Below are 129,769 nucleotides of genomic sequence, written 5' to 3'. Positions count from 1 at the left end.
AAGTCATTTTAATGATTTTGAAGAGATCCCTGGTTCAGAACCAATGATCTAAACTATTTAACATGGACTATGAGATATTAAAGTTTTATAAATGTTATGCAATGAGAAAATGATGAATTGCTGAAAAGTGCCTATACAAACAAAACTGACTCAATAAACGCATCTGTTATGTAAAATAATGAAGCTGTGCAGGTCACAAGGTGCTATAATATGAAAGGAGAGTCTCAAAGGCGTTTGGCTGATGTCTGAGCTCTGGAGCCGGGATGACGTCAAAACATTTAATGCTGCTCTTATACATGAGTGTTTCTCCTCTTGGCGGCCCCAGGGCTGAATCTCCCGCTCATTACAATAATTAGAAATCTGCTGCAATTGGCGGGTTGGAGAAGCGCAGAGGCGCTGTGAGAGTAATGTTTTAATTTGCCTGAGCTAACGCCGGCCCCCGATCACATCCACAAACACTCATTATGTGAAGCCTCCAGCAATATCAGGTCACATTAGGAGGCCCAAGGAGACAAAGGGCTGATGAATTGAATTAATCTGTAGAAGCTGGTGATGGAGGCTTTGTTTGGAGCAGTAGGAGAACAGCCTCACCGTTCATCTGTCACTTACACGGCTCTTTGATTCAGGCAGGATTCTCCCTCATCTCTACACGCTTAGAAAAGCTGAATGAAAAATTGCTAACTGGTTCTTGTGAATATTCAAAGGATAAAAACATATTTTACCCTTCATGTTAACAGATATCTGAAAAGGCCAATAGCATGACTACATTTGATAGTTTCTTATAGCACATAAACTTTGACAAAGTCTCAATTTAGGTTTACCGTAAAATAATAAAGGTAAAAATGCATACTGTTCAATAAAATGATACTGCTCAATAAAGGTCAAATCTTAATCTTAGTTGGGTATAAGGCTTAAATAAATTGCATAGCATGCGTGATGGATCATTTAATGTTCTCTATCCCATCTGATAGGATTTACATGTGAACAGTTTTAGTGATGCACTGGGAATCTGTTTCAGTTTTACAGCCTCATTTATTAAACACACACACAATTGGATCCTAAATATAATGGAGTTTATATACATCAGAAGTGAGGAACAGTGAGGATTTATAAGGGCAGAAACTGACATGAAAATGTTCTTGCATACACCAACTGAAGAGCATACAAACATTTGGCACTCAAAATCCCAGTAATTCAATTAATTTGAAGTTGTTTAAGAAAATCTAAAAATAATTATGCAATTACTATATGCATTAATATAATTATATGCACAAATGAGCACTAATTTGAACTGTTTTTAATAACTAAAATGAATTAATTAATATAAGAGATAATTTAGGCCTATATTAGAAAATATCGAATAAGATGTCTGTAGGTGGAGGTGATGCACTTGTACACATTGTGCTTGAATTTAAGATGAATTACGATTTACGTATAAAGAGAGATGCATTTCTGAAAAATTTTGTGCATACAGACACTGTCACACCTCATGGACCTGTTTTGTTGCGTTTTCTCCCTTGTGTGCCCATATTTGGTCGTTCCTGTTCCTTTTCTTGTATAGTCATCATTAGTTAGCCTCCATTTACCTGTGTCTTGTTAACTATCTTAATCTTGTATCTATTACTTGTTGTGGAATTATTAAAGAGTTATTGGAATTCTTCGTCTTCATTGTCCTGCCTAATCCCACACACCGTTGTGTGAATACCAGACCGACTAAGAGTAAAGAGCTGGAGCAGGGCCTGCCATCATGACTGTGGCCTGGGTCCCACCTGGCTCCTCCTCCTGCTCCATGTGTGTGTGGTCTCCTGCTCTGTTTAGATATTACTTGTTTTGGGATTATTAAGAGTCATTGGAGTCAGCTTTGCAACAAGCGAGCTCGTGAAATTTCATCCTTGATAGATATACCACGCTGAACTGTGGTATTATTAAGTATAGGAACAGGAACGTTTTGAAGCAGAAGACCACGTAAAGTCACCAAGTGCTGAGGCACATGATGTGTAAAAGTCACCAATGCTCTGCTGATTACAGAGCTGAAGAGTTCCATAGAGTTTCCATGGCCAAACATGACCTCACATCACCTAGAACAATGCCAAGCTTCAGATGTAGTTGAGTAAAAAAACACAGATACTGGACTCTAAAGTAGTGGAAACCTGTTCTGTGGAGTGACCAATCACATACTCTCATGATCGAGTCTGGGTTTGTCAGTAGAACATTACTTGCCTGAGACTGTATTGTGCTGAATGGTATAGGGCTGTTTTTCAGGAGATGGGATTTGGAGTTGGGTCCTTACTTCCAGTGAAGGGAAATCTTAAAGCTTCAGCTTCCAGGATCAGTTTGGGGTTTTCTGTTTTCTGTTCCAGCATGACTGAACCCCAGTGCACAAAGCAAGGTCCATGAAATGGTTGGATGAGTTCACTTGAACATGACCGGCCACAGAAAGCCCTGATCTCAACCCCATTCAGCACCTTTGGGCTGAACTGGAACAGCAGTTGAGAGCTAGGCCTTCTTGTCCAACATCAGTGCCTGACCTCACAAATGCTCTACTGATGGAAAGGCAAAAATTCCCACAAAAACACAAAACGAAATCTGTCCCAGTAGAAGCTGTTATAGCTGAAAAGGAGAGACCAACTCCATATTTATGACTTGTAATGTGATCATCTTCCAGGTGCTGGATTTACAGTAGGCTTGTTGAGACAATTTTTTATTTCCTTATTCTCCAAGACACAAACCTGAGCACAATAATGTATGCAGTAACTGCTCCCTCTACAATGCAGCTTACCAACCCCAAAGTCAAATCATCTTTATATAGCAGAGATTTTAGAATAGAGATTTTTTTTCTGTGTAATAAACATTGTTTCAGTGTAATAATTTCCTTGCTTCACAGTAATAAATGGTATCAGTGGTGTTGACTCAAGCAAATATAAGATAAATCCAAAGGCAGAGGCAGTGCTGGTCCAGATTGGCGTAAGTCTTCACCAGCATTGCCACAATCAGGTTAAACTCATCATGTGGCAGAGTTTGTGGCAGATAAGGTGGTGTTTATGACACATATGCAAGCTGTGGTTCAGACATGGCCTGGATTTGAGATGGACCATGACTGTGAAACTGACCTTGACCATGTCTGTGATGCTGAGGTGTGTCTGGGCTTTGGCTATGGGAGCAAGAATGAGGTGAACGCAGTCCTCACACAAATATCTGCTCAATCTCAGTCTAGTCCATCCTCCCTCCACACAGCTGTGATCTCAGGGGCTCATTGTGTCATCATGGAAAAACTTTTCCTTCTTTCTTCCTTTTTGTTTTTTACCATGTTTAAAATTGCATCTTTGTTGGTTTATATATTTGCTTTCAACTAGGGATGTAACGATGCACCGGGAGCCGATTCACGAGTTTGCCTGCCCATTCAGTCCTGATGGTTAATAGTAAACAAACTTGGCTTGCTGTCCTTAATGGGGCTTGAACCCGAGGCTCGGCTTGAGTGCTGACTTCAACCCCCCTATTGTAGTACCAACTAGGGAGAATAACAGAAATAAAGGAGGAGATGGGGGAGGTGGAGGGATGCCGGAACAATTGACGCTGGGATGCTGCAATGAGTGCTGCATATATAGGCTCGTAATGATGAATGATTAGGCTCCTCCCGAACCTACACTTGGAACTTCATTTGAAAATCGATACAAATATTTGACGATTCAAATTGGTTGAAATGTTAAACGAATCGCAATACAGTTGGGGGTAGGAGTTTATACAAATTTAACTCTGAGGGGAACTGACATTAGAAAAGTTAAGCCAGGCTCACACTACAGGATTTTTAAAATCTTCACCGACTATGAAATCTGATTGCAGTGCACACATAAGGAGAATCTTTGCAGATTATCTTCCCTGAAGTCTTAAACATGCACACACTACAAGATTTGAAAATCGTGGCACATCACACACTACAACATATTATTAAGATAATCATGCCTAATCTTATGCAATAGATCGTCATTTCAGCAACTAATGTTTATGTTAGCTAGCAGCTTTATGCACTTACCTGGTATGTTCAAAACTGAGACGATTTCACCCCAGAGCTTCTCTTAATCCTTGCGTTTGTGGTACATTTTCGACATATTATATAGACAGTATTACTACAAAAACTCAAAAAGCAGTTTCCTCCATCTCCGCTATGCAATGAACTGTACAGCAGCTGTTTTGCGGTCATGCATTGGCTGTTGTGAAAGTACTGATGTAATCATAGCCGTCATCCGATTTAAAATCCTAAATATCAAATTTATTTGATATTCGGGATGGCCCCGATTTGTGTGCAAGCAGATTGGGAGGTGCAAGATTTGATCTGTGAACGCGTCACATTACCAGATAATCTGAGCTGAACATCGGGACTGATTGAGGTGCTTGACAAGATTTTTGCTCCGATTCTCGGGAGGGGAAAATAGGGCTAAAAATCCTGTAGTGTGAGCCTGGCTTTAGATGGTATTTTCTTTTCATCTTGCCTCTGTATGCTTTGGTTACACCGGTAACCAAGGAAATGCTCCGTAAATGCCACCTGCTGTCAGAGAGTGAATCTCCATTCTCATTCAGTCTGTTGTTTTTATTATGTGTAGATGTTTTATGCGGTATGGTTTGACAAAACTAAAATTAGACCATTCAGTTTTTGCATAAAATTTTGAGATTATACAGCCTAATTTAGATTCAAAACTGCTCATGCTGCATATATGCTGCATTTTTTTTTTTTTTTTTTTTTGGATTGTGATTAAAATACAGTGGTAGCCTCTAATTTAATGGAAAAAAAAAAAAAAAAAAAAAAAAAATTCAAAAGCAAAGCCTTAGTTTGTGTATGAAGATATTTATGTTATTTATGTAATTTATTTATTTGATTTTGGGTTTGTTTTAAAATTTCAATTTAGTTTTTATTATTTGACATATTTCAATTTCACAAGAAATTTGCACATTTTATGCTAATTACACACACACACACACACACACATATATATATATATATATATATATGAAGAGTTCAGATGCAAAACCAGCTAAATCCATCTGACGTCTTTCTTTAAAAAATGCCTTTTATCAGGCTCAGATGTATAGGTTTCTATGTAAGTACTGGTACTTCTGATTGGGCTGAGGCTAGTATTTTAGCAAGTTTGAAGGAAAAGTATTTGATGGACATATAATATGTGTCAAGAGCATTCACTCAGTATCATTATCTCATTTTTGACCGAGATGGCTTTTAGCTGGTTTTGTATCTGAACTCTTCATATATATATCTATATATATATATATATATATATATATATATATATATATATGTAATTAGTCTTAAATCTCATTTTGTTTTAAAAAATAATGAGAAAATCGTATCTCTTTGTGAGTTGAGTAAATTGTTACATCCCTACTTTCAACAATCGGTTGTTGAAATGGAATATTTAAAAACATCCCTATATTTTCTAATAGTTCACTGTTTAATTGGAAACATGAATGAACAGGAAATGTTTTATATTGTTATAGTGTTGCTAAACGTTATTCACACTATTCATAATGATAAATTTCATCATTAAACCCTCATGTCGAGTTTGGTCCTTTTGACCTTGAGCAGATTTTATTTTTCCCCAAAAATGCTAGTTAATGTTATTAACTTAATCAATTCACACAGGGTATATCAACTTCACAAATAAATGTGATCATTTTTGTACTTTTTTTTTCCTCCCCATATTATTACACTTGTGGTGTTTCTGGTTAGTAATTAAATGTCTGATTCAACCTTTGTATCAGCTTGTTTTATTTCAATTAGCACATTATATATATTTTTGGAGCTTACAGATCGTATGTCTCACAATTTTTTTCAAAAACTGAAGTGCTTAAGCACAGATCAATGAGACCTGCAATCAACCAGCTCCAAAAAGAAATGCTAAACCTGTGACTGAAAAAAAAAGATTACATCCAAGATTTGGTGGTAATATAGCATAATGGGAGATTTACAAGCATTTTTCAAAAGGTGATTGTTTTTAACCAGAAACACACACACACACACAAATTATGTCTTATCAGCAGGTGAAGGCGAGGTTGGAGTATATGTTGTTTAAGCAGGGCTGTGTCTTTGTGAAGTGGTTGTGAGAGGGTCTCGCACAACCACAGTGCTATAATTTTCCCGGGCTGGATGATCGATGAGCTTGTGTCAGACTCTGTTCATTATAATGCGCGCCATCTATTCTTCTGCCAGACAGCCGCTTTTCCAGGAAATGCCACTGAGGTGTTGGGAGTCCGTCTGAGAGAGAGAGTGTGTGTGTGTGCAATGAATGTTTGGGATTTTCTCTGTTGATTTGTTGCTGCACTAAACTGTTTTAATGGATTGTACTATATCGAGGACAAACTTTTTTTGTGTAGATATACTTAGAATGAAACAAGATTGCAAGTGTCTCTAACATCATAAATGGGATGAGATAATTGTCCAGCAGTCTAAGAGATCTTTTGTTCTTTAGAAGTTTGTATTTAGGCCTCCAGTGTCAAATGCATTATTAAAGTCATAAATGTTATAAAACCACATTAGATGAAATCATTAGCATGTTATGTCTCCCTAAACTCGCACTCATTCTGTGGCATTATGTACATGAATGGACCTTTGATTTACAAGAGAACATCCTGGATATTAGCTCTGAAACTCCCCACAACATGACTGGACTGCTGCTTAGCAAAGACCTTTGCAGACCTGCTGGGCATATTAAACAAGATGAAGAAACTACAAATGAATTCTGCCATGTTCTTGAAGCTGTGAGATCGATATGTGCTGTGCTCAGCTCTAATCTGTCTGATACATCTCTCTCTCTCTCTCTCTCTCTCTCGTTTAGCAATAAGAAGAGGCACGATGCCAGAATCCACTTTTCTCTAGCAGAGCAGGTTATCAGATACAGCTGGGCTTTACAATGCATTACGGAAATAACCATAATTTGGCAAATGGGATACGGCCTCTGTTCTTATCACAACATTGATTGCGCCGCTGAAGTTTATAGCATTTGGGTCAGGCCTCGCAGGATTTCAGCGCATTGTTCGGAACAGCCCTTATATAAAATCAGCCACAGAACTGCATGATCCATTTAGGCACAAGACTGTTTTAGTGTGTTATCAGAAATTTAGTTTAATAAAGTACAGTGTGAACAAACTGATACCTACAATACCTAGATATTCAACACACAAAATTATGATACGGATTTCAGGAACTGACCTACTAACAATAGGCTGCAGCCAAAATTTTGGTTTGATATACTTATTTGATCTTTTCTCGAGGATACTTAAAAAGAACATTTCATTGTTTGCTGCAGAGTCATTTGTTTACTTATGTTTGTATTATTGTGATCAACAGTTGCATATACTGTAGATCACAGATTTAATTTATGGGTCATTCTATGGAAGTGTAAATTTTTCTGTCCCTAGCCTTTACGGAAATATTACATTTGGAAAACACTTTAGGGTTACAATTTCTTTATATTTTAAAAACAATATGTTTGAACAATTACACCTTCTTGAGCCATTAAAGTGGCAAAACTTGTTTTTAAATTAATTATATAGAATTCCAAGCACCACAGAAACTGCTTGACCCCACAGCCATGAACAGAGGGAAAGTGATTTATTCTGAGGTCAAAAACAGGATTTTCTTTAATTTAAAATACAATAATGTGTTCATAACTATCAAATATATGATGGAGTAAAAAAAAAAAAACTAAATGCTGATTAAATATCATAAAATCTATAATAAAAGTAGTAGTCCCCTGGTGTTACCGATTAACAAAAACTGTTTAATTTGAAATAAAATTCACATTGCTGACATCACTTGACCTTCTTCTTCCTATTTCCTAAATACCTATGAAAAAGGCCCATGTTAAGTCCACTGTCTCTTTTCAGTTATCAGAAATGTTCTCATTTATCTCACGATTTCATATGAAGCTCTTAGTTGAAGTCACTTGTGTGACCTACTTTACCTACTTTACTTTAGGGAATTTTAAAAAACTAAAATACAAATGGATTAAGCTACCTAATTTAATGAATATACCATGATTGGCAACATGAGGTTTGATACCTTGCAGCAGCCATTTTGTAAAATGCATTTTTCATGAAAATTGTCACTGGTGTTACTGTCAGTGGTGTTACCTTCCTTATAGATAACAACAGTGAAGATCAGTATATCAGGTCTTATGTTTATGTCACTGGTGATTCATTGTGCCACTGGTGCATATATATAATTTATTTATTTATTTTTTTTTTTTTTGTTAATCATTAAGCTGTCATTTATATGTATTCACAAAGTCAAAAGGTAATCTAATAATGAGGTCTAAGTTTAAATGTTAGAAACAGAAATACATTTTAGGACATCTTGCCATACCAAAAGTGGACATTTCTGTAGACTGACCCTACAGGCAGTTATCAAAGATGTGGACAGTCTCTTAATATACTATAACATTATTTTAAATTGTGTGGATAATATGATCATCATTAATCATCCATGTCAGCAGCACATAAACAAGCAAATCAGCTTTAATTTTAAGTCACAGAGACGCCAACATCTAGATCTACATATGTAATCAATACAAGAGGATCACATTCTATAACGGTGTATTATAAGTTAAAGTTTTCACTGTCTTTATAGGTAAAAAAAGATTTAAAAAACAAGACGCTTCAGCATCGCCTCTAGCGGCCGAACCGCGTCATTACTGCAGATTCTCTAGCGCTGCTGTAATCCCTGATCACATGACCACACACACACACGCGCGCGCGCGCGCGCTCAGCGCTACTGTATGAGCCATGCGTGAACAATGCGCGCTCAGACTGGAGTCATTTCAGCCGCGGTGCGTGTTTGTGTGGATGATTATTGGCGAATGATCTTTACAATGTGTAACTGGCATCGGTGTTTGTGTTTGTGTGTCGTTGTTTCGTCATGGTCTTTCACAGAAATGAGGAAGATGTGTTGACTACTCACTTCAGTCTGTGAGGAGGAAATCTGAAGGATTTTAATGCTCTGTTTCACTGTGTGTGTGATTAAAGTGAAAGCTGCGTGTGATCATGTGCGTGTGTGTGACATCTGACCGATTCTTCATTTCACTGTCAACCGGATGATCCGAAACTTCACGAGCGTCAGTGTGTATTCAGAGTCGTGTTGTGGATTATATGATTTATGGACGCTTGATCTGTCATGGATTGAAAAACATTCGAGATCGAAGATGATTCGGTTAGGACCGATTGCGGATTTAATCCCATGAGAAGCTATAAAGCAGAAGATTGACATACGCGCATGTTTATTGCGTTGGTTCATCTGATGTTCGGCATGGATTCTGCGATTAATTGTGATGTTCGGCTCTGATCGGCTTTAATCGGGATGTTCGGCTCTGGATGATTATGACTACAGCAGCAAACTGGGTGGCGAATGGGGCGAGTTTAGAAGACTGTCATTCCAACCTCTTCTCTCTGGTACAGACCCCTAATCTCATTTATGTCTCTAATATGTCTCATGTGTGTCTATACTGCATTTATCTGCTCCTGAGGCCATGGGTCAGCGCTCATAGTTCAAAGGTCACTGCATGTCATTCTTTCACAGTGTTACTCCTGACAAAACTCAAGACTGACAGGTAATCATATGTACATAAATCTTTAATAATATAATAACCAAAACAACAGCTTTTGTGTTTGCATATAGTCACTAAACTTATAGATCATTCCTTGTGTCTTTGTATTAAATACAGTAACATTATGGAAATTAAAAATTTGAACTCTTAGTGATTTTTTTTCCACAGAACTTTAAAATGTAGACATTTAAAGATAATTATAATTAAATAGTGTTAATTACCTCACAGACCTACTGAATGTTCCATCTTGTGTTAGTTGGCTAGTTTGATGAATAATTTCAAATGAAGGCAGGGCCTGTTATCCGAACATCACAAAAAGTTAGATAGGCCTATGTTTTGGATGAAAATATGAGTGTTTCATTGGCTCATAACTGTAAATGAAGGGTATGACGGTGATGCTGTGAGTCACAGATAGTGACGGCTGTTTGCGTTAGTGTTGTTTTCAGTCAGAAACTCCCTCTTCAGGGAGTGATGTTCAAGTCAATATTAAAACCAGTGCACACATTCCCACAAACACACTTTCACAGCAGACTGACATAAAACAGCGCAATTGGAAACTCTTGCCACCAACAGGAAAACAAGACAGCAACGTCTAAAAAAGTGTTTGAGCTCCAAAAACATGTCCAGCTGCAAAGAGAGAGAGAGAGAGGAGTGTGGGAGCAGAGGAATCTGTTTTCGTTTTAGGAAAGTATTGTGTGTGTGTGTGCATTTCCTGAGTTCAAGCTTCAGCCCAGTTTCTGCCTTGCTCACTGCAGTCACCACTGAAAGTTTGAGTAAGAGGAACAGACACACCTCCTTCAGCTCACACACACACACAGCACTCGTAACATCAGTGAGATCATGACGTGATGATACACAATGAACTAGCACGACCACCAAGTTATTGCTTTGTTGCAGGTCAGCAGATTTTGCGGGACATGTGAGATATATATATATATATTACTGCTATTTATCTATGTAAATATTGATTTACATGAATCATATTTGCAGTGAGGTTGAATTGAATTTACAAATATACTATGCAAACATTAAAGGAATATTTCACTCCAAAATAAACATATTTACTTATCCTCTGGCCATCCAAGATGTAGGTGAGTCAAAAAAAGCAACACAATATTATTATCCATGGCTCCTGATGATATATTGAGATCTTTTGAGGTCTTCTGATAATTAGGTACAACATCCGGTCCAAAGTGATGTAAGGTTTGCAAACAAATCATTCTTTAGAACAGCAGATTTTCTTTTTTCTATCCCTTTAAATGTGTTTCAGTGCATCTTGACCCTGTATTTTTGTTGGACACAGCAGCTTTGAGCAGGACGTTTTCAGTATGTGTCTAGATGAAGTCCTGGCTGGTGTAGCTGTATTTAACCTTCAGCCAGATTTTACATTTGATCAGGTCCACACTGGCTACTTTGCTCAGTTTACACAGTAATCTTTGAGGGAAAAACAAATCCTCTCTATGAATGCGATTATTGGGTATTTTCCTCTCTCCAGCTAGAACAAGATGGATACACAAATGGATTTTTAAACGCCAATTACAGCTTACAGTTATTTTTTATTGTGACATAATTTCAGGGAAAAATAATACAGGCAAAATTGAAATGCAGGATGCTGCTCATGATTTGCAGGACGCTGGACAAAGCTTGGGACTGTCCCGAACGGTGACCCTATAGAGAACAGAGAGATGGAGCTGACAGTGACACCCGGTGAAATCAGTGTTTGGCAATGGGATACTAGGAGACTTTACTGCATTGTTTGGAAGTGTCTGTAGATGTGTGTCGTTTTCCTTTTCTTTCATCTGTTTTCTGGTCTGGCAGGTGAAACCAGTCTAATCACTTACAGTACAGTATCAGCACACTTCTCAATAACACACGTGATCTGAGGATCATTCATAACTGGAGCACAAACACGCACTCAACCATCTCAGTGATAGGGGATTCAGTGCATCACTGTCAACACTTGTACAAGTGAACCACTGACTACTAACAGCACTAATTAAGAGAATGACCTCCTAATGTGAGAAGCTGATCTGGATTTCATGAGTGTTTTAATGGCTGAAGCACTGCAGAATGATCAGCTTCATTGAGCTTCATCAGTGCTGCGTCTGCAGACTGATATTCGTGAGCGCTGGTGGTTTGAGTGTGAAATATGTAAGCCCTGCAGTGCCAGCTGTGTGCTATTCTTAGCCTCTGGTGTTCCTGCGTGCGGAGACACACCAGGGAATAGCAAAGAAGAACTGGCAGAAATGCAGGCCGACTGGCAGCCCGTGCTGCTCCCGCCGCCATGCATGCTGGACGTAAAGGATGGCGTTGATCCTACAGCCGTCTGCTCCGCTTCAAGGTTATATTGATGTTTCCAGCGGCGCTGCTGAACGTGGCCGTCTGTTACGTCCTGACTGCAATGACTTCATCTAGAGGGACGGCCCGAACTCAGTGAATTACAGCATGTAGTCTTTATCTGGGTGTCCAAAGCTGAAGCAATTAGACACTAGGATATGAAGATATGAAGATAAGTGTAGAAGGCGGCGGCACTGCGTGATGCTTGTTGCATTAACTGAAACTGCAAATGCACAAGTGCAATGGTCATCCTGTGTTCTTATGTTGGATGTGCATTTAAATCAGTTTGCACTTTATGAATCAATGCCATACCCATTTGGCAAGCAAATAAGTGATAGAAGATAAAACGCCGATCTGCAGTGGCAGGTTGTGACCTGTTCAGGGTGCAGTGCTCAGTTCTCTACGATCAATGATGTTAACTTTGACTGAGGTGCTTTGTGAGTGAGTTTGTGCCACTATCCAGCAAGTTTCTGAACATTAGATGAGCTTCCAGAGCTTCTCTTATGTCAGATCTTGACCAGGGCTGGGCAATAAAACAATATCATATTGAGTTACAATAAAATGCATGTCTGTAATGACGATAATCCCTGGACATTTTTGCTCGATATGGATTAAACTAAGAGCAGAAATAAAGGTGACAACAGCCAGTTAGTGCATGTCGCCAGTAATCTGTATGGTTATCTCTGTGTAAATGAATGGTGCGGTTTCACCTCAAAGCTGAGTTTTCTGCATCTGCTTCTCACTATATGACAACATTAAGGCATGAATTTCATCTCCAGAGCTGCTCTGAGAGTCACTTCACTAAGCTTTCATGATGTACTTTGAGGAAAACTACCGTTAGATACTCACTGAAACTGAAAGACCTTCACAACAACCCGTCAAAATAAAAGTCTGGTTTAACTTGTAGAAATTGACAAAATATGTTATGTATACTAAACTACAATTTTCAAAATAATAATAATAACAACATTTTTTAAGCAATAACATACAACCAAAGTATTTTTTTTATTAATTTGTAGTGCTGTTGTGTAGCATCTTATTTAACAAAAAATAAAACTTTTTACAAATTTACTTTTGTAAATTAATTGTTCTCATTTCAATATTTTAAAAGACTGATTAACTTCAAACTATTATTAATTAATTTCATTAGACAGAATTTTATGATACATTTGTATCGAATCATAAAACACAGATTCCAGGGAAAAAAAACAAAACAAAACAGAAATTAGGGGAAAATAAAACAGATTATATGTGGCACTAAATTAAATGTAGCTCTGTGGAGTTTAATTGTGAACAAACAAATTATTTTTACATTTATTCTCAAGGTTTAACAAACATGTGGAAAGCATTTCGTTCCCCATTAATAGTAAATAAATATAGTGATAAATATCGGTAGCGTATGATTTGAGAAAAAAAAAAAGCTGTAATGTTGACTGCAATTGTTTTCTTCAAATGCTGCTCATTTTGCATGCAGTTATGTCACGCGTATGCTGATCCTCACAGCAGTGCTGTAATGATATGCACTATTACAATACTGTGACCTGAGAGTCCTCCCTTTGTTTGGTCTGTTTTCCCACTTGCACCTTTACTCAGCTCAACAAGACCATTAAAGTTGTCATGAAACAGAAATGGCAATTGTCTTCGCTATTGTGGCGTATATCCCATAGTTCAAGCAGTAGAGTATGGCTTTATCAACGCCAAGGTCAAGTAATGATGTGCATGCGTAAAGAGCTGTCAATTTTGATTCCACAGTAACTGACCAGACTGTCTGCCAAATGAGGATATGGTTTTGAATCTGTTTGGACAAACGGGTAGTTATGGGTAGATAAACAGGTGTACTAGCTGAAGATCTGAGCGGGTGATCTTTAATCCCTTCGCCCTTGGGCGAGACACAGAAAGCCAGGTTGATCCGGCGAGACGATTCCGTCTAACAGAAGCGTGCTGTTGGCTGTGTAGTGACAAATCAAGACTCTGTTCACGTTTTCCAGTGAAAATATGACTGCAGAGCGTGTGAAACCCTGAGCTGGTGTGAATTACATCCCTTTTGTCGTGTGCAGTCAATAGAAAAGCCCCGTGAACGACTGGCAACAGCATCGCTCTGCTGTAACCCTGGAGACAGAATCCTGAAAATGGAATAAGTTGCTAAAGTCCTACAGATGTTGTATGTTGCCTAGCAACTGTTTTGACTTCCCTCTCTTTCCCGCTCCTGTCTCTCCGTGCCTGTCAGAGTTAATTAAGTCGCACAGGAGACGAGCTGGTAAAGGAGGCTTTGGTTTATTTATCTGCCTGTTAATAATTCAGTGTAAGCAGGGACGCGGTTTAGGTTGCTCTGCCGTTTTGAAGAGAATCTGCCTCGTGGCTTTTGTTTGCCAGTGAAGCGGCTACACTCAGCTTTGTTCATTGTTCATAACAATAGTCAGGTACGTTTGCGACGGCCCTTGACAGGTGAGAAGTCGGCGCTCGACGTGGCGCTCTGTGCTCTCGCCTGATTGGCAGGTACATCCGTCACTCTGCCCGCGGGGTGATGCCTGCACTAATTGGGTCGCTTGGCTTCTCCGCTCTCCCGGGGCCAACGGCTGTGACGGGATGGGTGGAGCGGCACCTCATGCTGTTGTGTGGCCTGGTAAAGGTGGCAGCAGAATGGAAGTGCCTGTTTAGAGAAGTGACTGAGGCTTACGGGCCGCCCTGTGCTGCTCTCAAACACGAGTGAGTCCAAAACGGCATCTAATTCCAGGGAGTTAATTGAAGAGGCTGGACTATCAGCTCTTTATCAGCCCTATGGTTCTCCTATGGTAGCTGGTGTCTCTGTGAGGTCTGTTATTGATGTCCTTTGTGGAAGGCATGGAGATGCTTTTATTACTGTGATAATTTAAGAGGAGCAATAAAAAAGCCTTGGTCGATGATGTTGAGTCTCCAGTGCCGATCAAAACACATCTGATGTTTCATGGACACTTCATTTTGTGACGACAGGCCGTACAGGTCTCCTTTTGTCATGGATCTCCTCTTTCTGATGTCAGAGAACAAACACTGAATGAGTACGGAAGTACGGACATACAGAAGAAAAATAGATTTAACTAAAGTAAGGTTAAATGACTAAATCATGGGAATCAGTTTTTAAATCGTGGCCATGATGTTTTTTTTTTTTTTTTTTTTTTAAATAGTTTACCTGGTCAACGTAGTTATGTACTTAGTCAAGACACCTTTATTTCTATAGTACTTTATACAGTACAGATAGTTTGAAAGCAGTTTCACAGTAATAAACAGAAAATAACAGTGCTACTTATTTAGGAAACTAATTCAGTTTCAGCTGTAAAGCAGCAGACAATAGAGTCATTATTCAGATCAGTTCAGTTTGGTTCTTTGTGTCTGTGCTGTCAAATTGATAATATCCCTGAACATTAAATGTCTTTTGAACCCTAACTAATAAAGCCAAAGGCAGCAGTGGCAAAGAACCCAAACTCTGCCAGGTGACTGTACTTATAATGCTAAAAAAAACAGCCCGTCAAAAAAATAAATCCGGAGATCTGTGATGTGATCATATGTTGGTTTGTTTCATGAGGGCTTGTCTCAGTGACTTTGTCTGATCATTAGTGCATGATATGATGATCTACAGCAGGTTCTTCAGATCTGGGCTGTCCTGCAGAGTTTATTTGCAGTCCTGATCAAGCTAATGAAGCTCACTAGAGTCTAACTTGGCAGGGTGATGAACCTTGAGGTCCAGATAGAATAACCCTGGTCTATAGTCTCAGATTCTCAGCACTCTTAAAAATAAAGGTGCTTCACGATGCCATAGAAAAACCTTTTTTGTCTAATTGGTTCCATAAAGAACCTTTAGGTGTTTCACAAAATGTTCTTTGTGGTGAAAGAAGGTTCTTCAGATTATAAAAAGGTAAGAAACAGATGGTTCCTTAAAGAACCTTTGACCGAATGGTTCTTTGTGGAACCAAAAATGGTTCTTCTGTGGCATCGCTGGGAAGAACCTTTTAAAGCACCTTTATTTTTAAGAGTGTGCTGGAGTGCTTGTAGAGTTAATGGAGTGTTTGCTGATCAGATATGATAGCAGAAGAAACCCTGGACAACTGCACCGGTAAATGTTTGTGTGTTAAATGTTAAAGTTTCTGTAGTAGGTTTGTAATCCGGTGTGAATCTGTGTGAAGGACTTACTTATTGACTTACATCTTTGTACTACAATTTAGATTGAAGTCTTGCTCTTAACACTAATGTCATCCTAACTTATTCAGCTTGAATGATCAGCTTTTCAGGCACTGCTTAGCATGTTTGTGGACGTTCATGGTAAGTTAAGATCTTTGCACAGTACATTAGCAAATACATGCAGAAATGCTTTTGCAGGAAAGTTGACTGACATCAGCATTATTTCCTGATCCTGTGAACACTTGAAACTGCTGGGATGAGTGTAGATGACAGCAGATCTGCTTGTGTGACCCAGGATGGCCTGAGGTCACTGTGTGCGTGTGTGTTTCAAGAGTCCAGCGAATCAGACCTGCTGCCATCAGGAACTCTTTCTCATTTCAGATGTTGTTTGCATAAGCTGTGTCGATGCAGCAGCGTTTCTGGGTCATTCTCAGGAAACAGTGCTATTTGTGCAGGAACATTTCAAGAACATTTAACCTTTGTATCATTTCATGTGAAAATGTTACAGCTGAACTGAGATTATTGTGATTGAGTGAAAGCTGGTAGAGCCAGAGTTTTAATTGAACAGCAGATGGTCACACCGCAACTTACTCTGCATACCTGACCAACATGTACAGCGACTAACCACATGTTTACCTGCCACTTAGAGGCACAGTTATCTGAAATAGTTACTACCACAACAATAGATCAGTGTGGGGGGAAAAAATAATTTAAATAATGACAGCAGAAAGGTGGTACAGCAACACTGGAAAACAGCACACATGTATGGACTCTGTGATCTTCCCATGAAAATATACATTAAAAATTAAACATTAATTAAACAAACGAAGAAATTCCATTAAAAATATTTTTTTTCAAGTGTATTTATACAGTCTTGTATAAATTGTACATTGTGTACCTTCTCAAAAAAATGTTTCTTGTTTTAAGAATTTAAATGTTTGTTTTTTTTTCTTTTTAGAAAAGAAATAAAAAGTAACAATACAAAAAAATATTTTTGCTCTGTACTTCAATGTTATTTAGTATCACTGAGATGCTCTAACAGTTTTGAATATGTTTAATTAAGATTTAGCAAATTTGTTGTTTGTTAGTTTCATTGTTTTTAAATATGTATGTAGTTGTTTTTTTTTTTTTTTTAATTGTAGTTTTAGTTAATTTCCTTCTTTCTTCCTTCTTTTTTTTGTTTTGTTTTATTTTTAGTTAACTGTAATAACCCTGGTGCACATATCTCAGAATGCAATGCAGAACAGTTCTGCTTGTGGAAATCTACTTTACTTGTTAGTAAACTCAGGCACTAGTTCTCCTCAGAAGCTCTTTATCAACCCAGTATTTTCTCAGGTTTATGCATAATTCTGTTTGCACGTATAGTATATTTTATGTTTTTATTTGTTTGACGTTCTCTAAATTGTATTGTTTTTCAATAAGGCCTTCTATTGTAGAGTGACGTGTCATGTTTTGTCTGTTGTGCAGCACTTTGGTTAGCACCCATGGTGCTTTAAGGTGCTATGTAAGTAAACTTGACCTTGACCTTGACCTGACGACGTAAATTAAACTTGCTTCCAGGTGAACTGATAAAACCCTTTATTGAATTTAAGAAGTTACACTCAGAAGTAGCATAAAACCAGCCAAACAGATTAGATCATTTTACATAGAGAAAGTTTTATGTGTGCGGTTTGTATCAGATGCTGAGTGAAGGGACTGCATTAGTATCTGAGATTAAAAAATCACATATCATCATCTATTAAACCCATGAGCCATTCCCTTTATAGAGAAGTTTTGAGTCAATCCTGTACCACTGCAGGATCTTTGAGTACCAAAAATGACCTCAGCTCGCAGATATCATGAAACTCCACCACATTACTTACAGTGAGTATACTTATGCTTAATGAGGCCAGTGATACTGATAAAGACTGTAAGAGAAACTTATTTCTTTTTGAAGCATGTGATAATCTTATTGAAGATATCACCATCATACCGTGAAGATCAAATCATTATTTTTAAAGGGTAATTGCCACATCATAACAAGGCTGTATAGTAAGTCCAGGACAAGACAAATTCTGTTATGTAAGGGTGATTTTTTTTTATTTTTTTTATTTGAATCAGTAAACAGAGGTGAATGTGGTAGTGAAGAATGCACACGTGTATTTGCTGTGTTTAGAATTTCATATTCATGTTCTTCAGATGTCAGCTTTAAGATCTGCTGAATCAGGGAGTTAGTTCAGTTGTTAGTTCAGTTTCTCTGTGTGCAGATGCATGTGTTTCCACCCTGTCCAATCAGCTGAAGCTCATCAGGTCTGATGTGACCTAGCAGCAGTTTCACACGCTTCTCTCAGATCTGATCCTCACACAAACCACACGCTGAAGATGTCAAATGCTGACTGACAGGATTTATCACACCGCTGCATCTCTCTCAAACTCAACACACTGATGTAGTTATGTAGTTAAATTAATAAGTCTTTGTTATCTATTCTCATGGAAATTTGTCTTTGGCTTCCACAGGTGAAATATCAGACAATTACAGCTTATTCACAACACATAATATGCATAATGCACACACCACAAAGAAAAACAACAATCAGCAATTGTTCAATAAACCAGTTGACTGTACAGAGATAATGGCCATATAAACAAGAGAATTACACACAGATAATGCAGCATTATCAGACAGAGCTGCTCTTTATCGCTTATTTACTTTTCAAAAGCTGTTAAATACGGTGATAATACATTATGAATGGCACATGAAATGTGCAGCACAGATCCAGGTGTTGTGAAGCAAGTGTTGGATAACTGATAATGTTAGATAACGATTGTTTAATTAGATTAACTATTGTATTCATGACTTGTTGGTGTGCATCTACATTCACATGTCTCAGTATGTAGGTGACTGTTTATCGTTTGTGCTCCTGTGCAGGCGGAGCTGACGGGCATTAAATGGCGCTGCTACAGTGCTGGCGGTCTGGCGTACGGGCCGGTGATTTCCGCTCCAGCGCAGGACGACCCGGTTTTGCGCAGCTTCATGCAGTGCGTTCGTGCGAACCTGCTGTGTGTCTGGAGACGCAAGATCAAACCCGATGCCAAAGAGCTCTGGATCTTCTGGTGGGGTGAAGAACCAAACCTGGCTGACATCATCCACCGCGAGCTGGAGGGTAAGACTGACTGACTGATTGATGCTGAACACCTTAGCAACTACACATAATACCTAAACAACCACAAAGCAGCACATTTAACCCACCCAGAACACCAGCTGTTTAGTAACGCTAGTGTTGTAGTCAAGACCACCTAATCCGAGACCAAGTCGAGACCGAGGCCAAGACAAGACCAAGACTTTAAGGGGTTGAGACCAAGAGAGGACCAAGGCAGGGCGAGACTGAGATCAAATTTGTGAAAACAGCTCTCTTGCTCTTGTGATATTAATCGATTATATCATATGGGGCTTCAAGATGACTTAAATTTATATAAAAAAAGACAAAACAAGCATTAAAATAAACTAAACTAAGTTAAAAATGTAAGATTTTCCTTAGTATTTGGTTATTTTTTTTAATGAATATACACTTTTTCTAGTCGTGTTTAGCATTAAAATATTTTGGGTAAGCGAAGGGGGCCTATAAATGATGTTGTGGACAATAGGGGGCCTTGAAGTCAAAAATTTAGAGATCTAGTGGTGTAAATAAAAATATTTATTATTGTTATTTAGTCATTTAATCAGTTATTGAATGCAATTAAAGCATGAAGTTTTATATCCAGTCACATTAATGATGTTAACAAAAAAATCAGGAAATGCTCTGCAAATTTAGTAATATCCTGTCAGTTGTGGTCTTGATTGGTCTTGAAACAAAATCTAAGTCCTTTTAGTCTGAGACCAAGACAAGACTGAATACAAATGCGGTCGAGACCGAGACAAAACCAAGACCTTCAAAAAATGGTCTTAAGACCGGTCTTGAGCACTACAACACTAAGTAACACCATGACAAGCAGACATACTACATCTAAACTGGCACACAATAGCTTTGACTGTAGCATTCTTTTAAGCCTGAGACACACTGCACGATTTTCGACTGTCCCAGATGAAAGATTGAGATTGTGAAACAATGGTGGTGATTTCTGTGATCGTGGCTCCTAATCTGTGGTCCTATGTCGTACAGTGAGAAAGGTAGAAAGATAGTCTATGATAATTTTCTGACAGTGTCAAAAATTCAGCCTGATCATCACACTGTGTGTTTGCTGCCACAACCCATGTTTACTGACCAGCCAATAAAAATGCAACATGAAATCATGGCGCTAAAACTGCTTACCTCAAACTCTTATCCTTCCTCTTTCTCCGCTTCCACTTTTTTCAGCACACATAAAAACTGCCAAAGTTTGATTCATTATGCTCTTTTTGTTTACCACTAGTGCATACTGATGACGTTTTATTCTTCTATAGTAACCTGCGTGTAGCCTACAAGTCAATAGGTGTCATCATCGTACAGTTTACATGCATGTTGTACCCAAGTTTATTAGATCCATGTCGCACAGTGTGATCAGCAATGATCTTATAGGATTGCTAAAACCGTGCAAAAGGTTTTAAACAGAGCACTTGTTATGGAGATGAATTCTAAAAGAAAATACTTTAGAGTTCATCTTCACTCACTTACGTAGAGTTTAAAGAGATAGTTCACCAAAAAATTTAAAATTCTGTCATTAAATATTCATTCTCATGCTGTTCCAAACCTGTAAGTCCTTTGTTCATATTTGGAACACGAATTAAGATATTGAGACAACCAAGATACTGACTGGTTGCCCACTGAAGCTAAGCAGGGCTGAGCCTGGTCCAGTACCTAGATGGGAGACCTCCTGGGAAAACTAGGTTGCTATTGGAAGAGGTGTTAGTGAGGCCAGCAGGGTGTGCTCACCCTGTGGTCTATGTGGGTTCTTATGCCCCAGTATAGTGATGGGGACACGATTTTGTAAAAAGCACCGTCCTTCGGATGACACGTTAAACTGAGGTCCTGACTCTCTGTAGTCATTAAAAGTCCCATGGCACTTCTTGTAAGAGTAGGGGTGTATCCCCGGTGTCCTGGCCAAATTCCCTCCTCTAGCCTTTGTCAATCATGGCCTCCTAATAATCCCCATTCATTGAATTGGCTCTATCACACTCTCTCCCATCCACCTGTAGCTGGTGTGTGGTGAGCGCACTGGCGCCGTTGTCCTGTGGCTGCCCTCACATCATCCAATTAGATGCTGCACGCTGGTGGTGGTTAAGGAGAGATCCCCCTATATCAGTGGTTTTCAAACCGGTCCTAGAAGCACCCCTACCCTGCACATTTGGGGTCTCCCTCATCTAACACACCTGATTGAGCTTATCAGCTCGTTAGTAGAAACTGCACAACATGAATTGAGTGTGCCTGATAAGGGAGACAAACAAAATGTGCAGGGCAGGGGTGCTTTCAGGACCGGTTTGAAAACCACTGCCCTATATGATTGTAAAGCGCTTTGGGTGTATGGCAATACACAATGAAAGCACTATATAAATGCACTCATTCATTCATTCATTTACATTTAAAATATATTAACTTTAAATGTACTATTGAATAACACTACAGTTAAAATTATAATCTAGTACATTATTTGTACTTTAGTATGTTAGTCAATGCATCTATATATTTAAGATTTGAAGTATATTAAAAGTGCACATTCAATACAGTTAAGCACACTTATTTTCTAAGAGGGCTGTGGAGATGTGAGGGGTGTTTGTGTCAGTTAAACTTGAAAGATCTGGACATTCATGGCTGGAGTTATTGTCCTGATGATAAAGGGATGATGAAGTTTTAAACAGCACATGTGTTTGGGTGTGCTGATGAAGCTGACTGTTGTGTCTGTGAGTTTTGGGTTTCCATTTTGTTTTATAGATGCACAGTCAAATTATTTAACAGATATAAACACACTGTTTGTGAATGTAAGAGCAGTCGTGTTGTGAACGGCGTGACGGCTAAACGCACTGATGTGTGACACAGAAACTCCTCTTTGACAGTTTGCCTCTGTTATTTTCTCATCTTTTTCGATGCTCTCTAACATCTGTGCTGTTTCCAAATATCCTCTCATCTACTATTTTCACATTTTCCCTTCTTCCTGGCAGAATCCACTCTGAAATGATTGTTTCAGCAGAATCATAAATCTCTCTCATGCTGATGATTGATGGAGAAAATCTCTCGCTTTTATTACACTGTGTTTCACATTAAAAGATCCACGAGCGAATGCTGCTGCTGTGAGAATGGGTCGTTTGAGAGCCACAGCTGTCAGAAAATAAGGCTGTCAATCCCAAACTCACAGTTTTGAGTTTACTTATTATATTGTTATATTATATTATTATATTATGTATATTGTTACTGTGATAATGACTGGAGTGACGGTTATTTTAGTGATAGTAGATATCATGAGTTCACCCATAATCACTTATTAAACAGAATTATCTGCATCATTATTATTGCGGCCGTAATTATGCGTAATAATCTGATGTGCTATCGTCACTCGCTGACATGTTTTCAACTGGCAAGGAGAATCTGACGTCCACTGGTAATGTTTCACAGGACTTGATTTGTTTTTCGGCATGACCACAGTCACTTCCTGTTTATGCCTCAGTGCACCTGAATGGAAGGAATGAATGAGTTGAGAGCACCATTAAAGCGTCATCATATGAGTCATGAATGAGGAAGCACCTCATTACTGCTTGCTGGAGTGAATTTTTCTGCACAGGAAACCACTCGCGCTACTTCCTCAAACTGTACAAACACAATCACAGTTCAGCTGATGAATATAGAGACATTGAGCAGTGATGACAACTGCAGTGAAGATCCTGAACGCTAACTGGCTTCTTCTCCTCTCACGCACTATTAAAAAGCGGAGTGATGGCCTCTGATTGGTCCATTGAGAGTTTCAGTCCTGCTAAAACACATGACATATTAAAGGAATAGTTCACCTAAAAATGGATCCTCCTCAGTGAATGGGTGTTGTCAGAATGAGAGTCAAGCACTGCTAAAAATATCACAATTATTCACTAACAATCTACAAGACTCCAGCCCCTCAACTAATCTCTTATTAGCCTCAGATGTCACGCTCACGAAACATTGGCTAAACATCTGATACATAAGGCACATTTAGCTGGAAACACTTCAGCAGTTTCGAAGTCGTCATCAGATTGTTTAGATTATACAGGATTTCCAGGAGACGTGCGTGTCGCGTTCTTTAACATTCCGCCTGGAAACAAAAATGCTGTGGCACCAAACCCCCTCATAAAAGAAGAAAGCCGTCGTTTTTACAACTGTGACAACAAGCTCTTATCAGGATCAACTAAATGCTGGAGTATGTGAAAAATGTCAAGTCTGTGGCATAGAATCTTTAAAATATGTCAGAGTTTTACACACCAGTCTGTAATTGTGGCGACATTTCCACGCCCCTAAACTTGATGCGCCACAAAATGAAACGTGATTGGTTGCTTTACCTGTCAGTCATATGGCCTTGGCCATTCAAAGCGGCCAAAGCGGCCAAAGTTCCCAGACCTTCTGCCATCAGTCTGAAGGTCTGGCTACGCGAAACTAATTTATTATGAAGCCAAAAGTTGCGTGTCATTAAGGCATTTTTAACGAAAGTATAAGTCCATAAGCCATAGCAATGCTTCCTCCAGTGAAAAAGTAGTCTGGTCTAAATCAGGAGAGAAAAATTCACAGATCAAGCACCGTTTACATGCCAGAAGAGTCCAAAATAGTTCTAAACAAATATGTGGGTGGGTTTTGATGTGACAGACAAGAGGGGATGGAGTTTTTCATGTTATGGGTTATAGACTATATTTTAGCTGGAAGTAGTTTAATAACCAAGCACTTCAGCACAAATAAACTTCAGCACATTCTCACACAGAACATAAAAACACCATAAAGAATGTCAGTGACTTTTAGGAATGTCAGATTTTCCAAACAACCAACACGATTTGCTCTCCCCATAATACAGTGATTCATAACCTTTTTGACTTCAAATGTCTCTGCAGTCCACAACTGCATTCAATGGATTAATTATCAGGAAATATAAAAAAAAGGATTTAAAAATCATTAAACTACTTACAAGTTTTATTAAATGAAGCATTTTAGAACTATGCATATGAAATATGAAAAGTGTTTATTCAATAAATGTCCATTGCATTTTTAAAAAAATTACATTGGATTATTAGTAAATGGCACTGGAGTCTATGAATAAAGTGAGATCTGAAGCAGGAGTCACTGCCGTGTACCATGTGACGTGTGTTGTATGACGCGTGCATTGTCAAGTCAAGTCAAGTCACCTTTATTTATATACCGCCTTTAACAATACAGAATTGTGACAAGGCGGCTGTACAGTATTAAATAGGAAACAGTACATCAACAATGCCAAAGGCAACAGTAAACACTCACTTTTTAGGTAAAGGTAGTTAATCAAAAACAATAAAATAAAATGCAATATTGTGTTAAGAGAAAGTGTCCCCAACTAAGCAAGCCAGAGGCGACAGCGGCAAGGAACCAAAACTCCATCGGTGGCAAATGGAGAAACCAGGCTCAGTCGGGGGGGCCAGTTCTCCTCTGGCCAAAGTTCCCGTGGTCTTGTGCCGACAGCTGTCTAGGTGATGTGGTCTTCACTGTGGATCCGTCTCTGGGGCTCATCTAGTTGATGTGGACTCCGTTGACATTCAGGGCTGTAGAGGTCGTCTCTAGGTGCTGATCCACCATCTGGGCTGGGTTCGGACTGGATCCGGGGGACTGCAGTGACCATCTGATCTGGATACGGACTGGATCTGGTGGTTAATGTGACCTCGGAATAAGAGAGAAACAGACTAATATTAGCGTAGATGCCATTCTTCTGACGATGCACTGAGTACATCGGGTGTTATGGGAAGTGTTCCCGGTTCTGGTTGACCTAATTAGTCCAGCCTAACAATCCTTTAATGGATTTGAATTATAAGAATATGTTGATTTGTTATGTGTAAGCAAGGTTAAAGAGATGGGTCTTTAATCTAGATTTAAACTGACAGAGTGTGTCTGCGTCCCGAACATTGTAGGGTAGATTGTTCCAGAGTTTGGGCGCTAGATAAGAAAATGATCTCCCGCCGCAGTTGATTTTGATATTCTTGGTATTATCAAATTGCCAGAGTTTTGAGAACGCAGCGGACGTGAGGGACTATAATGTGATAGGAGCTCGCTCAGGTACTGAGGAGCTTAACCATTCATGGCTTTGTAAGTAATTAGCAAGATTTTAAAATCTATACGATGTTTAATAGGGAGCCAGTGCAGTGTAGACAGAACCGGGCTAATATGATCATACTTTTTGGTTCTAGTAAAAACTCTAGCTGCTGCATTTTGGACCAGCTGGAGTTTGTTTATTAAGCGAGCAGAACAACCACCCAATAAAGCATTACAATAATCTAACCATGAAACAATCTACAAGACTCCAGCCCCTCAACTAATCTCTTATTAGCCTCAGATGTCACGCTCACGAAACATTGGCTAAACATCTGATACATAAGGCACATTTAGCTGGAAACACTTCAGCAGTTTCGAAGTCGTCATCAGATTGTTTAGATTATACAGGATTTCCAGGAGACGTGCGTGTCGCGTTCTTTAACATTCCGCCTGGAAACAAAAATGCTGTGGCACCAAACCCCCTCATAAAAGAAGAAAGCCGTCGTTTTTACAACTGTGACAACAAGCTCTTATCAGGATCAACTAAATGCTGGAGTATGTGAAAAATGTCAAGTCTGTGGCATAGAATCTTTAAAATATGTCAGAGTTTTACACACCAGTCTGTAATTGTGGCGACATTTCCACGCCCCTAAACTTGATGCGCCACAAAATGAAACGTGATTGGTTGCTTTACCTGTCAGTCATATGGCCTTGGCCATTCAAAGCGGCCAAAGCGGCCAAAGTTCCCAGACCTTCTGCCATCAGTCTGAAGGTCTGGCTACGCGAAACTAATTTATTATGAAGCCAAAAGTTGCGTGTCATTAAGGCATTTTTAACGAAAGTATAAGTCCATAAGCCATAGCAATGCTTCCTCCAGTGAAAAAGTAGTCTGGTCTAAATCAGGAGAGAAAAATTCACAGATCAAGCACCGTTTACATGCCAGAAGAGTCCAAAATAGTTCTAAACAAATATGTGGGTGGGTTTTGATGTGACAGACAAGAGGGGATGGAGTTTTTCATGTTATGGGTTATAGACTATATTTTAGCTGGAAGTAGTTTAATAACCAAGCACTTCAGCACAAATAAACTTCAGCACATTCTCACACAGAACATAAAAACACCATAAAGAATGTCAGTGACTTTTAGGAATGTCAGATTTTCCAAACAACCAACACGATTTGCTCTCCCCATAATACAGTGATTCATAACCTTTTTGACTTCAAATGTCTCTGCAGTCCACAACTGCATTCAATGGATTAATTATCAGGAAATATAAAAAAAGGATTTAAAAATCATTAAACTACTTACAAGTTTTATTAAATGAAGCATTTTAGAACTATGCATATGAAATATGAAAAGTGTTTATTCAATAAATGTCCATTGCATTTTTAAAAAAATTACATTGGATTATTAGTAAATGGCACTGGAGTCTATGAATAAAGTGAGATCTGAAGCAGGAGTCACTGCCGTGTACCATGTGACGTGTGTTGTATGACGCGTGCATTGTCAAGTCAATTTATATACCGCCTTTAACAATACAGAATTGTGACAAGGCGGCTGTACAGTATTAAATAGGAAACAGTACATCAACAATGCCAAAGGCAACAGTAAACACTCACTTTTTAGGTAAAGGTAGTTAATCAAAAACAATAAAATAAAATGCAATATTGTGTTAAGAGAAAGTGTCCCCAACTAAGCAAGCCAGAGGCGACAGCGGCAAGGAACCAAAACTCCATCGGTGGCAAATGGAGAAACCAGGCTCAGTCGGGGGGCCAGTTCTCCTCTGGCCAAAGTTCCCGTGGTCTTGTGCCGACAGCTGTCTAGGTGATGTGGTCTTCACTGTGGATCCGTCTCTGGGGCTCATCTAGTTGATGTGGACTCCGTTGACATTCAGGGCTGTAGAGGTCGTCTCTAGGTGCTGATCCACCATCTGGGCTGGGTTCGGACTGGATCCGGGGACTGCAGTGACCATCTGATCTGGATACGGACTGGATCTGGTGGTTAATGTGACCTCGGAATAAGAGAGAAACAGACTAATATTAGCGTAGATGCCATTCTTCTGACGATGCACTGAGTACATCGGGTGTTATGGGAAGTGTTCCCGGTTCTGGTTGACCTAATTAGTGCAGCCTAACAATCCTTTAATGGATTTGAATTATAAGAATATGTTGATTTGTTATGTGTAAGCAAGGTTAAAGAGATGGGTCTTTAATCTAGATTTAAACTGACAGAGTGTGTCTGCGTCCCGAACATTGTAGGGTAGATTGTTCCAGAGTTTGGGCGCTAGATAAGAAAATGATCTCCCGCCGCAGTTGATTTTGATATTCTTGGTATTATCAAATTGCCAGAGTTTTGAGAACGCAGCGGACGTGAGGGACTATAATGTGATAGGAGCTCGCTCAGGTACTGAGGAGCTAAACCATTCAGGGCTTTGTAAGTAATTAGCAAGATTTTAAAATCTATACGATGTTTAATAGGGAGCCAGTGCAGTGTAGACAGAACCGGGCTAATATGATCATACTTTTTGGTTCTAGTAAAAACTCTAGCTGCTGCATTTTGGACCAGCTGGAGTTTGTTTATTAAGCGAGCAGAACAACCACCCAATAAAGCATTACAATAATCTAACCATGAGGTCATAAATGCATGAATTAATGTTTCAGCATTTGACATTGATAGCATAGGTCGTAGTTTAGATATATTTTTTGAGATGGAAAAATGCAGTTTTGCAAATACTAGAGATGTGGTTTTCAAAGGAAAGATTTCCATCAAATAGCACACCTAGGTTCCTAACTGATGACGAAGAATTGACAGAACAGCCATCAAGTATTAGACAGTGTTGTAGGTTATTACACGCTGAGGTTTTAGGCCCAATAATTAACACCTCTGTTTTTTCAGAATTTAGCAGTAAGAAATTACTTGTCATCCAATTTTTTAACTCAACTACACAATCCATTAGTTTTTCAAATTGGTACGTTTCGCCGGGCCGCGAAGAAATATAGAGCTGGGTATCATCAGCATAGCAGTGAAAGCTAACACCATATTTCCTGATGATATCACCCAAGGGTAACATGTAAAGCGTAAAGAGTAATGGCCCTAGTACTGAGCCTTGCGGTACTCCATACTGCACTTGTGATCGATATGATACCTCTTCATTTACTGCCATGAATTGATGGCGGTCAGATAGATACGATTTGAACCATGCCAATGCACTACCACTAATGCCAACATAATTCTCAGGTCTATTCAAGAGAATGTTGTGGTCAACAGTATCAAACGCAGCACTAAGATCCAGTAGCACTAACAGAGAGATACAACCACGATCGGATGACAAGAGTAGATCATTTGTAACTCTAATAAGAGCAGTCTCAGTACTATGGTACGGTCTAAAACCTGACTGAAAATCCTCACAGATATCATATTTCTGTAGGAAGGAAGATAACTGTGAGGATACAACCTTTTCTAATATCTTCGACAGAAATGGGAGATTCGAGATAGGTCTGTAATTAGTTAATTCGTTGGGGTCAAGTTGTGTTTTTTTAATTAGAGGCTTAATAGCAGCCAGTTTGAAGGTTTTGGGGACATATCCTAATGACAGTGATGAATTAATAATATTTAGCAGAGGATCTATGAGATCTGGAAGCAAGTCTTTTAGTAGCCTAGATGGAATAGGGTCTAGCATACAAGTTGTTGGTTTAGATGATTTAACAAGTTTATACAATTCTTCCTGACCTATAGTAGAGAATGAGTTGAATTGTTCCCCAGGAGATCTATAGCGCACTATCTGATGCGACACTGTAATTGACGGCTGCATAGTGACAATTTTGTCTCTAATTGTATCGATCTTAGAAGTAAAGTAGTTCATGAAGTCATTACTGCTATGCTGATGGGCATAGTCAGTGCCTGTTGGTTCTTTATTTTTTGTTAACTTAGCCACTGTATTGAATAAATACCTAGGGTTATGTTTGTTTTCTTCTAAAAGAGTCGAAAAGTAATCAGATCTGGCCGATTTTAACGCTTTTCTGTACGATAGGGTACATTCCCGCCAAGCAGTACGAAAAACCTCTAATTTTGTTTTCCTCCAGCTGCGCTCCATTTTCCGGGCTGCTCTCTTTAGGGCGCGAGTGTGCTCGTTATACCACGGGGTCGGACTATTTTCCTTAATCTTCCTTAGGCGCAGAGGAGCGACCGTATCTAGAGTCCTGGAAAAGAGAGAGTCAATAGTTTCTGTTACATCATCAAGTTTTTCTGAGCTATTGGACATGCTGAGGAATTCAGATAAGTCAGGAAGATTACTTAGAAAGCAATCTTTTGTAGTAGAAGTGATGGTTCTACCATACTTGTAATAAGGAGTTGAATTTACAGTTTTAGTTATCTGGAGAATACACGAGACTAGATAATGATCAGAGATATCATCACTTTGCTGCAGAATCTCAACGGCATTGACATCAATTCCATGTGACAGTATTAAGTCTAGAGTATGATTTCGACAATGAGTGGGACCTGACACATGTTGTCTAACTCCAATAGAATTTAGAATGTCTGTAAATGCAGCTGCCAGTGCATCATTTTCAATATCAACATGGATGTTAAAGTCACCTACTATTAAGACCTTATCTGTAGCCAACACCAGCTCAGATATAAAATCAGCGAATTCTTTAAGAAAATCTGTATGGTGCCCTGGTGGCCTGTATACAGTAGCAAGTACAAACGTCATAGGGGATTTATCATTAACACTTGTTTCTCTGGATAATGTTATATGAAGCACCATTACTTCAAACCAGTTATGCTTGAAATCCATTCTCTGTGGAACACTAAAAATATTGCTATAAATTGTAGAAACACCTCCCCCTTTACCTTTTAGACATGGCTCATGTTTATAACAGTAATCATGAGGGGTAGACTCATTTAAGATAATGTAATCATCTGATTTTAGCCAGGTTTCTGTCAAACATAGCACATCTAGGTTATGATCAATGATCATATCATTTACAAAAAGCGCTTTTGTAGAGAGGGACCTGATATTCAAAAGGCCAAGTTTTATCATTTGTTTCTCTGTATTATGTAAATTTTTAATTTGTTGACCGTTGATTAGATTGTTACTCTTAAATTGGTTTGGACGTCTTTTGTATTGTCTAGCTCGGGGGAACAGACACAGTCTCTATAGCATGATATCTAGGTGTAAGGGTCTCTATGTGCTGAGAATTAACTGATTTTGGTGACGTGAGGCGGCTAGCAGACGGTCGGATTAGCCAGTCTGTCTGCTTCCTGACCTGGGCTCCAGTTAGTCAAGTGCAAACTCTAAGACTATATGCCACATTACTAGAGAGAAGAGCAGCACCACCCCTGGAGGGATGAAGACCATCTCTTTTCAACAGGTCAGGTCTGCCCCAGAAACTTGTCCAATTGTCTATGAAACCTATGTTATTCTGCGGGCACCACTTAGACATCCAGCCATTTAGTGACGACAGTCTGCTATGTATCTCGTCACCACGATACGCAGGGAGGGGGCCACAGCAAATTACAGTGTCTGACATCGTACTTGCAAGTTCACACACCTCTTTAACATTATTTTTAGTGATCTCCGACTGGCGAAGTCGAACATCATTTGTGCCGACGTGAATAACGATCTTACTGAATTTACGTTTAGCATTAGCCAGCACTTTTTAAATTTGCCAAGATGTCAGGTGCTCTGGCTCCCGGTAAACATTGGACTATGGTGGCTGGTGTCTCTATTTTCATGTTCCGTACAATAGAATCGCCAATAACTAGGGCACTTTGATCAGGTTTCTCAGTGGGTGCGTCACTGAGTGGGGAGAACCTGTTTGATGTTCTGATCGGAACGGAAGAGCGGTGTTTTGACCCGCGACTATGCCGTCTCACAGTCACCCAGTTGCCCTGCTGCAAAGGCGAAGTTACCGGAACCAAACAATGTACGGGACTTCCTGAGCTAGTCGCATCCAAAGCCGTATCTAATGCCCTCACATTCTTACTATCCTCGATTAAAGTTTGGATGTGTGTCTCTAGTTCTGAAATCTTCTCTGTCAGCCTAACTATTTCCCTGCATTTATTACATGTGAATCCCTCGCTGCCGACAGAGATTGATAAACTATACATATGACAGGTGATGCAGGTTACCAGGAAAGGAGAAGAAGCCATTACTCACCGTAGTTGTAGAACGATTTCAACTCACCACTGTTGTCTGATGAACTTGTGTAGAAAAAGGCGTAGAGAAAAAGTAAAAGTGAATGGCAAGCTAACCGGCTAACACACTACAAACACGCTGCACTCGCGGTTGTAGAATAAAAACGAGCGATCAATGAGAGCGAGGGAAAAAAGGAAAGTGGTAGTAGACGTGAATAGAGACGTGAGTGGGAATGCAAATGGCAGGCTAACCGGCAAACGGAATGCTAACGCACAGCGCGGCGTTGCACTCGCGGTTATAGATTAAAAGCGAGCGATCGGATTAGTTTGATGGATAATAACAGAAATCTGGTGGGGAAAAAAGCTATGTTTTATCGCTTTAAACAACAGAAAGTAATAGTAAAATAGAGATTTCCTCAGAAGAATAAAACTCTAGGGAGCTACAAACGCACACCACTCTGCAACAGGAGACCAGGAGACCATTGTATCATGTGATGTGTTGTTGTGTCGTTCACATGCATGCTGTCATTGAATCGACGTAGAGCCACTCTCAGCACTGCAGCTTTATGACTTAAATCAAAAGAATACAGGTGTCATGATGGGAACAGATTGATCTTGCCTGTTTCCATTTCCATAAATCATAGCAGACGGCCTGAATGAAGAGCTGCTGTTGATCGGCTGATCAGAGTCAGTGCAGTTTAATTCCTGATGATGTTCCTGGTGCGTTTGTCTCTTCTGCGGATACGGATGTGGATTGATCATGATGTTGAGCAGAGAGAGAGAGAGTGAAGGAGTTTCGGGAGATTCCTACAGTTTGACCCACGTTTACGAAAAGTGACTCACACATGTAAAAGTCAAACAACAGTTGGAGATGTGTGAATTAATTTCTAGAGTTTTGTGAAAGCTAAAGGTTTGTGTGTTAGTTTACACTGAAACATCAGAAAGTCTTTTTACCTGGGAACACATGCTCCAGATGATGATTTTATTAGTGAATGTGCTGTCAGAGTTCATGTGGTCATACAGCTCCAAAAGCACTTACAATCCTTTTTTTCATGGGGACATTTCATAGGCATAATGGTTTTTCAAAAAAACTTTATTCTGTATGCTTTATAAGCTTGTTTACTCATGGGAACATCATAAAATGTCTATACATTTTGCTATACATAGTGTAGTGAATTCCAGAAACACAGCTACCATGACACGCATACAGAGTGACAGACAGATAGATAGACAGATGGACAGAGATGGACGGATGGACAGACAGACAGACAGATAGACAGACAGATAGTCAGACAGATAGTCAGACGGACGGACAGACAGACACACAGACGAAAAAAAGTGCACTTCCATAATGTACTTGAAGTGCTCTATTTTCACGCACTAATTTTGTACTTAAAGGGACAGTTCACCCAAAAATTAGCCCATTATTTACTCACCCTCCAGGCAGTTTTTTTTTCATTCAGGGTTAGCTTGTGTTGGCTATAGTTTTCAGGACTTTTGTGGCGCTGAACCATTTAAACCCGTCTTTAAAAGAAGTTAATTTATGAAAACAGTCTGATCTGCAAAACAGTTTATGATGTATTTATTTGTAAATTAATGTAAAATTAATCACAAAAATTTAGTGTTTATAGTTCACATGCTTAATTCTTCATCAGTCTATCTTTCAGTAAGGCTAGTAGTTTGACCTTGAGATGAACTTTGTGCACAAGGCAATAAAACTCATCTTTCCATTTAAAGAAAAATTATATACAATGATAAAGTACTATTTGTTCATACACAAAAAACAATACATTTATCTTTTATTTGACATAATATAATATACTTAAAAAAAAATTGTTGAAAATTGCAGAAATGTGTACATTTCTAAAGGGTCCCAAAACACGAAGTGTCTGGGTGTCTTTGCATGAGGTACCTTAAAACAGCGTGCACATAAGTGGGGCTAACTCAACATTGCCAAATGCAATTGGTATGCAGTAACAAACGTCAGGGAATTAACAAATCACTGGATTGGTTAAAATAATGACTAGCATAAAATCTGTTTTTCTTTTTTTAATTTGATTTTAAAGTAAAACCCTACTAAAGAGTATATTTTTTTAGCATTTTAAAGCACATTTTAAGCATTTTAAGTACAAAATTATTGTGTGACAATAGAGCACTTTAAGTTCATTATGAAAGGGCACTTTTTTTTTTTTCACCTGGGTGGGTGGACAGACAGACACACACAGACAGATAGATGGACTGACAGATTGTCAGATATCTCTCTCACACATTTTTCCATACTTGATTAATCTTTAAAAAAAAAAAAATAATAAAAAAAATAAAAAAGCCTAGATATGCCTTAATACTATATTTTGGAAAACACTAATATATTACAACGCATGACTGCCTATATTAAGGAGCCACTTTATGGGAAAGAACAAGCCTGATCAAATGGAGATGGCAACACTAAAAGTGTTAGGCTGCTTTATGAACACAAACAAAACACAGAGAGTATCAGGGGTGGGTTAGTAAAAATCTGATGTTTTTTTGGTCCAAAATAGTGTTTAGTAAATGGGTAAAATTGTTGCCATCAAGTTTTTTGTTCTTAGCTGCAAGACATCAAAACGTTGCTATGGTCATCTTTTCATGACTGGCGTGTGAACCTTACATAAACTTGATCACTGAGGTAGTTCAGTCCTGCATTCAGACGCTGTCAGTGTGCAGTGTGTGTGGCCTCTGCTTCTTAGTGTATTGATCAAATGGACTGGAGACATGCTGGCATCGGCTACATGACTCAATAGCAGCTTTGTGTGCAGTGGCACCACCAGCACGACTCCCGCTAGTGGCCAGACTAATGCGCTGCAGCACATGCAGTGGCGACCCAGTTCAGTCACTGCTCATTTGTGTTGAGCTGAAAGGGAGAGAGGGAGAGAGAGAGCAGCCTGAAATAAACACGTGTGAACTCACTCAAGATCTGCTGGCCAGTTACTGAAGCATGTGAGATCATACATGAGTGAAAGTAATAACAGCTTGAACGATTGCAGCAGGTTTAAAACAAGCTTTGTATTTCAGGCCTAAAGTCTCTTACCACAGTAAATTAATTCATCTGAGCCCTCATGCGCTTACAGTAACATGCCTTAAGTGAATGTACATGGATCCAGACCTTTTCAGAAACCACCAAACACAATCAAGTTCTAATCTGATCTGTGTGAAGTTACATGCTGTATTTTAGCTCATGTCCATGTGAAGCCACACAGTGATGCACCATTTTTTTTCCATTTAAAATATGTGTATGTGAAAAAAAAAAAGTTTTTGAAAAATAAATAGAGTAACAGAGGAGATCAAAATTATTTTCTACTTTAATTGACTTTGACACAAAAAGCTGTTGATAGAGCTGAGCGTGGTGAGACACATGTAGTGTGTAGATCTCATCACGTGTTTGTGTGTGCATGAGCTGCAGGTACAGACTGTCAGATCTTCATTCAGTGCTGTTCATCTGTCTGTCTGTCTCCATTAGCAATACAGTCTGTGTGTTTGTGAGTAAGTGTGTGTGTATGAGAGAGTGTGTGTGTGTTTCTCCGGCTGTGTTGCCATGGTTACGAGGAAATTCTGGCGAGTAAGGAAATTTCATTCAGTCTGCTGTGAAACATCAACAAAGCAGCAGATCACGGCGCACCGCCGCACCCAAACACCAGCGTCTGCTCCACTGGTTTGTATCTGTTCTCCTGTTATTGAGCGTATGCTGGATAGAAATTGTCCATATACCTGCTGCCACTGTAGAGGTCAGAGCCTCAGTTCAGTGACTTATGTGTGTTTCAGTTTCTGATTACACTCACAAATTGGCCTAGATAAACATTTATCTTTTTTTCTTTCTCTTTTCCTTTGTCTTATGGTGAGTTGGTGAAGTTGGCAGGTTCACTTAGTGGCTTTAATTTTACTTAATTACAACAGTTTTTCTTCTCAAAATTGTTTTAGTTCAGAAAATATTTCTCAGAACGTCACCAGCATGTAGTAATAAGAACGCTTATGATTTTTTCACACTGTGGCTGTGTCTTTGCAGTGATTTATTGATCTGCGTGTCATTAGCAGCTTGTGTACAGGTGCTGTTGTGTGGCAGCTTCACACAACAGTACATGGCCGACAGTCAGTGTTACATTGAAATAAACTGGTCTAAACATACATGTCTCAGGCAAATGTTTTTTTTTTATGTTCAACACAATTCTCTAGAAATACTAATGAAATTCATTTGAACTCTTATTGGTTACATAAAATGCTGTTACTAAAGAACTAATTTACTAAAGAAAGAAAGTATTTGAACCATTAAAACTGTTTACTAACATATTTTTTCTTTTCAGTATCATGTTGAAAACATATTGAATTTTAATAATTCAGTGCTTGCCAAACACGTTACTTCATTTTATTTTACTTTTAATAAAAAAAACAAAAAAAAAAACAGATGTCTTATGGTATTGTTTTTCAGCTCTGTTACAGACAAATTAGGCAATGTATAGAAATAACAATAAATCATAACAGGAAAAATCCTTCTTGTTTCATTAGACAAACAGTCCTTACATTCCAACACTTGAAACTGGGATAATATGCATACCTTAAAAAATAAATAAATACCTATGTCTTCACAGAACCGTCCACTTGGAGCAAATATTTTTCATCTGAAAATGTGTTAAATACAATATCCGGTAAAAATAAATGTTGTTGAAATATTATAAGGGTGCAAACATAAATCAATAATGTTTATGAGATTTTAAACAACAATTTTATAGTTTTTTTGTGAAAATAAAATGTAAACTCTGTTCATGAACTAAGTAACAGAATTGTAAAGTAACAGAATGGACATAATTGCATTGTCAGCATTGTTACTCTACCTTGGTAACAGAGTTTAACGGTAACAGAATTGACAATTGAATTTTTTTTTTGCCAAAAACTCCACTTGCTAGCATAAATGCAAAGAGCACATGGCACTAATGAAATCATGATTAAAATTGTCTTTAAATATCGTAAGTGTGATCAATAAAAACTTCTGTTTTACTTTTGATACTGTGGTAACAGTTTTGACACTTTATAAAATAATTGAAATTGTATCATTTTATAAATAAAATGAATAAAGTATTACCAAAACAAAAGTACAATAAAATATTTTGATTACACAATGATACATGATGGAAAAAATGCACTAATTCAGAAATCATGATTTTCAGCTATTTGTAAGAAGAGGTAGGCTGAGTGGATTCCATATTTCCATAGTCTTTATTAAAGGATCTGTGCTTCAAGTCCAAACAGTAATCACAGCTCTTAGTCAGGTCACAGGCTTGAGTCAAAATACAGGGAAAACCATCCAATAGTGGACAAATCCAAAGCAGTTATCCAGAAACGTGAGTCCCCCCCACCCCCCTCCAGGAACACCTCCAGGTGTTCTTCTCTGGGGTCTGGGTGACCCTGGGGTCTGGGTGCTGGATGATTTGGGTGAGCAAGGTGAAAGTCTCTGATAAGTGATGGGTCCAAGATGTCCTTAGTTGCTACCCACATTCTCTCCTCCGGGCTGTATCCCTCCCAGTCCACAAGGTTTTGCAGTTGACCCCCCCTCCTGCGAGAATCCAGGATCTCCCGAACTAGGTAGGCAGGAGCTCCATCGATCTTGAGTGGTGGAGGAGGGTCCGTGTCAGGAGCTTCAGAGCTCGGTGCCACATGAGCCGGTTTCAGGTGGGATACATGAAAGGAGGGAGAGATGCGGTAATTAGCAGGCAATTCTAAACGGTATGTGACAGGATTAACTTGGTGTAAAATCTTAAAAGGACCAATGTACCTAGGACTTAATTTCTTGCTAGGGAGTTTCAGGTGTAGGTTGCGTGTAGAAAGCCACACCATTTGACCTGGGTGATACTCTGGATGAGGATGTCTGTGTCGGTCAGCTTGGATCTTTTGAGATATTATAGTACGCTGAAAGCGGACATGAGCATTGTCCCATACCTGTTCACTTCTTCTAATCCAGTCCTCCACAGCAGGCACCTCAGAAGGCTCCCCAGACCATGGGAACAAAGGAGATTGGTATACTAGGACACATTGGAAGGGGGTCAGACCAGTGGAAGAGTGTGTAAAGGAATTTTGGGCATACTCTGCCCATGGGAGGAATGCACTCCACTTCTCCTGTTCATGGCTACAGTATGATCTTAAGTATCTACCAATTTCTTGATTGAGGCGCTCAACTTGCCCGTTAGCTTAAGGGTGATAGTCCGATGTGAGACTGACATTGACGTTTAAATGCTTGCAAAAGGCCCTCCAAACACATGATGTAAATTGTGGTCCTCGGTCAGTAACAATATCATCAGGTATTCCATAAATTCTAAACACTTGATTGAATAGAACTTGGGCAGTTTCCATTGCAGTGGGTAGACCTTTCAATGGAATTAGACGGCATGACTTTTAGAAGCGGTCGATAGTGACCATGATAGTGGTGAATCCTTGCGAGTTAGGAAGATCAGTGATAAAATCAATGGACAGGTGTGACCAGGGTCGTTGGGGAATAGGTAATGGTTCCAAGAGACCTACAGGTAGTTGTCGTGGCGTTCGTGACTGAGCACAGATCTGACAAGTAGTTACATAATTATTGACGTCAACAGACAATGTGGGCCACCAAAACAAATTTCTGACCAAAGTGGAGGTACGATTAATTCCAGGATGTCCAGAAGTGAGGGATGTGTGGACCCATTGAATGATTCTGGAGCGAAGACTGGATGGAACATAGATCTTGCCAGTTGGGCACTCTGGAGGGGATGGCTCCTCTTGTAGGGCTCGTTGAATTTCTTCCATAATATCCCAGCGGATGGGCGCAATGATGATGGAGGATGGTAAAATAGTTTCTGGTTTTATCTGTGAATCAACTGAATCATGGATACGTGACAGTGCAACTGCCTTACTATTTTACTCCCTGGGTGGTATGTGACTCTGAAATTGAAACGAGTGAAAAAGAGTGCCCATCTTGCTTGGCGAGGATTCAAACGCTTGGCATCCTTGATATGCTCTTGGCTCTTGTGGTCAGTAACAACTTGAAATGGATGAAGTGCACCTTCTAACCCAGTGGTTCTCAACCTTTTTTGGGCCAGCGCCCCCCCTACCCATTATCCAGGTCCCTCACCACCCCCCATCAACTAAATCGTAGTCTAATTGTTCTCACTGAATATTAAAGTTGATTATTATTATTTTATGTTTATAATGAGGACTGTTACAGTAATTCAAATGTATAGGGTCATTATGATTTTTAGGAAATTACTTTATTTCAAAGATGCATTGAATTGATCAAAAAAGACAGTGAAGTACTTTTTTTTACAGTAAATTATTTAAAAATAAGTGTAATAACATTAATTTACAGAGTTTTTAAGCATGTTGGTGGTTTTCATTGCTACAGCTTCAGTGTTGTTGAGATACGGATATATCTTGTTGCCTCAAATTTAAAAAGACTAAATAAAAATTCCTGTTTAGAACATCCACAGGGACATTTTTACAGAAGAGATTTTAGTTTGTTCTTCCATTCCTGGAACTCTTGAACACCCTTTTTACTGATGTGATATGTTTGGATGTTTTCAATTAGCTTTCAGTGCAAATTAATATTTATCCCTTAGTTTTAGAAAATACCATGTTTTTTGGGAATATATTGAATTCCCTTTTTTCTGACATAGTGGACATTTTTTATTTGGTTGGTAAATACCACATTTACACATGCAAATGGAAGAAATGAAAAACCCTACTTTACTATATTTCATAGAATATTTAAAAGTTTAATTACAAAAACTAAGTACAGCCCTAATTGAAAAGTTGGGACGTTTTGTAAAATTACAAAATCTGTGATTTGTTAATTCTATTTAACTTTTATTTAATTGACAAAAGTACAAAGAAAAAAGATTACCAAAGTTTCCACTGACCAACTTAAATGTTTTTTGTGAATATAAACACATTTATTTATTTATTTTTATTTTATTTATTTATTTGTTTGTTTTTTAAGTATGCAACACACTCCAAAAAAAGTTGGGACAGAGGCAAAATAAAAGTGAAAAGGTTATAGAATTTTCAAAATAGTTACTATTTTAGTGCTGTCCTGATATATATATTTGTTATGTTCAATTAAATTTAAAATCTGGCATTTTGGTCAGTGTGGTTTGCTAAGGAAATTATACACTGTCTAGAAGCGGGAGTATTCTTTAAAACTAGCAGCTAACACTAATGTAACACTGCTACACTGGCTGCAAACAGCTCGACATGTTGTGTTAAAGCACATAGCTCCCATTAAAATCAGTCGTTCAGTAACAACTGAGCGCTTGCGCTACAGTAAACGGATGCCGCGTTCTATTTCTGATGCACTTGCGCTAACGATAAGTTGTAGAGGTGGTAGGATGTGGCAGACCATTTTCTTTTGCAAGTTTAAGCTCATACATCTTTGGTGTAAACTCGTCGTAACCAAACTCTCCGCAAGAACAGATCAGAGCCCCCCTTTCAAAAATATTGCTTGCCTCTGTCCACATTAATTTCTTGGGCTTTCCTTTAAGAAGCGAAGTGATAGGTGCTGCTATGGAAATGAAGTTACGGTTGAATCTGCGGTAGAAATGAGCAAAGCCTAGAAACCGTTGTAACTCCTTGATTGTAGTTGGTGTGGGCCAATCAATGACAGCTTTTACCTTAGCATCATCCATCTCTACTCCTGTATGGCTAATATTGTAACCCAGGAATTTGGTAGAAGTAACATGAAATTCACACTCCTCAGCTTTAACAAAAAGATTATTCATGAGCAGGCATCTTAAAACAGTTCTGACATGAGCGACATGTTCTTCCATGGAGTGTGAATAAATCAAAATATCGTCTATGTAGACAATCACACATTGATTCAGGAAATCCTTGAAAACTTCATTAACGAAGGATTGGAAAACAGAAGGTGCATTGGCGAGCCCGTATGGCATAACTAAATACTCGTAGTGCCCACTGGTGGTGACAAAAGCAGTCTTCCACTCATCCCCTTCCCGGATTCTGATGAGATTGTAGGCAGATCTGTCTGCAGATACCGGGCCTCCTGCAGTTGTTCAAGAGAAGATGGGAGCTCGATAGTCAATACAAGGTCGTAGGCCTCCATCTTTCTTTTCAACAAAGAAGAACCCAGATGCTACAGGAGAGGTAGATGGTCTAATAAATCCATACGACAATGCTTCTTTAATATATTCTTCCATGGCCTGAGTTTCAGGAATGGTAAGGGGATAAACATGGCTTTTAAGGGGAGAGGTGTTAGGCAGAAGATCAATTACACAACCCAAAGGCAATGCGGTGGCAGTTTGGTGGCCTTCTCCTTCCTAAATACCTCAGCTAAATCTGCATACTCATTCGGGATGTTGTTGGCAAAAGAAAGAGATTCTTGATGAGATGGGTAGTGCAGACTGTGGCTTTGTTGGGCAGTTCAAGACGTTCAAGTTCAAGTGCTTATGACAACGAGGTGACCAACGGATCAATTCCTTTTCCTTCCAAGAAAACTGTGGATTGTGAGTAGACAACCAAGGATATCCTAGAATAACTGGGTTTTGTGAGGATGAGATGACACAGTGCAGGGGTGGCGAACTCCGGTCCTGGAGAGCCGCATCCCTGCAGAGTTCAGCTTCAACCCTAATTAAAACTCACCTGCCTGTTGCTTTCTAGTAACCCATCAGACCTTGATTAGACCTTGGAGAGTTTGATGAGTGATACAACCTTTTCCAATGGGCCCATTATTAACAGCAGTCACAGTAATAGGTGGTTCACATTTGGTCATGGGGATGTTCAGCTGTTTCACTAAATCTTGATGAATCACATTAGCAGCTGCTCCGGAATCTATTAATGCTGAGAATTGGTGGTCTTGGTTAGCGACAGACAAAATGATGGGAAGTGATAAGCAGAGACTAATTTGTAAGGTATTAAGAATGTGACTTACTCTATAACTTGGAGTGGGTTTGGCAGCTGGTTTAACAGGACAGTTGGAACAACGATGACCTGGTTCACCACAATAGAAGTAGAGTTGATTGAGCAGACGTTCCTCAGGTGATATTTGACTTCGTCCTATTTGCATGGCTTCAGTAGAATCAGAATGACTTGGTACTTGAACAGCAGTAGTAGGCACATGATAAGATAGGCTAGACTTGGGACTAGGCTGTAATCTCAAGATATTGTCAATCTTGATGGCAAGGGTAACAAATTGGGAGAAATCAAGTGCGTCGTCTTTGCGACTTGTAACTTCTACTTGTAACTTAGCAGATATACTTGAACGAAAAATATGTTTCAAAGCAACATCATTGAACCCACTTTGTGCAGCAAGACTACGAAACTGGATGGCATAATCAGAAGCTGGTCTGTTGCCTTGGCGTAACTGAGTTAATGGAGTAGCTGCATCCATGCCGCCAGCAGGATATTGAAAAACATCACAAATCATTTGAGTGAGGTAACTGTATGACTGCTTAATGCATGGGTCATGATCCCAAACTGCTGTAGCCCACTCTAGTGCCTTCCCGGTGAGTAAAGTCATAATAAAGGAACACTTTGTATGGTCTTGACTAAAAACTTGAGGTTGGTTTGAAAAAATAGATAGAGGACTGTCGCAAAAAAACAGTACAGTTGTCAGGAGAACCATCACATTTATCAGGTCATTTATCACAGCTCTTAGTCAGGTCACAGGCTTGAGTCAAAATACAGGGAAAACTATCCAATAGCGGACAAATCCAAAACAGTAATCCAGAAATGTGAGTCAGAAGAACAAAAGCAAGGGTCATAACCATAAACATCAGTAAAGGCATGGAAGAACGCTTCGCAAGACAGAATAACTGGCAATACTTCGCAAACTGGTAATGGAAACACATGGCTTAAATACATGGTAACAGGAAATGACAAACCAGGAACTGATGTGGCAGGAACAGGAAGTGCACAAAGTTCAATATGCAGGTGAGAGCTCCCTCTGAAGGACGGGAGCCTGATCAGATGTTACTATTTAAGACACTTTTAGCAGAAATTATTATATTGTTATGGACTGTAACATATTGTAATTCATAACAATGAGTAACACATTATTAAAATAATAAAAAATATAACCATTTGAAAAAAGCAGAAACAAAGAATGATTTCGGACACCAAATGTATTTGTAATTATAGAATCACTTACGTCATTTCATTAAATATCAACATACATCAAAACAAGTGCCATATATTTTATAAAAATAGAACACTAGCTCACTTCTTAGTTAAAACACTTCACAAAATAAAGTTTTCAAAGTATAAAGCAATGGATATATTGAAACAAAAGTCTTTGTGATTGGTAAACTTTGTGTAACTGACTTCATACATACACTCAGAATTAGTTCATAAACATCTGGTTAAAATCATTCAATAGCATTCCAGAAAAGGGTTGCCGCTCAGATGCCGCATGATTTGATGTTTTGTATCTAATGTTACTGCGTGTTTGGCCCTGTAATGGCTGTTTTGCAGCTGTATGTTTCCTCTTGTTTTATATGAAAATGAGCATCTGATGTGTTTCTGTGTCTCTCAGAGGCCTCAGGGGCCCTTCAGAGCAGACATTGAGTGCTGCTGCTGACAGGACGTCTGAACGCTCACGAGATGAAATGACAGATGAGCAACACACACGATAACCCTCAGATTCACTGCTCGCTGTATGTGTGTGTGTGTAGTTTTTTAACAGTACAGATAGTGGTGATTAACTGCTGTGTTGTGGGATTGTCTTACAGTGGTGGAGGAGGGATTGTGGGAATGTGGCCTGTCATATGAGTGTCGGACGCTGCTTTTCAAGGCGATTCACAATCTGCTGGAGAGGTACGTGTTCATACTGTACATGCTCATACTGTATACATATTCATACCATACATGCTTATACTGTACATGCGCTCTTACTGTACAAGTGTTCATACTGTACATGCTCATACTAAACACACTTTCATATACTGTACATGCTCATACTGTACACACATACTCACACAGTACATGCGTATACAGTACACACACTGTACATGCTCATACTGTATACATATTCATACCATACATGCTTATACTGTACATGCGCTCTTACTGTACAAGTGTTCATACCGTACATGCTCATACTAAATACACTTTCATATACTGTACATGCTCATACTGTACACACATACTCACACAGTACATGCTTATACAGTACACACACTGTACACACACGGTCATACTGTACATGCTCATACTGTACATACTTATCAGTGTTTCCCCTAGGATTCCAGGTTTGGGGGGGCTTACCAACGGTACAGTGCGGTACAGTCCGGTACTTTTTTCGGTACATTACTGTCTGTGTAATAACGAAAACATTTATTTCAGTGACAAAATAAGAGAAAATAATCTCAATTTCAACATTTTGAACAATATGGCCTTACAATCTTTTTCTTTTTTTTTTTTTTTTTTTTTTTCAGAAATTCTTGTGTTTTAATTTTTCTGATAATCAAATACAGGCATTAAATATTTATTTATTTTTATTAAACCTTTTTATTTGTTGCCAAACAAAAATAGTTTTTCTGTTATTTCTCTTATTATTATAATTTCTGCATTTAATTGTTTAATTAAATTTGCCAGAAATTGGAATATTTAAACACCTATATTATACTGTACAAAAGTAATACAAGGCTAATACATTTCTGTTACATGTTAAACCGTAATTTTATTTTGACAGGTTGCCGGTTAGTTTTTATGAATGGACTCCGCGATCCCGTCCGCGTTTTAGCGGAGGAGAAATTGTAGACGCGTGACTGCGTAAAGTTAGAGACAGAAATGGCATGCTGTTGTGTAAATTAGATAAATAACATAAGGCTATTTCGTTTTTTAATAAAAGAACAATGTATAGACCTGTTCTATAGGAAAGGTAACCTTAAATGACGTCTGTTGTGATCTGGTGCTGTATAGAAAATAAAGTTTACATGACCTTAAAGGGAGGTGGCGGCTGCCAAATATATATTAATATAATGGCAGGGGAAACACTACTTATACTGTACACACATGCTCAGTCTGTAAATGCTCATACTGTACATCTTAATGTGCATGTTCATACTCTGAACACACTCCTGCCCATTATGCGCAATATTGGCTGATGTGTTTGATTTACAGATGTTTGATGGATAAAGATTTTGTTCGTATTGGGAAGTGGTTTGTCAAGCCATACAAGACCGGGGAGAAACCCCTCAGCAGCAGGTGAGCATCTAACCAGAATCTTCATCTACAAGCCTTTCTTCATGTGTCACTGCAAAAGAGAAACTCTAAACATCTCTGATTATAAATATGTGAATAACTCACAACAAGCTCCTCAGAGGAAATGCTTTTACAGCACCAGATGCCACACCAGATGAGTGTTTGAGGAGCTTTTAAGAAATGCTTGAGGAAGAGCGTTTGAGAAGAATTTGAGCAGTGTTTGGGTTTGGCGCCCTCTGCAGGCTCGTACAGTGATGAACACATTCATGTCTGTTTAGTGCTCTCTTTCTCTGTGTGTGTGTGCAGTGAGCACCTGTCGTGCTGCTTCTCGTTCTTCCTGCATGGCGACAGCAGTGTGTGCACCAGCGTGGAGGTTTCACAGCATCAGCCGCTGTATCATGTGACGGGGGAGCATGTGCGTCTAGCTCAGAGCCGCTCACTGCAGGGTGCGTCCCATCATCCTCACTGCATTCACTGCACTGCTGCATGAACCAGCATCATGATGGTGAGCGTCACATGTGTATGTGTGTGTGTTGTAGTGGTGTTGAGTCCGTATGGCCTGTGTGGGACGCTGACGGGTCGGGCGTTTAAGATGAGCGACCCTGCAGTGCGGAAACTCATGGAGGATTGGAGTCATTTCTACCCTGTGGTGCTAAAACACAGAGAGATGGTCACTGAGGATGGCGACCTGACCTTTGACCCTCACAGTTACGCCGCACTCGAGGTCATCGTAGGTCAGTACTTCACAACAAAAGTGCAGTTGTGTGTGTTGGTGTTGTGAGAGACCTCACTTCCCTGTTTGTATGTGTGTGTTCAGGAGGAGTGCGGATGGTTTACCCAGAAGCCTTAGTGCTGGTGGCTCAGAGTGACGCACCTGCGCAGGTGTTGGTCAGAGACTCGTCCAGCTGTGGAACGCCCCTCACACCCCCCACCTCACCAGGACGGCCCTGCTCTGGTAACACTCACAAAACCTCTTCTGGTGTTGTACACGCTTACAAATAAAGCTTCATAATTGGAATCTGTGGTTCCATAAAGAACCATTAACATCCATGAAACTTTAGGGGTTTAAAATACACTTAATATTCAGGAATATAATCAAGTTGAAACACTGACACGGATCAGATGAGAACAAAACGTAAGGCTGAATCAGATTTATTTCTATTGCTGTCAATTAAAAACTAATTAATCACACTTTTTTAATGAATTGTGATTAATCCCACCTAACATTAAAGTTTTTAAATATGGTTTTATATTGCAATAATTTCACATTTAATCATCAAATTAATGTAGAAACAACATACAGTATATTTTTTTTATGTTTGTTAAATATTTTTTATGACTGAAGGTATCATTGATACCAATATTACTGATGTCTCTAGGAAATTGTTCTTTCTTCCTAATGTTTAAACATTAACTATAGCCATTACAATATAATTGAGAACTATCAATTTTAACATTTGTTAGACTTTAACAAATAACAACTTCTAGTTTAAGTGAACTTAAAACAATCTTCACATAAACCCATTATTTACCTGTTTCCTTTAGCAAGTAGGAAATATAAAAAAACTGAATAAAGTTATCAAACACAAAATGTTAAATTAAATATAGATGAATCCTTAAATCTACAAACGTTTTTGATTTCCTTTTTTTTCTTTTGTTCTTTGATTAATAGGCATCACAGCAACTGAGATATTACGTTATTTGGCTGCTATTACTTTAAGAGCTGCTGCTGCTGCTGAATGTGACACAGATCTGACACGCATGCTCGTAGTTTCATTTGCACTTTAATATGAAATGATACAGGCTACAGCACGCACAGCAATATTTGTGTTTGTAGTTAAAGCGCATGTTTTGCGAGCACAGTTTAATGGCTGACAGGACAGGTAAATTCGCTTTTACTGACATATGGCCTGACAACTCATCTCATCTGACTGCAGTTCACTGTTGTTCTACTGAAGCTGCCTCGTCACCTGAACATTTCCTGCGCTCGGTTGACTAGCGTCTGGCGCTGAAGTGAAGTTGGAGTGCGTGTCTAAAAAGTCTCTCTGTGGAGCTGCTTTATGGGAGAATTTAGATTTGTCTCATATTTAATGAAGTTTGCATCATTGATTCTGTTGTTTTATTGTTTATTTCTTTAAAGTAACTTTGAAACAATCCGTATTGTATAAAGCACTATAGAAATGTGATATATGAAAAGTGACTTGACCATTGCACAATTTATTTATAGTGGAAAAAAAATTGTTAGATTAATAAAATGTTCTTCACACGGAAGATCTCTAACATTCAGCAGTATTTCTTTCTGACAAAAATGTAAATGAAGCACATGTGTGTTTGAACTGTAATCTGTAGGAGACAATGGCTACCAGACGACCATCTCTGGTGTGTCTAGCCAAGAGAATGCTCCAAATGTCAGCCCAAAGCATTCTGGGAAGAAGCTGATGAATCAGATGCTCCATGAGGCCTGGAGGGAATGTTATGTCAATCCACTTCAGTGCAAGTGAGCATAACATGATGTGAGAGTTTTTTTCTGTTCAGATTGATTGCCTGTTAATTCACTAATCAGCATGTTCTGTGACTGTGTGTGATCCAGCAGCAGTCTGTCTTCGAGCGTGTGGGGTTTCTCCAGCCTGAAAGAGCAAGTTCTCTGCGGCTGCTCCAGGTGAGTCTCCTCATCTGCATCACAGAAACACATTTCTCCTTGAAGTCCAGCTGCTCTCAATTTATGATGATTTCTTACTTTCCAGTCACGATAAATCAGTATGTTCAGTAATTATACGAGCACCCTTAGCTTGCTTGTAAAAAATAAGTGGGCTCAATTACTCAGTTTAAACTCAGCTGGCTTTGGACTAATGAGGACATTTTAATATCTGAAATTTGCAGTGTGTTTTTATAGTACGAATACCTCTTATATGTCAAAACATTTGATTCACTCCTGCTTTAATGCAGGTCCTGTACAAATATAAATATGACATCTTGATTGTGGCCACAGAGGTCTTGGTTGCTTTACCTTCGAACATCAGAGATGAGTTTGGCAGTAAGAATGACACTGTATTAAATTATTTCAACAGTATATTAATAGTATAAAAGCATACAGATGAACCCTACAAATCACCAGCTACTCATGGACTGCATTAAATCATTAAATTTGAGATTCTCAGTGAACATGGACCTCAAAAAAATCAATGCAAAATCACATTTAATAACTTCTTTAAACTGTACACTCAAAATTATATTCCAGAGTTTGACTTCTCTTTAACTATAAATGCTTGATTCCTGACAGTAAACGTTCTTTACATTGTGCTTGATTGTTGTTTGTGGTCTGGATCTCTTACTGTATGTTTGATGGTCTAGGTTGAGGCAGCAGCAGGTGAACGGCACAAGCTCATCCACCGGTTCCATCCCTTCGTCCTCCACCCAAAAACACAAGTCAGTTGAAAAGCCTGATAAACCTGAGAAGGGCCCCAAACGTGTGTCTCTGACCCCTTTCCACCACCGTGTGTGTGTGGATCAGCAGCTCTCCTCTGGACCGGAGCTTGGCCTGATGCCTCTGGATGCTTCACTTCAGCCTCTGTCAGACTGCAAATACTCCAAACCTCCATCCGTTGCCAGAAAAGCCCCTGAGTCTCTCGTTCATTCTCCTGTTTCACCATTGCCACCCACGCTGAGCCCCCACCCACGGGTGCAGGACCCCGAGCTGACGGAGGACCCTGTGGGTGTCCCAGACTGTCTGGAGGGGCCGTCAGGGCCCACACATGTGGAGAGAAGTGAAAGCATGCTGTACGGGACACCTCTGGGAACAAATGACAAAGCTAAGGAATGGTGGAGAAGCTACAAGGTTCCCAAGGCAGATAATATGAAACCTCCGGATTTTTTCTGCAACTCGGAGGAGAACCGGCCGGAGAATGAAGGAGCCGCCCTCAAGAGGTACAAACACATGATAGGACAGAAACACGCTCTACGCAAGGATGCCAAGGCAGACGTGAAGCGTGCACATGTACATACATGATAAAGTGATGATGAAGAAATGTCTGCTATAGTGGCCCTTGTGATGGTGCTGAGAATACAAACAAATACAGGGGTTAGACAAAATAATGTTAGGCAATATTTCTTTATTAAGGTATTTTACCAAAATTTGCCTTTAACACAAATTTATTCATACAACTTTCTGAATAGTCTCCAGTGGATGTTTCAGAGGTGTTGGAGAAGGGAATCATTCCAAAAGTATCGACCGTGGTTTGATCATATTCAGCTCAGATGATTTGTCTGGTCAGGACAGATGTTGATGTTTATCTTGGTGCTCCAACTGCCCAGGCTTTATGATCATCACACCATATTTTTTACATTTAACACTGGTGTCTGTGATTAAAGTTTTAGCAGTTGCAGCTCTTTCATGTGGCTTTGTGAAGTTCTCATAGTCAGTTTTTGTGGAAACAGGTTTGATCTCTCTTTTCTGCAGTATCTCTGTGTTGTGTGGACACAATCCTTCTTAGTGTTTTTTGATCTCTATCATTCACTTTTGTTTTTTGCCCGCTATTCTTCTTCACTGATGAAGTCTTGCTATGCTTTGTGTCACAATCATAAAGATGCTGTTAAGGTTACATATGCTCCTGGTAAACAGGCTCCCATAGTTTTTTGGAAGTCTGACAATCACTCATTTCACCCACGACTAAACACTGCTAAACACAATGTTTGTTTGTTTCACTGTAAGCTACACAAATTATATTAACCTTATAATAAGGGGTGTTCACAATTCACATTATTTTGTACAACCCCTGTACTTGACTGTGTTAACTGCATTTAGAACACAGCACTTGTGTGGCTAGAAGTGCTTTGGTTTGTGCACTTAAGAAGTTGTATGTTTATGGTGTTATCCTCAGTCACACATACACACACTCACAATATCAACACACTCAAATGGATGTCTTCTCAGGCTGTTCACGCAGATGCAGAAGAGGCTAAAGATCTCAGAGGAGCATGTAAGGAAAGACATACTGTCACAGGCTGGAGCGGATGATCCCACCGATGATCCGTATGACTTCAAAGAAGGAGATATTGAGTACAGCTTCCCTGTCACCAAAAAGCTGAAAGGACTGAGCCGAGACCCCAACCGCAAATCTAAGGTTTAATTGCAGTTTATGATTTTTGTAGCCATTAAAAGTGGATAATTCTAAAAATGAACACAGAACAGTGGTGAACACACTGTTCAATACAATAATGCCACAGTGAAAAACAAAAACACCCAAATCAGAATTAAGAGCAGATTTAACTTCAATCCAGAAGTATTAAGGAGCTTGATGCTAAAACAAATCCCTGAATATCTCGCACTAAAATTGAGTCTGCAAATGAGCAACTGTTTCTTTGTAAACAAGACGTGATCTGTAGGGTTGACTGGATTTTGTGTCTTTTCATTTCATGTAAAAACAGTTCTCTGTAACATATTTGTCTTGTCTCGTGCAGCCGGAGGAAGTGAACGGTAACGGCGTGGTTCCTGAGGGGAAAGACGCCATGTCCATCTTTAGTTCAGCCCCAAAGTCAGGTCAGTTCACACTTAATCACTGAGATATATGGCAAATAACTGGCAAAATCTGATGTCACTCATGCTGTCTGTCCTGTTCAGAAGAGTCAAATCCAGATGAATCAGATGCCAAAGTAAACCCTCCCTTGACCAGAGAGAAGGATCTCATTGTGCTCATCTCTGATCTGGAGAATATCTTTGGGGAGGAGGAAGATGAACTAGCGGTGAGATATTGAAACTTCTTGAAAGGGCTGTGTATGTATCCTCTAAATTGTGTGCACATTAACATGCTGAAATAGACAAACCTGATAAACAAATATGATATGCTTGTGACATCATAACCAGTGTTGGGGGTATCGCATTACAAGTAATGCGAGTAACATAATTCAATTACTTTTTTGAGTAACTACTAAAGTAACACGTTACTTTTGAATTTACAATGAAATATCTGGGGGGGTTCTTTTGTTATTAAAAAACGAATAAGCAAGCCCAGTAAGGTGTAGTAACAAAAAGTAACACAAAAGTAACATAATGCATTAGTTTCCATAAAAAGGTAATGCATGGTCCTAAGCTGATTATAAACTGGTCTTGAGCTAGTCCTTAGAAGGACTAGTTGCTCAGGACTAGTTCAGGACCAGCTTATAACCCGCTCATGACCAACTAAGGATAAGCTTAAACCAGGTCAAAAAAACATACCCAACCACCATATGAAGTTTTTTTTTCAACAGGGTAAATATAAACCAAGACTCACTATGATCTGTTTCGGCTTATGATGGTTTTGGTAAACACTGACCTGCCCATCAGTACTCTAAAATGTTTCAAATGTGACAAGATTAATGAACGTTTCTCCATGTAACCCAAACCAGAGCACATTTCCAAACCAGCAATCAGCCAAGTCTGGGTCTGTGGGAGCAGAGGAGCGGCCACAAGGGGTTGAGGGGAGAGCTGCAGTGCCATATCCCTCAAGTAAGTCCAGCAGCTCTATAGATCAGAAAATACCAGGAGAACTATCATCTCTAACAGTGTGTGGATGTGTCTTCTCAGCAGTAGCAGAGCTCCAGCGCATGTTCCCAACGCCTCCATCTCTAGAGCAGCACGCTGCCTTCTCTCCCATTGTGACGTACCGTGACACCCCCAGTCAAGAGCCGTCCGGCCCTTCAGCGGCTCACGATCAGCCCAGCAGCTCTCAGTTTAACAGCCAGTTCATGGACATGGAAGAAGACATAGCTGAGGATGTACATGTGCGTTTTACTTCATGTGCACCAGAATGAGTTCACAGACAGTATAGAGTGCAGCTTGACCAGTTAAACCCTATTTCATGCTGAGCACAGTTCTACCCTTTTATTTTGTTTCCATGTCTATGATTATTCATTGTGTCCCATATGTCCTCTGTCCAGCCGCTGATTGGTTGCTCCATGTACACCCCACTGCGTTCCTTACCCAGCCAGTGTTTGCCTGCTCTTAAAATTCCTGAGCACTGCTACTACAGACCGTCCTGGACAGATATGACCAAGATGGAGCAGTATTGCCTGACCACTCAAAATCCTTTCAGCAGAGATGTGTACGTGTAAGTCCAAATGTCATATTTTTCAAAATCGCATGAAGAAATGTCTACATACTATTTGAACCCACAATCCAATGTGTGAAATATGAAATAAAAGATGAAATAATTTTTGCATTTAATCAGGAATTTTATAAAGGTCAAGGTTTTTATGGAAAAGTTTGACATTTGACATTCAATTTTGGCCATGAAAGTCTCACATGAATGTTCTTCAGCAGTGGCGCTCTTCTGGAGCAGGACTACACTTCCATGACAATGAACGGCGCCTCCACTGGCACTGTCTCAGGCGTCCTACCCTCTCCGGCCGCCTCTCGCTTCTCTGTGCCGACCCCTCGCACCCCCCGCGGCATGGGTGCGGCCAGTGGGCAGGGCTCTGTCAGGCAGGACGGCACTGAACTCAGCTCACCAGCGTCAACCCCTTCCACCAGTGTGCCGCTCAGCTCAGTAGAGCCATCTGTATCGGGACCGCCGCTGCCCGAGGCGCACAGTCTTTACGTTATCCTGCTGCTGTCTGACTCGGTCCTGAATATTTTCAAAGACAGCAACTTTGACAGCTGCTGCATCTGTGCCTGTAACATGAACGTTAAAGGGGCAGATGTTGGTGTCTATATCCCAGACTCCACCTGTGAGGACCAATACCGCTGCATGTGTGGCTTTAGTGCGATTGTAAACCGAAGGCTGGCGCACGGGTCTGGCCTCTTCCTGGAGGATGAGCTGGACATATTTGGCCGTGGGTCTGAGGCGGGCCGTGCGGCAGAGAGGAGACTGGCGCTGTGTAGGCGAGTCCCTTCCAGTCGAAGACCTGAGGAGCAACAGACGCCTGCCTCGGTGATTGGTCTGTTGCAGGAGCAGTGCTCTCAGCCAATCACATCCCTGACCTCTCTGCATAGATCACCCGGCTGCTCCTGTCATGGCCGCCAGAGGGCTCTGTTGCAGAGCTGGGCAGCAGACAGGCTGTGGACGGACAGCAGTGATGCATGTGTAGATTGTTATAATGCACTGGTGCAGGGACTGCAGTATGTGGACAACGCAACTGGAGGAAAGGTGGAACAGACTACGGTGAGGAGCAGCGCATTGCACACCTGGCCACAGACCAATGGTAAGACTCATTAAAAGGCAGGACTTAAGGCCAAATCAGTTTCATAGCAGTGCAGCTAAAAAACACCCAGAAAACACTGCAACCACATTACTACCCAGAATACCCTAGCAGCCACACAGCAACATCCTAACAACCACTTAAAGGGTCATCGGATGCCCATTTTCCACAAGTTGATATGATTCTTTAGGGTCTAAATGAAAAGTCTATAACATACTTTGCTAACTAGCACATTATTAGGAAAGGTGATTTGCAAAGATTAAAAAAAACTTAATACTCACTTCTTTTGTAGGTGAAGCTGGATCAAAAATTATTTGTGTGAACATAGATGCATTTAGGGAGATCGGGGACGCATTCCCTTCAAAAACAAAAGTAATCCACTGCATTTTTCATCAGCTTAGATGTCGGGAGTAAATTATGACTGTTATGTTCATTATTACATCCAACAACAGAACACCTCAGTCACTTAGGAGACATTCTTTTTTACTCCTGCTCCAGCATCGAAATAATGGCAATGACTATTTACAGCTCACTCAGCGTGGGTCTACGCTAAAACAACTGTGTCAGTCAATAATCAAGGGAGGGGCCTGCCTTTGTGATATCACACAGCCAGGAATATAAGCAGTGGCTTGATCTGAGAAAGTGCTAATGATTTATAGAGATTTAAAAAAACAAACACTGGGTGGATTGTACACTGGTTGTGTACACACACTTACAACATGGAAAGGTGAGTTTGAACCCCTTTAAAAGATTTATCACCCACATATCAATGCTCTGGCAACCACCAAGAACACTCTAGCATAGGGATTGGAAACTGCAGTCCTGGTGGTCCACTATCCTGCAGAGTTTAGCTCTATCCCTAATCAAACACACCTGAGAAATCCAACCAAACTCTTCAGGATTACTTGAAAATTACAAGCAGAGGTGTGTTTCTGTAGGATTGGAGCTGAACTCTGCAAGCCAGTCACCCTCTAGGGCTGGAATTGCCCATCCCTGCTCTAGCGACAACATAGACAACCAGACAAAACATGACCTGGCAACCTGTGTGTCCTCAGTGTTGGACATCAGCAAGCTGTCCTCTCAAGATGTGGTGCGGATGTTGCTGTCACTCCAGCCATTCCTGCAAGATGCGATCCAGAAGAAGAGGACGGGCAGGAGTTGGGAGAACATCCAGCATGTTCAGGGTCCACTCACATGGCAGCAGTTCCACAAGATGGCTGGGCGAGGTTCTTATGGTGAGACTTCATTACAATTATTCTCCATATTTATAAAAAATATTTTCTTGGCTCAGATCTTGAAATCTTGCAGAGACTAAACATATTATTACAACGGTCAGGTTCCGAGGAATCCCCAGAGCCACTGCCGATCCCCAGCGTGCTACTGGGATATGATCGAGATTTTCTGGCTCTGTCTCCACTTGCTCTTCCCTTCTGGGAGAAGTTTCTCCTGGAGCCTTATGGAGGTCAGAGGGATGTGGCCTTCTTGGTACTGTGTCCCAATTATGACACCCTGCTCAGCAGTGCCAAAGCTTTCTTGCAGGAGCTCAGTGCTGTCTATGAGGTATATCATTATCACTCACATGTTCTGACCTTCTAGACATGTATCGCCCTTCTGTAAATGAGGTATTCTTCAATTAGAGGCACTTTTTGTTTCATTCATGTCAGGGGTGTCCTCTCCTGCTTCTGGAGGGCCAACATCCTGCAGAGTTTAGCTCCTTACTTAACCAGCATAGACGCCTGGATGTTTTTAATAATCCCGGAGACCTCGATTAGCTGATTCAAGTGTGTTTAATTAAGGTTGAAACTCTGTGGGACAGTGGCCCTCCAGGAGCAAGATTAGTGTTCCCTAACCTGTGTTTAATTATGCAATTATCTCATGAAGCAGGTGCAGAGTAATTTAGATTTGTCCTGAGTCTAAAAGAAAAGTTGCTGAGACTGAAAAATTGTTCAAATACATAAATCCTCAGGTACACAAAATATGTGTTGCAAAAATGTATCTCACTTTTGGCTTCAGCATATAGGTTCTCTCACTGCTAGTGTAATCCTAAAAGTTGACAAACCTTTTCTCTTGGGAAAGTATAAAGTGTTGAGGACTCACCTTGCACAAATTGTTGTCCAATCAAATACCTGTGGACTGTGTCCATTAGAAAATTTAATGAGGTCTGGCAACTCAGTTGTCATCAGTGCTCCTCTTACACACAGACGTGTCGGCTGGGAAAGCATCGTCCACTAGCACGGGTGTCCAGAGACGGGATTGTCCCAGTGGGATCAGTGGAGTGTGAGGAGGAGACAGATGACCAGTGGTTCTCAGGGCTCTGGGCTGGACAACACCAGGAGGAAAACCTCAACAAACTCAAACTCTACAAACACATCTGCAGACACACACTCGGTAGGAATCCCTCCTGTTATTCTGTTCCCGTTTCATTGGAATGAATCACCAGTCATTTTGCCAGTGCTCTATACCATAAAGGTGACCGTGATCACTGCAAAAAAAAAAAAAAAGGCTTGTCTTACTTAGTATTTTTGTCTTGTTTCTAGTCAAAATGTCTAAATGCATTTACTAGATAAAGAAAATGACGTAAGATATTTAGTCTTGTTTTCTGGGAAAAAAACAAAAAAACAAAAAACTAAATTAAGTGCATTTTGCATTTGCTAAGAAAAATAATCTTGTTTTAAGAGTCATTTCCTTACCCCACTGGCAGATAATTTTAAATTCAGTCAATGCCTTCAGGAATTCTGAAACTTCCAGGCAGGTGTTTTGGGGCAGGGTGGAATCTGCTAGACATTGGCCCTCTAGGAGCAGGATTGTACACACCTTTTCTAAAGGGTGTGGTTTAAAGTTACACTGCACTTTTTCAGGCCCGCAGCTCTCTACCTTGATGCTGGACAGTGGCCTCCTTGTCCCTCCAAAGCCTCCACCCGCTTCTGTTCCTCTCACTCCACCAGCATCCACCCAACAGCCTGTATCCGCTGATGGAGACAGCAACTCAGGAAACACCCCTAACCCCATCTGTGCTGCCACATCCCAGTCCAGTGGTGCCGAACCGGGACAGGTGGTTACGGGTGACTCAAACACCACACCGTCAGCTGAGAGTGCAGAGAGGTGAGACGTTACTGTACAGCACAGAGCGCAGACAACTTCAGTCTCAAACTGTAGCTAAGAACGTCATGCTTTATGAACTGGTGTAATTCATGTGTGTCCCATGTCTGACCACTGATATAATTACCAGTGTACTGCAAATTCACATTATTTGGTAGATTGTACTATTGTATTTCATGGATTATGTAAAATATCCCTCTAACACCAATGTGGTATGATTGGAGATTAATGTCATTGTTGTTGTAGCTCAGCAGAGAGGGACCGGATTGGTATTCCTACATTGGCGGAGTCAGCGGACAGCCACGCCCACCCACCAGCCATCGTGCTTTATGTGGTGGATCCCTTCCTGTGCTCGGGGGCAGGGTCACGAGACGAAGAGGGTGGGGAGGACATGGATGCGAGCAGTGTTTGGCTTTTAGCACTGTTGCGCTGCTACACGGATATGCTGAACGCGTTGCCAGAGAGCATTCAGCCTGCACTGGTGCTACAGGTCAGGACAGGCTCATCCTAACGTATCTTTCACAAATCATTAGTTGTGTAACAGTAGTTAATTTTGATTTGCAGGTGTTGCCGTGTCAGCATCTGTTGCAGCCAGCCAGCGGAGAGAGTCCTGAGTACCTACAGCGCCTGCGATCGCTAGCCTTCTCCACATACTCACAGAGCCGCCGTTTGCTCCCCAGACAGACGCACATCAGGTCCCTCACCGGATTCGGCCCCGCTTCCACCATACAGTCAACGCTCAACAGCCCAGAGGTCAGGCTTGATTATATTGTGTCTGAACTGGATGCAAGTAATGTGTTGTGATGCAAAAGCAATAAATGGTAACACGTTATTTTGATAGTCCAATTTTGACATTCTACTAACAGTAAGTAACTTTGCAACTGCATGTAAAACTTGTCATTAGAGTATTAGTAGACTGTCTGCTTTATATCTTCTAACACTCTTCTAAGCTTTGCAACTATATGTCAACTTATTCTACTAACCCTAAACCTAACCTAACAGTCTGCTCTGGGAATTAGTAGACATGTAGTTGCAAATTAATAAGAAATAGTTGACATGTAGTTGCAAAGTTACTTATAATTAGTAGAATGTCTAAAGTGGACTATCAAAATAAAGTGTAACCCGATATATCACTCTTGTCATCATCAAGAGAATTGTATAGACACAATGCACCATGCTGTATGTGTGTACCATGCTGTAAGTGCATGCTCTGATGTGGCTTTTTTTTTAGGGATACCTCTTTCTTGTTTTGTGCTCTGCTTGACTTTATTCATTAAGTTGATGTGGTAACACTTTATAGGAGAAGGGTATAACTGCAGCCTGGAGATCTCCAAATGGGCACAGGAACTCCAAAATGGGGTGGGAGCTCCAAAATAGGGTGTGGCTTCCTCCCATTGACAGACAGGCACATGACACGGATGCGCAATTTTCCTCCCAATCCACTTTAGCGCAAACTCCGCCCCACAGCTGATTCTAAAGGTTTTATTGGTTGTGTCAATCACAAATGCTAACCCCTAAACCTACCCCACACCTGACCCTAACCTTAACCAGTGAAATTGACTGCACGGCAAGATTGGTGCTCAACACTGTGGTAGATGAACGGGTAATAAGATTATGTGACATAAGATCCCCAGGCCGTTCCGTAACTCCCCAGCCAGACCTCACCGGACAATGGGACCTTTTTAGTTACACCCAGCATCATTATCCCCTCCTACCCTGCGAATTTTGAGCCCCAGGATGCCCCCGTTGCTTAAAACAAAGCGATAGAGTAAAACCTTTCCTCTGCGCTGCGCTGGGACGGCTCGCGTGAGAGGTTCCAGTCCAAACACCACTGGCCACGAGCTTTGGGCTTTGTTCTCACTGAGCATATTTATTTATATAGCATATTTTATTTTGTTTTATATCATCTAGAAACAATGTTTAATTTATAACGTTTTATTTTGAAACATAAGTCAAAAACAATTGGCTGAAACCAGAGCCAATGGTGAAAGTCTTTGTATGATGAGACCCCGCCCCATTTTGGAGGTTCTGCCCACTTTTGGAGTTCACGCCACATTTTGGAGATCTCCAGTCTGCAGTTATACATACTTGCTTTATAGTAACTTTCATTCAGTGTTGCCAAGTCTGCAGAATTAGGCTACTTTAATACTGTTGCCACGGGTTGTATTTGATGTCCGTGGGTTGAAGCGAATGCAATAATGTCATATTTAGCCCCTGAAATACTAATTTACCAGGGGAACCCTGACAAAAAACTTGTATTTTATCCCCCGGAACACGTTTTTTAACGAGGGACCCCCCTTGGGGTAGCAATTGGGTGAGTTTTGTTGTGAAAACCTGCCAACCCTGCTTTCATTAGTAAATCATTAACAAACATTACATAATGCTTAACAGATCACATACCTAGAAATATGAGATAATGTGCTTGTTAATGTTTACTAATGTGTTATCAAACATCTATGATCTAATGGTTTATAAATCATTAACAAACATTATGTAATGCTTAACAGATCATTAGGTAATGCTTACAAATGTCAATCACCTTTCAATTCATATAATCATGCACATGATTAAACGCTTATTTACTAATAAATGTCATTAAACTTCAGTTCAGTTTTTTACATTTATAAATATTAAGCACTTCACAAAATGTTCATGTGATCACAGTCTGTAAAGGTCCCATATTTGGTCTTTGTTTGTTGTGTAGACTTTTATTTTCACATCCTAACAAATTATTTACTAACTATTTACTAACTATTTGTTCCTGTTTTTGCAGTACCCAATCTGTTCGTCATTTGTAAATGTTTATAAACATTTACCAATCGCTAGTACCTTCATGAGCAGTCATCTTGATGGCAAAAAGTGTCCCAAATTACCTGAATTTACCTTAACAAATAACTTATTAATCATTTGTTCATGTTTTTGCAGTACCCAATCTAAGGTTGAAACTATTCATCATTTGTAAATGTTAATAAAACGTTTACTATCATTTATTACCTTTACGGGTATGGGACTTTAGTTGCTGTAACAATGTTTGTGTAAAGGGTGGTTAGATAAGTTTAGCTAAATGGTTGCTAAAGACATGACACATGGCAATTTGGGTGAAAAACATGTTTTTATTGCCTCTAAACTTCCATTTGTATACTACGGTATATTATTGAACAGGATTTTCCTTGAATAATAAAGCAACAGTAGAAAACATACATTTTTCAATTGATTCAATTCAATATAAATAGATTAAACTGTGTTCCTTTATATTAAATTGACCCCTGTACTCTTCTAACCTTTTAACCAACCCTTATACCTACACATTCCACCAAACCTTCTCCTAATCTTGCCCGTATCACACTTCAATATCATTAAAATCATTTGTAGATTCTCAAGAAGTGCGTGATCATATAAACTGAAAGTTTAATGACATTTGTAAGCATTTTATTTACATGATCTGTTAATCATTAGATAATGTTCAGTAAGATATTTAGTAAACATTAACAAGCACATTATCTCACATTTCTAGCTATTTGAATTTAAGCAGTTCTTATATAACATAACATTATATAATGTTTGTTAATAATTTATTAATAAAAGTTATTATTAAGTGCTACCTTTGATGCTTTCATCCATAAAATCACAAGATGCAGGGCAGTTGGATAAAACAAAAGTGACACAGCTGAAGATGTGTTAATATGTCCATCTAGTACAGTCTTTCTCAACCATGTTCCTGGAGCCCCTGACACTGAACATTTTCAAGGGGCTTCAAAAACAGTCGAGAAACACTTTTCTAGTGCACATTTACGTAGATTTGCCTAGATTAGCTCTAGAGCTGTTATTAAAATGTTACATATGCAACACACATATCAAAACCATTTCAGGACATAAATAATGCTGGAAAGTTGAATATGGATTTGTGTAAAATATATTGCTTAAACAATGGTGCCTTTATGATGTTTGATTTCTTTTGAAGTGAATGATGTTTCCTGTGTGTGTTACAGAGCCCCAGTGTCACGCGTCTGTATTCTCCACCCTTCATCCTGGGTCCAACTCGCAGTAAACAGTCCGAGGTGGGTGACGTGTGTTCAGACGCTCCCTCACGCTGTAACGTGCTGTTCGTGGGATACTGTCTGTCACATGACCAGCGCTGGATCCTGGTGTCCTGCACGGATCAGCAGGGGGAGCTGCTGGAAACCTGTGTCATCAACATCGATGTGCCCAACAGGTGACGCCTGTTCATTTGAGTCTATTTGCCATGCTTTAAGTTCCAGTCTAAATAAACGGAGCATCTTGTCTTTACTCGCAGAGCCCGGCGGCCCAAGTTTTCCCCTCGTAAAATTGGCCTCCAGAAGTTATGGGAATGGTGCGTGAGCATTATTCAGATGACATCGCTGCCGTGGAGGATTGTGATTGGCCGTTTGGGAAGACTGGGCCACGGGGAACTCAAAGGTGTGTCAGTGGGACAGATATATTTTCAACAAAGACCCTTATGAATATTTATTAGCGCTCTCTCTCTCTTTCAGACTGGAGTGTGCTGCTGGGCGAGCATTCGCTGCATTCTATTGGCCGTCAACTGCGGGAAGCGTGTCTTATGTGTGGGTTGTCCACTGCTGATTCGCCCTCCATTCTCAGTGCATGCCTGGTTTCCATGGAGCCGCAGGGATCTTTTGTGGTGATGCCAGGTGAAACATGCACTTCTGTGCGAGCTGCTTTTGTTCTGTGTGATTTCGGACACCAGACACCTGCGTAAAGACTTAACAGTGATAGGGCTGCACAGCTGAATCAGTGATTGAGATTATGATTATGATCAACTAATCGTGAAAAGTGTCAGAAAAGTGCAGTTTTTTGTGTCCTAACAGTCGTGTGTGCAGATGCGGTGACGATGGGCTCAGTGTTCGGCCGCAGCACAGCGCTCAACCTGCAGACGTCTCAGCTCAACACTCCTCAGGATGCATCCTGCACGCACATCCTGGTGTTTCCCACCTCCTCCACCACACAGGTGGCGCCCAGCACGTACCCTGCCGAAGACAACCCCGGTACCTCAACACCATCACACACACGCAACACAAGATGTATACACCCACTGCAACACAACATGTGTGACCTGAGTTAATCATTCCTGAGTGCTTCAAATAAAGAGGTGCAGCATTTGAATCTGGCTGTTTTTACATTTGACTGTTAGATATAGTATGTACCTTCCAGAATGGTCAAGAGCCATACAAATAAGAATAAATCACTCCCACAACAGTAAACACACAGACCTTGAGCATTCAATCCATGAACTCAAGCCCTGAAGTCATTCTTACCCTTGCACTTTATTTTGCACTTTACTTATAGTGAATTTACTTCTTAGTAATATGAGGTTTAAAGGTAGTTTCAGATTTAGTGCCTAATTATTACTCAGTTATTGTAATTTAGTATGTACATGCAGAACAGGACTATAAAATAAACTCTTACCCACTTTACTTACAAAACCCACTTTCAAAATAAGAGCTGTTATGTTGTGTAGGATTAATCAAATATCATTATACACATAAAAAATAAAAGACAATTATTAAGTGCAAAACTAATATCATCCTTTGGGTTATTTACACTGGCTGTACATCGTAGGTGCACAGCTGTAAACTTTTTTTGATTTGATTTGTCAACGTTTTGATTTATTTTCAGACTGTGTGAGTGGTCACAGATGATGAATATAAACTGGACTTGTAATCATGTGTATTTCGTAATGTCACCAGCAGGCGACACTGTTACTCTTACAACATAGCAGCAACCTTTATTTAAAGGGGTCATTGGATGCCCATTTTCCACAAGTTGATATGATTCTTTAGGGTCTTAATGAGAAGTCTATAATATACTTTGGTTAAAAATTCTCAATGGTTGTGTAAAACAACACCCTTTTTACCTTGCCAAAATCAGCTCTGCAAAAATCATCTCATTCTGGTCGAAGCTGCTTTAAATGCAAATGAGCTCTCCTCGCCCCGCCCCTCTCTTCTCTCTGTGGAGAGACGAGCCTGTTTACTTTAGCCGCATTTAGCCCCGTTTAGCCGCTAAACTTGCTAACTAGCACATTATTAGGAAAGGCGATCGCAAAGATTCATAAAAAAACCCTTATACTCACTTCTGCTGTAAGTGAAGCTGGATCACGGATGAATTGTGCAAACATCGACGGATATATGTAGATCGGGAGGCGCATTCCCTTCACAAACAAACATAATCTACTGCATCTTCAGCGGCTCAGATGTCGGGAGTAAATGACGACCACTATGTTCATTATTACATCCAGCAACACAACACCTCAATCGCTCAATCTGAGATATTGTTGTCTAACTTACATCCCTGCTCCGGCATCGAAACAAAGAGGGCAGACTGTTACAGCTGATCTGAGGTAAAACGCTCATGTCAATCAACTGTTGTGGGAGCGGCCTCTGTCAGTGTGCCACACCGACAGGCATCTGAGAATGGCTTGATTTGAAAAAGGGAATATTATTTTTACAGATGAATTAAAAACCACTGCATGGATTTTTATCATTATAGGGTAGATTTGTAATTTTTACAGGGTAGATTTTTACATGTTCAAACAACATGTAAAAGTGAACTTAGCATCCGATGACCCCTTTAAGAGAAGTTCATTTCCAGAACAAAAATTTACAGATAATGTACTTGTCATACCCCCATGACCCCCTTGTCATCCAATATGTTCATGTCTTTCTTTCTTCAGTTGTAAATAAATTATGTTTTTTGAAAACATTTCAGGATTTTTTTTCCATAATGTGGACTTCAGTGGTGCCCCCGAGTTTGAATTTCCAAGATGCAGTTTTATCAACAAATTAGAATACTTCATAAGACCAACAAAAAAAAAACATTTTTAGTGAATTGTTGGCCTTTTGGAAAGTATGTTCATTTACTGTATATGTACTCAATACTTGGTAGGGGCTCCTTTTGCTTTAATTACTGCCTCAATTCGGCGTGGCATGGAGGTGCTCAGTCTGTGGCATGCTGAGGTGGTATGGAAGCCCAGGTTTCTTTGACAGTGGCCTTCAGCTCATCTGCATATTTTTTGGTCTCTTGTTTCTCATTTTCTTTTATTTTAATGCAGCTTCAAAGGGCTCTGAACGATCCCAGCTGAGGAAGAAGAGTCTTATCTAGCAAAACAATCGGTTATAAAAAAAAATTATAATAATAATTAACACAATTCATATACTTTGTAACCTCAAACGCTCGTCTTGTCTAGGTCTGCGTAAACTCTCTTTTTTTCCAGTTTAGAACAGTTAGGTTGTCGAAAAACTCCCATTTCATTTTCTCTTCCAACTTTAAAATTGTCCTACATCGCTGTATTACCTTTTTTTGTAAAGAGCGTTTGATCTTATTTGCATGTTCATTTTGCAACCACTGGGTCAGTGCCTCTGCAGCGATGTAGGATGATTTTGAAGTTGGAGAAGAAAATGAGATGGCAGTTTTTAGACGTACCCTAACTGTATTGACCCGGAGATGCACAGACTATACATGCACATCGCAGAGATAGACAAGGTTAAAAAGTATATAAATTGTAATTTTATTTTTAGAAAATAACCGATAGTTTCGCTAGATAAGACCCTTCTTCTTTGTCTGGGATTATTTAGAGCCTTTTGAAGCTGCATTTAAACTGCATTTTGGAAGTTCAAACTCGGGGACACCACTGAAGTTTTTTTTAGGACTGAAGAAAGAAAGACATGAACATCTTTGATGACAAGTGGGTGAGTACATTATCTGTAAATTTTTGTTCTGGAATAAAAACTTCTTTAACTGAGTAAAATCTATTTTTACAAAAAAATCACAATTATACAACAACAATCACACAAAACCATCATATTTTCAGGGTCTCTCACTGGAACTAAAGTTAGCCCTGTGATGAACACATATTTAGCTTTCTGTAAAATCCTCCAGGGTATTGGGGCTTTGCTTTAAATAGATGGTGCTTGAGTCAAGTCAAATGTATTTGTATAGGGGTTTTCACACACACATTGTTTCAAAGCAGCTTTACAGAAAAACACGTTATATTTATAATATCTTAATATCTTTATGCCTTAAAATCACATTTAGCAGATTAGAGCCGGACAATAATATAGTTAAATTTTGCAGTTGTTCTATAGTGTATATACATTTTGCAATTACTATATAGCGTATATTGGTTAACACAAGTGACTACACATTATTATAAAGAGTCCCGAATGTAAGGACTGTGGTGTTCAATAGATCTGCTGAATCTGAAGGCTGTCTTTCTGTCCGTACTGTAGATGATATGTTCGGTTTGCCCTTCCCTGATGAGCTGGAGAGTGACATCGGTCATGATGACATGATGCTGCTGACAGGAACGCTGCACCCATCGCCCAACACCTCCCCTGTCCCGTCACCGGGATCGCCGTCCGGCCTGGGCTCTGGATCACACTTCCAGCATACGCGGGTGGGTCAGAGCGTTTGCTCTGTTCTTGTACATCATGCTGTTGACATGCCTGTGTGAAACTGTTTGTTTCTGGTGTGTTTGCAGAGCCAGGGCGAGCGTCTGATGTCCCGGGATGCTCCAGAAGAGCTGAAGCAGCAGCCGCTGGCTCTGGGATACTACGTGTCCACGGCTCCGGCCGACGGCCTGCCGCACTGGTTCTGGGCATCCTACCCACAAGCACAGCACCAGTGTCCCCTCTTTCTCAAGGTACGAGTTGCTGCAGTCATTCACTGACTCAGTGACTGACAGATACGTCTGTGCAACAGCAAAAAAAGGATTGCTCTTCACCTGTTTGTGTCTCTGTTTCATTCATTTTCTCATAGCACGTCTGTCACTCGATGTGTCAACATTAAAAATGTGTTGTGTCATGTCAAATGTTTGCCGTAATTGTCTACAAAAACAGAACAGGAATGATGTGAACTGATTTTCAGCTGTATTTTACATCGATCACACGTCTCCTGCAGTTGGTGGGACCTGCTTAAACTGAGGGACAAGATCGAAAAACCACAAACAATTTCTTTACAGTTTGTTGCTGACACACTCATTGCCACAAAATGTTGCCTACAATTATTAGAAACTCTAAATCTCACCAGAGCCTGACAGCAGGTGAGCCTCAGGACAAGCGCTCATTCTGACGATTTACTATCATGCAACTGACAGACGCTTTTATCCAAAGAGACTTTTTATCAATTCTTGCATTTCCTGGGAATCAAGCCCATGACCATGGAGTTGCTAGTGCTGTGATCTACAGGAATCTACTGTAAATATGTGGCATGTCTGATCCTATGAGTAAAGCATCAGGAGTGAATCATTTAAGATGTGTTTGTGTCTGCAGGCGTCTCTGCATCATCACATCTCCATCGCTCAGATGGACGATCTGGTGTCTGGTAAGACATCTTCACGGATTCACCCGTTGGACTCCAAAACCACCTCAGATGTGCTCAGGTCAGTAGTAGTGAAAAATTAATTCATTTTTACATGACACACCCTGTTAAAAAAAAAGCATAAACCAGCATGGATTCCAAGCTGGTCCAGGCTGGTTTATACTGGTTAGTGCTGGTATAGTGCTAGTTTATGGTGGTATAGTGCTGGTTTATACTGGTATAGTGCTGGTCCAGGCTGGGTTATGCTGGTATAGTGCTGGTCCAGGCTGGTTTATGCTGCTTAGTGCTGATATAGTGCTGGTCCAAGGTGGTTTATGTTGGTATAGTGCTGGTCCAGGCTGGTTTATGCTGGTATAGTGCTGGTCCAGGCTGGTTTATGCTGGTATAGTGCTGGTTTATGCTGATTAGTGCTGGTATAGTGCTGATCCAGGCTGGTTTATGCTGGTATAGTGCTGGTCCAGGCTGGTTTATGCTGATTAGTGCTAATATAGTGCTGGTCCAAGGTGGTTTATGTTGGTATAGTGCTGGTCCAGGCTGGTTTATGCTGGTATAGTGCTGGTCCAGGTTGGTTTATGCTGGTATAGTGCTGGTTTATGCTGATTAGTGCTGGTATAGTGCTGATCCAGGCTAGTTTATGCTGGTATAGTGCTGGTCCAGGCTGGTTTATGATGATTAGTGCTGATATAGTGCTGGTCCAAGGTGGTTTATGTTGGTATAGTGCTGGTCCAGGCTGGTTTATGCTGGTATAGTGCTGGTCCAGGCTGGTTTATGCTGGTATAGTGCTGGTTTATGCTGATTAGTGCTGGTATAGTGCTGATCCAGGCTGGTTTATGCTGGTATAGTGCTGGTCCAGCTGGTGTTTAATCATCCTCTGGTAAGATGTTGATTTCATCTAAGGCTGTGTGGCTGTAAGTAGTTAATGTGTTTCTGCTCACCTTCTCACTTTTATTCTGTTCTTGCTGTTACTTTTTCACAGTGATTCTGCTTGTTAACTGTAGGTGTCATCACTAATGATCAGTCATCACTTGTAGAGTGAATCTACTTTATTTCACTAACTACAACACTGCTTCAGTGCTACTTTTACTCTCTATAGATCAGGACCATATAAAAACTGAGCAGTATTTGTTTAACACTATTTTACTGTGTAAACATGTAACCAGCAAAATGTTTTTCTTTATTAAATCATTTATTAAAATTAATTTGGAAAATTGTCTTGGTCTTTAACTACAAACACAAACCAGTTTCAAAAGAAACGTGATATGTAACACATACACAAGTTTTGTTGTGGTCTTGCTGGGATCATACCAGCACCCAAAAGACTGGGATCCAGCAAACCAGCAACCAGCTATCCATGCTGATTCCAGCATGCCAAACATACCTTATGTTGGTGACCAGCAATGCTGTGTTTTTTAGCAGGGACAGGTGTTACAAGTTGTCTCAGAATGATTTGTTAGTTTTTTTTTTGTGTGATTGATGTTCATGAATGAAATGACTCGCAAGATGAACAGATCATTTCTGTTTCCTGCATACATGACATTGCATTAATTAATTAGTTCACCTGGGTCAGAGTTGTTTGTTTTTTCGTCACATGACAGCCACATGCTATGTACATAATATAGAAATGATAAGTTCACCTGTGTCCTGTCTTCGAACGGCATCAGTTTTGCTGGCCAACAGCTTCACATTAAACTACTGTCCATAAACCAACCTGGACCAATATGGATGTTTGCTCTGGTCTTCAGAGATTGAGGTTTGTGTTGCTATGTTTCAGGTTCGTCCTGGAGCAGTATAACGCTCTTTCCTGGCTCACCTGCAGTCCTGCCGCTCAAGACCGGCGCTCCTGCCTTCCTGTTCATTTCACCGTCCTCACACAGATGTACAATGCCATCCTCAAACTCCTGTAGATCTCAGATGGGATGCAGAGCCATTCCTCCAAGTACCTAATGGATTTGGGCAGCTGGTGGTTTCACACGAGGAGCAGATGTTGACCAGCTGAGTCCAATCATGAGCCCTCAGATGAGCTGCATCACTGGATAGAGGGCTAAAACAGGGAAATGGCTTTTGAGGATGACAGTTACACATGTGTATCATGCTTCCCTGTCACTTCATGCTATAGAAATCCTACAGAGCGGGATGATGAACTCTGATTATCCATATAAAAACGTTGCGCTCAGCATCATGTTTCTGATGAGTTCTCTTAAAAAGGCACTTTCATGATCCGACATTGAATTGATAAACTTGACAAGTAATGTCTGACACGTGTTCAGAATGTTTATCGTGTAAAAGCAACATTTGCAGATTATTTTTAAGAAACATTTGAATCGATTTAATCAAGGCATTTTTTTCCCAGAATCAGAATGGAAGCCTTGAAATGACAAAAGTAAACTCTAATTTTAAATGATGCTGAAATGCCATATTTATATATGAACTGTATTTCTGATTGTATAATGGTGTTGTAGTGAGCAGCTGTTCTCCGGTTTACATCTAAAACACTTTCCAGAGAAACGACACATTGTAAAACATTTATGAAAGACAGTGCATTACTTTTTACTTTCTCTTTTGAAATGTCTTCAATCCTTTTCCTATTTAATAACTTAAACTAAAAGTGCATCACAAATTATATTTATAAAGCATTTTCTGCTCAATAAACTTGAATAGGCAGTAGAGTTCATTCAGCATATCTCAGCATAAAACTTCAACTGATATGCATTATGTGCTATTTGCTTTTTGAAGATGTCAGATTGGTCCATCAACAGCGACCTGGTTGCAGAAATTGCCCTGAAAGAAAATTTGTACTTTCCTGCATGTTTTGTAAATACACTTTTCAGAAGTGTGTTTTCATATTTCTTAAAACTACATTTCATGTCAGTTTTATTCATTGTATTCTACATGACTCCTATGAAGTTTTCTTTTTCTTTTTTGCCTTTTTCAAATATGAATATATACAGTATATATAAATAAATATAACATTATTGAAGTACAGCCAAGGGTGCGTTGCCAAGATATGATGCTTTCTGTACCAATGACAGCATTTGTTACTCAATCATCATTTGAAATATCAAGTTGATGTGACTCAACAGTGATTTGTATCTTTTACACGTTTTTTAAAGTAAATGACTGACAAATGAAGATTGACCTGTCTGTGTTTTTTTTGTAGACAGTCATTCCAGCAGGTTTGTGTTCACATGATTCATTTGTTTATTTGTTCTCTGTTATCCGACACATCAACAGCATCTTTGAAATGATTAGGCATAAATATCACACCAAACATGACTAAAGTCTTTAGATTCAGGAGAAACTCACATTCACAGGATTTGCTTTACTTGGGTTTTCTCTGCTGTTATTTCTGCCCTACTGTAAAAACAGAAATGGTTGCTGAGGGGGTTGAACTAATGAGGCAAAGAGATTTCAGATTAATGTTTTATAAACCTTGTTCCAAAATAAAAGCAAAGCTATTCAAGAGTATACAGATTTCAAAGAAGTGCTCATTCATGGCAAACTCAAAATGTAATGAAAATACTTCAATACTGTGAGCACCACACATGTTCAGAACATTTTTAAATATGCTGACAAACATGTGGCTTTTTAGTCATGGAAAATGTTTCAAGCATAACATCCCTCTATCCATTTATCCTTCATGGGATTGTGGGAATGATGGAGCGTATCCGAGTGCTTTGGTCAAACACTGGGAAACACCCTGATCAGGTCAGTCATAACAGCTTATCAAATAATATGAAATTTGAGCTGGTTACACTTTCTTCAAGTTGACGTTGAAGTAAGTTACATTGAGTAACATTAATTACATGTATTTACTCTAAGCTTAAGGTTTGGTTTAGGGTTAATGGCTTGTAATTATGCATAACGCTGTTATTTCTATAGTAAGAATATGTACCATGTGACTATGCCATGTTACAATAAAGTGGTACCTTTGAGATTGACACTATTGTGGTGCACATTTAAAAAAATAATTATTTGAAAGTGTCAAATGTCTGAAAAAGTCTTTTATCTTCTTTACCACTTCTTGCATTTACAATTTCTTTCTTAATAATTTTAGTTTGTGGTTAATCAGTGCAAAGTCTAACAGTTGAACATCAAAATAATGATATTAACTGAACTTATATATATCATTTTTTGTCGGTGTTTCAATGTTTAAAAAAAAAAGGAGATCATCAAAAGAGAAAAGCACTTCCAAAGTCAAAGTTTGGAGAAGGAAGAGGCTGTTCAGATGTGATTCTGATGATTGCTGTTTTTTGTTGTTGTTTTTTTAAACATGTTTTGAGACAGACCCATTCCAGCACTTTTTTGTTTTTCATTTATATTTCAATCAATCAATCAATCAATCAGGTTTAATTATACAGCGCTTTTTAACAAAACAGGTTGTGTCAAAGCAATATTACAGTATTAAATAGGACAATAGTGTGTCAATAATGCAAAAGTTCCACGTTGCAGCAAAGTCAGATTGCAGAGGACTCATCTGGTTCCTGTGGTCTTGTGCCGATGGTCTGTCTCTGGGGCTCATCTAGTTGACATGGTCCCCGCTGACATTCAGGGATGTAGAGGTCATCTCTAGGTGCTGATCCACCATCTGGGCTGGGTACTGCAGTGACCATCTGATCTGGATACGGACTGGATCTGGTGGCTACGGTGACATTGGAATAACAAAGAAACAGACTAATATTAGCGGAGATGCCATTCTTCTTACGATGATGAGAAACTAAACTGTGATAAGAGCTCGCTCAAGTACTGGGGAGCTAAACCATTCAGGCCTTTATAAATAATTAGCAAGATTTTAAAATCTATACAATGTTTAATAGAGAGCCAGTGCAGTGTTGACAGAACCTGGCTAATATGGTCATACTTTTTGGTTCTAGTAAGAACTCTAGCTGCTGCATTTTAGACCAGCTGGAGTTTGTTTATTAAGCGAACAGAGCAACCACCCAATAAAGCATTACAATAATCTAACCTTCGAGGTCATAAACGCATGAATTAATGTTTCGGCATTTGACATTGAGAGCATAGATCGAAATTTAGATATATTTTTGAGATGGAAAAATGCGGTTTTGCAAATGCTAGAGATGTGGCTTTCGAAGAAAAGATCAAAGAGCACACCTAGGTTTCTAACTGATGATGAAGAACTGACAGAACAGCTATCAAGTATTAGACAGTGTTTTAGGTTGTTGTACACAGAGGTCCAATAATAATCTGTTTTTTGTTTTTTTTTTCAGAATTTAGCAGTAAGAAATGACTCGTTATTTTGTTTTTTATCTCAACTACACAGTACGTTTTTCAAATTGGTATGTTTTGCCGGGCCGTGATGAAATATAGAGCCGAGTATGAGCATAAGAAAGCTAACACCATGTTTTCTGATGATATCTCCCAAGCGTAACATGTAAAGCGTAAAAAGTAATGGCCCTAGTACTGAGCCTTGAGGTACTCCATAGTGCACTTGTGATCGATATGATACCTCTTCATTCACTACCATGAATTGCTGGCTGTCAGACAAGTACGATTTGAACCATGCCAATGCACTACCACTAATGCCAACATATTTTTCAAGTCTGTTTAAAAGAATGTTGTGGTCAACAGTGTTGAACACAGCACTAAGATCCAGTAGCACTAACAGAGAGATACAACCACGATCAGATGGTAAGAGCTGATCATTTGTAACTCTAATAAGAGCAGTCTCAGTACTATGATACGGTCTAAAACCTGACCGGAAGTCCTAACAGATACCATTTTTCTGTAAGAAGGAATATAATTGTGAGGATACTACCTTTTCTAGTATCTCTGACAGAAAAGGGGGGATTCGAGATTGGTCTGTAATTAGTTAATTTGTTGGGGTCAAGTTGTGTTTTTTTTAATAGCAGCCAGTTTGAACGTTTTGGGGACATATCCTAATGATAATGACAAATTAATAATATTCAGAAGATGACCTATGAATCTGGAAGCACCTCTTTTAGTAGCCTAGATGGAATAGGGTCTAACATACATGTTGTTGGTTTAGATAAGTTAACAACTTTATACAATTCTTCCTTTCTTATAGTCCAGAATGAGTGAAGTTGTTCCCCAGGAGATCTATAGCGCACCATCTGATGCGATACTGTTTTTGACGGCTTCTCTCTAATAGTATCGATCTTGGAAGTAAGGTAGTTCATAAAGTCATTACTGCTATGCTGATGGGGAAAGTCAACACCTGTTGGTTCTTTATTTTTCGTTAATTTAGCCACTGTATTGAATAAATACCTAGGGTTATGTTTGTTTTCTTCTAAAAGAGACGAAAAGTTATCAGATCTTGCAGTTTTTAACGCTTTTCTATAGGATAGGGTACATTCACGCCAGGCGGTACGAAAAACCTCTAGTTTTGTTTTCCTCCATTTTCCGAGCTGCTCTCTTTAGGGCAGTGAGTGTGCTCATTATACCACGGGGTCAGACTGCTTTCCTTAATCTTCTTTAAGCGCAAAGGAGCGACCGTATCTAGAGTGCTAAAAAAGAGAGAGTCAATAGTTTCTGTTACCTCATCAAGTTTTTCTGAGGTATTGAACATGCTGAGGAATTCAGATAAATCAGGAAGATTACTTAAAAAGCAGTCTTTTGTGGTAGAAATAATGGTTCTACCATACTTGTAATAAGGAGTTGAATGTACTGTTTTAGCTCTCTGGAGTATACACGAGACTAGATAATGATCTTGCTTTGCTGCAGAATTTCAACGCCATTAACATCGATTCCATGTGACAGTATTAAAGGGACCTGATATTCAATAAGCCAAGCTTTATCACTTATTTCTCTGTATTGTACATTTTTTATTTGTTTTATTAGATTGTTATTCTTTAATTGGTTTGGACGTTTTTTGTATTTTCTAGCTTGGGGAACAGACACAGTCTCTATAGCATGATATGTAGGTGAAAGGGTCTCTATGTGCTTAGAATTAACTGATTTCGGTGACGTGAGGCGGCTAGCAGACGGAAGACTATATGCCATATATCTAGAGAGAAGAGCAACACCACCCGTGGAGGGATGAAGACCGTCTCTTTTCAACAGGTCAGGTCTGCCCCAAAAACTGGTCCAGTTGTCTATGAAACCTATGTTATTTTGCAGGCACCACTTAGACATCCAACCATTTAGTGACGACAGTCTGCTATGTATCTCGTCACCGCGATAAGCAGGGAGGGGACCAGAGAAAATTACAGTGTCTGACATTGTACTCGCAAGTTCACACAACTCTTTAACATTATTTTTAGTGATCTCCGACTGGCAAAGTCGAACATCATTAGTGCAGACGTGAATAACAATCTTACTAAATTTACGTTTAGCATTAGCCAGCACTTTTAAATGTGCCAAGATGTCAGTCTCTCTCTCTCTCTCTCTCTCTCTCTCTATTTCTATATCAATATGAAAAAAGAGTCTATCATCTCATTTGTCTCTGTCTTTGTCAGAGGAGTTGAAAAAAAATTCCTAAGAGGATACAAACTACACAGTGGGCAGTGAAGAGCTCAAACCGATTATCTGTTGAAGTGTTGACTTGGATTATGGAGGATTACTGCTCTTAAACAGTTTTTTTTTTTTTTTTCTTAAACAGTTTTTTTTTTTTTTTTTTTGGTTTAAGGTCTGTTCAAATACACAATGAGAGAACAACTTCTCACTGGAATTGCTTTCATGACAACTGAAATCTTGACTTCAGTCACTAAACATTTAAACATGTTTATAATATAACTGAAGTAACAAGCTGTGTTAAATATGCTGTTTTAGAATGGCAGAATGTGTCAAAGATATCCAGATATCCTTCTCAATCTGCTGCATTCTCTTCCTCGTTATTTTCATTTTTTTGTTTTTCATTAATATTTTTGTAACAATATAAAAAAAGACAACATAAACTGGACATTTGTGATTTAATTTATGATAAATCCAATGAAAAATTGGACTAGCACTGTGCACTAGTAGTACTCCAAATAAATTTTAATTATAATTTTGTATTGATATGTCAGCAAATGTTAAAATCTATTAACATGTTAATAGATTTAAACTAGTATGAAATAAATGCATTTTTAATACAGTATATTACTATTTTACTCAAGTTTGTAATAAAAAATATGATAGCAAATATCATTAATATCAAGCATTAACTGAATATTACTGAAGTAATGAACTGCATAACTAATTATTATAATAATAATACTAGTAATCCCTTCTCTGCATTCTCTCTTTTGTGGATAAGCAGTAATTGATGACATATACCACTAGAATGTAAGTTATTGTTAACAGCCATTTTGGCTCATGTCCTATTCACAAGCTTTACCCACAATACATTTCTCAGTGCCAAAGTGGCGTAACTACCCTTTGAGCACCAACTGGCTTAGTATTTCCATTTGATATATATATATCTCAGTTTCACCCAAAATGTCACTTAGTCCCTTCTGATTCCTACCCCTCGATATTATTGTTTCAGAGCAAATCTTTGGCTTTTGGCGTTGCAGTTTAACGGAAGTTACTCCAATTAACCACACAAAGCATGGACAGAACTGTATACGTGCAACCTGGTTTTTCGTGCATGCTTTCAAATGGAGTATACTTTGAAAAGCTGTGCATTCGACTGTATGCACGTATACTGTATGCATTCATGTCCAAACTGAAGTATACTTTAAAATCTTGAAAATAAAGGTGCACTAGGTAGCGTGCATGCTGCAAACACGTCCATCTGCTTTTGCAGTGCACTAGACGGAAAAGAGTGTGGAAAAGCAAGTATAGCTAGGCATTTACTATTTTTTTTCTTTTAAAGCCCATTTAACACTCAAACAAAACATGGTGATGAAACCTTAGGCTTGACTCGATTCCTCGTTCTGATCAGTAGTGGGTTGACCTCATCGACTTTCACCAGAACAGCAGATCTGTCGACCTTTAGATGAGGTCTTGATGAAAGCACAGACAGACGCGGTGCTCAGGAACACGAACAGATGATTCGTACAGCAAAGAGACCCATGAGTGCCCATTTGAAGATCAGGGTCGCTGAAAAGGGAACCCACTTAAGAGCAACCCTGGAATTTCAATGACGTGGGACCTTGGTGCTACTACAGACAAATAATGAAGGGAACTAAGGGCCAAATAAGGAGGCTGGCTTTGGATGCACTGGTCATTGAATAGAGGCTGAAGAGTCACTTTAAGAGTTGGGCGGCCATCTAATGGCAGTGATGTATGAGAGAAACTCTGGGCTAATTGTGTCGCACATACAGACGACACACATTCACCTCATAAACCCTCTTCACCAAATGGCCTCTACAAAATATACGCAGTGTGTGTGTATGCTTGCGATAACATGCACTTAAAGTCAAATATGCACAGGACTGTCTAAAAAATCTATCTATCTATCTATCTATCTGTAGATACACACAAATCTATACACACAAATATGATAAAAAAAAAAAAAAAACAACAACTTAAAAATGAAATGAAAATGAATACCTAAATGCAGTGTAAGTAACTAAACCGATGTGAATGTACAACGAGACACACCAGCCAAATGGGAATGTTCTTAGAATGTTCTGACAATGAACAAACGTTCTTCCAGTAACATTAATGGGACGTCCATTCAAAGTTCTCTGGTCTTTTATAATGTTCTCAAAACAAAAGCAAAAGGATATTATTAATACACTGTTCGTAGAATGTTTTTATTGCTGAAACATTTTAGTTACATGTTTTAAATGTAACTACTAGTTTCAGAACATTCAGATGACTCAAACTGTTTGTGAGAACCCATGATGAACTACAGTGTTGAGGAGCTGTGACATCTCCACCATCAGCTCTGAGCTGTCATAGTGTGTGTGTGTGTGTGTGTGTGTGTATGTGTTACAGGCCTGCAGTCACAGATGGGTCATACTGTGCGGTAGGTCAGTAATGTTCTTGTTGATGTTGTAGTTTATTAGGTGAGAGGGCAAACACACACACATGAACATACATGCGCACACATGCTCTGGTGCATTTCTGTAGCTTTGGTTGCTTATAGTGTGTGTGTGTTCTGTGCACATAGAGACTCCCTATTGTGTTCATGACTTCTGAACAGCTTTCATAGTTTTATATCAGAACTACGTGTTGAATTTGAAGCTTAATAAAGTTTAATCACGTTTATTTCCCTTGTAAACTTGCACTAATGCTTATCAGATATAAAAACACAGCAGATAAAAAGACTGATTATTAAAACATCCAAATCTGCACACAGTGAAGTGATTCATGTTGGTTTTTATTGTATTTGTGGTGTAAATCTGAATCGGATCTGGTTTGTGTTGAAGAGTGTTTATTGTCATCTACAATGGAATCAACTGTCATTTAACTGCCTGAAAGACTGTGAAAACAGAGCTTATTTTCCTGTAAATGCCGCATTTGACAAATGGAGAAAAAAAACGCCAAGAGGAAGATGAATGAAGATTTAATCCAAAGTAAACAGAACGAGAGCAGCTCAGACCACTTCAAAGACGCGTTGAGTTCACTGATCCACTTCAATAATCAGCCATGACGCCTTTAATTGACTCTCTACAGGTCTGGGCGGATTCAGCTAACGCATAAACAGACGTGACGTTAAATAAAATGCGGATTAATGAGACAGAAACTCGCAGAACTTATAACGTGGACGTTTTTCTCTCTTCACGCTTTTTTCAGTTATTGGCCCTGTTGTTGTTTATTTCAAAGCTGATCACGTTAGTTCGCTCTCTTTTCTGATTCAAACACAGTGTTTCTCCACTAGAGAGCGCTGTTGCTCAACATATGTAACCCAGAGCAGCGTTAAACCTGATGATCTGATGAGACTGACAAACAGAAAAACACCGTAAATCAGCCAGCAGAAAAATATTGACGGACTCCTCAAGTAAATGTTGAATAGGCTACAATATAATATTATAGAATATTTCATACACGAATGCAGACAACCTAATTATTTACTCTAAACGTTAATAAACTATGTTTTAGTTTTTGTGTTGCTGTTTTTTCAGCTTTTAATTTAAATTCTCATGAAAGGTCAGGAGGAGCATGTTCAGCTAACTGTGTACAGCAAGACAAATCTGCTTTTTTATCTCTTTTTTTTATTTTTATTTTTTTTTTGTCCTTTATCAGTCATGTGGTCATCTTATGGAATAGTTCATGGGATTTTACTAGTGTGCATGAATAGAAATTACACATAAATTGTCAATGGTAAATTCCTTTTTGTTTCATTATTTTTCCTCAAGGAAATAATTAAACATGTTCATTACTGAAAACAACATGCTCATGTGCAGCATTTACTTTAAATGGGGATTGCTATTTAAATAGAGACATTCCATTGACTTATATTGGTTTTCTACACAATTTTTATTTATATATTTAAAAAAATATATTATATTTAGTTTTCTTTCTTTTTTTTATTAACTAATTTCTGTCTTCATCTTGTATATGTTGTTGGCATCTTTTATTTTTATGAAGACATTAATGTATTTAATAAGCATTTTTTTTTTATCATGGGGAGTGTTTACTGCTGCTTACAATGTAACTGATTTCAGCTTTTAGTGTCATTTGATCACAGTGTAGGCAAAACCAAACCACAGAAATGCAACATGAAAAAGACGAACAGAAAGAAAAAAGGAAATAAAGGAAGAAAGAAAAAAAGAAAAAAGAAAGAAAGACTGTTGGGTGCAGATGTTTTATTGTCAGTGACTCTTTGCAGTGAAATATTGAATTGATCCATTAAACACATGGAGTCTGCATTCATTCCCAGATCACGGATGCGGATTTATCACAACTCACACTGACAGTGAGATAGAAAAAAAAGCACTGCTATACAAAACCAATAAAACACTTTTTTTTTTCACTTTGTTTGGTAGGCCTAATGGTGTTTTTTTTTTGTAGTCAAAACTTTATTTAGAAAAATGTGAATTTTGTATTCTCACTCTATCCATGTGTAATAATTTCCCTCCAGTCACTCTGCTCAGACTTTTTTTTTTCTTTAAAAACCCACATTAAACTATCAACACATCAAAACAAATTAACATTTATGACAAAAATGAGGTTAAATTGAAAACACAGGCCAGAGGAGTTTGCCAGTTCATTAAAAAAAAGACAGATTTTCAAACGATCCCAGCAAGGTTATCCCTCTGAACTAATGAAAGTGTTTCCTCAACAGGCCTGAACCGACAGATGATTCAAATTCTCCTGAAGGTATTAGAACAAACTCCAGCTTTCATTTCAGCATCAAAGTGTCTATTTACATAAATCAAGTATCTGATCACAGCACACTCTCTCTCCACACACACACACACACTCACACACGCACACACACACGTTTACTTAGCTATCTAAACTGAGATGCCTCTATTGTTTTTATATATGGTTATTTATAAATACTTTAACCTAACCCTAACCTACACATTAACCCTAACAGAAAGCTCTCTGCATTTTCACAATAACAGAAAACTAACTTTTGTTTAATTTTATTATTATTTTTAATTTACTAAATTATTATTTTTTTTTTTTTTCATTTATTTATTTATTTATTTTTACAAATGAGGACACCACCACAAAAGATTTAGCTCACTTATGGGTACAGATTTGTTTCCAAATGGTGAAGTAGGCGCGCACGCGCACACACACACACACACACTCACACACACACACACACACAGAAAGAGAGTAAGATCATGTCATGAATGTCTAATGCAAGGAATATTAAATTTAAAAATAGCGAGGAATTCAAAACTACAATTCAGCCACTGTAGGGCGCTAAATGCCATATTTTAAATATTATTAATATTATTTAGTTGAATAAAGCATTTTTAAAATTGTTTTATTTATAAGGCTTAGAAAAATAAATCATTCAGATCTTTTTAAAGATCTCACTGACATATTTAATATGTAATAACATTAAGTGTAAATAATAGATTTGTAAATAGAAGTGTAAATGATGTAAATTAAAGCCGACAGACTTTTGTTAATTCACTTGCTAAAATCATACAACATAACAAATAATTGTTAGTATAATGACTGTAATTCGATTAGCAAGTCTACTGCCTGTGAATGATAGCCACTTTGATAATGTAGTATTCACGAGTTCACTGGTTCATATAATGCCACAGCATGATCAGACAAACGAATTTGGCGTGTCGTTTATTAAGCACCGGCTGAGGCTTAAAATTAAAACTTAGACTAAAGCAGTAAATAGCTAAACGAAAATGGCAAAAATCAAAATGTAAAGTAAGGAAAAGTCAATCGTTGAGGAATATATATGTATATATATGTATACAGATTGCCAAACTCGTGTTGAATTCACCATTTGGAACCATTTTTCAGAGCTGTTTCTCTTTTATATTAACAATGACTGAATAAAGCGAGTGTAAGCAACATGTATCAAACATTTACGAGTCAAACATGCGTTTATAAACAGGGTCATGCAGTACTGTAGATTTAAATAGTTTTTATATACAGCTAATTGTAAATAATGCAAAAGAACCATAACCGAATTTCTTTTGCAATTTATAATTAAAAAAAACAGCATGGTTTACTTTTCTATACATCGTATGGAGGTTTTAGCATTTAGCTCAATGACAAATCTGTTCCCTAAAGCAGGAGCTAAACATAAACACACACACACACACACACACACACACATGCGGTGAGTTTCCATGTTTTGTGGGGACATTCCCTAGGTTTAATGGTTTTCATACTGCACAAACTGTATTTTCTATCCCCTTACTCTAACCCTACACCTAAATCTGCCCCTCATAAGAAACTTTATGCATTTTTAGATTTTCAAAAAAAAAAAAAAAATGCTAATAATGACATTCACGTGATTAATCAATTAATGTGTCCAAATAAAGTGTCCAGTGGATAGAAAGGTGGATGTAGAAAAGATGTGAGAAATCACTTTTGTATGATGTGAAAGTGTGACTGATGAACTGAAGCTCCACCATTCACATCATCACACACTTCAAGACCTCCATCTTCCGTTCATGGACTCAAATAATCTTTTATGTTTCATAATCTATATGATTCCCTGCGTCTGAGAAACCCACCATTCCCCCTGCCTGCCTCTCTCTCTCTCAGAGATCAAAGGCCACGTGAAGTTAGTGGGAAATTTATAACAAACACACAGGCACCACTAAAGGCCCGAGAGCGGCTTTTATTCCAGCAGAAGAATGAAGCTGACGGAGAGCTGAGCTGCGGGAATGGCGGCGCTGAGTGTCTGCATGTTCTGAGGAGGGAAGATTGAAATCAATTAGTGGAGAATAGAGCAGTGAAAGCATCTATCACAGATGCTCTATTCACCCAGGCAGACAGACACGACAGCATGAATACACACTTAAAACACACACACACACATACACACATTGACATCTACATGGACCATCAGTGTGCACCCCACTGAAGTTGTGTTTCTATACGCGACTGGACCACGCACTGATTCAAAAGTGTTTTTCAGCCATCAGGGAAATATATCATCATTTTACTCCATCATCACAAACCCTCAAAGATTTGTGAGCAGCATGAGCTAGCTAGCTAATGTGGTTTCTTGCACAATAAAGCTGCCAGCTAGCATTGCAGTGTTTCTTCAATAATGATGAACAACACACACAAAAATCAGTCCAACCTAGTCATTCAGCACACTTGTTATGTAGATCCAGACATAGCGGTTGACGCGTCAAGGCTCTAGTACGGCTGTACTATCACACAAACACAAGCAGATTTAAGTCTGTAAAACTTCACACCCAAATTGGTTGCTAGCTTCAGCAGTCTGCTCCAGTCTTCTATCAATACTTCAGACAGAGAAGCCGGTTTGTTTTTAAGATGTTAAAAGACTTTGATACTGGAAATAGAGCCGTATGGAACCCCTTTCTTTAATATAGCTTCATTTATCTGATCATCTTTGAAAGAAAACGAGTGTCTGCAGCTTTAAAATGACAACTGCAACTAACTGACAAGGTTAGTTAACGTTAGTTAAAGCAATAGCTAAAGTGAATTAACAATGAACAGTACTTTTTACATTGTTAATTTTTACAAACACTAATCCATTTTCACGTTTGTATAAAGTTCATCTATAATATTAGTTAATGTATAAGGAAATGTATCCTTAATGCTATAAAAAATGTTGTGCATTAATGCAATAATTAAATGTTAACAATCAAAACCTTTTTGTAAAGTGACATTATTTACACTTATGATTATACTTTAATTGTCCACAGCAAACAGCATTCACACCACATTTGACATGATCACAGAGAAACAGATTATTCTGTAGAGCTTGTAGGTCAAGCTATAATATTCTTTATTTTTCAAACAAAGCTGTTTTTATTTCATTTAATTATTTATTTATTGTTTTACAGTAACACCTGCAAAATTTAATATGAGTAAATAGGATGAACCGGAATTCATGTTGTCTTCTTTAGACAGACTTCATAAAGCTTCATTATGCTCATAGTAGCTCTTCTATAACCTTCGACCACCACACTGTAATCGTTTGTTTGAGAGTTTTTTTACCCAGCAGCACTGTCCTTCAGACATCAAAAAAAAAAAAAAAAAAAAAAAAACACAGAAGCATCTCGACCCTGTAGAGCAAAGTTCCCTGAAATAATCTGCAGTTCTTTTAACTAAAAACTCTTCTATAACTGATAATGTTTCAGCATTGAGATCGGCTTGCTCAGCAGCTGCCAAATGCAGCTGTTCTTCAAACAGTTGTTGTTTTTGAGCCGCCGTTAGCAGACACTGATTAGAGCCATTGAGAATCGCCTGAACCACAGACTGCAGAACTGCAGCAGTGCGCGGTCCATGGGCCTGCTGCTGACAGGAAAATACGCAAGGAAACATGCTGTTTGTGTGAAAGTGAACTGAGCTAAATGCAACACAGTGGTAGGAAGTCGTTTATTACTTTGATTACTGATTTTACAAACTCAGCACTGCTACTGGGTACAGTATTTATAAAAAATGTTCACATTCGACTGCAGAACAAAAATACCAAATCTGTGACATCTGTGGCTGAGCATAGTGAGGAAGTAGCTGTTGTTTGGCTAATGAGAACGAACAGCTCGCTACCAGCAACATTTATTACTGGACACCACTGACTAAATTACACATGAAATGCAGTGAGGTCATGTGATAATAATGTACTTCTGTTTGAAACATTTATTGTTGCATAATAGATGCACAAAAGAGTGTAAAGTGTGCAGCATGCAGTGATAAAGTACACTACTGTTACATCACCACTTTCAAAAGAAACCTTGAAGGGAGGAGGAGGAGGGATAAAGCAGAACATAGAAATTATAAAATAGAAAGTGCCTCGCAGGAGAAAGAACAGGAGAAAACAATAATCACATGTCCAGACAGTCTGAAAAGAGAAATCATGTGTCAAGACTGTTAGTGTACAGTATATGCAGAAGATGTAACTGTTTCATATCAGCTAAACAAAGATGTGGTGGCATTTTGCATGAAATGTTTTGTCACCGTTTATGTTCCAAACACGTATGCCTTACTGTCTTCTCAGGACACGAGTGCCCAGTCCTGCTCCTGGAAGGCCACTGTCCTTTAGATTTAGCTCCAGCCCCAGTTGAGGACACCTGAACCAGCTTAAGATCTTACTAGGCATACTTGAAATGTCCAGGCAAGTGTGTTGAGGCAAGTTGGAGCTAAACACTGCAGAGCTGCCCTACAAAGGCCTTAACTCACTAGAGGGTGAAACTGAGAAAAATTACTTTAAAGATTTATATTTGTCCAGTCAAATTAATTATAAGGAGGACACTAGAAATCTGGTAATTAGATGTTTTCTACATAAAAATGTCTTGAGCTCAAACTTGATTTTTACCCATATTTTGAAGTTACTGTACTCCTACCTTTGCATTATCTGCAAAAAGTGAAAAGCCATGCCCAGGCAAAAGGCAGTAACGTCCATATTATCAATATCTGGTTGCTGATCACTATTTACAAAATCATTATAATATTACCTGTATAAAATCTAGTGATCATGGGCTGTCTCATATAGATATATAGATATAGATATAACATATGTGTAATGTTGTTTTTTTCTGACTGTAACAACCAGACAAAAACATGTGAGTGGATACTGTTTTGCAACCAATTTATCTGCAGTGTTCACTAACGTAAAAGCATGCAAGACATAGCCTAATTGTTTTTACATTGACTTAAAATTGTCTAACCTAAAAGAATGACTTGTGGATTTATGTAAACGCTAATAAGTATAGGAATATGCTCAGAATGCTTGTGGATTGCTACTAGAAAAGGTAGGATAATTGCAAACTGTTACTACTCGTTCGAACACGGCATTCGAGTTCACACGCATGCAAACAGAAGTCTGGTCCAGACTGACAGGCTGGCACTGAGTGAATAATCTGCATTATAAAAAGAAAAAGAAAGAAAGGACCATAATTTAAACGCTGCAGACTGCAGACAGTAAAACAAAGGCAGAATACAGTATAACTCCAGGTCGCCACATATCAATGCACAGCTAAACAAAGGCAGAGTACGGTAACACAATCTGAAAATCCTAAAACAAAGTCAATTGGCAGTAACTGGTGTTATATTGTGTTCTCCCCCTTTTTCCCCTCCTAAAGTTATTGTTAAGACAACCCATTATTTTCTCGAAAAAACAACAAAATTGACTCAAGATACTTACCCACATGATAAAGGAGGTCTTGAATCTCCCAAAAAAATCAATAACTATTTTTTGACCAAAAACGAAGTTACAGTCTTTTGCCTTTGCACGGCAGAGTGGCCAACCAGGACAGGTGAGATGTTTAGCAGCATTTACAAATTCCCGTCGTCAATGCCAGGAAAGTGGATGGTGATTTATATTGTCAAGCTCCAAAGTGGGCAGAACAAACACCATAAAAATTTTAAGTATTCTGAAGTTATACAATGAGGAATTCATCCACATTTAAATCATTATTCACTTAAAAATCATCCCCTGCATCTCATTTATCATTAATGTTTTAAAGTTTTTCTAACTTGCCTTGTCATAAAATTTAAAAAAAAAAAATTTGCCTTGTCATGATTTAGTAATTTTGTGAGGTATATATACGTCTCTCTCTGTCTAACTATCTATCTATCTATCTATCTATCTATCTATTTATCTATCTATCTATCTATCTATCTAAAAGCTGTAACATGGTCCTAGAGTGCAGCAACCCTCCACCTCCACCAGCTCCACCTGTCTAGATATGCTACGAGATTAAAATATGTCTGTCTACACAGCGGCAGCATATCAGCAGTGTGTCTATATAAGTGTATAAATAAGCTCTGCAGCACTGTGTATAGCAAATCTAGTCCAAAACGACCAAATGCATTAACGTTGTCATATCTATTAACATGCTAAAACTATTTTGAAAGTTGTCACGATTGAAATATATACTATGTGTAAAGCAGCGTATTATATATCAACAGCAAACATTTCAAAGTACTACAGTGCTACACTGCCTTCACATGACCTAATTTTGTTGAATGTTTAATTCAGAGAGTGTCCAGCTAGTTATCATCTAAAGAATAATTATTTAGCATTTCTAAATAATTTTGTGTACACAATAATGTAACTTCTGCCGGTCTGAATAAATAATGAATCAGGAAAAAGATGTTTAAAATTGTGTTTGTTTTATTTGTCATATATGTTTGGAATGACAGTAAGTGACTGATGACCAAACATTCATTTTAGGGTGACCTGTCCCTTTAATGAGAGTATAATAAATTTATTTAGAGTGGTGTCGATGTTATTAACCAGCAACGGGACCTGACAACAACAATAACTGCAGCGACTCCCACACATATCTGACGTGAGCAGATGAAGATGAGGATGAGATGGACGGAGGGACAAAGTGGCTTTCTGATGGCGGCTCTCAGTAAACTAATGAGGGCCGCAGCCTCTGCAGGCAGGATAAACATTATTTCTAGCATATTGTGGCTGCCAGTCGCTTATTTATGGCCTGGCTTTTGTGCTCTGGGAGCTAATAACGCTTCAAAAAAACAGCGGAGTGGAAGCCGTCTCCCTCACCGCACCACAGCCACTCCAGAGCCACATCAAACGCTCGGCTCCAGGCCCTGCTCCTGATAATTGCACACCTATTGTTCCCAACGTCGAACCCAAGCAGCGGACGAAAGAGAAAATGGAGGTAGAGAGAGGGGAAAATAGGCCTCAATAATGAGTCCACTACAGCTGAGTAAATATACTCTAAAACAATATGAACTGTTTTGGTACCTCCCCCCGCTTGAGCATACAGTTGCTCACCGCCTCACCTTGATGATCAGCATGACCCTGCCACATGTTTGCGGAGATACAAGCTTGTGCGTGACATGGAAGGGCCAAAAGGTACAACATTTTATTACAACAACTTGATTTCTGATGTAAAAAGTGAGCGGTGTGCAAAACTCACCATCACAATGTTAACTCCTGATACATTGCTGAGGTACTGAATGCTTACCAATGAGCACATCCCCAAGAGACTGATACAGGGACATACAGTCTATATAAGCTGTAAATGCTCTCCATACACAAGACATCTGAGACAATGGGTTTGGGAAATAGCTAAATATTAATATTATATAAATTATAAATGATAAATTCCCTTGTCATTTAAGATGTAACATAAGGTTTACATCATAAAATGTTGGAAATAAGTATGTAAAATTGTTTATTTGTAATTTTCACCGAATCTGTGCCAGTTGCGTAGAGATTCAGGTGAGCATATCCACAGCAGCTTTGGCGTCTGTGCATTGTGGCTATGACTTGACATTATTGTTGCACATTCTCATAGATTTGTTGGCATGTGGGTGATTTCATGCACAAGGTAAGCTGTCCACGAATCTCTCAGCCAAGTGAAAAAATGTGCTGTTGATCTCAATGACCAAAATTCACATTGTATTTGATGCAAAATTAACTCATAAGAAAATCATAAGAAAAAAAATAAATAAATAACTGTGCATTTTCAAATTTTCTTAAGCAAATATTTTTTTCATAAGTATAACATTCTATCACATCACATATGTGAATGTAGTCTCTACAGCAACTTCATTTTGCTTCACTGCGTTAATGCGGACACATAGCGCAGTCAAATTGTAAGTGTTCCGCTCAGCCCCATCCGCTTTCCATAAGCTATTTCTTACTACGATTAAACGCCATCCATAGTGTTTCTTATTTACAGTCTCCAGAATAGGCGGTTAAAGAAGTCACCGCTTGCGCTGACTTGGCACAAGCTGATTGGTTCATGTTGCATATCCAATGAGCTTACCCCTGTTGAAAAAAACAGGATATGCTGGTTAGGTATGTTTTGAAGCATGGCTGCTGGTTTGAACTGTTTTAAACTGGTCCTTAGATGGTCATGAGCTGGTTTAAGCTGGTCCTCATTGTGCTGCTTAGGACCAGCTTAGGACCAGCACAAGATCATCTTAAACCAACTAAGGACCATCTTAAACCAGTTCAAACCAGCGACCATGCGTCAAAACATACCTAACCAGCATATGTTGGATTTTTCAACAGGGACTGCTTTACATTTAAATTGCTAGTTAGAGCATTTTGCAGCACGCTTCCAGAGTTCTTCTGAAACCCTCCACCTTCCCTAGCTCCACCTAAATGGATCTGTTATGGGTTGTTTTTAGGGCTGGCAAATGATTAATCACAATTATCACATACAAAATAAAAGTCTGAGTTTGCCTAATATATGTGTGTGTAATTATTATGTATATATAAATACAAGCACATTTATGTATATATTTAAGAAATATTTACAAGTATATGTATTTATTATAATTTTTATAGAATTTATATTATATATAAACAAAAATATTTTGTACCTAAATAACATATTTCTTCAAAATATATACATATGCATAATATTTACACACAGTACACACACATATATTAGGCAAACTCAAACTTATATATATATCGATTAATCATTTGACAGCCCTAGTTGTTTTATATGCTATTTGTGCAGCAGCAGTATGTCTTAAATACTCACTGCACTGTATCACTGTGCATTGGCAGTAGCAAGTTCCTGTTCTTGCTTGCAGCAGCAGCAATCATCTACAACTACAGAAATAACCAACAGCAACAGCAATTCAGTAGCAGTAGCATAGCAAATCTATATCGCCAAGACCAAATACATTAACATTGTCATATCCATTATTACTATGCTAAAATCTTCAGAGAGATAGAACTAAATTAAAATGAGGGAACAAATTAGTACAACATGGTCACAGTCGAAGGAACAAATTCCTAATCTCTACCTATGTTTTCTTCCCATGTCATGCCGGGGCTCATAACACAGCATATTTTACCACTCAAGGGTTCGGGTCGTACGTAAATTGTTTTTCAATTCAGATGCAAATGTGTTTCTCCTTCTCATGTAAATAAGACAAAGTGTTACGAAGAAAGCCTTACTTTGATAATCAGTGTGCAAATCGGTCCCAACTGCTGCCATGCGTTCTGTATTTACAGCAAGGTGTAAACTGGAAAGAGCCGATTGAAAGCAGCGAGGCCACACGCATAGAGGTCAGCAAGAGCACAGAGGCCAGCGTAGTCTTTATGAGCTATTATTTTTATGGCAATGAAAGTAAAAGCAGGTTCAAGTGGGACACTCTAACCTTGATGTGACTGACTCTGACCTGAATGAGAGCATGAGAAAAACATCTCCGGGCTGTAATTAGTGGCCACACTGAGTCACGAATGCATCAGCGTGGCGACGGGGCGCTGCGCAGGTGAGATGCGCCGCTCTCCTCCAGACCTGTACGTGAGGGGAGTGTGCGATTGCAGAAACATGCGACCCTCACATTCGTAACCGCTGCAGGACATGCGGACGTCTCTGGACAGCACAACAAACCGAACTGACAAAAAAAAGGCTTTTTCTCATGAAACAGCTGTGCGGTGACCAACAGCATCCTCTCGTCCTCTTGCGGACAGTCTCGATGGTGAGGTGGCTGTAATTGAATTGTAAATGCGATGTGGCTCTTTTTGCCCCGTGTCAGTGTCCAGCGCCGTCCGCCTTCAGCCCAAAGCAACAGCACCGCTCCCCTCCGTTTCCCCTAAAGTCGGGTAGCGCACGGCACGCTGACAGATGCGCCGATCGTCTTGGACAGAGTGAATATGTAGCAGGATCTCACTGGCTCTCTGCACACAGGCTGCCACATTCACTCAGCGTCAGCCTCCAAACTAGCAATTAACTCTGCAGCTCAGCTCGGCGCTCCTGTGCCCGGCGAAGTGCACGGCCCGGGGCAGAGTGACCCACCCCCACAACACACCGTGGCCCTTGAACACGGATACGAGGCTCAAACACCTCAGAAGGAAGTCAGTTTGCCCTAAAACGGAGCAATGCAGACTCACCTGATGAAGACTGCAGATGTGAGTGAATGAGGATGATCTCCAGCATGAACAAACCACAGCTGATTCCAAATCACATTACAAGAAATAGTCTTGTCTCACATAAGCCTTTCCACAGCTGATTATATTCTCTCAACAACAGATTGTTTTTGAGAACTGCTTACACTTGCTTGGAAGAGAACCTTCTAACATTTGTATCTTGTAATTACACTGAACGGCATCCCAGCTAACAGGAAATGTTTTCCTGTGAACTTTGGCTAACATTCTGCCAAGGTCCTCTCAAAGTTATGAACAAACGTTCTTCTAGTAGCACAAAGATATCATTTATACACCTTTCATAAACCATTTTGTCTGAAAAACTTTAGTTGGACACAAGGGCGCCGCAAATGGGAGGGTTAGGAAGATTCCAAGGGCCCGGCGAGGGAGAGGGGGCCCAGAATGTGATTTCTTTTTTTATTAACTGGGATGACAATTATGACATCTGCTACACAAAATAAATAGAATATTTAATCATTTAATTTGCTTTTAGTTCTCTACTTTTGTTTAGTTTTGTTTGTTGTTTTTATGCTTTGATTTGATTTTGTTTTGTTTTAATTTGTTTTTAGTTATTTGCTTTTCTGTTCTGTGTTTTGTTTTGTTTTCTGTTTTTAGATCAAAGAATCAAAAATGATGTCTCTTTAATATCTTTATTTTATTTAGTTTTTTATTTTATTTACTTTATTTTATTTTTTGCTTCTTTTCTTTTGTTTGTTTTCCTTCAGATCAAATAATTATACATGTTTTGTTTTTTATCTTTTTATTTTTTTTTTAGGTCTTTTTTAATTTTAGTTTTTTTTTTTGGTTTTGTTTGTTGGTTTTATGTTTTGATTTAATGTTGTTTTGTGTTTTAACTTGTTTATTTATTTATTTTTTTTTTGGTTTTCTGTTCTGTGTTTTGTTTTCTGTTTCAGATCAAATAATCTGAAGGGTTTATTTGCAAAACCAGAGAACTGCATTTTTTAAAAAAGATTCAAAAATCATGTATCATGTTTTTCTTGTTTTATTGTGTTAGTTAGCTGTATTTTATTTTATTTTTTTTTAGTTATGTTTACTTTATATCAAAATAACCCAGCTGCAGTTTTATTTAGATTAATTGGAACGCACAATGAAAAAACATGATTTTTGAAAATTTGTCATTTGCAAACTTCAAGGCGCATTATTGTAACCTACATTATATGAAGTGCACTGATGTTCAAAAGCTGAAAGAAACAATGAGGTCAGACTGAACGTTTTAATGGCAGATGGACAGAGAAAACAATGTTGCGACAAGAATATTTTTCTTCTTACAGTCTATTTGGTAACTCTTACAGCGGGTTTTGGTGTCTTCTAGTGTTTTCATGTTTGTTTTTGCAAATAATCGTGATTATGTCATTTGAAGAGTATCTTGTCTGTGTGAGGTTAATTGAGTAGCTCTCGTGAAGATGCTCAGGACAGCAACAGTGGAGCAGTGTTTTCCACCGAGGGCTGTTTGCAATGCAGCGGCTCCTAGTATCACTAGTGCTAGCGGAGGTTAGTAGCCGACAGCAGTAATTACACTAGCATGAGTGCTGAGTGTCCACCTGGGGTGAGATGACACACGCTTACAGCTCTGCAGCTCCACAGGCTTTACGTCGCTCTAATGAAAAACTCAACCTACAGTCCTTTTCACCTTTACCATGTGCTAATTACTGAATTGCAGCTGCCAGACCAAGAACCATACATGCATTCCCATACCACGTCTCCATTTATGAAACCGCTCTTGTGCATTTGGTTGTGTGTGCATGAGAAATGGGCTGTTTTGTGTACGTCTGGTAAGCGAATACGCTGCATTAGACTTTTGTGACATCACTCATTAGGAGGTTTATAATCCCATGTTTATGTTCTGTCGTTGCTGAACAAAAGCCTAAATGAGGGTGAGCTGGAGAACTTGAAAGGGCGACCCTAAACAGATCATGATGTTTGTCCTGCTATTACACTACTTTGCTTGTTAGACCAATAAATTTGAGGCATAGCAGTCTCGTTTAGCCTTATTAAATGTGCAGAAAAGCTCAGATTCAGGGACAAGATACGATACGATAGACATTCTTTTTTAAAACAGCATGAGGCAACGAGGAAGCATGTAAGATTTGGAAGTGATGGCGAACATTTGGACCTGGCTAAACCACAGATCTTAAGCACTTTTAACTTATATCTGTAAACAAGCTCTCAGCGAAGCCTCGGGGGAGTGATGTCATTGACCATAAGCTGAAGAGCACAATGAAGAGGCTTTCAGCTGCTGGAGGGGTGTTTCATTAGCTCTCATGTGCCAGCGGCAGCCAGACGTTCATGGGTTTGTTGCAAACCGCTGCCTGTTAGTGAGAAGAAATTGCATTAAATGCTTCAAAGTTTGAAACAATGAGGCCAGAATGAAAGCTTAACGGCGAGAATTAACAGATTCCATTGTCCTGCTTCAGCAAAAGTCACACTCTACTCAAATGATTAATGATGGATGACAGATGGAAGGAAAAAAGAATCAATTATATTTCAGAAAGCACAGAAAACCACATGATTATTGCAAACAAATGAGGCTCTGTTTTGACACCGACTACGTATCATATCACTAACTAAACGTACACTTTATTTCCTCAGGAGGAAACTAGCGGGATTTGAAGAAATATTTCATTATGGGATTCCGTTAGGGTTTCAGTGTAATCAGTGTAAATGTATGCAACAGAATCTCACACACTGAAGGAGTACAGATTGACACCTATTTTAAGATGTACTGTGTAATGTTCACACTTTATTTTGAGAGTCCACTTTAGACATTCTACTATCTATTAGTAACATTGCAACTACATATCAACAAACTCTCATTAAATTGCAACTACATGCCAACTACAAAAAGTTACTTTTCAAAGTAATGCATTACAATATTGCGTTACTCCATAAAAAAGTAACTAATTGCATCACTTGCTCTTAATGGAAAGTAATGCATTACTTTTTGTCACCTGGGCTGGTCTTGCTTGTTTGTTTTTTAATAACAAAAAACCCAAAAGTTATATTTTTGGCAACTGCGATGGCTGTAATTCACACCATTCACACCAAAACTCCCAATTTCTCTCAACACGGGGATAGGATGGGAAATTGGAAAACAAAGTAACTTGTTATTTATTCAAAAAAGTAACTCAAATATTTACTAGTAATTTTTAAATGTTTAAAAATGAAATACAGCGTTACCTATGTAATTTCTAGAGGTTTTTTTTAATTCTTTATTAATTAAACATTTTTGATTTATAACTTTTATAACAGAGAATGAGATCTGGCCATATACAACAAAAAAAAACAAACAAAAAAAAACAAAAAAAAAAACATACAATACAATATTACAAAACAATATTAGTGGGATAACATGTACAATCTCTGACAGGATTTCAAGAGGTCTGATAAAGTGTCAGTAAGGTCCAACCAAAATCGTATTCATTTCTAGAGTTTTTGTTCTGTTTGCCATTTGTCTTCAAAATTATTTTTTTAAACTGTTTTTAGGTCGAAGTTTTACATGTTGCTTCATGATGTGTTATTTATCTGTATTTATTATAGTTTATTTCTGAACAGACTTTTCAGTTATTATGTTTGGACCAACCTAAGAGAGAAATGACAATAACTCCTCACAATTCAGTAAGCATTCCTAATACTGTCGTGCCAGATGCTGATGTGGGTCCTAAATATGGAATGATGTCAGTGTCTGGCTCCTAATTGCTGAGCAGAGGTGAAAGGTCATCTTCTCACGCCGGGCCGTCACCTCATCCAGCCGAGGGAGAGTGGAGCGCACGGGGCGAGAAATAACAACAAACCTCAGCAGCTAAAAAAGGAAAAGAGGAAGTGACTTACAATAGACGGGACCTTTGATCCATTGCTAAAGGAAGACTTCTCTTTGGGGCGTAAAGTATTAATGTGAAAGTGACTCTACCCACTGCACATTTGTTACAGCAAATAATGGACCCTAAAATTAGTACACAATAGAAGGCAGACGGGCGACACTCGCACCCTGCCTTGTGCAGGAAGGGGAGAGGGACTGATTGTATGAAAATGAGTGATTTGCCGGCACACAGACGTGTCAGAAGTGGCGGCCGGCCTTCCACGGCGCGGCAAAGGGGAGGCGACGGGTAACGGCAGGCGAAGTTTCGTCCCCAAGGTCACATTCCCCACAGGTCTATTGTGAGGAGAAGGCCTTGACAACTGACGCTCGGAGCTGCTCTTGCCAAACGAAGCGGATGCAGCACCTCAGGTGTGCAGTCAATCATTATTACACTTATCTCATGATTTCCACATGTAGCCATCGATATGACGTTCATCCATACGTACTCCAAACTGATAGTCATATGTGTGGCTGCGGGGATGCTGAAGAATGTAACAGTCTCGATGGCCAGTTTATCATGTTGATATAATGTGTTCAAGAAAGTTTTCAAATTTGCATCCTTAAAATGGAAGGTAAATAGAGAGACAGACTTGAAATTCTAATCAAGTCACAGTTAATGTCGGTAATAAATGTGTCCTTGTTAGTAGGGGTAATGCAGTGTCATGAATCCCATTTGTTTTGGATTAAAAAAGTAATGTTATAAAGGACATCTGAAATGGTCCTCCAGCTCATTATATTCTTTACATAACTCTCAAACTGATCCAGAAGCCAACACAAGCTGCAACGTCTACATAAACGTTGACTAGCCAACTGACTCACTAGTAAAAATCTGTATGTGTGTAAGCCCTACTTGTGAATCCTGCACCTGTCGTTTCTAAACAGTGGTTATAGAGTCCATTATTGGTCTATGAAATGACCACATGAATAACCATAATATCTGGACACAGTGGCACATTGCACAATGACGCAAAATGTGGACAACAGCGTAAATACTGGACAAACCACATGCTCATTTGCAGAAGCACATCTCTGGACCAGTACAAGGAGCCCTAATGCTCTTGTATCAGCATAGACTGCTGAATGAAAATTAGACTGATGTAGCCTACATGATATTCAGTTGATGCCAAATAATAATTAAAAAGCTTAACCTTGAGTCCTCTTTTCTGCTTCATCTCCTATCAAATGAGCAGCACGATCACAGCCACAACGGCACACAAACATACTGTACAGTACTATAATTTCCTCAAGGAAACACAGATCAATAATAATAGTAATAATAATTACTACTACTACTACTACTACTACTATTATCAATAATAAACATTTTAAGGACTATCACACAATTTTCATGTTTTAAACAGCAAATAACTGTTTTGCAGCACTTTGTTTGAAAATAAATACAAAAATAAATAATTACATTTTCACTTGATTACATTTTAATACAATGTTCTTTCATGAAGCCGACAGGTTGTAACTCAGTCTGATATAATCTCACACCTTCACTCCCTTACAATGATCCCAATCACCAGAGTTTTAATCACCGGTACCTGTCCCTCGTCTCCACACTCATCATCACCAATATGAACACAGGTGCTTTTAAGTCTCTAGTTGTCTGGTCTCCGTAATGGACTGCAGACTACTTACCCTGTGTGATTACTCTTTACCTGTGCCCAGGGATTCTCCTCATATCTCCAGCGTCATTTGTCTACTCCTTGTCATCCCTGGAACAGAGAAGTGCGTGTACTCACCATCATCCCAGTGAATCCACGGTTTCCATTTCCTGCAACCGCAGTAATTTCTGGTTGCACTCATTCCATTGCTTAGTCCTGCCACTCTTATCTGCATTACCTTGTTTACCTGCCATTCTTGTCGAATATACATTGTTTTCTGTATCTATATCTTGTCCAAGTGTTTAGTATTCTGTAACTCTAAGATGTTTTGTAATGCGACTACAGCCTGAACAGTCATATCCAGTGGTCCAATATAACTAAGTAATAATACTTTGCTACAGTACTTAAGTATTTTTTGGGAGTATCTGTACTTGAGTTTTTTTCTTTTTCTGTCAACTTTCACTTTTACTCCACTACATTTCCTTATTAAAATGTATACTTTTACTCCGATACATTTCCCTGATACGACGGCGTTTTAGTGCCACCTTAAAACAAAAAAAAATCTAAGATTACGAGATTAAACTCGTAATATTTCGAGAATAAACTCGAAACTACGAGAATAAACTCGAAACTACGAGAATAAAGTCGTAATGTTACGAGAATAAAGTCGAAATGTTACGAGAATAAAGTCGAAATCTTATGAGAATAAAGTCGAAATGTTACGAGAATAAAGTCGAAATGTTACGAGAATAAAGTCGAAATCTTATGAGAATAAAGTCGAAATGTTACGAGAATAAAGTCGTAGTAATACGAGGTTAAGATCGTAGTATTTTGAAAAAAAAAAAAAAAAAAAGTCAAAATTACGAAAATAAAGTCGTATTTTTACGTGAATGTATTGTACGCTTCCATCCACAACACAAACCGACTGAAGCTGTCAATGGAACCATTAATTGCAATGCCGTACGGCTTGAGTTTATCATATGAATCCATATGCCACAATGCGTTGGGACCCCGGCTGAAGTACTGGCGACGTCAGAGACGTCGAGCGCGCCGGTGTTCAACTCCTTCAGGATCGATTGCTTTATTTGATCATCATCCTCATAAGCCGCTTTTCCACTGTCGTGCCGAACGGTTCTTAGAACGCTGTTCGTCTCCGTTGTCATGCACATCCCCTCAGCATTTGTTGGTAACCTTATACCTGTCGTCGCCTTCTGTTTATTTTATTTTTTTTATACGTTGTTTATAGTTGTGTCCTTTTTTTCTGTTATTTAACTAAGTCCCAAAAACAGAAATATCTGATCATCATCCATATCTCTGTTTATATTACAATTGCGTTACCAAGGCAACGACTAACGCATTTGTATTTACATTCCAAAGAGTTCCGTTATCAGCACCATAGTGGAAAATGAAACCGTATCCGTGCTGACTGGCCCGGATCGGCACGGAACGGAACGGTTAAGCGAAGAGAACGGCTCGGGCCGATAGTGGAAAAGCGGCTAAAGTCTCTTGAGAAACAACATATCCTCTTCGAATAGCACGCAGATGTAACCATCGATATCCGTGGAGTCGACCACTGGTCGCCATTTCAGACTGCACAAAAGAGGCAATTTCCTCAATGTCTGTCTGATTTTTTCTTCTGAATAAATTAAGTTCCCTACATGACCGCTGCAGTGTCCTTGTACTAATTATGAGTCCGTGCTGATGCGCCAAAAGACAAAGAATTTCCTTATTGCTAAATCCTAACCTAAAGTAGGACTTAACCAGATCCTCCACATCCATAGTTTCTCGCAATTCTGTGATTTTTCTCGAAATATTTCGACTTTATTCTCGAAATATTTCGACTTTTTTCTCGTAACATTTCGAGTTTATTCTCGAAATATTTCGACTTTATTCTCGTAACATTTCGACTTTATTCTCGAAATATTTCGACTTTATTCTCGTAACATTTCGAGTTTATTCTCGAAATATTACGAGTTTAATCTCGTAATCTTAGATTTTTTTTTTTTAAAGTGGCACTAAAACGCCGTCGTACCCTGAAGCATATTCCTTACTACAAAATAAAGTCGGAAGAACAGACCAAAAGAAAGCAAGTTTGACGAATCAGTGCTCTGGCGATTGCAAGTTAGACTTACTCCTAAAAAACAAACACCTTTGCTCATGTGCAAACAAATGCTCGCACAACGGCGGATGATTTTATGTTCCATTGAAGTCGAGGCTGGGGTGGATATACAGTACATCGTTTGCGATAATATGGTAAGTGTTGTTTTAACGATGTGCGATGTGACATTATGGAGTATTTCACACAGGCAGTGCACGCATACACTAGTTGATTTAATCTGTTAAAACGCATTTAGAATCATCAAAAATTCAAGGCATTCTAAATTGTAAGCGCCAAAACGGTTTCTGTATATCTTATATATTTATATTATTTAATATAGTTAATCTATATCAAACAAAGAGTGGCGTTTTTCTCCAGATCAGCATAACAAATGTAATATTGATTTTATACAGGTTAACATTAAGTGGCTTACATTTTAGACACCAATATTGCCTGTTTTTCATGGGCGTCGCTAGGCCATTTTTAAACTGACTACTCAGCCCCCCTAATTTTTTTCGATTAGCTCTATAAACTGTACACGAATTCGTGATCGCCTCAGTCCCATTTAAATTTCAAATGAAAATTGCGGCAGACTTCGATCGGCTCCTCCCCGTCTTTCTTTCAGCGCGTTCTTCAATCCGCAGTCCGCGGTGGCGCAGAGCGTAAAACAAAGGACAAGGTCTGTGTTTATCGATAGATTATTATAATATCTGCATCTGTGCAGTATACAGTATATAAAATATCATGGGGGGAGCAATCAGTTCCCCATCTACTGTAGCCTACGTTTTCGCTGTGTTCACCCTTCATCACATCACAGCAGTTTCCTCCAGCGAAAACGAAGCAAACGCATACTTTATAAAACGACCATGTTGCCATTTTCATTTGAAAATTTTACTTTCAATAGTTTATAGTGCATGTGGCAAAGAGGTTTGCATACTTCAGCTAAGAAAAGAGATCAGAAAGACTTGTATTTGGCTTATTCAGTAATCAAATGTTATACCTATCTATACAATACAGTGGAATATTGCAGTAAGTATAGTATACCACCCCTATTAGTCAAACATTTTTTTATATATATATATATATATATATATATATATAATTTTTGTTGTTATACCCTCATTGGGGGCTGAGCCCCCCTAAAATGAAAATCCTAAAATCGCCCCTGTTGTTTTTGCTCAATTTTGCCAAAGAAAATGGTTCCAAACAAAGATTACAGCATTGTTTTGGATCTCTGAGCAACACATGGGACGATGTATCCTTACTGAATGAATCAGCTTTTTGAACGAATCAGTGAATCTCAATGACTCACTCACTTACTGGCACCTGACGGTTTTAATTTCACATTTCAACTTTTTGTTTGTTTGTTTTAAATAATTTCAAATATCTGTATTCAGCATGTTATGTTTAAAACAAATAATTATTTATGAATTTTGTAGCTGCAGACTAAATGCATCCATGTCCCCTCTGAATTACATAAATACATCTAAATGCCACTTCAGATGCAGATTCCAGAAATGTTTTCTTATGTGGGAATGAAAGAGACTAAATACCGAAAGACGTGTCTCTTATGCTTACCCAAAAATACAAAATGGAAGTAGCAGTTAAAACTGAACACAGTCTTGCTGCTCAAACTGTGTATAAACTTTGTATAATTTTATGAAAAGTATTTTTTATATATATATATATTAAACATACTTAAGTACAATGAATATTACATACTTTAGAACTTTTACTCAAGTAATATTCTAAATGGTGACTTCAACTTCCAAAGTCATTTTCTGATAAGATATCTGTACTTTTAGACAAGTATCGCTTTCAGGTTCTGTCATGAAACGCTAGATGGTGCAGGCTGATAGGTTCTAACTCAGTCTGACATAATCTTATCATTATTCACATGGCACAGCTGATTGTTTTCTTTTCACATCAGCATCCAATGAGCTTGCTGTTCAGTGCAGTGCCTTCCCCAGCTCCACCTGTCTAGATCTGTTATGGGGTGATTTTATGTATATAATATGTGGAGGTTATTTCATATACGTTATATATATATATGTATACTTTCTGAATGCATAAACCCCAGTACTTCAGCCGGGGTCCCAACGCATTGTGGCATATGGATTCATATGATAAACTCAAGCCGTACGGCATTGCAATTAATGGTTGCATTGACAGCTTCAGTCGGTTTGTGTTGTGGATGGAAGCGTACAATACATTCACGTAAAAATACGACTTTATTTTCGTTTATGCATTCAATTACATTTCTGAATGCATAAATGTATAAATAAAACATTTATTTCATGGGGCCCAATTATTGTTAAAAAAAAAAAAATTTCCTAAATTGTTAAAGTTTTATAAACTCAGTCGATTAGATATTCTTTTTCATTATTAAATTTTAATTAGGCCATTAAAATAGAATCCAGAAATATTAAAGCAGAAAACACAAAACTAGGAAAAATAAAACTGAATTTGGGGAAAAGATTAAACAGATTTATTAGTCTAACAAAATGTGATATTTGTTAAACTTTTAATAAATGCTTGCAAATTGTATACATTTTATGATTTCGATTAACAGGACTTTTTGCTTACTAAAATTTATCGAAATTGGAATGCTGAAAACTTGGGAAAAAAAAAAGAAAAAAATAAATAATAAGGGCCCTATTCACTGTATCACTGTATCTCCACTGCTAGTGCATGACTAACCTTTGCTAATGATAATGGCAGTGATCTATGACTGTATGGCAAAATGTGATCACAACACTCATTTGATGGGAGATGATACAGTAGCGAGTATAGACACGTCTGTGTTTGTGCAAAGCCAGTGAACCTAGCAGAAATGAAATGTTAGCTGCCTACCTATGTTTCATGAAAGTTGATGGAACAGTAAATGCTAAGTAAATAATTAAATGATAGTCTTATACAGAAAAACCATAAGTGGCTGAACCCAGCAATTCAGTAAGAAAAACACATTCAGTCAGGCATCAGTCAGCAGTATCAATACTACATCCAGATCACTGTTAACTTCACTGCGCTCTGTTCCTTTAAAGCATTCTGACAATTACACCATTCTGATGGAAAGAGGGATTGCTGTGCAGGGGTTTTACAAGGCCAAGCTTTAAAAAAAAGTGCTCTGTTGCACATTACCGTTTTCTTTTGTGGATTGCAGGGAATCTTTCCCAGGTGCCGAAGTCCTCTAGCGCTCCAGTGGGAGCAGGGTTTGAGAACAGTGGGGGCCTGGCTTGCATGCTTTTGTCTTTTTCCCATCAGGCATGGGCTCAGGGAACTGAGCGAGGCACCGCGTGTGTCGCCCAAACCCGCTGCTGCCGCCACCGCAGCAGTAAAACGCATTACCCCCACTTGTCCCTCTTTACGCTTTTAAGAGAGCACGAATAGCAGGGATTACAAGATCTAATTTCCACAGAGCCGTTGACTTCTGAAAGCGCCTTTACGCAAAAAAGGGCTCGGCTCACAAGTAGCTTGTTTATGTTGGTCGACTGAGAGCTGTTAAACGTTTCAGTCGTGGTAAATGAAGCCAAAGGCTCCGGCTGCAAATACGCTAACATGTGGGATCAGACTGCCGAACCTGAGAAAAAACAAGAGGAAACTCCCGTCATGAGGACGGATATTCTGTGGACTCAAATAAGAACTCACTATTTGCTTTTCGTAATTTACTTGTGAATTTAATATTTCACTCGCATGACTGACAATTTAACAAGGACAATTTAATAATTTTCTGAGGATGTCAAATACTGTTATTAGAGTTCTCTTACCCCTTTATTATAAAACTATTAACATTACTGTAGACATACCTTACACTGAAAGCATGGTAACCTGCAACTGGTTCTTCAAAAGAGACATTTCTATTGATTTAACCTATATAAAGTAGTTTTAGCGATATAAATTAATTTGATTTGATTATATCGTTGATTCAGTAATATTAAATAATATTTTTCTCTTGAATAAATTCAGTTAATTTTAAGTTACCTTTTTTTTCAGTGTAATCTATTTTAATTGTATTATTAGCTAAAGAACATTAAAATCCAAAACTGTTTAATTTTCCCTCATTTATAAATTGAAGTAATGTAGTATCATTACATGTTAAATTGATAGACTCATTTTGCTAATAGTGACTACAATTATATGCACTTAAGAAAACAGTTTGTTCCAGGGTTTTTGCAGAAAGCAGCTTTCTGAAACATGTAAGTGAACACCACTTTCATTATGCTATTTCAGGAATTAAGAAAAGGAGGTTTAACGCATCTGGAGAATTGTTTCCGCTGGAGAATTTAGCTTACGTGGTCATATAAACACATATGTGGTATTCACACAGGCTTCTGAAGAGTGTGCATATGCCTGAAATGACTGGACAACTGAAGAAACAGAAAGGTGTAGAGCTGTGTTGAAATGCCAACACGGTGCACGATTCTTGCTTTCTTCATAATAACCAGAATTCTGAAGCGCACTGTAAATGTAATAAGAGATAATTAGCGTCATCTGAGATTGACTCGAATTCCTAGTAAATATAAGTTGCCAACATTTAGAAGTGAAACAAACAAAATTTTCAAAGGCATATTGACCATTACAGGTAAATTCTCGGGAGGTTTGAAAGACTCTGACAGACAGCTCTGATGACAAATGCCCGCCATCTGAACCGGTCGCAGCTGGTTCTGGGTATTTAATAAACATGTAAACAATCCAGTTCACCTCATTAGGTGATTGCAAAGAGCCACGCTGTCCATAAATCAAGAGTCAGGTTATCATGGCCTCTGATCTAAACTGTACCGGGGCGCCCAGCTGTCTGCGCTGTGCAAACTGTGAACAGCGGGCTGTAAAGAATTAAATTCCTCCTGACTAGTTTACCTTTCCTCGTCTGAGACGCAGGAGTGTACATACAGAAGATGTAAGCTTAAAAAGCCCAGCAGTTGCTGGTTACCCTTTCATGAAAGCACATGAGGAGATGCACATAGAATGTTGTGTAAATGTATAAAGTGTGAATGTGTGTGATAATGTGTATCTCTAGTTTAACACTATATTTCAATATGCTGCCCAGCTGCAGCATTTCACAGCAGAATTGGTTGCTGTGAGTCTGTTGTCTCTAGTGAACACATTAAAGATACTGTATAGTGACATAACATTATCTGATCGTCTAAGTGTACAGTGTAGACTTTTTATGGATGCACTGATATTGTTGTTCTTCATGTGTCAAGAGGAAGAACTGCATTTTCCTCCTATGGTCCTAGGTTATGGAATGAAAAGCTATGATATAGAGTGGAATGATATAGAAGCACTCCCATCTTTAAATGTTTTTAGAAACCAAATGGAAACCTACCAGAAGGAAACATGTGAATATTATGTAATTTTTTTCATGTGATGCTGGAAAAAAAACTGTTAATGTTGCAATTTTGTGCTACATTCTTATTGGTATACAGCGCAACAGTCATGTTCCAGAAATAAAAACATTCGTTAAATTATTTTAACAGTATCTGATAAACCCTAAAAGACAAAGATGCTGTAAGTGAAGAGGTTGTTAATTGTTCACATTAAATCAACTTATGTAAAAAAAAAAAAAAAGAAAAGAAACGTGTTAGCTAACAGAATTTGTGGTGAAAAACTACATTACCCTTGATACTGTACGGACATTTCACCAATCAGGGTGTCGCGGTGAGCAAAGCGTGCTAAAAGATCTCTGCCCACTCCCATGAATCATCGCAAATGGCGTAACCAAGTCTCCCTGTGCTCTCAGAATATATATGCATATTTTGCAATAAACTTCTATAGATAAATCCAAGAACTTCAAATTAATAATTTTATATCTCTCCATAATTTTTACTTGCTTCATGGAATAGTAGTTTTTTCCCTCACTACACAAAACAAAAATGGTAACATAACATGTGCTATATGTGGTAACATCAAAACTAATTGATTTTAAATTATTGAATTAACCTAAATATATCAGGTTACACCAACAAAACTAAATTTAAGGGGTTAGATCAGGTAGAAATAGCTCTTTATCCTAACAATTGCAGGTTGCCACTTTTTACAATGTGGGAAAAATGAATGGGAAAAATATTTCCATAACCAGTACTGCTGAAAAAGTGTACAGACATTGTTATTAGAAAATAACAATGAAATTAGCCAAAACGTTTAAAACACATGCATGAAACTGGAGATGTGTTGAACTTTGTGACGGAGTCTGTTCCAGTTTTGATGTTGATCCGCTGTTATGTCATTGTCTCCACAGTATTACACAATTCTTTGATTAGAGACATGATCCTGACAAATACTGAGAACTGGACATTCAGACAGTTATCATAAAGCTTTTTCACATTTTGCAAGGGCAGCATCTTACCATCGAGTCTCCGTCGACTAATTGCGTTTCAGTTTGTGGCGAGTCTCTGACGGTGAACGTGGCCCAATGTGAAGCACATGTAGACTTGAGTTCAGTGATGGGGATTTGCAAGAGATTAAAGTTCAGGCTTGATTTTAGTGAATCTAAGTGCTATTGACAGGAGCAGAAGATCACGTGGAGTCATCGGCCATAATCAGAACAAGCCTTTAATCACGCAGGCTTTCAACTTACCCGGCAATATCAAATTACCACACATCCGAATCACCGCATATGGCCGCTTGCTGGAAATCGCTGACGCTCACCTATACGCAGAAGCATGCCTGAAAACACGCTATTCACAGCGACTCCATGACATGAATTGAGTATTGTTGCCGTTGTCATTATTATTCTCCACGGCGGATGTGCGGTGTAGATTATCTGAGGGGGTCGTGCAGTATTGTGTCTAATTTGGGAGGCCTGGCTGAATGAGGAAGCGAGGAATATCCTGACTACATCTTTAACCTATTCAGGCAGAATGATGTCATGATTAGAAGAGGAAACTGGCCAAAAAGCAAACACCCCCCACGCACCGAGAACGGAGAAAGAGGAGAGAGTGAGCGAGACAGAGAGTGAGATCAAAGAACAGCAGCACTCTGGGGAGAGACAGCACGTCTCATGCTCGTCTCCACACCAAACACACAGTGTGAATGTGCTGGATCAGCGCAGCGGCCTGATGTTCTCATCCGAGTGCTTCTCCTCTGTCCCTCCCCACGCTGGACGTGATGAAGTGACGTTAGACAGAAAGCAGAAGCATCACGCAGACACTGGTACTATAGGATGAACCACACAGAAACAAGCCCGGCTCACATTTCAGCCCAAATTCCAAAGAAAATCAAGCCTTTTCTGCATTACTTCTGGGAATATTTCCAGCACCTTTGGAACTTTTTTATGTACACAGTAAGTGGATTTTATGTTCACATAAGCACCAACACCTGATAGAAAACATGGGCCATCAGCACACCAATTAGCCAGTAAGCAAAAAGATAACAAACAACTGGTAAAAAAGGAAGATATCCAAATATATGGGGTTTACCAGGGCTAAAGGCACACCCTAAGAAAAAACATGCTTTTTACTGCACCCAAAGTGTAAGGCATTGGGTAAAAGGCGCACAGCATACAATCACTTTAACTAAAATAATAATGTTAATGATTGTTCAAAACAATCACTTTAGCAAAGTTTGTACAGCAACACTATATTTTGATAGTCCACTTTAGACATTCTGCTAACAGTAAGTAACTTTGCAACTGCATGTCAACTAGTCATTAGAGTATTAGTAGACTGTCTGCTTAATATCTTCTAACACTCTTCTAAACTTTGCAATTATATGTCAACTTATACTACTAACCCTAAACCTAACCTAACAATCTGCTCTAAGAGTTAGTAGACATGTAGTTGCAAATTAATAAGAATTAGTTGGCATGTAGTTGCAAAGTTTTAATATATAATAAATAAATATTAATTAATAATAAATAAATATTTAGTAGAATGTCTAAAGTGGACTATCAAAATAAAGTGTAACCGTTTGTACTATTTTTTGCTTATTTTAATAAATGAAATAATTTTTGTTCATTAAATATACTTTCATTAAAATGTTAATATAAAACATACATTTTAAAATACAGAAACAAAATAATTTTAAACTGTAAAGATTCTGAAAGCATTGAAGGAGATACCTGTTACGGGATGAACGAGACGAGAGGCAAGCGGATCCAATTGCAAACTTTTATTTAATGGACGAGGCAAAGACATGGTCAGACAGGCAGGGTCAAAATCACAGCAAACAGGTATGTTGGGGCGATGCACAATAGAAGTCCGTGAGTCAGGCGTGGGTCGATCCGTGGCGAACATAATCCATAAAGGGGCTGAGCGAAGGGAATAATCCGTAAACACGAGCGAGGGTTCAAAAGGCAGGCAGCTAGACAGACGAGAACGAGAAGACCAGGCGAAAGAACTAAACACTAGGAACTTGGAACCGGGAACTAGGAAACACAACAATAACAACAACAATACTCCGTGAGTGCACTGAGGGGGAGCGGGGTTTTTAAGGATGCCTGATTGGTCACGGGGACTGACGCAATAAGAGCGGTGGAGGATGGGAGATGCAGTCCGAGATTGATAGTGACAGTCAGAGTGTGTAAGTGATGCGAGAGTGACATCTGGTGGTTGGTGGACAACGAGACACAGACCAGATTCGTGACATAGCCCCCCCCCAAGGAGCGGCTTCCAGACGCTCGAGGGAAACAACAGTCCAGGGAGCGGTGGGGTGGGAGCGAGACAGGGCGAGGGCTGGAGGACCAGGTCCATGAGGGAAGCCCAGAGATTGAGGCAGGACCGACAGAGCAGGTACCCTCCAGGGTGGGGCCGGAGGCGGAGCAAGAGCCCTCCAGAGCGGAGGTGGAGCAGGAGCCTTCCAGGGCGGAGCCGGAGGCAGAGCAGGAGACCCCGGGACCTTCCAGGACAGCACCGGAGGCAGAGCAGGAGGCGCCGAGGCCCTCCAGGGCGGAACAGGAGGCGCCGAGGCCCTCCAGGGCGGAACAGGAGGCGCCAGGGCCCACCAGGGCTGAGCAGGAACCCGCATAATAGACTGGGACCTGGGGAGAACAGTGACAGAGGAGGCAGACAGAATGAGGGAAGAAGCAGAGAGTTTGTAGGGGGGCGCCACCTTCAAGGGAGGATCCACAGCCACGGCTGACACCTCAGGAGGCATTGGCGCGGCTTCTCCAACTGACGGGACCTCTGGAGCAGACTTGGGACCAGACGGGGCGTGACTTGAGTCTGGGCCGTCAGGCGGGGCGTGACTTGAGTCTGGGACCGCTTCGGGAAGACCGGCCATGATGGGTGCCGACTCAGGAGCAGAAAACATGACGTGACCAGGCTGTGGCTTGACTGAGATGGCCTGAGCAGGCTGTGGCTTGACTGAGATGGCCTGAGCAGGCTGTGGCTTGACTGAGATGGCCTGAGCAGGCTGTGGCTTGACTGAGATGGCCTGAGCAGGCTGTGGCTTGACTGACGGGGCTTTAGCAGGCTCTGACGTGGCGGCCATCTTGTGCGGTGGCTCTGGCGTGGCGGCCATCTTGTGCGGTGGCTCTGGCGTGGCAGCCATCTTGTGCGGTGGCTCTGTAACTTCACTTGAGACAGGAAACACAGTTTTAACCCGACTTGACACAGGAACAACAGTTCTAACTTCACTTGCCTTAGGAAGAGCAGCTCTGACTTGACTTAACACAGGAAACACAGCTCCAGCTTGATTTGACACAGGAACAGCAGCTGTAGCTTGACTTGACTTGGAAACTTGACTTGAATCAGGAAACGCAGCTGCAACTTCATATGGCTCAGGTATAGCAGCTGTGACGTGACGAAGCTCCGTTCTCGCCGCCATTTTGCGAATGAGCTCCAAGTTCGCCATCATTTCGAGAAGCCGATCCAACGCGGCCACCCCTGCTTGAGCGTGCTCCAGCAGAGCCGCCGTGTCGTGAGCAGGCCAGGCGGCCGGCGTGTTCGTGGCGTCGCGCTCCGGCGCGGCCGCCATTTTGCGAGCCGGCTCCACAGTAGCCGCCATTATATGACCGCGCTCCCGACGCGCCCGCCACTCCGCGAGCGGGTTGCGCGACCGGCATCACTGGGGTATCGCGTTCCTCATTAGCGACCCCCACCGTGAAAGACGAGCCCACAGTCAAATAGTACAGTCCATACCTGGATGATGTCCGTGAAAAAGTTGCTGGATCCTTGTATGACGGAGTATTCTGTTACGGGATGAACGAGACGAGAGGCAAGCGGATCCAATTGCGAACTTTTATTTAATGGACGAGGCAAAGACATGGTCAGACAGGCAGGGTCAAAATCACAGCAAACAGGTATGTTGGGGCGATGCACAATAGAAGTCCGTGAGTCAGGCGTGGGTCGATCCGTGGCGAACATAATCCATAAAGGGGCTGAGCGAAGGGAATAATCCGTAAACACGAGCGAGGGTTCAAAAGGCAGGCGGCTAGACAGACGAGAACGAGAAGACCAGGCGAAAGAACTAAACACTAGGAACTTGGAACCGGGAACTAGGAAACACAACAATAACAACAACAATACTCCGTGAGTGCACTGAGGGGGAGCGGGGTTTTTAAGGATGCCTGATTGGTCACGGGGACTGACGCAATAAGAGCGGTGGAGGATGGGAGATGCAGTCCGAGATTGATAGTGACAGTCAGAGTGTGTAAGTGATGCGAGAGTGACATCTGGTGGTTGGTGGACAACGAGACACAGACCAGATTCGTGACAATACCATAGTAATTTAATACAGATTTACAGTAGTAACAACAAATGATATTTTATTATATGATATGATTGATAGCATGTTTTTAAATTCGATGGTTTCATTCTAAACATGGTGATTGTCTCTAAGATGGACACCCAACATAATATATATTTACAATCTGAATCTAACAATGTCAACAAGTGGAAAAGTCAGCCTTCTTTTAATTATCATGTTAGTTATTGTGCAGCCCCAACAGCTGGGGTGCTTACCCCAAATACCATACTTTTACATATTCTTTTGTTATTTAAAAACTTATTTAAAGACCTTTCTCTCAAGATATATTCAAGAATTTTAGCGATTCTCATCTGCTACTTAAAAACATTTTTTAAAACATCAAATATTAGATCAAGTAAGCACTGAATCGACTTTGCGCTGCCAAATTTGCCCATGTATTTTGAAAAGCGGATGTTTTGGAAAGTGCTAAACCACGCTTTTCTGCCATCTAGTGGTTTAGAGGAAAATAATATCAAAGGTGCCTTTTACCCTGGGGCGCCTTTAGCCCCGTTGTACCCTAATATTTGCCACAGAAATTATTTTGTTTCTGCAAACAGTCTTAAAGTGCTCCTAAAGTGCTTCTATTATGCCTTTTTAAATGACCTTTCATGCAGTGTGTCATGTAGCTGTATGTGATCATAAACTATCTACAAAGTTGTGAAGCCGACAGTGCACGATAAATAAAGTTATTGTCTATCAAATAAAGAGTCGACTGAACGAGTCGCCAGAAATTCAAATCTTTTTCTGTTACGGCTATACGTCACGAAGTAACACATTTGCATAATGTCCACCCACGTTCTACGTCGCGAACAACTCTCCCACAAACACAGTAAAATTTCCATATGGTTTACGTCATGTCGAGAAGACGCTGTATCCTAAGTACAATGTGGGATTCACCAAAGGCGAGTAAAGGGTGAGTAAATTATCAGGACATTTTTATTCTGAAAGTGGAGTAATCATTTAAAACTTGTTGCTCTCATGTAAGGTTAAGGTTACTCTGTATCATGCAAAATACGTATTTACTTGTGTGTGTGTTGTGTTCGCTCCGCGCAGCTCATAGGTCTCTGGCTAACCGGCTGACAGCTTTATCTGTTCACTGGCTATTGTCTAGAAATGTGTCGATGAATAGTGAATGTTTGTCGTTGTTATTACTTGAAGTTCTGAAGCTGCAGTGCTTTATCAATACGTTTCTATGTTGGGTTGACGCATATACTAGTTTGGGTGTTGTTTACCACCGAGTTGTGGGCTGGAGTAAAGGCGATGGGCGTTCCATGTTTGTAATTCGCTGCACGCAGTAACGTTAAACCAATCACAAAAGACTGGGTCATCGGACCAATCACTGCAGATTAGTGTCACACAAGGAGTGGTTTGGACAAATGATTCGTTTTAACGAACCGTTTGGGAGTTGTGGAGGAAATTGCATATAAATGCATATTATAAGACAATAAAAGTGTTTTTTGACCTTGCATGCATGTCAACTTGTTGTTAGGGACTCCCAAAACTAAAATATGAACCTTTTATAATCCATAATAGGGGCACTTTAACACTCCTACAACAGCCTGCTAACATTCAAGTGATGTTTAGTTTGATATAATGTTCTCTTTTGTTGGACAACAGGTTTAGAAACACTTGTTATTACAAGAGAACATGTTTGGCGTGTGTTGTTTTTTAAAATGCTGCTTATAAGTGGGAGGAGTTTTCTCATCTCAAAGTGTAGAGAGAATTAAAACACACAGAAATGACTTAAATTCAAATTCAAACTAAAAAAGCTCTGATTGGTCGAACTCTTCTTCTTTTTCTGTTGCTTGATTTGAGTACTGCATGTGGTCAGAGGTGTAACCAAGTTTTTGCATAGTTTAGAGTGACAAATCATACCAATGTACTTTGAGGTCAAAATGTGTACCTGGTAGGCAAAATGTGTACAAGTTGTCAGGTCTGACTTGTGCATATAGAGTGACAGGACAAGATTGCTTAGAGGAAGATCACATGCAACAGTGATCATGACTCGGATTCACATCTATAATTATGAGGGCCAAAAAATTTAAAAATGAAAATACTATTATTTATTTGTTAATTCCTGGAGTAAACCATTTTGGACTGCTGTCTTGAACTGGGAGCAATAGGCTACCCATGAGTTATTTGCGGCGTGGTCCGGTGTGCGACTACCTTCTTGTCTTCATGCAAAATATAATCTTTTTCTTCTCTGTTTTGATTCTGGGGTATCACATGAATCAGGCATGTTCTTGACAGGTTTCATGAGATGCCCAAGTTTTGGAATGTGAGAAGCATGTTGCAATATAATTCTTGGCTGCAGGTCGCAGGGAGGGCGCGCAAAGTTACTTACTGTATCACCCCGTTCTCAGCTGATAGCTGGATGGACCTCGTCCAAACCCTCCACAAGATCCTCTTGCCGGTCCCACGAGACCAAGGACTGAACTGTCTAATTGTGTTCCTTGCTTGTGAGCAGTTTGACAATACTGAGCTGATGTTGTCCGAGAGCACAGTGTTCCAAATCTACAGATAAACACTTCCTTCACAGGAAGGACACCTGATCTGCTCTCTTCATTAGAGCAAGGGAAACATGCAATATAGAGATCAGGTCCCCAAAGTCCCACAGGCTTTGCATGTAACCACTGATTCGTATCTATAACATGATCTAAACCAGTTACAACAAAGCCAGAATGTTTTCTGGTAATACACAGCTCTCTGGTATAATTGTGGGTAACACTCTATACTACAGGTCCTTTTGACTATGAGTAACTTTGCAACCCCATGTCAACTAGGAGTCATTAGAGTATTAGTAGACTGCTTAATATCTGCTAACATTGTACTTTTAAGGACATTCTACTGACTACAAGTCATTTTGCAAGTACATGTCAACTTATTCTACTAACCCTAACAGTGTACTAATACTCTAACGTGAGTTTAGTTGACATGTAGTTGCAAAGTTACTTGCAGTCAACAGAATTTATAAAGGGGTCATCAAAATGAAGGGTAACCTAATTGAGATGGGTCTATTGCTCCTTTCTGTGTTTGATGTTCACGATAATGACACTAAACTCTATAACTATTGTCTAAGGCACATATCTGTATCTTTCACATATCTGTGCTAGTTTCATGTCTCAGACTTTTCTTAGGTGGTGTTTAAAGGTGGAGAATATCTGATCGAAGAGCACTTTGCAGAAAGCACATGGCAAACTGATTGGAACTTGCCTTGAGACAGTGTAGGCAGCAAGTCCAGTCCTGCTGAGGGTAAAACAGTGAGCAGATCACTTCAAACGCTCTCGCTTTAGCTCTCCTCTAAAAACATAACTCACACGGCCCTGTCACCTCGTCGGTGTAAAATATGTTCTTGCCCCAAACTAAAACAAACAACACATCCATCTCCATCTCTTCGACTTCCAGAAGATGTGTGGGGGGAGAAGGGAGGGCTGCGTTTAAATGGTTCTGATTGGTTCTTTTCTGCTCTCCCCTGATTTGACCACCATCAGGTTTTTGACATTCAATCAGATGTTTTACACCTAAAAACCAAGTTCAGTGACTTTTCACTCACTGAAACACTCAGGGCGTCTTCACAGAAGTTACGGGAGTAAAGTCAGCCTGACATTTCACATTTATTCTGATTTTCTTAAGAAGCTCTTCATTTTTAAAGCAGTTAACAAGACTGAGCCATTTTTTCCCCAACCTAACATAAAAAGAGTGTTGTAGAAAATTATTGTAAAAACATACGGCAGAGTTTTGAGATATTTTTGTTCCACTGAAGAAACTATTTGCAACTCTGTCAAAAAAGAGAAAACCATTTACTTGACCCCTCAAACTGCTGCCTTCCTCTCTAATAGTGCATTTTGTTTAGTTTCCCTTGATCATAACACCGGGCTCCATCATGGTTCAGAAAATAGCCACGAGTTATCCGATTCCAAGTCTAAACACATCTCAGACGCCACACGTGTCCAGGCGCCTGTGTTTGTTTAGGCCAGACCTTCAACCCCTCATCATCTCTGCCGAAGCCCGCTCTTTCCAATTTCACCTGACCCCTTGAATGTGCTCAAGATGTGACGGATTCCTCTGTCACGGCTCTGGAAGCCATTTTCTCCCTGTACCTGATGATTGGGATACTGGCTGCTCTGGAGAGGACCGTTCTCTCTGACGGGAGCACGGCCTTCGCGTCAGACCTGATTAGACGAGCCGCCACTGGGAGCCTTCGTCCCTCAGCAGCGCTTGTGCCAGGAGCCTCATGGGAAAGCAATCTGTGCCGAGCGTGAGCTCATCAAGAAGCCTGAGCGCTTGCCGGTGACATGACAATTATCAAGGGTTTCCTTAATCTCGACGAAAGCTCTTCCTGAATTCTAATGCTGCTGAAGAAAGAGTTTAGCAAATGTCTTCTGTTGGCCTGGAACAGCATCCTTGTAGGGATATTCTGGAACGTCTCCACGCTAATCATCGCTTTTTAAATTTGCTGATGAAAAAGGATGCAGAATGTGAAGACAACACTATTCGGAGTGCTGCAGCAGAAGGACTCAGAGCTCCTGGTGTGACTAAGCAGGAAGTCACTTATAATCGAAGGAAAGGCAGCGTCGTCAGTACCTGAGAGTTTCTGTATTAATGCAGAATATAAATTACATTACAACGATCACATTCTACAGAAAGGATTCACCCTTCTCAGCATTTATCAGGCCTAAAACTGTGGCTGTGAGTGTGTGAAAAGAGGCAAGCGATGAAATATTGTCCATCTGATAAGGGCCATTCGAGAGCTTTTAAAGATCGATATCCCCAAGTTCTAGAAGAGGAAAGTAGAACTGGAGAGAACTTGATACACATGCATGTATGTGTTCATAGCAGGATATCTCTGTGTGATGAGGTGGTGTCTGAGCTATGTGAGTGGCTGAAGGCTGTCTGAATGCTTCCCTCAGGCTGTAAAGTGGGCGCCACAGCTCTGGACCCTAAAGAGCTGTCAATCAAAGGCATGAATCATTCAGAGAGCCTTTATCTTCCCCACCAGTGGTGCGATCCAGAGTGATGGTGCTAAACAAGCCTTTCTACGTCTCTCGCTCACTTATAATATCTTTCACCTCCACTCCTCTTATCTTCACCTTTCCTCAGTTTCACAACAATTTCTCATTCATCCCTTCACCACTGCAGGGACTGAAGCCTGCCTACCAGACACAGCTGTCAACACAAACAAGTAGTAACCCCAGGGTGTCAAGATCAAAAGAAAGCACTGCACTGTGCCCTGTGGCTGCCTGTGTGTATGTACATTCGAGCCTTACTGTGTTCTGCTGGCTCTGATACATATCACTGTGTGAAAGTAATCTGGACTGAACCCTTACAGGGGATCCAGGACCCAAGCACTTACATGTAGTGGTTATGGGATCTCCTCATTTGGTTGCAACTGATCAGATGATGTGCTGGTGATCTAGCTCTGTCTAGGGCTGTGGCTTATTATGTGACTATCCAAGTGACTTTACAAATGAAGGATACAACCGTTTTTATCACAAAGAGACATTAACACGAAGTGCTAGCAATACAACGTTTCAAACATTGTTCAGAATAGTATAAACTGAATTTATTTTGTTTCTTAAACACTGTTAGGGATTCTTTTGCAGGGTTGTTTTTAAAAGATCAAAGGAAAGTACATACACTAGAAGTCAAAAGGTTTTGAACAGTAAGATTTTTAGTGTGTGTGTGTGTGTGTGTGTGTGTGTGTGTGTGTGTGTGTGTGTTTTTAACAATTCTCTTCTGCTCACCAAGCCTGCATTTATTTTGTCCAAAATACAGCAACAGCAGTAATATTGTGAAATGTGTTTACTATTTAAAATAACTGTTTTCTATGTGAACATATTTTAAAATGTAATTTATTTCTGTGATCAAAGCTAAATTTTCAGCATCATTACTCCAGTCTCACTATTTAAAGTGTCACATGATCCTTCAGAAATCATTCTAATATGCTGAAGTTGCTATTCAATAAACATGTATTATTATTATTATTATTATTATTATTATCAAAATTGGTTCAGTAGGGGAGGGGAATTATAGAAATTAATACTTTTATTTAGCAAGGATGCTTTAAATTGATCAAAAGTGATGATAAAGACATTTATAATGTTAAAAAAATATTTCTATTTCAGATAAATACAACATAATAATAATAATGTTTTTTGAACAGCAAATCAGAATATTAGAAAGATTTCTGAAAAACTATGTGAATGGAGTAATGATGCTAAAAATGATGATGAAATCACAGAAATAAAGTACATATTCAAATATATTCACATAGAGAAGAGTTATTTTAAATAGTAAAAATATTTCAACATTTTACTGTTTTTACTGTACTTTGGATCAAATAAATGCAGGCTTGGTGAGCAGAAGAGACTTCTTTAAAAACAATAAAAATAAAAATAAAAAACTTTTGACTGGTAGTGTACATTAAAAATGCTATCCCACACTTGGCTGAGCCTGATTAATTTTACCCATGCTCCTGTATTTTTGACCTGTACATGACATTGCATCCCTGTCCATCATGGCTGTATGATGAGTAGTAAGTTCCCATCATTCTGAAGTACATTTTGATGTACAAGCTCCGAAGTCTGAAAATCCAGTGTGTAACTTTAAGAACTGTCACTATATGAACACATATTTTCTATAATTAAACATTTTTGGGTTTTAATCTAAAATGTTATGTTTCAAGAATGTGCAGTTGTTTGCCAGACATGTGCTCACTAGCATTTTTGAATTCTGTTCAGAATTAGCTAAATAGGTCACCAATGAAATGGTCACTGCTGAAACAAATAATGGTTTCAGTAGTGACTATTTACCTTCTGTGTGAAAGCCAAGTTGTATGACCAAGCATAAGATCAACAACAATTCAAAAGCAGTGTTTGCCCTTTCCAAATATAGATGATAGAAACAACTGATACATTTCTAATATTTCATGCTTGATCAGATCTTTTGGCCTCTCATCACTGCCTGGGGCCTTGCCAGAATCAGGCCGTCTATGGCAACCGTGTATCAACCACGTTCCTGGAGTCCTAACACTTCACATTTTGCATGTCTATTTTCAGCTCTTGGAGTCTGTAATAATGAGCTGATAAGTTGAATCAGGTGCATTTGATTAAGAAGACATGCAAAATATGCAGTGCTGTGGTTAAGAACCATTGTCTTCCAAGTTCTTTGCTGGTTGGCTCTGCCTCCATGAGCCAAATTTGTGTGAGGAATGTGTACCTGTTTGAGATGATGATGATGATGATGATGATGATGATGATAATGATGATGATCAGGTCCACCTAGTGTCAGCGCTCTGATCAGGGATGCCTTCATGAAATCTGCGTTGAGATGGGATCAGGAAATAGAGAATGGAGACAGCACACCTCTAGAACTGTCCATCTTCATTCATCTTTCCCATCCAAAGTAACAACTTCAATCTCTACGTTAATGTATGAACAATCAGCAAATGTTACAGCAGGCACACTTTAGCCAGGTGAATTCTCGCTCTCTTTGTGAAAGATTGCAAAGCTCTGGTAATCCCTGTATGTGAGCCGAATGGCCTCTCAGTCCATTACTGTGGTGTTAGTGGCTATAAGGTTGCCTTGTTGTTAGTGGCAGCGTTAATGTAATGCAATCCACTGGTCTCTCGCTCAGCCTGAATGTACCAGACAGCGAGTCTGACCGGAGCGTGGCATCGATTCTAATGGGCTTTTTAGAGCTGTAATGATGGGAATCTGTTCACGCCTCAACTGTCATGCCTAATTATGACCAACCAAACAATGACTCCATTCACACTGGATCGAGTTACCTCCTCTCCTCCACCGGGTTATCACCATTAAGAGGATCCTGAAGCTAGTCTGCTGGTCCAGCTGTGTGAAATGTATATCCCAAAATTCATATGTACTGCTAGACACATTTTTAATTGTCTTGAGAAGATGAAACCAAAATTTGAGAATTGGAAAGCGACACAACTATACCCTTGCTCCCTGATGTCCAATTAGGACCAACATGGCTTAATGGCTAATGTGAGGAAACATTACCACTTCTGATCCTTTTTAGCTGATATTTGTAATCTACTGTTACCCTCTGCCATTTATAAAACATCTTGGGTGCTGTGATTTGAAGGCAATTCCTGCTTTCACACGAGCAAAAAAACAATGAAGTGGTTACAGAAAACAAGATTGTTTTCTTCGTTTTCTGTCATCACAGGAGTGTCTTTAGGAGTGTCTGCACCGCTTGTCAAAGCCATGACTCAATATCAGATAAATGTCTCCCAGTCAGAGATGTTTATGTACACATGCTTTTAGCAGGGCACTTACCTTTAGAGGTTAGATCTATAAAGAGATAATTGCTGTGTGAGTGAAGTCAATGGTTCCCGCGTCTAGATACCTTTGTCAAGTTTCACCATAAGTGTGTGTGTGTACGGGGAACCCTGTTTGTGAGGAGCATTTCCTTATGGGAAAACTTGCTTCTAACAAGGTAGAGTGTCAATATTTATGTTGCTGCTCAGGGTTGATATAGCACACATTAATCGTCTTCTGTGGTCGTGTATTACAGAAAAAAGGCAGTGATGGATCATCCTGAGGGCAAATGCTGGAATATTCCAAGTGAGTGAATGAAAGTACGAAGTGCAATCATATTTTTCATCAGTATTTCAAACATACCCTCAAGAGATGACAGGCTAAAGCTTGTCAGCAGTTTTTATCGAGAGTCATGGGTCAGCCATTCTTATAAAAATACGAAATGAGTCATTATCATTTTTACAATCAGTTCTCCATGGCAGTTCTTCTTGCACATGGGGGAAGTTTATTGGTGGGGTATCGGTAACATCGATGCTCTGACATTTTAACTACCAGATAGATACCAGACAGGTGAAGCGATATCAAGGTAGGGAGAATCAGTATGAATGTGGGGGAGGGGCTAGAATGGAAGGTGGAGCTGTGTGTTGAAGAAGGCGGGGTATTTGTAAATGGGCATGGTTGCTTTCAGGAGGGGTGGAGTTGTATTTGAGAATGAGGGCATTGACCGCATCTTCAACCCTACTTTGTGTTGGGACTTTGTGTTAGGAGAGGAATGTCTATAATGTCTCTGTGTGACAGACATGAATGCATCAGCCCCACGGCTACCATTAAACTTTTCATTTCGCAAAAACACACAGTGATTAAAGCAGGGATAAAGACTTACATAAATGCTTATTTGAAACAGACTGTGTGGGAAAGCAGGGTTGTGCAGGGACGTGATCACCACTAAAAACCCTATTTCACTGTAGACAATCATCATATGTTTCTCACTCTCCGCACATCTGTGAGGGTTTGATTGCCTTACTTTAAATCTAGCCCCCATCCAGACTCTATCCATCGACTGCTGCTCCTGTGTTAAATTGCTTGTCTTTTCTCATCTTCATATTTCTTTGAACAAAAGTGCTTGCTAAATGTTTAAATATAATATAAATATCTGATGCTCGCATAAAGCCATCTTATGGCTTTAGAAGGCTTGTAAGACAGTGTAAGTCTTAGGGTTGCAAAGGAAATGTTAGGGGGAAAAATCTGTGTAACTTAATGCATTTAGATTTTCAGGTTCTGTTGTCCTAAAAATGATCAAAAGTAACACTATTTTGTTTTGTCAGTGTTGAATTTGTTTGTTTATTAAGTGCCTCATTCAGTAAATAAATGAGCAGTGACTAACTGAAACGCCTCTGATTGTCCATCACGTTCCAGAAATCAACAGACATGTCTATGACTGGCTACAATGTTCAATGCTGCAAAAACATGTTGTAAATAGAAACCTTTGATGCTCTTCAGAGCATAAATGCACTGAAGTTTGTTATGTTTATTTTGTTATTAAAGTTACATTTACCGGTTCCACTTCCTTCTTCTCTGAGTCTTGAGCTTTGTTACATACATACATACATACACACCCTCTATAGGATGGCCATGACAAAGAAAGCTTCAGAATTAATGTGAAATTATTTAATAACTAATGCAGGACAAATCACCATTTTCATGACTACTTTAATTAACATTTGTCCTTACAAAAACGTCAAAAGCTTACAATGACTTCAGTCATTATATGGAGTTATCAGGCTTTTCACTTCAGAATACTGTTTCAAATAATGAATAATTCCTTCTAAAAGGAAAGGAAAGGACGTGACGTGTGGCCAAGTATGGTGACCCATACTCTGAATTTGTGCTCTGCATTTAACCCATCCAAGTGCACACACACACAGTAGTGAGAAGTGATCGAACACGCACACACACACACCGTGAACACACACCCGGAGCAGTGGGCAGCCATATTGCTATCGCTGCGGCGCCCGGGGAGCAGTTGGGGGATCGGTGCCTTGCTCAAGGGACTCACCTCAGTCTTGAGGGTGGAGAGAGCGCTGGTTATTCACTCCCACCACCTTCAATCCCTGCCGGACCTGGGACTCGAACCTGCAACCTTTCAGGTTGTCTCCCTAACCATTAGGCCACGGCTGCCCCCAGAAGCCGTGAAGGGTTCTGTGAAGTGTTCTGTGAAGGGTTTGGTAATACTTGATTAATTAATAGTGGGTTGTCATGATCCTCACTTTAGAATTAATTATGTATTATGCATTCTTCACATTATTATGAAACTGTAAATAGTTTTCTTAGCAGTTCTCTGGGAGGCATAAATAAATAGTATTTACTGCTAACAATGAACTAATGCATTCAGATGAGTGCTAATAATAATTTGGTAAATGTTTATGTGTAATTATTCATTAACGATGTAACAGTATGTCACAAACACACACACTGATATGGAGGAGACGAGAGGTGAGTAGCAATCCAATCCAAAGTTTTATTGACAAGTTTGGTAGTTGAACAAATGGAGATAAACTGAGTAAAGAGTTCTTAACTGAATGTCCTTGAAAAGTAGAGATCATACGGAGTCCAGATATTGAGCCACGCCAAACACCAGAGAACAACGGAGAATTCCACGTGGAGATTAGCATTGAGTCAGGAGTAGCGTTAGCATGTGAACGGTAGACCAGACAATGAAAGAATGAGCGAGTGTCTCTTAAATAGGGCGTGGCTCAATGACGATCAGGTGCACGTAGAATTCGGGTGATGATGAACGAGTGGGCCGTGCAACCGGAGGTGTGGCAGATGGAGGTGGCTGTGGTGAATGCCTGACACAGTATATAAAGAGTTACCGATTATTGTTTTGCTGTTTGCTGACTTTTATACAACACTGAAAAACGATATCCCAGATATATTTGCTGTGCTTTGCTTTGAGTAAACTGATTGCTTAGATAAATTTATTGTTACTGAATTGCAGCCCAGCTGCAATTGGAGAGGATAGCCAAGCCAAGTAAAAGCAATTTTCCAATGTGTTTTTACAGTGTTGAGCAAAGTTTAGTTTGTCAGAAATCACTAAAAGCGTCAGAATTTTTATTAAATGCCTAGTTCTTTAATGAAACTCTAGATGGCGCAGGCTGATGGGCGTTAACGTAACTGATGATATTCACAGCCTTATACCACTTGGCACAAGCTGATTGGTTCATGTCACGTACGCAGCCAATGAGTTTGAACCTTTACTTTTAAATGGCTGGTTGGCATTCACTTGAGCCTTTCGCAGCAGCGCGCTTTGAGTTCCTCTGAAAGCCTCCACCTTCCCCAGCTCCACCTGTATAGATCTGCTATGGGTTATTTTGTATGCTATTGTGCAGCAGCAGTATGTCTTAAATATTCACAGCACCGTATCGCCATATGCTTTGGCAGTAGCAAATTCCTGTACTTGCTTGCAGCAGCAGCAGTAATCTACAACTGCATCAATAACCAACAGCAGCAGCGTAGCAGATCTATTTTGCCAAGACCAAATACATTAACACTGTCATATCCGTTACCATGCTAAAATCTTCGGAGAGTTGTCATGGAAGAAGTGCAGTTTTGCACGCTGGTGAATAGAGATGTCACAATTCTCAATATAATATCGAACCATTCGGTACGACATCCACGGTTCAATACGCGCTTGTGAATTGCGGTTTTTCAGTTTTGCTTGTAAATAATTTTGCTGTTGTATTTCTCTCTGAATTTGCTGTGTGTGCCCGTGATTTCACGTCCTAAGATGAGGAAACGCTTCCCCGCTTATATTTCAAAAAGTAACACACGCAGAGCATCTTCCATTCTAATGACATGCAATGATAAGCCTTTCTAAACCTGTTGTTCAACAAAAGAGTTATAAAACAAAAGTTATAAAAAACAATTTGTTTTTAATTCACAACATCAGTCGAGTGTTTAAAATAACTTCCCTATGTGATCTGATGTGGCTTCGTATCACAGAATGAGGCAGATAATATATTCTGTACTCATATTCTATGTATGTCAATTAGCAATGGATTACATATACACATAATCATTATGAAAATACACGAGATGGCTTGAAGAACACAGATAAACCATATTTTATTGCAGACGAGTGTTTATTGTCCTTTCATCATTCAAAACGTTTAACGTTATATCTTTGTTTTTATTCAGTTACAGCGATAGCGATGCCTTTATCCATATTAGAGATTTCTTGGCTGGAAAAGAACATAATCAGTGCTACTTTTTTGACGCATATGTGGATTTTCTGCACGAGGGTGCCCTCTGGCATCCAGTTTGAATGAAACCCATCTTATTTTTTGTAAAAATCGAAAACATAATAATAATAATACCTCTCTCAAAAGAAATATTAAGCAGACATATACTAATCCACGCTTTTTTCAGTGTACAAATGTCTACAGGAGTATTTTTTTTGTTAATTTGTTGCAAAAAAAAAATAACACACAAATGTGGCAAGCTATTCTAACCGAACTGAACCCGAAAACTATAAAAACCGAGGTACATATTGAACCATGGACTAACTGTATTGTTGCATCCCTACTCGTGAATCATCTCATAACTAAGTGCAGATGCAGTGTAAAATAAGAGTTTCATTGTGTAGTTTAAGGAGCTTCATTGATTATAGTGGAACTTTGTAAGATCGCAGTGAACTAAGATGAATGACGGCTTTTTAGTGATAATAAAGTGAGTGTTTGTGCTCTGAAGAGCATCAAAGGTTTCTATTTTCAATGTGTTTTTGCAGCATTGAACATTGTAGCCAATCATAGACATGTCTGTTGATTTCTAGAATGCAATGGCTAATCAGAGGCGTTTCAGTCAGTCAGAATCCCTTCACTTTCTAGGCCTGGTATAAGCAATGTTGGTCCTGGAGTGCCAATGTCCTGCAGAGTTTAGCTCCAACCCTAAAAAAAACCCTCACCTGCCTGTAGCCATAGTAATTCTGAAGACCTTGATTAGCTTGTTCAGGTGTGTTTGATTAGGGTTGGAGCTAAACTCTACAGGACAGTGGCACTCCGGGACTGACATTGCATATCCCTGTTCTAGGTTATAATCCATTCAAAATTTGCATGAAGCTTTCGTTTTACACTACAAAGTTTCGTAAATGACATCCGCATATTTATTTCGGATTCTGGACAGGACAAAAAATATATGTGAGAGCACCCTTAGTCGTGTAATTCTGGAACCGGTCATGACCAAACTCCCACAGACAGCACCTGTCCTGAGCGAGATCTAGTTTACGGACCAAAAGTGTGTGAAAATTTTTTTGAAATCAATATATATTTCAATTCACAAGTTCACGCTTATATAATTCACATATAATTAGCCAGAGTATAGTAATGCATATTTGGTGTGCTGTCTGGGGAAGGGCTGCGAGCTCGTAAATGGCCCGAACCCAGAGAACCCCCCTAGGTGTAGTGAGAACTCGGAGTGAGGGGATGGGGTGGTGGAGGGATGCTGATAAACCGTCAAACAGACAGAGGCAAGTCAGCTGTATTTATTGTGATAAATCTATTTGTCTATTTGTGATAATTAGGCTAGGTATCTGACGCGCTTCTCCCAAACCTTGTTAATAAAACATCGTTAAATAATTTCAATATATAAGGTAGAAAGTTCAGGACTGAATGGTGTGCGATTTATAACAGAATAGGCCAACAGCTGATCGTTTATTTTTTCCTCACGTGTCTCGCCTTTGGTAACAACAATTCAAAACGGACACATTTTAAGTGACACAAAAAAAGACACGGAAAACTTCAGTAAACATCAGAAAAGTAGATTTCTGGTTAAAACTGAAAGGCCATCACTTGACACTTAAAACGGGAAGCATCACCATTCAAATCAGCAGCAAGAGTCAGCCAGTGTAGTGATCTGGTGTAGGAACAACTTAATGAGAATTTAGTTCTGTAAATTCATCTCATCTGTTCCAATCTCCTTGCTATGATAATATTTACTGTAGCATAACCTGTATCACCATCAACATTACAACAGCTACATTTGTTCATCAGAAGCCATGATAGATTTAATTTCGGGGATTAATTCATGTCTCTTGACTGCTGCATTTCAGCAGTTGTTTAGCCACTTCAGTCTGTGAGAGTTTCCAGCACTGCACTCCAGATGCCCCGCATATTATAAAAGTGAAAATAATCTCAAAGTAGAATGGAGTAACAGTAATTTGTTGTCCCGCCATGTCCAATGAAAGACAAAAAGTGATTTGAACCATGATAGAGTTTCAGTAAGCCAAAGCCCCCTGGGTTTCTAAACAGCAGGATTTCAATGCTCTCTTTGAAAGCAGAAAATATTTAACAAAGAAACCTTTAGGAACGACTCACTCTCATGACAATGTCTTATAAGAAACATGTTTCATAGCACAAACAAAATGTACTGCAAAAGAAACACAACCAACCCTGTTCTAAAGGCCTGTTAATTAGTGCAACCCTTTCATAAATGAGCTTCATTATTATGCTGTGCTGCACAATGAAAAACAACAGATAAAATTCTTTTAACTGTTTACTTAAGTAGTTTATCAAGTAGTTTATACACTGCAGTGTGTTGCAATTTAGGGGATCACAACTAGTTCAGTGCAATACGAGTTAAACTCATTGCAATACAACTGCAGTTCAGTCTAACAGAATAACTGCTTTTGTAATTTCTGCAGAGGTGCATGACAAGGGTGGCCATGGGGTCAATTTATTTTAATAGTCCCTTAGACTTTCTACTAACTATAAGTAACTTTGCAGCATAGTCAAATCAAGTCAAGTCACCTTTATTTATATAGCGGATCCATACTGGATACGTACTGGATCCGGGTGACTGCAGTGACCATTTGATCTGGGTACAGACTGAATCTGAGTGGCTATGGTGACCTCGAAATAAGAATGAAACATCCTTACTGCTGACGTCAATAATAATCTTACTGAATTTACATTTAGTAAATTTACTCCTGGTAAACATTGGACTATGGTCATTTTGCCAGACATTGGACAAAAGAACTGGAAATAACTAGGACATTTTCATCAGATTTCCCATTGGGTGTGTCGCTAGATGGAGAGAACATGTTTAATGTTTTGATCGAAAAGGAAGACCTGTGTTTTGTCCCGTGACTATTCTGCCTAACAGTCACCCAGATGCCCTGCTGCGGTAGCTTTGCAACTGGAACCAAACAATGAACAGGACTCACTAAGCTAGTCGCATCCAAAGAGGTATCTAAGGCCCTCACACTATCCTCAATTAAAGTTTTAATATGTGTCTCTATTTCTGAAAACTTCTTTGTCAGTCTAACTATTTTTCTGCATTCATGCCGACAGAGGAAGATACACTATACATGTGGCAAGCAGTGCAAGTAACAATAACAGGAGAAGAAGCCATTACTCACTGTGATTGTTGAATGATTCCAACTTACCACAGCATAATGTCAACTAGCAGACAACAGTATGTGTGTGGTAGCGTTATTGCAGTCTGGTACATTGGACACATGACAATAAAAATTAATCAATTTGTATTCCCTAATGAAAAATAAATATACTGAAATGTATAAAATAAAAAAAAAAACATTAATTTAATGCTAAGTATATCACAAATACATTTACGTATTATGTACTTAATAAAAATACCCTGCAGTTGTACTTTTAGTATACTAAACTGGTATATTTAAAGTCTTCTAAATTGGAACAACTAATTTTGTACTTATTGCACTTTAATTGTGTGGAAGTAGTTCTGAAGTCCAACTAAAGGTATACTTAAGTATTTGATTTGCTAAAGTGGAACTATTGCAAGTATACTTTAGGTACACTTTAAATATTTTGTATTTAAAGACCGATAATATTTAAAGATCATACAATCCTCATCAGTAGTGACATTAAAACATATTTTAGGATTAATATTAAGAAATGTGCATTGTGCACAAGCAGTACTCCACAAAAAGTTTAATCATAATTTTTATATCAGTAAGTCACGAACGATATGTCAGTAAATATGTTAATAGGCTTGAAGTATTCTTAGTATAAAATAAATACATTTTTTAATATTTTACTTTTTTTTTAACTAGGATTGACTTGTTTTATTGAAAAAAAAAAAATAAAATGAAATAAAACAATAATTTATTCAAAGAGTGTGGAAAAAATGAGCTTAGTCTTGCATATGATGGCTCATGCTTGTCATCTTATTGGTGTTTTTAAAGACTTTCAGATGTGTGTTTGTGTTTGTATCCTATCTGAGCTCTTGCTAACAGGTTTGACTCTGATCTTGTGCTCTTGGTCATTCTCATTATCAGCACACTGCGCTTCACTCATTTCTGTCCCTGTCATTGCATGTGTCAACAGCTGCATTCTACCAATGTCATATGACACATTGTGTGCTAACCGCATTCGTTAATGAGAATTCCCTCTAGATGTGAGAGGTCATCTACCGAAAATAGTATAATGGGAAATTCTTTGTTTTTGTTGTATGGCTGCTGAGCTCAAGGCTACAGTAAAAGACAGGGCTACAGATCAGAGGCCATCCAATCATTTGACAGCTGCTTAAATAACAAATATGTGTGTTTAGAGCAACTACAGAGAGCAGAAAGAATTCTGGAGAAAGACTGATCAGCGCTGGTTCTCACTGGAGATCCAACAGAACAGCAAACCCGCAGTTAACGTCATCTGGGTTGTGTTTTCTGTATGTTGTATGGGATTCTCATGGTTTCTGAGAATGAGGGCATCACACAACCTGTTCATGGTAACATCTGTATATCATTGCCATCAAAGTTTGATTGGAGGCAGGGCATCAACGACACTTTTAAAAAGTGATATACATAGTCATGTGGTTAGTTGCATTGTATAAACTGCATGCATGTAGAATTGTGTCTGGGTCACACTTTATTTCGATAGGCATTCTACTAACTCTCATTAAAGTATTAATAGACTGTTAGATTAGAGTTTGTAGAGTTAGTTGAAATGTACTTGCAGAGTGACTTGCAGTCAATTAGACTATCTAAACAAAGTGTTACCTTGTTTCTGACCACCTTTTTGTTTTCATGACCCATACATTGTGAGCTAATGAACTGCATGATTTACAGTATAAAGTCATATTTTTGGCAGGCTGTGTGTTAAAACACTGAGCCTGTTTTGTGCTTTGTAAGTTTGTAACTGACCTTTTCTTTGAGCCAAAACATTTGTTAGGTACGCTAAGAATTGTGTGGAAATGACAGCGTGTCATTTTAGATTAAATTCTCTAATTCATTCAGAACTGACTTTTATGAATGCTTTGTGTCAATCTGTGTGAATGCTAACGTGAGTAGAGATATCACTGGTGCCAGGGCTATGAATCTGATCATTTATACACAGTAATGCTCACCCTCAGGCACATTTAGAGTTCACTACACTTCATTTGTGGTCATGCCCTTGATTTTGCTTTCACATGATTTCCTAAACTGAATGGTGATCTTTGTGATGATGGACTAGCAGAAGATTGTTGAGTAAATGTTATAAATTCATAAGAGGTGAGCGCATAGATTGGGACTTGCAGTTTTCAGCGTACAAACATAGCTCTTACAGATACACAAAACACTAAAACACATTAACAGACGTTGCAAAGATTAAACAGTAGCAAAGTTTTACAATTTACAGACTTAGATTGAATTTACAATAAGTGTATATTTCATTAACTGAAATAATGTTAATATACCAAATGACTAATCCCAGGTAATGCTTAATTTGATTGTCCACTTTAGACATTCTACTATCAGTAACTTTGCCACTTAATGTCAATTAACTCTCATTAGGTTGTCTGCTTAATGTCTGTTAACGCTTTATTTTGATACAGACATTCAATTGACTAATTTCAAAAACACATTTCTAATTTCTAAAAGTTTTAATAATAATAAAAAAATGAACAGTACAACTGTCACTATTTTTTAGACTTTTCTTAGAATGTATGCAAGAAACTATTGAACCAGTTAACCCCCTGTTCTGGGTTCAAAGCTGAATGTATCAGTCAAGTGAATACTGAGAACTAGGTTTCTAATTATAAAGCTGTGTGTGAACTGGAGACGACGGATTATGATGTATATGTTTGCAAGGCGGTTCAGGCTGAGGCTACGCACAGTGCTCAGGTGAGAGTGGAGTTGGAATGCTGACAGGTCATAAACACGACTGATATCCATCAGCACTGCAAACTCACCGCCATCATCAGTTAGGTTTTGCATGAACACTCAAGGGGATGGATAGGACTGATGATGCAAGACTTTTGGTTGGGATCTTCTTCTTAGAACATTCAACAATTCTGCTTCAAAAGAGCAACGGTAATAGAATTGAGACCTAAAGCCTCGTTCAGACTACACAATTTTAGCCCGATTTTGCCACAATCTGCTTGACGTAGGGTGTCATGGGGATCCATATACAACAATGGGGCATCTGGACGCAACATTCGATCGTTTCATCTCGTGTAGTGTGCACGACACCTCTGCAATGCTTCACAGCGTCAACGGTATTGGTCTTGCTAGGTGGAATTTTATAATGGAGAAAATGTTCATGGAGCTATGGCAATAATACTTCTGCATTTATGATGAAGTTAAAGGGGTCATCAGATGCTAAGTTCACTTTTTCATGTTGTTTGAACATTAATGTGTGTTGGCAGTGTGTGTACAAATCTACCCTATAATGATAAAAATTCATGCAGTGCTTTTTAATTAATCTGTAAAAATAATATCCCCTTTTTCAAATCGAGCCGTTCTCAGATGCCTGTCGGTGTGGCGTCACACTGACAGAGGCCGCTCCCACGATAGTTGATTGACATGAGCTCTTACCGTAGACCAGCTGTCACAGTCCAGTAACTTTCCATGTTTTGATGCCGGAGCAGGGATGTAAGTTAGACAAGAATATCTCTGATTGAGCGATTGAGGTGTTGTGTTGCTGGATGTAATAATGAACATAGTGGTCGTCATTTCCTGAAGATGAAGTAGATTACGTTTGTTTGTGAATGGAATGTGCCTCCCGATCTACATATATCCGTCTATGTTCGAGCAAATCATTCATGATCCAGCTTCACTTACAGCAGAAGTGAGTATAAGCCTTTTTTTATGAATCTTTGCGATCGCCTTTCCTTATAACGTGGTAGTTAGGAAGCTAAACGCGGCTAAATGCGGCTAATGCAGACAAGACCGTCTTTCCACAGAGAGAAGAGAGGGGTGGGATGAGCAGAGCTCATTTGCATTTAAAGGAACAGCCCCTTAAAATGAGATGATTTTTGCAGAGCTGATTTTGACAAGGTAAAAAGGGTGTTGTTTTACAAAACCATTGAGAATTTTTAATTAAAGTATATTAGAGACTTTTCATTAAGACCCTAAAGAATCATATCAACTTGTGGAAAATGGGCATCCGATGACCCCTTTAAATAAAAAATATTTTACCTCAGTTCTCTTTGACAGTCCATATCATCCTCTTCATCCCATCCAGATTTGTGTCCACTGTCAGGTTTTCTTTCTTTTTTGGGATTTTCTGATGACAAGCCAGGGCAAGACATGGTGTTTGCTAACCATTGTTTGTTTACGCTCATTGCACCCTCTGTCTAGTCCTGCTGTATTACTGACAGCATGCACGTTGTTAATGACGGCATGCGATGAATGGTCAGGTTCACGACACAACAAGATTTTATGAGTCAGAATAATCTGACACGGTGACTGTCATAACTGACAAAAAAATTGTGTAGTCTGAATGGGGTTTAAGTCAAGCATCATGACTGTTGCTCATAAGAGTTGGTGTGTCGCTCTGCAGCATTTGTTTGTTATTTATCCATGTTCTTGAGGAGATATGTGTTGAGTAAAAACGCCCCTGAGTATAAAAACTTAAAAAGGGAAAATGTGACTTTTTATCTCAAAATTCTGACTTTGAGAAATAATTCTGAATTTTAAGATATAACCTCAGATTTCTTTCTCAGATTCTTTCAGATCTCGCAACTCTCTTTTTATCGTTTCTGCAAAAAATTAAATTTAAAAAGGTAATTGTAACTTTTTATCACAATTCTTTTCTTCTCAAAATCACGTTTATATCTTACAATTCTGACTTTACATGTTGCAATTATTTTTTTTTTCTTAGAATTAATAGAAAAAAAATTAAATTGTAAGATTTAGAATTGATAAAGTCAGAACTGAGAGATAAAATGTCACAATTACCTTTTTATTTTATTTATTTATTTATTTATTTCTGTAGCAGAAACTGGCTTCTCTACTTTTTGCTTTATACTACTTGATCAGATGCACCATTTTCACTTGCTGGACCAGGAAACAGGTGTGAACATCCCACAGACGCACACTGAAGGAGGAACCTGAGTGTGTATTCACCACCAGCCGCTGTTGTACACCTTCTCAGGGTCGACAGCCACCCTTCTCCAGTCACTCTTATTCAGTAGGCGCCAGAGACGAGCTGCACAACTGTTAACTGTGTCGCTGTCACAGCGCTTTGGCCAGCAGGCAGCAGACGGGGCCCGTAGGGAGGTGTCCTTTCTGGACCAATAGATCCAAATAAAAGCTGCTTGTGCCGTCTGGAGCCCAAACCTTGAGGTCTTGAGCACTTTGTTCTGTAACAGGTGTTTCACTCCACCACAATCTGTGATTTAATTCTCAAAGCACTTTGAAATGTGAGGAAGCAGGGTTTTATTGAGCTTCAGTGGCTTGTTTTTATGCCTTAGTTTCTTCAAGTTTTGAGAAATTGGGTGTTCAGTTCCTCGAATCTTGAAAGTGAATCAGAACGTTTTCAAAATAGGTGTTGAAATTGTTTCAGTGACTTGAAATGCATTATTTGGGTTTAGTTAATATTTGGAAACTGACTCAAAATAATAAGTATTTTGGATTGACAGCCTAACAATCTGAATAATGATGCAGGATCCCTTAAAAGTTATACGGTCTTTTATATTGTTCTCCAAATGTTAACACAAAAAAATGATTTATACATCATTCATGGAACTTTTTTTCTGAAATGTTTTAGTTGGACTTTTGTCTAATGTTTTTGTTTTTTTTTTTTTTTGTTTTTTTTTTAATGTTACTAAATGTTTCAGAATGTTCAAAGAACATTCAAAATTAACATTCCCATAATGTCTAATAAAATGCAACATTCTAATATTGTTCACATAATCAAGAAAAAAATTGTTTAAAACATGTTAAAAACTGGATGTTCAGAGAACATTCAGAAATACCGTTTTTATTACTTAATGTGAGCGTTAGCAAAACATTCATAGAATGTATTTTTATCAGCTGTGAAGTTGACCAGTATCACAATAAATGGTTTAAATTAAGTAATGAAACAAATATTAGATTCACGGTCTGACCAGCAGGTGTTTTTATATGCTGTAAACAACATGAGTGAATCAATACCAATGGGTACCAAAAACATCAGTCTTAATTTAATTTCACCATCAGATGTTTAGCTGTCAGAACACCAGAACTTCATGCAGGGTTATTTCACCAAAACAAAAATTTGAGGAACTAAACCATGAAGGGACTTGATATGTTTTACATTTCTTCATGGAAACAATGAGCTACACTGTTTGCAGTATTCAAGACAAACCAGCGGAATGATCCTTCATCAAGGGGTCATAAAATACTGCAAAATACAGTTTCACAGCCAGTAGGAAATATTTATGGCAGGTACACTTTTCCCCATTCACTCGCCATTAGCAGATTAGAAAAAAAAAGTTTATTTTGGCACTCTGGTGATAAGACTGCGACAAGATTGTATTGCACTATAAACAAAAGCAACAGATTGATAAATGTTTCCACTGATCTCCAGCCCTCACGAATCTTAGAGAAGCCAGAGACGGATTAAAAATGCAATTTAGAGGATTGTAACAGCGTTGTGAGATTACACTCAAATCCATTGTGAGTATTATAATCCCACATATATGAGCAGGTAATGAAGGTGGCTGAGGCCAAAATGACCTACAAATATTGGAAAAAAGCCACGCAAAAACATAGCTGACAAGACAGATAGATATACTAAAACAAACACTGACTTACTGAATCAACATCAAAACAGATCCATAATAAGATAATAGTGTACAGCTAAAGGGAAAGATTCTACTCTGCATAGTGGGTTTGCACTTACACTGTGATTTGGTCTGTTACCTGGACGCACAGTCACATTGGCGATACTCAGATGTAAACAACAGTAGGGATTGCATGGTTAATGTACTCCTGAATACGTTGTTCTACTAATTTATACTTCTCTAAATCATAGAGAAGGACTTAATAAGTAGGAAAGGGTGCAATATTTTGACAAACTAAAGTTAATAGGTGGTAAAGATACGTATGAGCAGTTTTAATTAAGATATTCACCTAATATTTCACCTACCTGACTGGAAATGATAAGAACAAACATGAACGAGATTCTTGCCCAGAAAATCCTGGTTCAGTTTGGCCAACCACAAACGCCTTTTGTCCCTCAGACAGTTTTTTGCACTCTTCTCCTTGATTTGTTGTAACTTTTGGCAGTCTATATTACTCCAAATGTTTTTTCCCGGTCCAACCGATTAGTACAGCCCAAAACATGATGATAATTGACCATTTTCAGCAGCAATAATCAGCAAAATATGCAAGTTTCATTGGTTGAGTGGCATTGTTTACGTTCATTGCTGCCAATATGGCCAACTGACGACGCGTCGTGAAAACACTCTATACTATATATCTATTTATGCAGAGAGTAGACTGCATTCAAACATAGGTTACTGATGTAAGACTAGTGTTTTAATGGTGTAAATGATTTCGATTAGCTTGTTTCGACAGACTGCAGGGCGGTTTTCACCTGTAGGGCGGTTTTCATTTCTCTTTCCTGCACTTCCACTGTATTTCACTGTCAGACTTTAACTGACCTGCAGAAAGAAGCAATGAGACATGATCAGCAAGTACGCACACGCACGCACGCAGCTTCTCTGCTTAATCTAATCAAGTGCGATGGCTAGCTCGATTAATAAAGCCAGCTATTGACTTCTAATTGGCGCCGCTTGGCTCTGCTAATTTCCTGGGACGAAATTACACTAATGCAGTTGGCTTGATGGAGTACTTATAGGCAACTCCCACGAGAGACGCCATCTGAGCCAGAGAGAGAGGGGATGTTCAACCCCGATAAAGATCGCAGCCTTGTTGTTTCATCACAGACCATTTTCTAATCAGTTCCCTGTTGGCCTGGAGGAAATGTCATCCCGCGGTATTGCTTACAGCACAGGGTCCTGGACACGGCCGTGCGGTAACACTAGCCACCTGTCTGCACGCTAATGAATTCTCCCCAAACCGTTCACCTCTGCGGTCTGGGCCGTTCAGCTGCTGCATCCGGGACTGATCTCGTTAGCCAAACGCACACGCGCGAACCACAGCTCCGGTGGGCCCGAGAAATGCTCGCGTCTCCGTCTGACGTCTAAGAGGTCCGAGGCCATATGCTGTACGGTTGGGTTTTCATTCGATCGAGCTGTGATGAGCAGTTCCCGCTCTACCGTTACGCTGATAATATCTCAGGAGGCCCTCGAGATTAAGAACACCCAGCAAAGAGGGATATCGTAAATAATTCCTTATTTTAATCCTCACACGCAGCCAGAGTCTGTTTGCTGTTC

At 39.2% G+C, this 129,769-nt stretch overlaps 1 protein-coding gene across 6 annotated transcripts; it reads left to right on the top strand.

Moving 5' to 3' along the window:
• Positions 1–8,773: 8,773 nt before the first annotated feature.
• LOC127165079 (mediator of RNA polymerase II transcription subunit 13-like) lies at positions 8,774–68,376 on the top strand. 6 transcript variants are annotated; one of them, XM_051109370.1, is made up of 31 exons: positions 8,774–9,453; positions 19,006–19,240; positions 43,149–43,233; positions 44,542–44,625; positions 44,929–45,068; positions 45,162–45,356; positions 45,440–45,577; positions 46,972–47,119; positions 47,216–47,281; positions 47,974–48,546; positions 49,553–49,742; positions 50,080–50,158; positions 50,240–50,361; positions 51,004–51,103; positions 51,182–51,378; positions 51,535–51,704; positions 51,914–52,797; positions 53,850–54,029; positions 54,131–54,354; positions 54,996–55,182; positions 55,653–55,896; positions 56,140–56,383; positions 56,458–56,646; positions 59,883–60,106; positions 60,188–60,330; positions 60,405–60,563; positions 60,753–60,917; positions 64,158–64,324; positions 64,409–64,570; positions 65,199–65,308; positions 67,019–68,376. In XM_051109370.1, the coding sequence occupies exons 1-31, from the start codon at positions 9,376–9,378 to the stop codon at positions 67,149–67,151; spliced, it is 6,015 nt and encodes a 2,004-aa protein (XP_050965327.1). In that variant the 5' UTR covers positions 8,774–9,375; the 3' UTR covers positions 67,152–68,376. The 6 variants fall into 6 exon arrangements, with proteins under 6 accessions (XP_050965327.1, XP_050965328.1, XP_050965330.1 ...); XM_051109371.1 differs by having other exon boundaries at positions 47,213–47,281; positions 51,185–51,378; XM_051109373.1 differs by having other exon boundaries at positions 47,213–47,281; positions 51,535–51,698; positions 51,917–52,797.
• Positions 68,377–129,769: the final 61,393 nt, after the last annotated feature.

The sequence above is a fragment of the Labeo rohita genome, chromosome 5 (assembly GCF_022985175.1).
Source record: "Labeo rohita strain BAU-BD-2019 chromosome 5, IGBB_LRoh.1.0, whole genome shotgun sequence".
Classification (NCBI taxonomy): Eukaryota; Metazoa; Chordata; class Actinopteri; order Cypriniformes; family Cyprinidae; genus Labeo; species Labeo rohita.
This window is presented reverse-complemented; position numbering and strand designations above follow the sequence as displayed.

What these genes read in the sequence shown, in the direction of transcription:
- LOC127165079 (XM_051109368.1), top strand. Translation starts at nt 9,376, where the DNA reads ATGATTATGACTACAGCAGCAAACTGGGTGGCGAATGGGGCGAGTTTA. An exon ending in TGCAGTGCCATATCCCTCAA is followed by an intron (nt 51,104 to 51,181) that starts GTAAGTCCAGCA and finishes GTGTCTTCTCAG; the next exon opens with CAGTAGCAGAGCTCCAGCGC. An exon ending in CCCTGCCGAAGACAACCCCG is followed by an intron (nt 60,918 to 64,157) that starts GTACCTCAACAC and finishes TCCGTACTGTAG; the next exon opens with ATGATATGTTCGGTTTGCCC.